Source organism: Echeneis naucrates, chromosome 1 (assembly GCF_900963305.1).
Source record: "Echeneis naucrates chromosome 1, fEcheNa1.1, whole genome shotgun sequence".
In the NCBI taxonomy this organism is placed as follows: domain Eukaryota; kingdom Metazoa; phylum Chordata; class Actinopteri; order Carangiformes; family Echeneidae; genus Echeneis; species Echeneis naucrates.
Genome location: NC_042511.1, coordinates 4,893,265 through 5,026,404, shown reverse-complemented (window position 1 = coordinate 5,026,404; position 133,140 = coordinate 4,893,265). Strand labels below are relative to the sequence as shown.

The window sequence follows — 133,140 nt, the reverse complement described above, 5'->3', positions numbered from 1 at the left end:
ATGAAAATTGAGTATTACGAGATTATGTATGTGCACAAGTTATTGTGTAGGTAGATGAAAATTTTAAATAAATTGGCCTCGTGATAATTAGTACAAAGTGAGAAATAATTAAGAAGAGTAGGCCGTGAGAAGTAAATGAGTGGAAAAATGAACAAATACTGCTCTTTGTTCATATTTCCAATAATTTGGAAATGCAGCAATGATGCAGAATAGTTCCCAATGCGGGTGATTAGAAATGGCTTATTATTAAACCATGTGATGACTCCGACGTACACACTGAATTTAAGGGAATACATAGATGTGATTGTTGTCAGATACTTGTCTACGTTATAGGCCAGTCAGATAGCAGAAGCTTCTACATTATCAGATATTATAACCTAAACAGATGGTGGCTGGTGCCATCACAGCGTCATAGATGGTCTTCACAAGCGCCCCCTTCACTCCAAATGACCTCAGTCTCCTAAGCAGATAGTCTGCTCTGGCTTTTTCTGTAGAGTGCACATGTGATGGGACCAGTCCAGTTTTTTATTAACGTGAGTACCCAGGTACATAAGATATCACCATCTCGATGTCCATACCCTGGATATTCACCGGCATTGGGGGGGGGTATTGTGCCCACCTGTGAAAATCCACCACCAACTCTTTTGTTTTCCCTGTGTTGCCCTGAAGGTGGTTCCACAGACAGCAGTTCACAAAGTTCTGCTTCAGACTACACTGGCCTGTAGCTATTGAGGTCCTTGGGACGTGGCGTCTTGGGAACAGGCACCACACAGGATGATTCCCACAGTTGCAGCACTCTCCCCAGCCTCAAGCTCAGGTTGAACATGTGTTTCACAATCCTGCTCATCTGGCCGGCGTCTTGAGTAGCCTGGGGCAAATACCATCCGGACCCGCATCCTTCGTCTTCAACCTCCTTGAGCTGAATCCTTGCCTCGGCTGCTTTGTTGGTCAAGTTGGAACAGCAGTGCTGTTTGCTGGGGTGTGTGGGTATGGGGGTTGGGTGTAAAGAGGGAGATGTGGGAGATGTGAGAGACGTGAGGGGTGGGCTTCTGATCAATCTGTTAACAGTGGGTGAACGACGTGAATCTACTCTTTGACTAACTGCTTCTCTGTGTCCTGAGATGGTTCCTGGGCCTCTCCAGACTCTGCTGGCCTTATTCTGCTTCAGCTGTTCCTGCAGCTTTGTCCTGTAACTGCCTTTCCCCTCCCTTATCCTCTTCCTCAGCTCCTTCTTTATAGCCTTCAGTTCCTACTTCCTGACTTGAAGTCCTTTTTCTCCTTCAGGAGAGCCTTTATGTCAGGACTGATCCATGGTATGTTATTGGAGAAAGACACCACAGTCCTGCTTGATACATTATTGTCCACACAGAGGTTGATGTAGTCCATAGGTTGGGATCAGATCTTCTTTCCTTCATTTACAAACACCCCACCTCATTTCCTCTGTCCTGTCTTGAACTATCTGCCTGAACCAAGTCAAAGCTGTACAGTGTAATCTATGTCCAGAGTAGTCAGTTATGGCTCCGTTGACATTGTGATGCCACATGACCAGTATTCCCTCTGGCGTCGGGTCAGCATCGACAGCCCCTCCATCTTGTTTGGAAGAGATCCTACATGTCCCATTATGATGGACGGGAAGACAGGTCTGTTTCTTCTCTTCCTGTAAACAGTAGGGCTGATAACTGAATCTGCTGACATGGTTAAAAGCGGAGAAAAGCCAAGCAGTGAAGAGAGCAACTTTTGCCTCAATAGTGCAAAAGGGATTAGGAAAACATATTGTATTGAGAAAAGAGAGAAGGAATAAGATAGCAAACTTGAAAAAGCAGGGGTTGCCACTGGTGTGGCGCTAGCTTCATTTAATTTGTTTAATTTGTTTTAATTTGTTTTTTTAAAACACATTTAGCTCAATGAGCAGACAGCTATCATGTCGAAGGAGTGCATACTAAAAATTAGCTGTCATGTTTAACAGAGGATACTAACAATTAGCTGTGAGGATGAACAGACATTGTGCTGTTAACTGTTCACTCTTATGTTGAGCAGCTTAAACAGGAGCAATATAAACAAAGAGAAGGAACATGTAAACAAAGAAGAGAAGTTAAGGAAAAGGGGGCATGATTTGTAAACATATAGGACGAGAGGTGTAAACAAAGAAAGGGTGATTGACAAGAAAAAAAAGAAAAGAAATGAGGAACATGTCAAAAAATAGAAAATATGGTGAGTTACTTTTATCAAAGAACCAAACTGCAGCTTTACATGTTACCGTAGCTTTTAGCATTTGCAGTTTTCCATTCATTTCAGCACATTGTGCAAATGAGCTTGCAGAAACTCGAACCCGAGCAGGAGGAGGCAGGAGGGGACAGGTACTCCAAGGTGATTAGAACATGTAATTATTACCTACAGTTTACTTTACTCTCACTCCCTCTCTCTCTCTTGCTCTCTTGTCACACACACTCTCTCTACTTTCCCTCCTCTCTCCTTCTCCCCCCCCCTCCACACACACACACACACACACACACAGCTTATCAGTCTATCCAAACATTGCATGTGTGTCAGAGAGCAAGAGAGAGAGCGAGGGAGGGAGGGAAAACAGCTCAGTTAAAGAGTGAAAACACTGTCGGGTGTGAAAGTGTGTGTTTCAGAGCAGGGAGGTGAACTCATAGGACATCTGAAGGAGAGAAGAAGAAGAGGAAGAGAAAGAAGAGGGGGGCTGCTGTGCTGGGATCATGTCGCTGGAGGGGAAGGTGGCCTTGGTGACCGGGGGGGCTCAGGGCATTGGGAGAGCCGTGGTCCAGTCCCTCCTGCGGAACTCTGCCAAGGTCAGTTCTGGTCCAACTGCTGCGGGGGGGGTGGGGGCTGTTCCTGAAACCTGGAGGCTCCTCTCTCATCGGACCAGCTCACAGCAGGTCTGGGATCCTGTGTAGGGACCAGCTCTGACCTCTTTCTGCCCTCCAGGTGGCCGTGGTCGACCTGAACCAGACCAGTTGTGAGGAATGTAAAGCACAGCTAGAAGCAGAGTTTGGAACGGGGAACTGCAATTTCATTCAGTGTGACGTGTCTGATGGAGACGCTCTGCGGGGTAAGTAAGCCTAACATCACGGGATAGCTCTTTGCACTTTAAAACAGCCAAAAGCTGCTGCTGTCACACCTGCCACACCTGTGATGTCACATCTGTGAGACACCTGTGGTAGATGTGACATCACAGGTTGAACTGGTTCAGTTAGTGGTCCAGCTGAGACTTGTTCTGGACTGAAACAAGCACTGGTTTAAAACATGCTAAAGAGGTGTGTGTGTGTCTGAGTGGGGGGATGGGGGATGTGTGTGTGTGTGTGTGTGAAAGAAAGCGAGAGACAGGAACAAGGTTTCATTGTCGGATGTTGAGATGTAAAGCCCTGCAGGCAAACAGCTCAGGAATGCTTTTCGGTGCTGCTCCACTGTGATAATGCTGCCGTTGGTCGGGACACTCGGTGCATGTGTCTGTGTGTGCGTAAAGTCATGCTGTTGACGATGATGTGTTCATGCGCCTCTGCATGTGGGAGCAGCAATACATCAGCACTACTGTAATGTGGATGTGTGTCAGTGTGTGTCTGAGTTTGTGTGTGTTGACAGCAGGTGTGTTTGTCACTAATTGCCAAATGGAATGCAGCACGTGGTGACACAGCAGGTTTCGCCACCAAAGGGTGCAGCCGCTCAGATCAGTTTATCATCTCAGACTCAGACTGAGCAGAAACTGATTCTTACAGATCCAGGAACTCCGGATCTGACCAATCCTGTACAGGGTCTTGTCCTGGTCCTGGTCCTGGTCCTGACCCTGGTTCTATTCCTGGTCCATTCAGGATCAGTCAGAGGCTCAGTGTTCAGGGTTTGATCTCCCGTCCAATGTACAGGGGGACACAGTGATAAGAAAAGAGTATGTTGGGGTTCTGGGGGAGCCAGGGTGATGTAGGTCTGGTTTCACTGCTGATCTAGTCCATTCCTCAGACGCATTCCAGAACACTGTGGACCAGTTCGGGCGCCTGGACATCGTCATCAACAATGCTGGAATCAACAACGAGAAGAACTGGGAGAAGACCATTCAAGTCAACCTGGTAAGAGCCTGTCCTCCAGAGCCCACTTCTCTAAGACCCTATCCTCTAGGACCAAGTCCTCAAGGACTCCTCTGGTTTTGGCAGTATTTGAATTCATCTGGATCAGGGCACCTGAATGCAGCTGAGCTAACTTTAGATTCTTGCTTGACTTAGTAACAGCAGGATGGGGGGTGTTCATGTATGTTCACACAGTCTGGAGTATTAACAGTACCGATGTTACCATGAGGACATAGATCAGGTGTTAGTCTGAGTCTACGGCAGTCTAAAGTTCTGACAGTTCCTGATAACCCCTCCTCCCCAGTGTTGGCTGAGTCTGTCCACCACACAAATGAAAAATGAAACTGTGTTGTTACTGTCCAGTGACCAGCAATCAACCAGCGGACACAGTGTGACAAACAGATACTGCTTTTAAGCTGTGGCTTGTCTGTCAGGCAGGTCAGGACAAGTCTTCTCTATCTAGGGCCTTTGTCTGGACTCACAGGCTGCAGAAGCACAATCTGCATGATGAAGTTGGAGATATTACCTTGCCACTGTGGTTCAACAACTTCTTGTTCTGCTGATAACGTTCAATGCTGAACACATCACTGGGCCCAGGACTGCACCCTGAGCCTGTCACACTGTTGACACATGGATGCTGTCTTGCTCCATCCCTTTGTGTGATGTCAGGAAACTAGAAAGGTCCAGTGCCTCAGAGCTGGAGGATGTCTGCAGGAAGACCAGTCAGACCAGTCAAAAGTTTTGATGTCACTTTGTTATTAGAAAGTCCAAAGAATGTGTCCTCACCTGGTGAATCACTGATGGACTGGTGGATCAGGGGCGGCAGAGCTGCACCTCCTTATGAAGGAGTAACCATGGTAACTAAACTGTGGTTCTACAAGACCGCAACAGCCTAACTAGAAATAAAAGTAGACGATGTTTAACTTGTTTAACTTCACCCCTGTGCTTTTCTGTGTGTGTGTGTGTGTGTGTGTGTGTGTGTGTGTGTGTGTGTGTCTGTGTCTGTGTGTGTGTACATGTTTGTGCAAGTCAAGAAAATTCCTCTTCATCTGTCAGTGTTATCACCTGTTCCTAAGGGCACTATCTTTGTCTTCATCTGTTTGTTGTGCATTTCAAACATTGTGTTCGTGGGTTGCTTATTCTCGTTTGTGCACATCACATTCGAGGACAAGCGCTGTGCAGTTGCGAAAAACCTTTGCAAAGCCTGAAGCAGACGTGTGAACCAAATATAATGAAATGTGTCACAGGAAACACAAACAAACATCTATAAATACCTCGTGGTTGATTTGAGACTTTTTTTTTTTTTTTTTTGCTCTTTGTTTCAGTTCCTCTGTTTGTAACCATGTTGTCCCTTTATGTCCACAGACATCTGTCATAAAGGGCACTTACCTAGCCCTGGAGCACATGAGTAAAGAATATGGCAAAGAAGGAGGCACCATCATCAATGTATCTTCCATGGCAGGTAACAGAACAACTCACACTCAAGTCATATCTCTGCTGCTGAGCAGAGACGTTTCCATGAAGGAACATTTGTGAGATCCGCGTGTTGTCAACAGAACAGCCTTTAAATGATATGATGCAGTCAAATGTAGAGCAAAAAATACACATGTATGTAAACATGGTTTTTACACCACAACATAATTAGGATCATCCTGTCAGATCACCTGAAAACTGACCATGAGGACCGACGTGGAGGACTGACTCTGAAGATCGGTCAAAAGACTGATCTGGGGACTGTTCTTTAACTAGCCCTGAGGACTGACCAAGAGGATTGGCCATTAAAGACTGAAGTTAAACTGAGGACTGATAAAGAAAAAATGATCTTGATGACTGATCATGAGGACCTACCCTGAAACACCGTTTCAGACAATCAGACAATCTTGTGGAACGACTTGGAAGACTGAACTGAGGATTGACCCCGAAACCACATCATCAAGGTTCAAGATTGATTTCTTGTCATTTGCATGTTTACAAATGAAGCAGAAAGATGCCAGCACCGAGATATTAAGGCCACCCTGCCTCAGCCTCCTGAGGACATGGAGCACAGAAACGTCTCCATGTGTTTGTTGCCTGCTTCAGATCCCGAGAAATGTGGACTCCAAGGTGTTTAAAACTCTGGGCCTTTTTTGCTGCACCACTGAATAAAAGAGTGGAGGAGGTGCGACTACTCCTAAAATCCACAACCAGCTCCTTTTTCTTCCCGAAAATGATGCAGAGGTTACTCTCCCCACACCAGTCCACCAGCTCTCACCAGACCTCCTGATTCTGACAGTTTGCACCTTGTGTGTCATAAAAGTCCAGGACTCAGCAGCAGTCGTTCATTGTTAAGAGTCCACAGGATGATCATATTAAAAGCAGAACAGAAATCCAGAGAAAGCAGCCCTTCGAGCAGTGTGATCAACTGAGGATACTGCATCCAATGTATATCAGTTCTGCTGGTGTAGATCTATATTCCCGTTAATGTGGTTCCTTTTGTGGACCATGACTAGTAGCTCTGAGCAGTTCATGAGTATCAGGGTCAGAGCCTCTGGGAAATACTCATTCATGCTTTTTTCTGCTGCAATTTTGGTAACGGGATGAGAGGGGATGTCACACACTGGAAATACAGTCTGGGAGAGCGAGATGTTCCAAATATCTGCGTTCTTCATGTTCACAGTCTGTCAATACCTCCCCCGGGATATTGTCTAAACCTGTTGATTTGCAGGAGTTGTTGTGCCGCAGACTTACTCATCACATCAACAACTGTCGCACTGAGGGGCAGGTCACCTGGTGGAACTGTGAGCCTGGAGCTGGGGGAGGAATCGAAGGCTTCAAAGTGGGCATAGACTGTGTTAAGGGCATCTCAGAGAGATGGTCCCAGGAGAATTTAGTTTCTCTCTTACCGGAATGGTTGTTTTTACTCCCTTCAACATCAGTCAGTCGGGCAATTTAGAGTAAACACAAGAAACTTGTGCGACAAAAAATGGACCAGACTCATTGACTAACTCCCTAACAACAAACTTTCGCCCTACCCTGTGTGCCCCAAAGATAATATCTAACTAAGCCAGTGAGCAGTGATAGCTAACATGTCCTTGGGGTTTTTATTTTATTTGCTCTTTTAATTCTGACCTCCAAATTATTCCTCTTTGCCCTCAGTAGTATGTGTAGTTGAAGTGTATCTCCAAATGTGAAAGCTGCATCCTGTGTCTTCAGGAGATGCTGCAGGACAGTGATCCTCCTGGGGACAGTGATGTTGTTAATGCATTATCTGACACATAGGTGCTAAAGATAGCTGACACATAGGCAACCTGATCAACAGCCTATCTGAAGATCTGCCAGTTGGTTCTCAAAGCAGTCCTGGATCATGTGAACAGTGATGTTCTGCTCTGTATGCCTCCCATCTGTTGGTGTGCACCTGGTCCAGCATGTTGTTTCCCTGCTTGCGCTCTTGGACCTGAGGCAGAGTGTACCAGCTTAGGTCACAATAACTGCAAACTCCCACGGCAGGCAGTGCAGCTAGCACTTCAGTGTGCATATACATATATACAAAATACACCAATCCTAATTGATACAGGCGCAGAGTCCTTCTCTGTAAGTTTTCCCCAACTGTTGATTGCAGGTTGGGTCGGAAAAGAGTAGTTCCTAGTTCTGATAAGCCTGTTGGCATGTTGTTGTTTAGCCATGCATCCATCAGCAGAAATGTACAGCATTTAATCATCTCATTCCTTGTCCTGTTAATTCAGAGTTTAATTAAGTCCATTTTGTTGAGCGGACATCTGCCAGGGAAAGTGTTGGCAGAGTGTGTTTGTAACTTTGGCTAGCAAGCATTCTAAGAATGATCTTGAGATCTTACCCGAAGGACTGTCGCTTTCCTGACAGGCCTGTCTGTCTCAAGTCAAAATGAACAATCAGTGCTGCTCCAGTTTCTGCTGAACTATAGTGAGTGAATTTTGTGGGGTTTAAAAGCTGAAGCTTGAGTACTTTCCTCTAACAAAGACAAAACACAGGGGGACATATTTATGTCAAAATGTCGGGAATGATAAATTTCTCAGTCTCCTGGAGCCAAGCTTATGAAAACAGTCCTGGTCTTCCTGCAGCAAAACATCACACAAAGAGCAACCGCAACGAGTTGGCACAAGTCCACTCCAACTGACGAGTCTGAGTCTGGATCATTCTGCACCTCTGTGTCCGTCATGGAAAAGTTTTCAATCCTCCACAGTCATTACGTACAAACACGTGATTAACCTTCTGTTCTGATGGTCCAATTCTTCCATTTCCAGGCTTGTAAAAATCCTTTAACCTCTCTGAACTTAGAAACCCCTGGCTGTATAGGATGTAGTGACCCTCTCACACGTGGAGACTGGAAAGGGGAACTATGTGAGAATGCTGTGTGTTGATTACAGTTCAGGATTTAATAATCTAGTCCTTTCCAGACTGATCCTTAAGCTGTACAACTGGGCCTTGACTCTTCCCTGTGCAGGTGGCTCCAAAGCATCTTGACTGGTAGACCACAAGTGGTTTGGCTGGGTCACCACACCTCATCCCTCCTCATCCTCAACACTGGATCCCCCCAGGGCTGTGTGTTTTGCCCTCTGCTGTACTTACTCTTCATCATAAAATTTGCTGATGACACCGCTGTTGTGGGACTGATATCCCGCGATGATGAGACCACCTACAAGAGGTCTCCCACCTGGCGGACTGGTGCTGGGACAACCATCTCCTGGTGAACATCAGCAAAACTAAAGAACTGATAGTGGACTTCAGGAAGCGTCACAGGGAAGCCCATCCACTTGTCACCTGTCAGTGACCATCTATAAGGACCTGTCTCAGACTCATCACACCAACACCATTGTAAAGAAAGCCCGACAGCATCTATACCTCCTCAGACTGCTGAGAGACTTCAAGCTCCCTCTCAGGGTGCTCAGGAACTTTTACATCTGCACTATTGAGAGCATCTTGTGTGTGAGCATCACCAATGGATGTGCAATTGCCCAAAGCAGGACTGCTCAACCAGCCAGCCGGACCATCAGAACCACCCTCCCCAACCCTGTAGGACCTTTATATCAAACGCTGCAGGTTAAGAGCGATGAATATCATGAAACAGCCCAGCCACCATGGACATTCTTCATTTGTACCATTCCCATCAAGTCGGCATTTCCGCTGCCTAAGGTCAAAAACCAAGAGGATAAAGAAGAGTTTCTTCTCTCAAACCTTGACCTATATACCTATATATACTTATTTACTGACACATTTCACTACTCATTATACCATGTATAACTGCATGTGACAGATAAATCCTATCTTATCTTAGTTCCTCAAGTCTTCATGTCCTGTATCCTCAGACTGGATCCAGGTCTGGAGTCTGAACTGGACTGAAACTGGATGCTTAAGCTCTCCAGTTTACTTGAGAGTTTTACCGTTTTTAATCAAATGCTCAGCTTTGGGCAATACTGAACCCACTTTTACTCTTCAAAAGTCTTAACCTGGCACGCTTCAGGAGAAATATCCCCACAGCATGCATTCATGGTATCTAGCAGAGACAGCAGGTCAGGTGGAGAGTAGTCACAAACCTTCCACCTCCACACAGAGAAAATTCTTCTGAGGGCTTCAGAAACGGTCAGTATGGAGGCAAAAAAAGGAGAGAAAACCAGTCACTCACTGGAGCAGAATGATAGAAAGCCACATTATTCCATACAACAGCAAATGCTGTGTTTTTTGCCCCTTGTCCTGTCTCCTACTGGCAAATGATTATAGAGGTCATTGAGGAAAATAAATCGTAAAGTCCAATGAGAGGTTTGTACCAAAGCAAAGTATCATTGGTGATGGCCGCACACCTCTTCCTCTGCGCCGTGTTCTTGCCAGGTTGAATTCAGCTTTATTTATAGAAAATAAATAGTTTGCTATTATTTTCTAAAGCTTTCAAAGTGGCTCCAGCAGCAATGCAAATTTTTTCACATTTTTTCATTGTATTTTTAGCTGTTTGAAAAAAATGTTGCAAAGTATCGTGTTTTTCTAATGATGGAAAGGAGTTGAAGAATTTTGGTAACTCTGATCACTGAATGCAGTGAAACAGTCTGTCCCACATAGACATCTGTTTTGCTGACTGTGTGAAGCGTTTTGACAGTGTGACCTCAGTTTTCATCAATGCTTGTTAGCAAATGACAAAGAAAGGTCAGAGGTCACGCAGCATGTAACATCATGGAAATGTGTCGACCGGGTCAGTCTTGAAAACACTACAGAGGAAATTCCTCTTTATTCTGTTCTGTGGTTCAACAACAGCTATGCAGACGGCAACCATTGTACACTAATCTCACTAAACAATCTGTGTGTGCATGTGGTTGCATGTGTGTGTACATACTTGTCATTTCCATAACAAACATGGATATTTCCAAACATTGGAAAACATAATACATATTATATTTGGGAGAAAAAAATGTCTGTGTTCATGTCTGTCTCTGAGAGAGACCGCATATGTGTGTGTGTGTCTGTGTAGGTCTCTCTGTGTGTGTACATACTTGTCATTCCCATAACAAATAGGGATTTTTCCAAATATGGGAAAACCTATTACATAATGGTTGTGGGAGGAAGTGTGTGTATGTCTATGTGTGTGTGTGTGCGTGTGTGTGTGTTGTTTCAGTGTGTGAAGCTAACTCTAACGCTGGAAGTGGATCCACTGTCATGGACATGTCCTCTGTCCTCAGCCTTTGTCCACTCTCCTCATCAGCCTGTCTACACTGCCACTAAACATGGAGTCATCGGCTTCACTAGAGCTATGGCAGTAAGACACACACAGACACACACACACACACACACACACACACACACACACACACACACACTGGGCCGTTAAGCAGCTCTCACTCTCCTGTAGGACGCATCGTCTCAGAGTGATTACGGCGTCCGGATCAACGTCCTCTGCCCAGCTTTCGTGGACACTCCTCTTCTGCACTCCGTGGAGCAAGAGGACAACATGGGCAAGTTCGTCAAGTTCAAGGACGACTTTAAACGCAGCATGGAAGTGTTCGGAGTGCTACAGTGAGTTTCCACACCAGCTGCAGCACATCTTTGTGGTCCTTGTTAGGTTAGGTCACTTCATGGGACTATTCTGTGTGGCATCAGACATTCACCAGGAATGTTTGGAATCATTTACAGTCTTTGAACTCTCGCAAAAACTAAATTCATATCTAGGCCCCCGTTGGTCCAAACTCCACACACAAAACAGAAAAATGTGATTCAAATTACAAAACATCTTACACCTCTTGTAAAAGTGACATGACATTCAAAAATATATCAACTTTTTCTGCCACGATGTTTTCATTTATAACATGCTGTAAAAAAACAACAACAAAAGCACTGAAGAAATTAAATTGGTTATTTTCAATATTCAATTGAAGATTACATGAACAAAAAAAAAAGAAAGAACCCAAACAAAAAAGTACAGTACAGTAGCATTCAGTCTTGCAGTGTACATCCTGTCTTGGAGGTGGAAATGGTCACAGCATCTCCTCAACATCCCATGTAATGTTATCTCTTCCTGTAACTATCAGTCCAAAAGTGTTGTCCACACCGAAGGCCAAACCGGACTGCCATTTATGGTGGTCAAGCTCTGATTTCTACGGTCTGACTGCTTATGTGTCTCTTCACTTGTGCATTTTGAGTGCAGGTGATTGCTAATTGAGTTTTGTGTTTTAATGTGTTAAGCATGTTTGGTGCTTTGCAAAACACTGTGCCACACGTTGACAACGCTTAATGCACTTAAAGTGACAATGCAGCTGTGAGTTCTTTGTTCTAAAATAACAACACTGTATTTTGCAGACAGCCCAAATCTCCCTGAGTCGCCCGCATATCCATAAAATCAGATAAAAATCTCCCAGAATCTAGATCATGCGTGGAAAGGAATGGGAGCGGGACAGAGGGCACACATTCTGTAACAACTGCAGTGAGAATGGAGCTCCTCTGTATTCAGTTCTTATAACACAACCAGTGTGCCTCAGAGCAAGGCCTTATTCCAAAAACATCCATTATTACTGTACGCCTATTTGCCTTATGTCAGCACATATAACCACATATCACATAGCATAGAAGAGAATGCTTTTGTTGTCATCATACGCAATGTACAACCAAATTTAAAAGACAGGTATGAAATAGAAAAAAATACATAAAATAAATATGCTTACAAAAGGAGCCAGTAAGAATATATGTACAGTTGAGAATTAGCATCAGTGGAAATAAAAATATTGCACTTTGGACATTAACTGAACACTTTAACAGCATACTGGAAGCTGCTGTGTGTTCAGTGCTCTTATTGCACTTTCTACTTGGGTAGAAGGTGGATGTGCTGGCCTGGATGGACCTGTATCTCTTCCCTGAGGGCAGCAGTGAGAACAGGCTGCGCCCAGGGTGTGAACTGTCACAGGCGCAGACATCTGGTGATGTAGACGTCTGACAGAGACCGCCCTGGGTCCCCCGTAGTTCACATCCTGAATACAGCCATGGTAACAATGCACATGCAAGAAAGGGAGTGTTCTGGTCGGCCAATCAGTCTGTAGTGTGAGGGGCAGTGTTTTTTCTCACAGATTGAATGCACAAGCATCATGTGACATGAAAAGAGCAAACTCCTTAGACTTGTTTAAAGCTAATTCTGTTGTTTGCCGTGATATCTTTGCTTGTGTAGTCTACTGACGAGCAGGATGGTCTATTGGTCTACTGTGGTGTAGTCTACTGACGAGCGAAAATTAAATTACTATGTATGACAGACAGAAAAAGAAAATATTTGTTATCATGTTTTTAAATCTTTTAGAGAATGCAGCATTTTTAGGGAGGCCAAGTACAGGGAAGGCTGCTCGAGTATCAGTTCTCCCAAGAAAAGCAAAGTCTCATGGAGAAGGTTAGCACAGCTGAGGTGTAGTTCACATCTTTCATTGTCGAGCACAACCTGCCGTTCCACGTCTGTAGGCACGCAGGCAAGTTATTTAGACTCTGAAATAACAAAGAATTATGCCTGCTCTTCCACGAAGACAGCAGCTATGATGAACTTGGCCAAAGTAACTTGTACAGAACGAGTGTACCATTTTATCCAGGTACTACAGTGAAGCACAGGATAAGGTGACAATTGGATTTGTAGGCATGCCAGTGTCCAATGATGCCAAAGCTGAGAACATATTTTAATGCATTGAATCATCAATGCAGGACAAAGGCCTTTAATGGTCCAATTGCGTAGGATTCAGCAGTGACAATCTCATTTTTCGAAACAAGACACCCACAGGCTAGAATTAGGCTAAATGACAATGTTGAAGAACTCCTGCATGGCAATGCAAGCAGATTTGCTCTGCCAAAAGTACTGAGAGAAAAGAAATTGCATGAATTGGATGTGCAAACGAAGGCCTTTTACTTGGGTTCTTGACAAGGAGGCTGTTGCTATGTGAGGACGCACTTTCCCCCACAAAACAAAAGCATTCCTCAAAGATGCGAGAGCTTTCAAAAAACCCCAGAAAAGTTTCCAATGAGAGATCAAATCCTGAACAGTCTGTCAGTTGTCGATCCAGAGAACCAAGATGCTGATACGTCTGTGTGTGCTTGTGTAACTGCAGGCCATCGCTGATAGCAGAGGGGATGATGAAGTTGATCCTGGAAAATCATAACGGAGCTGTGATGAAGATCACCTGCTCAAAGGGAATCCACTTCCACACGTATGAGCCCGTGTCAGCCTGAGCACTGACAAGCTGGACCCTGGACTCTAGACCCTGGAACCCAGATCGTGGATCCAGGACTCAGGACGAAAATTCACTTATTTAATAATTATATCAATAATGAAGTTAATCTCCAAGAGGAAGTCCAGTGCTCTGTGCAGGAGACATCAGTCATCCTCCTCTGACATGACTCATCATGCAGTTTATTTAATAAAACTGTTTTATAGTAAAAACATAGCTCGGTGATTATTATTTTTATTAAATGATGTGTAATAAAAATAAAATATTTAGTCAGATGGCTTGACGGATTGTTTATTTCTGTTGTCTTAATATGAGAGGAATGATCCATTCATCCTCAGAACACAACATCAATACCTGCACGCCAGTCCTTTCTGGCCTGATGTCAAAGGTGCCGGTAAACTGGCCATTGATGTTTCATTATCATTAGTGAATAGCAGATATTTAGTAAATGGTGGAGGAGAGGTTGGCGCGGCTGCATGGAATAAAGCCTCTGCCTAATGTGTAAATAATATTTTCCTGTGACGCTGTGAACACATAATCAAACGGCCATTAAATCCTAAGTGTGGAAGGAAATCCATCCCTCACTGGAGGGTTAAGCAGCAGGAGAAACACAGTCCAACACTGGCTGAGAAGCAGAATGCTGAACCTGCTAAAGTCCGACTTATTCAATACGAACTGATCATCTGTTCGAGACGATATCAGTGAATGTCACCACTTTGTTTAGGTTGGGCCACATGCATCCATAACAGGTGTTGTGCCGCCATCTTGTGGATGAAAAGATACCTGACAATCGCAAGTTTGTGTAACAAGCTACAAGCCCCGCCCACCTGGCCGCATCTCATTGGTTATCACTTGCCGCGGAGGCACCCGATTGGCCAGTCCTCGGTGTTTCTTCTGCGCATGACAGCGGCAGGTCGGCGTGTTGTTGTCCTCTGTCCAGCTGACGGTAAATTGTCCCTCCAAAATGTCCATTCAAAGAAACTGACCGACTGTGCTTTGACATCTTCTTTGTCGCTGTGTGCAGAGATGCCGACGTCTCCCGTGAAAACCCGGATCCCCCTCACCAGCTTCGGCCACCTGATCACAGAGGTGAAGGTAGGATCCATGAGGATGAATATCTTAATTAAGCTGTAGTTTTACATATAAAATGTAAACATCATGTTAAATATTACTATTTGTTCATTGCTCAACAACCCGGCAGCATATAAATATTAAGTATTTAAAATTAGCATCACCTCAACCAGTTAAAACTTTAAAATGCTGCTTATCAATGATAACGTTTGCATAAATGAATGAAGCATGAGGTGTTAGTTTTTATGGGTTATCTGGTGTTTTGTTTCATTCTAGTATTAAATTCTGAGTTTACAATGATCTCTAGAATCAGTGTTGGAAAAATATCACCGTCCCTTTTTACCCTTTTTAGCACTATTCATATATTCAAATAAATATTTTTCATCTGTATGACTTGAATATTTAAGATGAGCTTTAATAAGACAAGGCTGATTCCTTCAATGGGAATTCCGAAGAAGCAGAAATAGATAAACAGGATTAAACAGATTAACAGGATTAAATACAACAGAATAAGAAAGACACTCAAGATGTGTAGTCTCATGCCCACATTGTGTTATGTAAAAACCATATGTAGGGCCAATGATTTGTGTAATGTATATGTGCAGAGGTAAGGATAAGAATCACAATTTTTAAGAAAATTATCACTGGATGGTTTTATTAATATATTTTTATGAGGTCATTAACAGCATTACTTTTTAAAATGTAAATGTAAAACTTAAATTGTTTATTTTCGGTGCCTTTTCCCATTATTGGCCATTTGGGAGCAGCAGAAACAAGCTACACTGTTCCCCTGTTATCATTATGTCACCATCTCAGTAAGTAAGGTGAACTTGAGTTGTTTGATTCTTTCGTTTCTTGTTTTTTTTTTTTCACATTCAGTGACATCACCATCCTTCATTCATTCATATTCCTGATCACATGAGAAAACTTTACTTCTGTTTTAGTTTCCACTTTATGCTTTTCTAGATTTATGCTTTGACAGAAATATTTTCAAACAGCATTCCTTTTCATTTACTTTAGAGAAAGGTTGCAGGAGATTATTTTTGACAAAGAGATGTCTGGTTAACAGATGACTTATGTTAGAGAGCACTAACATAAGAGTGAAAGAAGTAACAGCTGAATTTTCAGCTGGGGGCTAAGAAGAACAATGAGCTGGGTTTCACTGTCGAGCTCCTTAAGCACGAGATAAACTGCTGATTTTGGTGATAATTTCCTGTAAATCACACCATCCTGCTACTGCTTTAGAAGTGGAAGAACGAGTACAACAACGTCACACCTAGTATCAACTAGAGGTTAGCAGTGATGACTGCTTCCTAGTTTTCATATCTATTTCCAGCCTACTTTGAGGGCAATAAGCGTGTTTCAATTTAAATATGATACAGCTGTGGTTATCTGTTTTATGTCCTTTCCAACAGACATAAAAACATTATCTATAAAGTCAAGATTAAAACATTTACTGTAAGTATTTAATGTTTAATCACTTGTGAGCTATCATCCTGTCATCAAGTCAGTGAACTCAAGGCACTTTCAAAGTAGAGCAAATCCAGACCTTCTCTTTATAATATCATTTCCAGAGACCAAATATTCCCACATTTGGCAAAAACACTTGGCAACTGTAGCAAGGAAAAATTCCTTTTCTAAGGCAGAATCTTCCCAGCAGCACCACACTCATTGTGGGAAGTCATCTGTGAACACTGGTTAGTTTATTATCTCATCTATCAAACTGCTCCACTGCAGTATTTTGATGTGGTCATTATGGCATTATCATGTTTGTTCCTGCACTCAGTTCATCATCATCATTCCGATTCCTACTCTTTTTGCTTTTGGTCTGAAAACTGGTGCACAAATGAGTGATCACATATTTTTCTTTTACAACATTTCCTTCTCGTCCTGTTCCTGTATCAATGCATGAATACCAAAGACGCTGTCACCAGATCTGCTCATGGGCCTCAATCAGACGGTTCTTTGTTCACATGTTTATATTATTCTTACTTCCTGCTATCTTGTTTGTTTTTTGTTTTTTTGGTTTTTTTGCTCACACATTATTGTGTTTCACCTTGAATGAAATGTGCTGTGTAACTTACGTTTTGCTCAATTGTGTGATTTTTAAATCTCCAGGTTATTTCATACTTCTGCTAGTGTCACAATACAAAACACTGACAGAAAAAACTACCCAGAAATACAAATAATATATGAATGAATGGAAATGCCATTTGCCACACTGAAATAAGTTTGACACTTATAAGTAAGTCAACAAATATCTGAGAGAATAAGAACAAAATTGTGTACATCTATCTAAGTTATATAACTAAATAAGTAACAAAAACACAAGTAAATATCAAATCCAACTCCAACAGTAGCAGTATGCATTGCAGTTATTTGCAGTGGATTAGAATATTACACTAGTCAAATATTGCGCATGTTGAGACAGTCACAGAAGTGTCTAGGTCAATGGTTGTTAGTGTTCTGATGGCCTTAGGGAAGCCTGGATGGGCAGGCTTTCATCGACATGTAGCACTTTCCAGATAGCAACAGATCAAATAGGTGATGCACTGGATAGGAGCGGTCTTTGAGGATGGCAGTGGACTTTTTTAGGCATCTGGAGCTGGTGATCTCTTCCAAGGAGGGCAGAGGGCAGCTGGTGAACTCTGGTCTGTGTCTATGACCCTCTGCAAGGCTTTCCTGTCTGCAGCGGAGCTTCCAGCATACGAGGCCAAGATGCAGCATGAATGGTGGAAAAAGGTCACCAGCATCCTCTGATCCCGTCTGTTATTCCCGAGAACCCTCAGGCAGTGTGTCCTCTGCTGGGCCATCACAGGCCAAGTCAGCTCTTTGTAATGTGAACTCCCAGGAACCTGAAGGAGTTCACTGTCTCCACCACATCCCTATTGATCACCATAACAAACATCAATCTATCCTGTTGATATTTTGATTAGCTTGTAACCCTACCCCCCTGGCTGATGGCATTTAATGCAATTAGGTGGGTGTGTCAGAGTGGCAATGGTGAAACTGCATAAAAGCAGTGTTATCACTATACAGACTTGTTACAGCATGCAAAGGTATTCTGTTTCTTTTTTCGAATTGACTCTCAGTTGTTGTTGTTTACAAAAAATTGCTTATATCCTCAAAATTTTAAGATGCTGTTTGTTTGTTTGTTTTTTCCTGACAAGCATTTTCAGTTTGTTAGTTAAAGCAAAAAAAAAAAAGCCGGATCAGCTAAAAGAATCTAATTATAAAAAGTGAACTTGTGTTCGCACAATCTATTTGATAGTTTCACATTCAATTTGACAGAGCTGTGTGTAACTTGATCTTATGTTTAGTTTTGTGCTAAGTTGTTTTTTTTTTTCATTCATTGCTAATAATGATTTCATGTATTGTTTTTTGCAATGTTTTTGCATACATTTTTGAAATCCTATGAAAATTTAAATTTTTATGTTTTAATGTAAAATTGACCATATGAAGAGCTTAATGCTTCTGCTTATTGTGTGTGTGTGTGTGTGTGTGTGTGTGTGTGTGTGTGTGTGTGTGTGTGTGTGTGTGTGTGTGTGTGTACGTTTTTGTTTCAGAGGCAGCTGTTTGGCATTGAGGCTCCAGCTTCTGCTGAGCTGACTGGTTGGAGGAAATACTTTAATAGCTACACTCTGCAGGGGCGTCGAAATGTACATAAAACAGAAACACACACGCACAAACATGGTGTACATATAGTAGGCTCTGCTATAGGTGAACATTTATATATTTTTGCTATATATCAGTTCTTCTCAGTCACAAATGTTTCCCTCTGTTCTCTTTTAGTGTGTCTTGGCTACCTATGGGATCTTAGTTGTATCTGCAGCAGTCTACTTGGTGCACAGACAAAACAAAAAAGAAAGTTCCACCTCCACGGCCTGAAAGATTGGGACGTATTCATAGCAGGAAACTGTGTCGCACAAAGTTCAAGTTAGAGATCGTCTTCAACTTTTTGTTAATAAAGACGCTTAATATTGACTGAAAAGTCCTTCTGGTTACCATGGCATCATTCACATTGTTTTCATGTGTTTATGCACTTATACTTAAATTTCCCCATAAAATGCTGATTTCTGCAACAGAAACACCCAACCACAATTTTATGTGTTTACATGTTTATTTTTCATCAGAAAAACTTGCTTCTGTTGCATGACTCAGAGATGATATTGTGTAAATCCAACTGTAATTTCATTAGAATTTCAACAATGCATTTCTATCTTTTGTCTAAATAATTAATGAACTCCATATAAATAGTTGTCTGAGTGTGTGAGCATGGTTACACTCAAAGTCCTGTATTTAATATGAGCCTTTTTTTTTTTTAAGCCCCAACCAGGAAGAACCTTCCTATGTGCAGTCAGCAACAATCTATTCAAACTATTTCCAAAATAGGAATTCAACCAAGAGACAAGTCTCTAATCCTTAACATTAACAATGGATTTGGTAGTGGCCTATGATTTAAGAAAAATATTGGTAAGAAATAAAAATTCTTTAATGTAGAAAAGCATGAGACAAGATCCAGCTGAAATGTTATCATTTTTTTTTGTGATTTACTTGACTTTTGCCTATAAAGGTGGAGTTTCAGTGGGTAATTCTGTAGGGTGGCTTTTTGTCCATAAAAATTACAGAGGCAGTGTTTCTAAAGGACGACAATGGAGCACAGTAACAGGTGGTTTCCTTGTCTGTTCCCAGACAGGCCACAACATCCTTTCGCAGGCCTAGCACAGGGTTGTGTCTCTCTCATTTTGCCCACTGTTTTTCAACATCCCTGCTCAGGAAACGTTGGTCGGTGTTTCATCCAGTAATTTTGATGCATGTCCACCTCCCAGTGGTACCAGTGGAAAAGAAACCAGCAGCTCAAATCCTAACCTTCTATGCAAAGAGTGTCTTTGGCCATCAGGGATTTAACACTGAAGTTTTCAAACACGGGGCTTGTGGCAGATTCATCCTGACTCCACAGACCTCACTGTTCATTTAAAGAAATGTTGGCACTGCACCAGCTGATTCCCATATTATCGCTAACCCAGCCACTTATTTCTGCAGTTTCTAATCTGCTGGCTGCTCACTCCCACCACCATCGTATCATCCCCTCCATATTCCTCCCTGTTTGCTCGCTCCTTTATCTTCATGCTCATTACCAAATTCTCCTCATAGGAATTGCACTGTCTGTCTGTGTTAGCAGCTCCTCTTTGGCCTGTTGCCTATCAGTTGTATTTTCCTTGTAATCCACAGCCATGTAACTGACTGACAACATTTTTGTTGTTGTTTTTTTTTTTTTTTCCTTCCCCCCATCTCATAAATGTCTACGTGAGCGCGCGGCGCGGGCACGGTGTTGCTGGCAGATCACGTGATTTAACGGAATCGGCGGACTGAAGTGAAAGCAAAAGAGAAGCAGCACCTAAACAGCGGACCAGGAGCATGCGCACTGGAAGTTTTACGGAGAAGTCACATTACAGTTTTTTAGCATGTCTCGATAAATCAACAGGCTGTTTCCAGAAAGTATCTCCGCCCTCCGAAGCTGAGACAACCGAAAGTAAATATCTTTCTCTTTAGTCTGAGCTCATTCTGAGTGCGGCAGAGAAACCGAGCCGGACCTGAGCGGTGAGCACCGGACAAAGTCTGACACTCACTTAATGCAGGTATGTGCCGATTTCTGATGCATACTTATGCAGCGTGATTAAATCCTAATAATAATCACAATTATTATTATTATCATTATTATTTGGTCCAATGTGCTCCAATAATTAACACTTTACGCGGTTATATCCTGAACACACGAATGAAATCTAACTGGCTCAGTGATCTTCTGTAAGACACCAGCTGAAGCTTATTTTCGTTACGTTTGGAACCCAAAGATTTGTATAGCAACATTTTCCAATATTATCACCTCATATTTTACACCAGTCCCGCTGATAGTGGCTTTTTTTTTTTTTTTGATTAAATAATTACTGAATCGGGACAGGGCAATCCGTAGTATTGTTCTGGCAGCGCAGCCCATCAGTATTTAGACATTGTTACGTTTTAAGTTTGTTTGGGGTTTTTTTTTTTTTTTTTTTTTTTTTTTTTTTCAAAATCTAGTAAATTGCATCTCAAATAATTACTAAAAAGGGTTAGGGTACAAATACATTAATCTTTCAGTATAGATTTCCCTTATTGGCCAGCTCTCCCTTGAAAAAGAGGTTTGTGATCGCAACAGCATCCTCCTGCTTAAATAAAGGTAAAAACGAAAATTGGATATGAAAATCCTCAAATGGAAAGTTACACCTCATTAGTTGACAACAGAAAACCCCTTGGTTTCCCTGACAGACCACACAGTGAAGGTAGAAGTGGGCTATGAGGAAGATCCTGAATTTACACAACAAACTGTAAATACAAAGGCTACAACTGAGCGCAGTCCAACATGGTCTGTGCTGTGATTTTTGGAGCTACATTATACATGTATACATTTTAAAACGACAACTGTGACCAAACGTGATATATGTGCAGCATCACCGAGTTGATGATGAGTTAAGGCGGTGCAGCACGAACTTAAAATAAAACAGAAAAGGGCAGGGGGGGAAAAAACTGTCTTTTCTTTACTGATTTTGAATTTAAATATATATCTTGCTCAATGTTTATGCCAATGTTTCCTCCTGCACGTAAGTAAGGAGATAGAAGTTTCTGGTAAGTTAGTTAATGAAATATAATCTATATCTATTTATAGAGCACTTCTACAAGTAAATATTTTAAAACATCAAAGCAACTTTGAAATTACATTTAAGAAGTGCATTACCAGATGGAAAGATAACAAGCAGAAAACATTGCCATATCTGACATTACTATGACTGTTTGAATTAGAAAGCGAAAGTGTTTTGTAATAACGTTCTTGTAACATTTGCCTCTCCCAGTGATGCCTTATGTTTAGAAATAATTTATTGTTAGATTAACCGTTGCAGAGACAGAGACTGAATTGCATGTGTTGCAGCAGAAGACATTTATTTCTAATGCATCAGAAGTGAATGTGGTTTAATGTTCTGAGGAACTCATTGCCGCAATTACTGCATTTACAGGACAAGCTAAAGAAAATTGATCAACATCAAATTTTTTAATTTTAATAATCGGCCAATCATGTAAGTTTTCTTTTTTGTTTGTTTTTTTTGGGTGGGGGGATGAAAGGCCAAACAAATGTAAGTAATTTAGAAAAAAGTAGTGGTTGTAGACAAGGACATGATGCTTGAATAATTATCAGCTGCAGCCTGCAGGTGCCTTGTAAAGCGGGTTAGTGTCTGGTAAGACTAGAAACGTGCTGTATTGGTGCAGTCCACTTGAGGATTTAGTATCTAAGAGCCACGTATAACCAGATTAGACTGAATCTATGATGTGCATTTGCCAGGTGGCCAGAAACATGACTTCATGATGAATAATAATGTTGTTTTATAACTGTTGGATGTTCAGCATGACAACTAACTCAAGGCTTGTTGTAGGTTCACAATCATATGAAATGCACTGAGGTGGAACACAACATCATAACAATTTATTGTCTGTGTTTCACTTTTCTGTGTTTCAGCCTCTGCTCACATCCAGCACTCTGTGAGAATGTTGATTTGATCTTGATTGAAATCTGAAGATGTTGTTGAAACAAATAAGGTCTCCGAGAAGGCTGAAGAGCAAATGACTGATAAGAAAAGAGTCAATGATGGGGGATCTGCAGCTGACAAGTGGACGAACTGGTGCAAAAGGCGGTCAAGACGAGGGTCATCCTTTGTAGGATGGTCAAAGACAATCTTGAGAAAACCACAGTCGAAAGCCAAAAACAAAACCTCACAGTTGAGACGCAAAGCCAGCGTCAACCCCCTGGAGCCCCTGCAGACAACGAGCACAACCCAAAGAGAGCTGAACCAGACGCCCAAGAGCCAACAGATAGGCAGCTAGATTTACTGCTGTGGAACAAACTGAACTTAAATGAAGACCCTGAAACCTGGTGTGAGGTCAGTATCCAAAGTAAACATACTCTGGGTGTTGGTCTTTAAAGCTTAAAGATTGGTTCCAAAACCCCCCCAAAAATTGGATTCTAATTATTGACCTTGATTTGATCCATCACTTAAACTATAACAGGGGAGTTTTGGTGCAAGTAGCTTTTTGTTTAAGCCAAATAACAACAGCTACACTTTAACATAATTACTATTATTGTTTTGATAAAAGGCAGGTCTGCAGACTAATCAGACTAATAATAATCACAAAACTCTTAAAACAACAAGAGTTGTTTGGTGAGAAAGATAAAAGGCATCATTACTCATGACAGATGTTGACGGTGAACATGGCTGTTTTTAATATTGGTTGAGCTCTTGGGGATTAAAGCTCCAAAGAAAGTGCAAAGGGGGTTCCCACACTGTAAGTTCTGCTTGTTTTCACTGCATGATTGATCGGAAACTCAGCTTTAAAAAGCCAAATACACAAGTTTGCCTTTGTATTTTCACTGTTGTCTTGGAAACGCTTGTGTTTTCGAGCTATCCAGCAGCACCTGAGCGCCTCTGTGCAGAGTTCTGCGTTATCACTATTGCTGTTGAACCACTTCACTTTTTTGTTGTATGAAATGTATACAAAAGAAAAACATTCACAATTTTTGGACACAAAAAGTAAAATCTTTGTTTGTGAAAGTGTTTCGTAGAATTTGGTGAATCACGTATTGCAATGAAAATATGCAACATAGTTAAAGCTGTTTCATTTATGACTGATGTTAAAATCTAGCTTCTTTTTTAGAGAAACTGTTCATAGATGTTTTTCAGAAAATTATTTTTGCAATTAGGGTTAATGTCTGCAGGCATTTCATTCTGCTTGTAATCTGAACAACCTTTTCCAGTAAGATAGGCTCTTTATGTAGCCTGGGAGGTCACACCCAGAGTGAAAGAGAAATCTGAGAACTTCATGATAACCTGCAGAAAGAAAGAAGAGACATTTTTATTTTTTATTCATTGATTTATTGAAGTTATGCAATAGTGCCTATCATGTATTGTTTGTACATCTGAATTTATTACCAACAACTTTTGGCTGTAGCTGGTGACTGGAGCTGATGCTGACAACTGGCCCACACACCTTCGTCCATTCAGCAGCCCAGCTGAGTATAAACTAGTGAAAGGAACTTACCAGCAGCTGAAGCACAGTGGTTACTACTGGGGGCCAATGACTATGGAGGAGGCACACAAAATACTGGCACATGCCTTACAGGGCACCTTCCTCATCAGGTAACTATTTTGGTAGTGACGTTTTTGTCGACTTAAAACAAAAAAATCTCCAGTCAGCATGCACGTTGTGACTGTGTGAATGTGTCTTCTTGCAGAGACAGCGGACAGCCAAATGTTTTCTTCACGCTGAGCTACCAAAGCGAGGATGGGCCGACGAGTGTACGAGTCCATCTGAACAACATGCTCTTCAGTCTGCATGGCAGCCAAAGGACTTTTTCTTCATTCTTCACTCTGCTCACTTATTACACAAGCTCCTCGTGTAAGTTGACAGTTCCCTATCGCAAACAGCGCCCAGAGAGCCTGAAGCAGCTGTGCAGGAGGGCTTTTATTCGTACCTACGGAACAGAAAGTGTAAGCACCTTACCTGGACTCAGCCATCAAGTTAAAAACTACGTTAGAGCTTACCCGCACTGCATATAGCAGGACAAAGTGCTGACTTGTTCAAGGCTTGTTGTTGACGCACAGTTTCAATTTTTGTGTCTTTGTAATTCTTTAAATAAGAGCAACACATGGTCATGTTTTCAGAAAATCATATCTATCATTTACATACAACATAGGACACGATTTCTGCTAATATTTTGTGGGTAGTGCACCACTAACTCCAGAGCATCAAATCTGTATGTTCCATTCAAAAATAAAATATGCTGCTCTTATTATTTATAGGTGCCAGTATAGATGTTTGGCCACCAGGGGGCTGATTTAACTCAACCTAAACTGGCATAAGACTGATTTGTGAAATTCTGGCTAAAATGTGAGCAAACTTTAATTTGGGGCGATGTTTGTTGCACCATGATAGCTTAATGAACTTGTCTTTGGAACACAGTGGGACATTTTTCCCATAGCCCATACTACAGACAGTTAGTAATCCATCTGATTTGGATGTTTGGTACAATATTTAGTTAGCAATATCAGCAGGGTGCCACTGCTGCTCTTGTTTTTGTGATCTTACCTTTACAATAGTGAGTTACTGTATGGAGGTTTGCGTTTTGCCTGCTTGATCGTCTGGGTGACCTCATGAGAGCACTTGTGTTTGTCACTTAAGAGAGGCTACACGTTGGCTGCAGCTGCAGAAATTATTTTCTCAGTGGCTTTGAGCACTTTCCAATTGCATTTATTGATTTGATTTCATTTTGATATTTAATATTGATCAATGTAGTGTGTTACATTTCTACTTGTGCAGCTGTTGCTTTTATTCTCCTTGGCCTGTGGAATAAATTAAAACATTTAGTTCATTAAATACACTTTATGTTAACCCAAGGTTAAATTACTGACCAGGAAAAGCCAGAAATTTGTTGGCATCCCAACATTTACATTTTTTCTGACATAGTGCTTTTTAAAATGGCATCACCAAATGTCCAGTGTAGCAAATACAAAAAAATTTAAATAACGGTACTGTTGGCATTCAATTTATTTAATGTCATTAGAGATCTACTTTAATTGTGTTCAGTCATGTCTCCCAGAGGATGAATTTCAGTTTCATTCAATTTCATTTCAATATTGGTGACACAGCACTGACATTATACCGCATTATAGTCAACATTACTATTGTTATCTTGTTTACGTTACCATTTAATAAAATGACTGTAGACTCTTAGTCTTGTTGTTACATGGACTGGGATATCCCACTTTCATTCTACATAAAGTAGTATACTGGCTCTTTAGTTTTACAAAATAACTACTATTTTTGTTATTATTAAACAAGAAACCAACCGATTTTAATATCTATTCCCACAGATTTAGGTCTGTGAAAGTCTGGACCAGAAGTTGTGATTCAAATCTCTCTTGTACTTTGATGCTTCTTTCAGGTCTTTGTGTGCTCACTGTTACTCTTGTAACATGTTTCAGGTCTGTTGCTGCACAGACAGACTCAAATCCAACGTCTTGTGCTGCAGCAGGTGACAGTAGTTGTTGCTCTTCTCAGGATGGAAAACTGTTCATGTGGTACTACACCGCATGCTAGCCTTCTTGCTAGCGGTGTTATCATTGGCACAGCTGGTTCACAACCCTAAAAATTATATGAATATATGAATATACAACCTGAAGCAATCAGTGCAATGATATGAGTATAAGCATATATCATATCAAAGAAAAATTAGAGGACCATTCTATTCTATTCTCCAGCAGTAAAATTTGGCTGTTTCTGAATACTTTTGATTTTGCTTTGATATATGCCTTGTAAACAATCTTTACCAGTTTTCCCCATCCCATTAGTATGTCAACAACTCCATGGAAGTTGTATACTTTCTCAAATAAATGTTTTTTTTTTTTTATCTATTTATAACCAAACAAAGTTAGAGGCCCACAGCTTATCAAAGCCCAAGGCCCCTCTTACTGGTTTGTCACGGCTCTGTATGAAGCTGTGCACAAATATGCATAGCTGAAGGTTGCACATACAGTAATAAAAAAGAAAAAATAAATGAAACTGTCTTCAGTCATCTGTTCCACTTCCTGTTCTAAATCTGACAGGCAGTGGCCCCCTTTTGTTTAATTTAGCTCTGCACTAGGGACACACAGATACACACACACTCCCTGTCCTCAAATTATCCTCCTTATCTCATTAACCTTAAAGGTATTGACATAAAACGATCCCCATTGTGACAATTATCAACAAAACGCCAATATTTGAGTACAGCACACCAAATCAATTCCGAATAAAATACAACCTATATTTCATATGGGTAGTATGAAAACATTGTTTAAGATAAAGAAAAAACAACAACAACGACAATAAGCAGGAGGACAAAAACTCTATCTGGATCAGAGAAGTTGGAGCTGACGAAAAGATCTGAATGGCTAAAACACTGAATCATTATTTCCCATCTACACCCAGTGTCCCATGGGCACGCGCGGTCCCGTGCTCGGAGCGCACTCGCTCAGCACATCACCGTGATGTCAAACGACCTCTTTTGATTTGTGCGCCCGCGCGCGTGCGCGCGCGCAGACACGCGGAGATTACAACAGCTGGAGCGACGAGCTCACAAGCAGCTCGCGTTTATGTAATGCCATATGTGACGGTGGGCGTGTGTGCGTGTGCTTGTGCGTGTGCGTGCGTGCGTGTGTTTGACCGGCTCACGCGCGCTGGCGCTGGCGCGAGCTGGTCCGGCGCCGCGGCGGCGACAGCAGCGGTCACACGTTAAAACATCAAGCGACCCGCGCACGTTATTCTGCGGGTTGAGGGCTCGTGAGATTTCCGCCGCGCGGTTTTGACCCGACATATAGAGGAGGGCGCTCGAGCTCTACTGGGTTTTTTTGGTTTTTGTTTGTTTTCCACGCACGCTACGCACGTAGAACCGGTGAAACCGTCACGCGGACAGAATCTGTGGGGTCCTGTCGCGTGTGCTCGTGCGCGGCCGGAGAGCATCCAGTCGGAGAGTCGAGGCCCGGCGGGTCGGTGGGTCAGCGGTCGGTGTCGGGTCTGTAGCTCCTGGGAGGGGGAGGGGGGGTGGGGGGGGGCAGAGCCGGACCTGAGCTGCACTCCTGGCCGAATCGGAGCACCCCTCAGTCCCGGCAGCATCCGTCCCTCCGTGCCTCGGCTTCAGCGGGAGGCCCGGAGCGGCGGCAGGATGTAGCGGCGGATTAGAGGAGGAGAGAGGGACCGAGCGGGCCGAGGCGGGACGGAGGGGACATGGGGAAGGACCAGGAGCTGCTCCAGGCCGTCAAGACCGAGGACCTGCTGACAGCTCAGCGGCTTCTACAGAGACCACGGCCGGGGAAAGCCAGTCAGTACACATCCATCCTCCTGTCACACACACACACACACACACACACACACACACACACACACACACACACACACACACACACACACACACACACACACACACTACCTGTCATTACCAGATCAGGTCAGTGCAGGCTAAATCTGATGTGATGCCATTTATCTTAAATGGTGCACTGTCTCTCCCTCCCTCCCTCTGTGTGTGTGTGTGTGTGTGTGCGTGCGTGCGTGTGTGTGTGCTGTGACGTTGAGTGTGTGATAGTGATGACGTTGCACATGTGTGAGAGCAGTCACCAAAATGTAATTAGAAATCAGAAATGCTTGTCACCCTATTTCCTATTCACAGTTTGTAGTGCGTGTACATGAATGCCCAGCAGAGAGGATGTGTATATTTGTGCATATTAAAAAAAAGTGTGTGTGTGTGTGTGAGAGAGGTGGAAGTACATGAAGGTCCTCCACTGCTCTCGGGACAGGGGGATTATTGGTGTGTGAAGATACCAGATGTTGGTGGTAATAATGCGATGACTGTAAGTGAACACATGCAGACTTTTGCACTCGTGCACATATGTGACGCTCAGACGTGCACGTGTGCTGGTGCTTGACATGAAGTCAGCTGGGACTTGAGGTGATAATTAGATTTTGATTACAGCCTTGAAACTGCTCTCCTCCTCCTCTATTTCACCACCAGGCCGCTCTCGATTCCTCTCCCCTCGTCTCCTTCTCTTCGCTATTCCCTCCTTTCCCTCCTCTCTGATCTTCTCTCAACTCCTTTCCTCCTGTTTCCTTAAATCTTGCCTTCGCTCCTGACACCTAATTTCCTCTCCTCTCCTCCTGTTGCCCACTTTGCTCTTGTTTTCTGTTCTCTCATTTTTATCTCTCTATTTCTCACCTCATACTTCCTGCCTTTGTCTCTGTCTGTCCCCTTTCGTCTTATTTCTACTCCTCCTTTTTTCTGCTCTCTGCTCTCCTCTTTCCTCAAATTTTTCTCTCCTTGTGTCCTACATTTGTTTTTATCTCCTGTCCTGTGTTTTATGATTCGCTTATCTTATTTTTTTATCCCTATCACCTCATATCTTCTCCTTGCCTCTCATTTACTCTCCTTACTGCTTTTATCTAATATCTTTATTTTGTCTCCATCGCTCTGCTCCCTTTTCTCATTGTTTCTTCTCCTCTATCCTCGTTTCCTTGTTCCTAGGTGTTTGCCAACCACTTTTCCTGTTTCCTCTCCTTACGTACGTGCATGTTTGTCTCTGAACATTCCAGCAGGGCCATGGAAAAGAAAAATGCTTCTCCTCAAATGCCAGAACAGATCAGTGCTGAGTGCTCAACCCACCGCACACTGACAAAGAGAAATGGGGGAAGTGGGCAGAGGGTGAGGGAGGTGAGAGTGACGGAGGGAGTTAGAATGGGAGAGAGGAGGTGGGACAGGACAGGACAGGACGGGGAAGGATGTGATGGGTCAGGGTAAGAGGTGAGTTACTGAGGGTGTGTGAGAATACAGCTTTATCCAGCAGAGCAGCATAGGAAAAACTATGTTGCTCTGTTGGATAAAACACTGCCTGCATCCACAGATACCAGCATGAAGTATTCTCCTCAATAGTTCCTCGATTTATAATCAGCCATCTGTGAAAGTTAGTCACATATAAATGGTGATAAATAATTAATAAATTGTATGTCAACAGCACAGCTGAAACAGTCCACAGAGACGACTAATGAATTTAACAGCTATCTAAGAGACTGTGTCATTTGTACAGCCTGGATATCCAACAGTAACTCTCATTAATGGCTTATTAATCTATTAAGCATTATTAAATAATTTATTAACTATTAATGAATTCACTCTGACACCTTAGACACCTTATCTGAATGTAGTACCTAATGGGACAGGAGAGCTGTTGTCCAAGAAATTTAACATATAGTTTCACAGTTTTGGAAATATGTTAGATAAGGAGATCAAGGATACTGTTGCAGATTATCTGAAAGATAAACTGTAAATATACTGCAATTGAACTTTGATCAATATAAAGGCTAGAATCTGACTGAAAAAGTCAGCCTGGCTCTATCTGAGGACAAGTTACATGAAGCACTTCCTTTAAAGCTCAATAATTAACATGTAGTTTAGTTAAACATAAAAGTAGTAGTATAGTAGTGGTGAATCAATTTCGCAGCTGGCCAAGAAACATTGTGACACATAATCTCCCCTGAAAACCAACAAATTGCCATTATTACATATTTTGCATTAATATACATTTGATTTTGTAGTAATGATATGTGGCAGCAGAATCGTGTAAAAGAGGGAAGATGTCACAGATTTCTTTAGCTGATTGTCGTTTAGATTATCATGGAGCTCAATGCCTAAGATAAAGAAACAGGAGATCTAGCTTTGGCTCCCCCGAGCAATACATGATAGCAATTCATTTTGCTTTTGGTCTTATCCTACAATTTGTTGACAATGAGAAAAAGTTCTTCTTGTTTAAGTTTATAGAGTCTGGATTTAGAGTTTCTTCACACCAAAGGTCTTCTGTCAGAGTTTTGGTTCAAAAGTTTATTCTTAAGGATTTTAATGTATCCGTTTAGGGAGAGAATCTATGCAACATTTTAAAATAGATTACATTAAATGGCAATGCTGTCATAAAGAAAAGGATATTTGGTAATGGTGTCCTTATCTTTGGTTCAGTTGCAGTAAAGATAGAAGATAAGAAAGAGATAAGAAAGCATTCTTATCATGATTGTGTCTTTCCTGCTGTGGGAACATCAAGTTATTTATACAGTGTCAACACTGAAATTCTGTTATTCCCATTACATCAACTAAACAACTGTATCTGAGCCAAACCAGCAGTGAGGTGGCAGGACTACTAAGTTATAATGTGCTGCTTTAAGACAGTATATGTGAAAATATGAAATGTTTATCACCTTCGGAGAACACTGTCTGTCATCCCAAAAAATGAGCTGTGGTCCTTAAAGAAAGCAAACTCAAGAAGTTGTGCTTTAGTGCTGAGAACCAAAATAATCCACAATCAGCAATTCATCTGTCAGTGAACAGAAATGTTTCGCTTTAATTTTTAGTATTAATTTAATAATATTAATATGTTGAGTCTAACCTTTAGGTTTTTTACGCTTAGTCAGACAAAACAAGCCATGTGAATGTCCCACTTTGGGCTCATTGAAGTTTCTTTTTGGACATTTTACACAATTATTCCAAATTGTGTTGTTGAGAGAGATAGAAATTGGGGAATGAGATGCAGGAAGGAGTCAGGCTGGGCAGGATTCAAACTGGGAAACCTGTTCAGAGTTTATGCTTCCACATCGCCAAATGTTCCACCAACAGATTAACTAAGCTAACTATTTTCTACTATCAAATATTATATACCTTTTAGCCTATAGCATGTACCGAATGTCCCAGTAACGCTCCAGAAACAGTCTTTCTAAAAATTGGGTTCATGTTATACTAAAACTCTGAATGTATCGTGATAGGCAAAGTCAGAGGTGATGGAAACTTGATCTAAGAACATTGCTGCTTATGAGAACCGTCAAATAAGGAAAAATCACCCACTCCACCTCCCCTGAGGTTTGGGAAACTACCCTGATGTGCTGAAGGCTGTTTTGTCAGCCATCAGCGACTAATCTGACTCTGCACTCACCATATTAAGGAAGCTTTCAAATTAAAGGTGAATGACGTGATTTCATGTAAAAAAAAAAAAAAACTTCAAAATCGCTACAATTCAAAGGAGACATTGCAGAATAATGTCATAGTAATCATTTCCAAGTGACTGACATGCTGTGAGAATGGCACATCTGGGGTTGCCATGGTAACCGGGGGGTTCCAAGTTGCAGTCGTTATGGCTAAAACGATCATAAATTATGTAAACCACGGGTCAAGGACACTGTCACAAAACCTTTGGTAATGTTCTCCAACCAACAGTTCAGGTGAGAAAAAAAAATAATAATTCAAGCACCAACTTTAGACAGTAAGACAATCGGAGAGTAAATTTATGAATAAATACATGAAATCTATTTTGAAAGCAAAAATCTGTTCTGTGAGGAATCATTGCGGCTTCTAAAATAAAGATGAGGATGAATTGTTTAAGAGGAGTGTGCTGTAGTATTTATCAGCTGTCTTTGTCAGATAGTATTTCATTAAATATATATCACAGTGCTGAGTTGAGTCAGAGGGGACTGCATTATTAAGTAATGTCAAAATCAAGATTTTCTGTAGTAAAAGAAAGATAGTGGAGAAAGAAAAAGATAGAATAACTGTGTGGTGTTTGGTGTTGTGGCCCTGTCCTAAGTTTTGTGTTCAGGATGGGGATCAAGTTGCTCTGTGATAGTCTGATGGTGACACAGATATCTGCAGTCATTGATTCATCTGACGAGGAGGGGGGAGGAAGGAAGGTTCTTATTTTTAATCCAAGATAGACAGGGGAACCTACACATCTACAGAAACACGCACAGAGACACACACACCCACATGAAGTAGGATGATGTCAGCTGCAAAGTGTAAACAGAAACTGGCAGAACAACCAATCAGCAAACGCTCTTTAGCAAATTACAGGGGAAATTAGAGTGTGAGAGCGGGATGAAGGGATGAAGTGTAGATAGAGCTGCAGAGAGAGGGAGAAGCTTTTCCACAGATTACAGGCCAGCTACAGATTACGGCCTGTGGATTATGAGGGTTTGACCAAAAAAAAAAAAAAAAAAAAAGTAGAGGCAGAGAGACAACCTGTTTTATCTGTCCTTTTCTGACTGTGCGTGTGTTTGTTTATAAGTGTGTTGGGAGGGTTTGCGTGCATGCTTTCTTTTCTGTTTTTTGGTGTATTCATCCTCCTGACACGTCAGTCAAAGATCAAGGGTTAGGGTTATCACAGACAAAACCTTTCCATAATCACCGTACCGTGTAATGTTCATATCATGAGGCCGTCTTCCAGTAAAATGTGTAATTTTAAGGGGCGACGGCATCATTAAACTTTTGTGGGTCTCTCAAGGTTATATAAAGATCTTGGACCAGTTAAATGCGGACCAAACTAAAGTGTTTGTTTGCATGGAATCAAACCAAAGGGCGTTTTTTTTTGTTGTTGTTGTTGTTGTAAAATCAATCCCCACAGAGAGGACTGTGAATGTGAACTCTGGTCTTTGGCACTTTGAAAGACTGCCAACAATCCCAGCCACCTCCTGGAAACTGCCACTGATAAATGTGTGGCTTCGTTCATTAAATAAGGATTTCCTCAGATTGCAATACAGAGAACAATCATGTTTCCTACAAAAGGATTTCCTATTGTACTTTTGGAATTATATATGCCCGACTACTATAGTTATCATAAATAATAATGAAGATATTTGCGTACAAATAACTTTAAGATACATTTAGCTTTCAGCTGCACCTCAAATTCTAACGGTCAAAAATGTAATGACGGATTGTGCTTTTTAAAATTCCTGAATTTCCCAGATTTTTTGTTACCTTGTCACTTTTTCTTTGACCTTTTTTCTTGCCACAGTGAAGAAACTGTAACAAGGCAGAGCGTTGTTCTCGAGTGCTCGCAGGTATAAAAGTGTAGCTGTCAACTCCACCTGCAAGAAACATTAGAATAAGTACAAGGACAGAATACATTAACGGCTGAATTCCGATTATGTCTGAATGTGGACGGATCCTGTTCTCCTCTCTCTCATGTTCGGTCTCCTTTTCTGTCTGTTTCAGAGCTCCTTGGAGCAGCAAAGAGGGTGAATGTTAACATCCAGGATGCAGATGGGTAAGAAGAGATAACAACATGTTTATCACTCAACATCCTCCAACATCATTCAGCATGCAATGCTGGAGGAGGCAACAATAATTTGAGGAATTTCAAGTAAAAACATAAGATAAAGATTGCGGCCCTATTAGTTTCTCCTAAAAAGACATCTGAAAAAGACAAATTAGAGCAAAACACGAAACTCCTGTGAGTCCCAGTGGTTTTGTTCTGGAGCCAACCCAGCTGACCCCTCTTTTGGTAACAAAACAGCCAAAAGACAAGCAAAAAAGAAAAAAAAAATCTACTTTTGATGAATACACTATCAACCGTATCACAACACACATTATCCCCTGCTTGAATCTGTCTTTGAAACATGTAGCCAACTGAAGAGCTCAAATCTGAAGACTAGTTACCTTAAAGCAAGGCCAACATTTCACAGCTTTTGATTCACTGCCCTGTCAAACCCTTGATACAGAACTATGGTTTTTGGCTATATTTAGACACATGATCGCATGATCTTTTTGTGTGCACATGCTTGGTTTGCCATTGTGTTTTATTTTGCTCCATCATATAACAAAGATCTTTTCATGAAACTGATTGGAATCAGATAATTGGCCTCAACTCTTTGTCTAATGGCTTTTGATTGGTTGATTTGACTCCAGGACTCAGCCCTTATAGTCACCGGGGATCCATTAGCCACACACACACACAGAGGCGGCTGTGTGTACACTCAGCTTAGGGCTAGAGAGATTGCTTATTAATGGAAGTAGGTCATTTTCCCCCTTCCATCGCTCAAACAGAGCTGAGGGGCGGAGCCGCTCTACGCTGAAGATTATTTCAGCAAAGTTATGCTCCGGTTTTATACTATGTGTATGAAAATGTGTATTTTTATATGTAATCTGTTTCTGTTAAGGTTGTCGCCGCTGCACCATGCTGCTCTGAGTGGTAACAAAGAGCTCATCTCTCTGCTGCTGGAGGCCCAGGCAGGAGTGGATATTAAAGACCAGAAAGGTAAAAATATATGTAGATGTCCCTTACAAAACACAGGCAGCCTAGACAGCAGAAAAATAACACAACAAACACGTATTTCTGGCTTTTCTCTGTGTCAACAGCATTGCTCCCTGATCTAACAAAAGGTGAGCTTGTTGAAATTGCAATGAGACAAATTCTCTGTGTAGTATGAAGTATTTATGAACGGCGAAATATTTGTTTGCTAAGCAAACAGTAGACAATAAAAGAGGGGCGCCTCATGGCTGCAGGAATCAAAGCCAAGTGGAAACAAAGCAGCCCAGATTTCCCTTTTTAACCTAGAAAATATCTCCTGCCCACACTAGCAGAATCCAGAAGAAATCTCAGGGCAGATGGGAAATATAATCCCTCCAGGATGCAGGGCTCCTACCCCTTCCAGTCAGTCATGCCCAGTATATCTCTAAATATAGGCATACCCCATGGTAGGCACCCTTATCAGATGGCCCACACTTTTCATTGAGTTGAAGGTGTTGGGGAAATCTGAAATGATTCTCTCAGTGCCAAACTAACAGGAAAGTCCTTTTCACAACTTGAACGTGAGAAAATGTTGAGCAATTACTCAGACTACTCAGACTAAGATCACTGACTGGATATCCTGCAGCCCTGAATGGAACAGATATCCAAAATATCATAAACAGAGATCGCTGCAAGCAACTATGTATTATATAACTCTGACATGATAGTCCTGGGATCACAGTGAAGGCATTTTCCAAAAACAGACACCGCAAGTAGTTGACAATGTCACTTTTCCGTAAGAAACTCATCAGCTCAAAAGTATGACCACGCCGTTGTTCAGTTTGCCTCTCTTTAATTTGAGGGCGTAGTTTTCTTAGCATTGTACAGGACCAGGACCAGGACCATTCACCAGGACTGTCTGCCAAATTCAACGCTCGTATTAGTTTAGACTAACAGAGCAGGTTAGCAGGTTAGTTAGAATGACCATTCATAGTCTGGGCAAAGTCTGCCATTGACTTATCAAGTGACAAAAACACTTGCTGCTCTTTCATGTGCCCCTGCCACTCTCTGGCTTTTGTTTCTGCAGTTCCTGCAGCTGCTGTGCTCCTTTATGCTGCCAGCACCTCTCGTCTGAGTCTGAACCTGCAGGGTCTCTTTAGTCAGCCTGATGATGTGGCTCATTACTGGTATCTAGACTGGGGGCCTTGGTTTGCTAGCATGAGAAACGCGGCCACTACATCTTGCAGCCACTGCTACAAAGCAGCGTTTAATGCCTCCTGGCCAGCAGCACTGATAATGGCTCTACAGTACTTCTTTGTGCCTCTCACATCAGCTTTGCATTATCTTTTATATCCTTCATATTTTCAGGAATGAACTGTACTGTCTGGTCTCCTACAATGTTCTTTTAGGTCTTAACCACATAGGGGTTATCTCTTCTTGCCCTTCGTCTGAAAGCAGCTCATTTGATGCCTTTTGAGAATGATGCTTGTAGTACTGAGGTCACAAAGGCCCACAAGTGTGTCAAAAAGAATAAGACATCATTTCCATTTCCGGCCTGTGTCTTAATCTATGGCTAGAGCTATTACAGAAATGTCTGCAAAATGTACACTCACGTGATTGTTTTCCCAAGTCATTCATTAAAAATTTGGTCTGTACATGACCAGAAAATTGTAATGTCAGAAGTTCAATTATAGGTTTCTAGAGAGCAGAGTGAGGAGCAACGATTTCCAAAGAAAAATTCAAAACTATCTACATAGTTTCAATGTCAGTGGAAACACTTAATGTAGCGTATTAGTTTAGTTTGTTTTAGAAGTAAAATGTGGACTAGAATAAATTAAAGATGAGAAGATGTGAGTTCAGTAATTATTCTGTAAAACATCTTGAGGAAATCAGAAGTGTGTGCTAGTCAAAATAATCCATTCATGTGTGTTTGTACATGTTCATGTGCATTTGTCTGTGTGGTCCTATATGTTGATGTTTTTTGGCTGTGTGTGTGTGCGTGCGCGCGTGTCTGTGTGTGTGTGTGTGTAGGGATGCGTCCTCTTCATTATGCTGCATGGCAGGGAAAGACTGAACCAATGAAAATGCTGCTGAAGGCTGGGTCGTCAGTCAATGGGCAGTCAGATGAAGGACAGATCCCTCTGCACCTATCAGCCCAGCATGGACACTATGATGGGGTAAACATGTGTGCCTGTGTGTGTGTTTTGGTGGTTTTACTGGTGTTTTGGTGTCTGTTTTGTTGGGTGTGTGTATTTGTTATGTGATGCATGCGCCAGTTTTACAAAGTTTTGTAGTAAAGTGTGTGTGTATGTGTGTTACAGTCGGAGATGCTGTTACAGCACCAATCCAACCCGTGTATCTCAGACTCAGCCGGGAAAACACCCCTGGACCTTGCCTGTGAATTTGGACGTGTGGGAGTGAGTAGATTTAAACAAAAGCAAGCAGCTTTTATTTTCACTTTACTGTGTTTAAAATGTATTTATGTAAGCCTCAGCCATTAAAAATATATTTTCCCAAAGTGCCCAGGCCAAGATGGTCTAAATAAATGGCACTATAATGTTATAATCCTTAAGATATCAGTTGATTAGTAGTGGTCAATTTGGTTATCAGTGGTTTAGGATAATATTTCCTCAGGAAATTTGGTATTGTGCAGTCTGCATCCTGAAACTATCCACTTCATAGCTCCCTGGAGTGGTCTGTGTTTTTTTTTTTTTTGTTTGTTTGTTTGTTTTTTCATGACTTCCTTCTTCTTACTCATATCTTACTCAGATCCAGTGATTAAAAATGTCAAAACAATGAGTGCATTTCCTGTGACTGCTTTGCAATAGATTTGAATTACCTATATCATAATGCAGTATTAGGAAAGTGAACAGAAAATATCAGTAGGAGTAAAATGGGAGCATCTGGAACTGAGTAGGAAGAGCTGCAAACTACATTAAGGCATTCACTGCTATTTGAACCCAAATGGTGTTAAAGAAGATTATTAAGTGGGATATAATTATGTAAATATGATTAATATTAATGGGAATATGATAGCATTAATGTATTTAACTTAATTACTTAAGTTACTTAATTTAACTTAATTTAAAAAAAGAGGGCTCATTTATGCAGACAGAAAATAGACTACACAGTTTGTGCAGCAATGAGCTCTCATTTCTTAATCAAATTACAGCAGCTTCCACGCAGAAAGAAAGAGTGGAGTTTACATCGTACTGTGGATCTGTCTGTTGTTAAGGTGGTCCAGCTCCTGCTCAGCAGCAACATGTGTGCGGCCATGCTGGAACCAAAACCCTCCGACCCCAACGGAGTGTCACCTCTGCATCTCGCTGCCAAGAACGGCCACATCGAAGTCATACGGTCTGACTAATTTGTCCTTTTCCTATAACAAGTCTGCTCTATCTAGTGTCGGTCAGCCAGTCCCTCCTTATATCCACCAAATCTAATCCAACCTTAACTGCAGGGTTGTGATTAAACATCTCTCAGTTTTATAATTTTCTTTTTGGGTTGACCTAACTCTTGTTTCACTTTTGCTGCAGGTTACTGATCCAGGCTGGTATAGACATCAACAGACAATCTGAGTCTGGCACAGCGTTACATCAGGCCGCCCTCTGTGGGAAGACAGAGGTAGTACGACTGCTGCTAGATGTGAGTTTGTCTCTCTCTCTCTCTCTCTCTCTCTCGCTCTCCCTGTTCAATGTGTTTACAAAAGCGGCTTCTGTTAAAGCCAGTCCTCAGCTGAGCAAGTTTACACCTCAGTACATGTCATTCATCCCACTGAGCTGTGTGACGGGCCCCTTGGCTCATGTTAGCTTGTTACATAAAACTGTAGTTGGTTAGAAGTATATTTTTTATGTAATATTCAAACCAGCTCGTTTTGTTTCTTATTACTTGTCTCTCCTTCAGGTGAATAACAATGCTGATTCTCGAGCCAGCTTTTAAGCAGGAACAGCCTTCAGTGTTTTCTCTATCCCAGCTGTATTTCACTTTAGATCTTATTGCACCACAAATGTTAGCAGTGGGCATGTACAGCTAGACTGGCACTAAATCACTGTCAAACAGGCCGACGGGTCGCAGGCTCAGGGCCCTCGGGTCAGAATGGCTGTGTGGAGACTGCCAATATATCTTGTTTGAAAGTCCCAGAGCTCAGTTACAAAGCACAGAATGACCATAAAGATACACAAACTACTATGAGAGACACATAACAACCACAAACATGGCAAATAATCAAGAAGAGAGTAAACCACCACCACCACCCCCCAAAAAAAAAGGTTGTTTCTGGTCACATTATGCCCATTTTCTATTTAGTTCCCAATTAATCTTGCAGTGATCATGTTACTGTGAACTCAGAATTCTGCCTGTTTACTTCAGTTTTCATTTCACCTTTGTCCTCTAATTCTTTGCAGAGTGGCATCAGTGCAGGAGTGAGAAACACTCTGAGCCAAACTGCCCTGGACATTGTTAACCAGTTCACCACCACACAGGCCAGCCGAGAGATCAAACAACTCCTGAGAGGTGAGTGTAATCACACAACATGCTCACAAAGTTACAGACATCTTTTACTCTCACTTGAAGCTGTAGGTAATCCTCCAAAAGATTATTCCAAGATCATTCAATACCAGCTGATGTAAGAGATGCCATTGTGAAAAGCAGCTAGTGTGGGGCAGAAAGTTTCTTCTCACTGTAAAATTGCATTCACATTAAAACGCAGGACAGTTTCCTTTCTAAATGACAATATATTTACAGTGTGAGTTTATCAGAATAAATATCCGTAGCACATTTCTTCTTTTAATGCAGAAATGCAAACATTGAACCCGCTGAGAATAATGTTTCTCAAATATGATCTGACCTGAAATTAAACTGTTTATTTTGCTGTATCAGTCCCATTCACACCAATACTGACATTCAAAACAAGACTTACTATGGTTACCTGTGATCCCAACAATACTGATCTACCCACCTCTACTGTCTTCCTCTCCATGCTCTTCTGTTCCCACCGCTATTTTGTTTTACTAATCTGAAAACCTCTGCTGTACTCATGTCTAATACTTAACCTCATTAATCTTGTCTGCCTGCTCAAATTGCACTCCTGTCTTGCAGACGCTTCAGCTGCAATGCAGGTGAGAGCCCTGAAGGACTACTGCAACAACTATGACCTAACGAGCCTCAACATCAAAGCCGGAGACATTATCACGGTACATCGATCTAAAAACAGTCTCTAGACTACTCTTAACCTATAGACAGCCTAGACGTTAGAAGTGAAGTGAAATTCAGGTGAACGAATTAATGAATGAAGCTTTTTTTTTTATGTTTCCTAAATTCTTACTAGTTTGTTTGGTTGTTCTTAGAATGGGCACAGTCATAACCATTTATTAGCATTTCCCTCACTGCCCTTAAAGAGTAAATGACATACATCAGGTGTCAACAGAAACTGGCCAATTCTGTAAATTCTGTAAATGACTGAAACTAGCAAGCGTTATGAAATTAGGAAGGGTGAGCTGACAGATTTATGTTTAACTCGAGGAGCCATATCCAATGATAAATTTCGTAAATTTGTGTTCATGTTATGTCGTCAGGTTTTGGAGCAGCACTCTGACGGCCGATGGAAAGGTTGTATTCACGACAATCGCACAGGAAATGACCGTGTGGGCTACTTTCCCTCCAACATGGTGGAAGTCATCAAGCGGGCAGGTGACCACCCAATCACAGCTGCGTGTGTTTGTGTACGGGTGGGAGGGTATGCGAGTGTGTGTGCTTTCGCATGTGTGCAGCTGTTCTTTAGCAACAGACAATCATTAGTTGTAGTTAGCTGAGGAATCACCAGCCTCTGTAGACAGCCCATCTGTCCTCGCAACCTGTCAATCATCTCCATTGGTCACACTGTCCACTACTGGCTGGTAACCCCCCCCCCCACCTCTATAACTCTGTTCCTTCTGTCACCCTCCCTCTTTAGTAATCCCGTTTAACTAACCTGCTCTGTTAGATTGTTCTGATTTTGTTCATATTGTTTGTTTGCTTTATTGCCGTAGTGATATTTCATTATAATTTACAGAGATATTTATTCACTTTCAATGTATGGATGCATTCTTTTACCATATTTTGATCTTGATCAGTTATTATTTGATACATTATCAGATCTGTTAGATTTCTTTTATTTCAATTTGACTGATCAGTTATTGTTGTTGTTGTTGTTGTTGTGTTTTTGTTGTTTTGCACCTCTCTCCTCCTGGCTCATGTCCAGGTCACTCCCCCTCCCAGCAGTGCCACACCCTCCTGCTCCGTAGGCCCAACCCCTGTCCCATAGCCTCGGTCAACGGACATTCATACCCCCCATCCAAAGTCCTCCCACTGCATCTGCCTCCCCCTCCACCCCCTCACCCCAACACACAGTCCCTCCCTCGGTTCTCCTCCTTTGGGTATGTTCCTCTTCCCATCTCTCCACCTTCTCTGTCTACTCCTCTTCTGTCCACTCCTCCTCCTCCTCCTCCTCCTCCTCTCTCCACTTCTCAGGAGCAGCAGAGTCAGACAGGTACATACTGTAGTAACACTTTAAATCACAGTTAATCATCCTTTCTGCACTGTTTCACAAGACCACATATACAAATGTGTGTATATATGTACATTATACATCCTGTATGTAATAAACTAAAGTAAAGATTTTGAATTTAACTTTCCTGAAGTATGCCTTAATTTATCTGTTACAGGTAATTGAGAGTAGATTGAGGGATGAGAACCAATCAGGATAAAACTGATATCACGTGTGTGATCTGAGCCTTAAACAAAGATATTGAAATTAAAGGCACTGTTTTTGTGACTTCACATATTATAGATCATTTGATGGCTGTTATTTTTCATTTTATATAAATTTTCCAGTTATTTTGCTTGAAACCTCATATTAATGTTTAAAGTAAAACTCGTTGTCTTTTGAGCTCAGCTCTTATGCACAGTGTATGTTAGTGTTGGGAAAACATATAATGATGAACCTGTCTCAGGGTCTCTAGGGTTTTACACGTCTCAAAATCATAAGCACTCAGAGGTGGTGCAACCACTACGACTAATGTGTTCATGAATTTGTAGGTAAGAGGGTGATCTTTGTGAGTCTGTGCATTTGATGGTGTTTAAGAACTTTACACACATTACCACAAAGGCCTGCGTAGCTGTTAATTAGTTACTACTTTAGTAGTAACTAATAAGACACATAATAAGTGTGTGTGTGTGTGTGTGTGTGTGTGTGTGCGTGTCTGTGCTTATGTGTGTGTGTGTGAGACAGGTTCACGGACTGCAGAGCTGAGTCCTCAAGGCTCTCCAACTTCAGGACATCAGAGTAGCACCAGTGAAGATATCTGGGTACTACGCAAACCACTTGCAGGTGAACTGTGTTTCGAGGTAACAATGTCATATTTTGTATGTGAGGGATTCTTTTACGTGCAAAACTTCATCCTGCAATGTTTTTTGTTTTTGTTTGTATTTTGGAGGTGGCGAGCGCAGCGGCAGTGTGGGCAGTCTTGGCAGCGTTCGGTCATCGAGCAGCTTGCAGAGCTCTGGAAACACACACGTCCTGACCACCCCTGCACCCAGTCCACACCCTGCACCCACACCGGGAGTAAACACACATGGCCTTAATGCTCCAGGTCTGCACGCACAAGCTGAAGGGGTGAAGGTAAGAGAGTCCTGCTCTTTATTTGTGTGCATGCATTTACACCTCCAGCTGCTACTGGATAGTGACACAGAAAGCAACTCGTTTCTGGGAAACATAAAAACATGTACAGGAAACAAACACAACTTGGGTTAACCACAAATCTGTTTCCTGCTCAGTTTGTTCTTCTGTTGGAGTGATCTGAATCATTTTCTTTTAAAAAAGCACCAGGTGTATTACAAAGGTGGCCTCCTGGTTTGTCTTTGTCATGAAGGTGTGAAATGCCAACATTAGAATGTCTGCTTAGCTCAACTAGAACAGCTGAATTCCACCACAAGAACATCATCACCTAATTTCTGTAAGACTAGCTCTGACATATTATAAATATAATATAAATGATGATGCATGGATTATGCATCCTAAAGCAAAAACTCAAATAAGAGCTTAAAGAAGAAAACAACATACAACTGGGTAAAAATAGTGACGTTACAGGATTTTTCTATAGTTGATTTTGTTGTTTTTGCATAATTCATTTCTTCCTTTGTGTCTCATTCTTTCATATTCCATTCACTGAGTATAACTAGTCGTTTTTTAATAGTAAGGGAAGAAAACCACTGAATTAGCAATAAGAGACTTAATCTGTTTAAAGAAGCATTCACTCTGGGATTTCAGTGATGCTAGCTTTGATGAATGCAGTAAGTGCAAGCGAACGAGTTTCAAGCCAGAATCAACCTGTTAAATGTGCTGTGTTCTGTGTTTTGAATCATTATGCTAAAATAAATGTTTAATTTTATGGAAGAGTGAGTCCATATTCCTGTGTGTATAAGCATTGTCTTGTGTGTAAATGTGTGTTTCAGCTCCTGGCAACCGTGCTTTCACAATCAGTTAAAGCCAAGGAGCATCTTCTGGAGCAGTCGCAGTCTGTCGAGCAGTCAGCAAGTAAGCACACGTTTGTCCAAACAAAACATGAAAGCACCATCTTTGGCTGAAATTGAAGCGATAACCTGAGTCAAAGGTCTGTTAAAGTTAAGGTTAAGGGAAGTTAAAGGCCTGTTTCACTGCAGCTGTCTGCTACTGGATACCCAACAGTGACATTCTGGAGACAGTCAGATACTGTCTCTTACTCATAAATGGATTCTAACCAGTGATGTAGTGATTTAAAAAGGGCACTCTTTCTTAGGAATAAACAATTTAATTTAACACTGTTAATGGTTTCATTGTTTATTAAGATTATTGCCACTATTCAACTTGAAGTCAGCCTGACACTTTCTCATCATTAATTCCTTTTTGTTCTCATTTATGTGTTTTATTTATTTTGGTTGCAACAACTAAGATTCACTCATAATAAGCAAAATAGAAAGCGTGTGCTTGAATGTGGATGCAGACTATAAAAATGCAAAGTGTTTACTATCTAAAAAAAAGAATATGAAAAAAGAAAAAGCCACGCACAGTCAGACTGTGGGAGTGAACATTGGACTTGAAGTGGAAATACTCCTGACCTAAACAAGTTCTTTGTTCAGCTGAACTGTGATCATATTGAACCACCTTTGACGTGTGACAGTTTTTTCCTGCCAAGTGTAAGCAGCTGTGTTTGTGCTTTCAGTTGAGGATGTGATGAGTTTCATATCGACATTGAGTATGTTGGACATTTATATGGTGTCACTTTGAAATAAGCAAATAGTGTTACACACAGTTCATGTGTTTAAGTTATTCTGAATACGCACAGTACATAAATAGTAAAACTAACTTGATTTAATTTTTTCTCTTTTCCTTATTAGAAGCTGAACTTGATCAGTAGAGCGAGACTATAACCTGCTTTGATCTGTTTTAAGAAAACAGATGTTTTATTTCCTGAATAATAAAAAGTTGAATTCAGGAAATAATAGTATTAATTGTAAATAAATGCATGTTTTGTGCCAGTAGCTCTGTTTTTCATAAATAACCAGTCTGCCAAGAAATGTAAATCTAGATTAAATAAAAATCTGTCACAAAGCTACCACAGTTCTTCCTGAGTGCTCTGGGAAATTGTGTACTTTTTAGATTTGAAGTGCATTTATACAAATTATGGTTTATGCAAATCAGAAATATGAAAGTGTCATAACGAAATCTGTCCTTCACTAAAAAAAACCTAATATATTTCATTGTTTTTCCCTCTTATATCTTTTCATGTTCTGTCCTGTCCACCTTCACACCAGGTTCTTCCAGCTCCACAGTTCATGAACAACGGTCGTTTGAGCGGAAGGCAGAGGAGGATGATGGGAAAGTGAGTTTTGGATTAGCAGATTGGTTCACACTGTGGACACACTTGCTTCCGTTTCATCTCAACCAGCACTCTGGTCTGAGAAAGAGACATCTACACGGGTGGAGGTTCAGGCAGTGGGCACACCGACAGAACCGTGTTGCACCTGAACAGATGACACCCTGAGGATGGGCATGTTAGTGTGTCGCCTTGGAGACAGGCAGTGTGACAGACACATTGAGGAGTCAGTTGCCATCTTACCTTCTGTCCCTACACCCACCCCCTGCCCTCACACCACACTGAGACGCCAGACAGCCACATTGTGCCGCCCGCTCTAGAACCAGCCGCCAGCTCTGTGTTTTGTGAAACTAAGGATTTGATTTCCTGTGTGTGTCATAGAAACAAGCACTTAACGGTTGCTAGGCGACAGCAGTGTTGTTAGTGTGTGCTCATTGGTTCATCAAACATTTTCTGACACTTAAGTCATTCATTAATTATGGCATCTTTTCCAAACGCTCTCTAACTTGATCTTGAAATTACAAAAAACAGTAAGTCCCTCTTTCCCTCAGCGGTAGTTTCATTTGCAAAAGTTTTCAGCTCTTCAACGCTGAGCCTACAACCTTCACTACATATAATGCAGGACTTCCTTCCCAATGTTGTCAATGTCATGAGCGAATTTGTCATGATTCGTCATGATTTCATGAACGAAAGATCAATTAATTAAATTAATTAACTAAGATCCTAAAACTTTTGAAAACGTTTGAATTCAAAACAGTACGGTCTGGACATACTGGATGCATTCTAGAAAATGCAATGTATTATTTCTTACTGCGTATCTTAGTGGCAGTTTTAATTACAGTCGTGTTTGTTTTATCATAAATGCAGACAGTCTATCTTGCTTTGAAATTTTGCTGGCATAGTGGATCTTGGCAGATTAGAAGCAGAGCTACAGCGCCATGTGTGCTCTCTGTGCTGCAGAACGGGTTCCTATTCTGTGTTGGTGAATGCTTTCTAGACTTCGTTGTAGAGAGCCCGGCTGCATTTTGGTGTAACGACGGAGGTTTCCGTGCCGTTTTCTAGAACCAATCAGTTCTAGAACAGGCGTCCATGCTGTGTTCTGTGCTCTAGAAGAACTGGGCTCTTCTAGAAGCAGGCAGTAGTGTCCTGTGTTCTGTGTTCTAGAAGCAGGCAGTAGTGGCGTGGCTGGGTGAGTTTCAGCTGCAGTTCTACACCACCCACTTCCTCACCGCGGGATATGATCTAGACACCATTAGCCGCATGACCCCTGAGGTAAGGTCATGACCCCTGACCCCCTCACGCCCACGCCCCTTGTCTGTCAAGGCTCTGCCCAACTCAGCTCTAAAATCAGCTCCCCACTGACCTGGATGATGTCATCATGACCCTCCTGTCTCTGTCACCTGAACCCCCCACCCTGCCCCCCCTGGTGTGAGACCTGAGCCGCAGCCAGTCACTCCTCATACTCTCTCTGCTTCATTTACTTACCCGTGTTCACACATGGCTGTATGTTCCAGTCTGTGCTGTAAAAGCTACTCGTTGTTTGTCTTTGAGTGTGCCATTGTGTTTATGTGTGTGTTGGTGTGTGTACTGAAGCAGACACAGTGGTATGAAATAAACCCCCTAAGGGCAGGGGAAACAAATCAGAAGATTATCCTAAAGAAAAGATTTCAGAAGGCATTTCACTCGCAACTCATACACAAATGTTTCCATTGATAAGAAAGATTAAAAAAAAAAAAACACACCTACTGTAGCTTTATTGAATTCCTGATGTAACTCAGAGCGCTTTGTGTTAAAGGACCTGACGGCGATTGGGGTCATGAAGCCTGGACATCGAAAGAAGATGACATCAGAGATCAGCAAGCTGCCATCTACAGACTGGCTCCCAGACCACAAGCCTGTAAGGCTTTCATGTCTACTATACAGGACAGTGAAAGGGAGCGATGCTGAGTTTTGGCAGCTGCTTACACAGAAACACATACAGCTCCGCAAAAAAAAATAAAAAATACTTTGGCAGAATCTCTGTTCAGTTCTGCTACTTCTATGCACTATGCAGAAGCTTTTCACATTAGTGTGTTTGTGTGTAACTGTGTGTGTGTGTGTGTGTGTGTGTGTCTGTTTTAGGCCAATCTGGCAGACTGGCTGTCCCACCTGGGTCTGAGCCAGTATTACCAGGTTCTGGTGCAGAATGGGTACGAAAACATTGACTTCATCTCTGACATCAGTCTTGAGGATCTGCAAGAGATTGGCATCACGAAGCTCGGTCAGTCCCAGCTACATCATAAAGATAGAAAAAAAAATTATACAATAACAAAGCAACTAGAGATAAAGAGTTTGATTTTGTTGATTTGAAGTAAACAGCAATGTAAATGTTACATTTACAATCCATCAATTCATGAACAAATGCATTACAACAGCATTCAAGCAAAACACACAAAAATAGCATGTAATGTCTTAATCAATCGGGTCTCACACTGTTTCTTCTAGACTGACTAAATGACTTTTAATGCTGAAAATAAATTATCTAGTAGAATTACTCAGCATTTTTCCCAATTGTACTGTTTCCTTGCAATCCAGTTATAAGAGAGATTAGGAACCCTGAAGTGTGTTTCCTCCCTCTACCTCACAATAACGCATCTTTCCCAAACCACTGCCCTCAGGACATCAGAAAAAACTGATGTTGGGAGTGAGGAGACTAAAGGAGCTACAGAGAGGAGAGAATGTGTCTGTGCCTCCTCAGAGCCCATCCACACCTCCATCCAGCCCAGGTGGTAACACCGATACCGAGCCTTGGAGGGAGGCGAAGAAGCAGAAGGAAGGTGCCCCCAGCTCCCTGGCCAAACCTCGCCCAGGTCTCACACATTCACAGACCCCTCCCTATACACCAACACAAACCCCACCGCAAACTCCCCCACATGTTCGCAACCAGCAGGCCTCCCCCAGGGCTCGGCCGCGGCCTTCCACCCAGACGGCAGTAGCAGAGTCGTTGGTGCCGATGCTTCGGCTTCCCAGTGATGAGGAAGAGCGACGGCGAACTCACAGTCTGATTGGCTCAGAATCAGACTCTAGATACGCCACAGTGTGTCGCAGCAGCTCCTCACGCACTGCTGCGCCTAGTGATGTCACTGTTAACCGCAGCCAATCATCTGTCACTCTCCGTCCCCGTCGGAAGGGTCGGCCCCCAACACCGCCTAAAAGGTCCTGTTCTTCCATTACTGGGGGTGATGGGGAGGGAGAGGGACAGGGGGAGGGACTACTTGGACTGCCAAGCTATCGAGAGCGGCGGGCCAGTGACTGTGGCAGCCTGGGATCAGTGTTGAGGGCTCAGGACCCAGCAGGTCTGGAGAGATCAGAGGGGGCCTCTGGGAGTGTTCGCAGCCTTGCTGCCATGCTGGAAACATCCATCGGGAGTGGAGCCAAGACCCTGCCGAAGAATCTGGGAAGTAGCACCAACTATTTACAGGTGGGAGCCTTTGTGTTTGCTTTTTGTTTTGAAGCGTGTCTTTATATATATATATATATATGTCTAACAATCACGTGATCCCCAGGTGAGTCCGCCTGTACTTCGTCGCCAGCCTGGCTCTGGAGGTCTTGGATCTGAAGATGACGATGCTGCCAGTCGCCGCCGAACCATTAGTGGACCAGAAAGTATCACTGGTGATCAGACTGACCTTTTTCCCCGGCAACCAGCCCAAAAGCGTCCAGAGCCCAGGCCTCGCTCCACTGTGGTCACCTCGACCTCAGAGATCACAGATGGCACTGTGACACTCCGAAGGAAGCCTCATCTCTTGGCAACAGACTCTAACGCTCCTGCAGCCGTGGCTACCACTGTCATCACCATGACAACCGGCACTGAAACCATATGCAGGAGACCTCGCAACAAGCACACGGAAAATGTCATTCAAAGCAATAACCAATCAGAGTCTCCCAGCAGCCAAACAGATAGTTGCCTGAAAAATGGAGTTGATGGGCAGCAAAACGGTGGCGTGGTCCTGAGACGGAGGCCGGTGTCCGAAGTCTCAGACAGGACAGAGACCCACAAAGAGAGCTGCGAGTGGATGGAGGCCAGGAAGTCTCTAAAGCCAGCTGTATCACCCAAACCATCCTCAGTCACCCTGAGGAAGACACAAGCTGATCCCCCAACACCAACCCGCAGGGTCCCCATACCTGGGCCTGATAGTACTGAAACGACACGGAGCCCTGGTGAGACACAAATATACTCACACACAAAAATTAAGAGCCACGATTTAAAGTTTAAATTTGACAATGGCATTTGCATCTATTAACTATACTATTTATTTGTTGGGGTCAACTTGGGGGGCTCGAGTCGTGTAGATGTGCAAACAAACCGTACATCTAAACAATGTGTTGGTTACTGTTTCTAGTGCAGATACGATAAAAGACAAGAAATAGAGTCAGTGCAGAAATTCATAATACTTGAATACAGTATGTGTGAGTGACTACTTTTGACAATGGTGTCTAACAAAACTGACAGCATCCTCTCTGGCTGTTTCTGACCAGAATCGAAGCGTGTCCCTCCTCCTGTTTCCCCAAAACCTCGCGGGCCTCCAACAGCACCTAAACCGGGCAAGGCAATAGTAGCTTCAGCTACCATGAGCCCGAGTCCTGTCGCTACCAGTCCCACCCCGGCCCCAAAACCCAGCTCCCCGCCCTCTGTCGCCCCCCTTCCAGCTCCTGACACTCCATCTGCTCCTTCCCTCTCCCCGGGACTCCCTCTTACATCCCCTTCTCCTGCCCAAAGTCCCTCCACCCCGTCTCCTCACCCTGTCAAACCTCCCCGCTCCTCCATCGCCGGCCTGTCCATCGACTTGATGGGAGGACGGGAGTTGGAGGAAGAAGATGAGAGGAGGAGAGAGGAAGAAGAGAAGAGTCAGGAAAGTGAGCACAAGAGGCAAACAGAGCAGGAGGAGGAGAAGAAGAGAGCAGAGGAAAAGATTCAGAAGGAGCTGGAGAAGAAGCCCTCAAGGAAGGAGGGAGCAAATGAGGAGGTGGAGAGTCAAGCACAGGGAGTAGAGCAGGAGGAGGGGGTGCAACATCGTTTGGAGGAGACCAGCGCCTCTTTGGCTGCAGCTCTTCAGGCTGTGGAGCATAAAATCAAAGAGGAAGACGCACAAAATGAGTGAGTATTTATAAAGCTCATCAGCATATTTTGACAGTGTTTCCTTCCTTCTTGACTTCTGTGGTGATGACGAAGAAGATCAGAGCGGAAACACACGACACGTTACACAACATAGTCCTATACTACATAAAAGTCCTGTTCAACAGTTATATAAGACAGATGTGTTCAATTTCAGAGAATTTGTTGCCATCATTTACTCTCAAAATAAAACCAAAACTACATAAACCTGCATAAAAGTCTGAACAAAGCCTTGCAAATACAAATGTAAAATGCTGTGTTCAATGTTTCTACCAACACCCGAACTCGCCAGTCACATCTGAAAAGAATTTTATTCACTAAAGAAAGCAAATTAGTATATTTTTGAAAATGTTAAACTCACTCACAGCTCAGAAGAAACATTAAATGTCAGAGTTGAAAGTCAACTTCTCAGTCAAAGCAATGTTTTGCTCTACTGCTCTACAGTAAACCTTGTAATAAATCTTGGGCAGCTCAGATTTTTGCCTCAAACTGGAAACTTTACCACAACAACAGTTGCCAAGGCCGATTTGCACTATGGTATACAGTAACAAACGAAAGGTTTGCATGATATAAATTTGTAAATGTTAGTGAGTTTCACATGTGGTCGATCAGCCTAAACCGCATAGTTACTGTGGCAATCACATGCTCTCTATGAAGCGAGCGGAAGACAACAGATGAGCAACTAGTTTCGGTTTACGATATTACCAGCCAAGATCATAACATGCCTTGTGGCTTCTTCACAAATGAATTTCTTGTGTCTTTCCAGTAATGTGAAACAGCATTAGTAATGGGAAGTGTTAATTTTTTTTTAGCAGCACTGGCATGCTGAAACAGGATGCAGTTTGGTTATATTATCAAATTGTACTGGCTTTCATGCTGTGAATGCTGTGAACACAGCAGTGTGTCATGGTAACGTGGCTGTAATAGAATTACCACCTGAGTCTGAGATAAGATGTTCCTTTATTGGTCCCCCATAGAGGAAATCACCTCCCCCGGTTTTAGAGAGCGTTATAGCGAGTTTATCCTTGTTTAGTTGTCTGTCCCTAAGCTGATGAACATAGTGGAGCATTTAGCAGCAACAGAGGCTGATGTATAATTTTCATAAGGATGAACTTCAGGGGACCAAAAAACACAGCTTCAAATGAATAATAATGCTCCATAAATCCTGCCAAGTGACCAACTGTCTGTGTGGAAAATTAGTTTAATTGCAGCGTACAAATCCTCTTTGTTGAATAAAAGTTATGAGTAAGATCTCATAAAGGAATAGTAAAATAATAAAAAATAATTTAAAAAAAGTTCTCACTGTGTAGAGAATCCTAAGTAAAAAGTACTCTGACGTGTGTGGAAGTATGGTGTATAATACTCAAATTCAAGTACCTCAAAATTATACTCAAGTCAGTATTATAAAGTTCTTCACATCACTTGTTAACTAATAAATTTGCCATATTACCTGAAAGGGGGTGATGATACTGTATGTCAGTGTTCACATTAGGTATTGCAGATTTAAAGTTGCTGTTGATCATTCAGAATATTTCCTTGTTTCCCTTGAGAATAATATTCTAATTCTTGTTAACATCCGGGAACAAAATCTCTAATTTACTAAGAATGTTTTTGCGCCACTACCAGCTAAACTCTTCCTTTTTGTCATTCAACACACAGCTCTCTTTCCAGCAAAAAGACCACCGTCTCCATTTTGGATGACATTGGCAGCATGTTTGACGACTTGGCAGACCAACTGGATGCAATGCTCGACTGATCTCCGGCCCATGTCTCATTTGTGACGAGCCCCGTCCCTCTCCCTCATCATGCGTAGGTGTATCAAGAAAGTTCTCCCAAGGCTTGATGCTGGCGCTCTGAGAGTGAGCGTGTGTGTGTGTGTGTGTGTGTGTGTGTGTGTGTGTGTGTGCGTTTGAGAGCGTGTCCCTCCTGCATGAGCGCTTCTCATGTAGCCTTGTACAGTATACAGAGGAGGGAGTCCTCTTCGTCTGCTGCAGTAGCTCCAATACTCCTCCCGACACAAGGAGGCTGCTCCCACACAACCTCTGACCTCTGCAGCCCAGCGAGTCATCGCCGCCCGGCACTCAGACGGCTGTGTGGACCGAGAAGCACAATCATTTTCCTCATCCTTTATCTCCACAGACTCTGGCAAGGACAGAGATGCAAACTCAATCAGACAGGGAGACAGACAGATAAGCATATTGCTTGCAAAAATAAGCAGATAAACAGACTGACAGACTGACAGGCGGATAGATAAATGGGTGGATGAATGGATGGACAGATAGATAGTCAGTTAGATAAATTGAGGCATACAGATTAGACAACAGAGAGGATTTTTCAAAGCACAAGGACAGGCAGGCCACTTTCTGAGTCTGTCTCTCTCCGGCGATGTCAACAGGATGCATTTTTCCAGATGAATCGTAGCCTCTATTTCTCCTCTGCGTGAGCGGAGGATTGTGGTTAGCCGGACATCCTGAGCTGTGTGTTGTCTCTGTTCACGTTGTTGTTCTTGCTGTTGTTGTTGTTATTGTTGCTGTTGTTGTCGTTATGAGTGTGCGTGTATAGTCCCTGCTGATGGTCATGTCAATGTCCTCCCGCCCGTACAGTAGTTATAATAATGATCAGAACGACAATATAGATGTGTGTCCACCAATTTTAAGATACAAACACACACGCGCACACAGAAATCTACAGTGACCTTGGTGGCATCATGCTTTGTTGATGTTTAGCTCCATCTATGGAGATTTGCTAAGAAGTGTATCTGCACATATACATTACAAAGACTGACACACACTCATGTGCAAACACACATATGTACAAGCACACTCATGCGGTGTATCCCTTTGTCCTGCTGCAGTGAACAGTGTTTTTAAAAGATAATCCTATATTTCAATGCTTTATATAGTACATCCAGTATACATACATAGAGTTTATAATATTCCTGGGTATTTGAGCTGTTAGAGCTCCCTCTAGTGTTGGTTAGTGAAACTGCCTGGAATCGGCCCTGTTTCCATCACGCCCCCCCTCCCTTTTTTTTTTTTTTAGATCTCAATCTCAAATTGTCTCCATTCGGTTAACTCTGCGCCTCTCTGTGCCTTGGTAGTGTTCTTTCATATAATCAGGATTATTTTTGTCTCGCCCCCCCCCCCCCGTATTTCTGCTCCAAACTGTGTAATTGTTTTCTCCCTTCTGTGTCAGTGATGTCAAACATAGCTTATAGGTTGAGTTGTGAGTCCTATATCTGCAGTCCTCTTGTTCCCATTGAGAAGCCTTGTTTAAGAAGCCCATTTAACTCTCCATGTAAACTGTAATAATTTGGCCTGCTCCTCCTCGACTTCCGGATTTTCATTGGTCCCCCATGTAGGCCAGACGGTGAATCAACCACCAGTGTTCGTCCCACTAAAGAGTCTACTTGTATTTTTATGCTCTTTGAAAACAAAGATATATTTGAGAGACAAATGGTTCTATGTTAATAATAAAAATGATAATAATAAGACGCTGAATTGAGGTGAGCTGATTGAGCCTGTACATTTATGGTTGAGTTCTGGATGTGTTGTGACGGCTGTTGTGCCATGGTTGGGTTTAGGTTGTGTTTCTGCTGTGATGATGCATTCCTGTACAGCTGTGATCAGAATAAATGTATAAAGTAAACCTTGTGTGAGTTTTGGGGGTTTTTTCTTCTAAATCACATCTGCTCAGGAAATTATTTCAGCACTGCCTCACAACTGTGCTCAGTTTCTACATGAATGACTCCACAACAGAAAAATAAACTGAACAACTCCTACATAACTTCGTCCATATGTGATGTTTGAACAACTGGGACTTCTGTTGCACTTTGTTCCTCCTACAATCTCCTGCTTTTGTTTATTCGCCGTAGTTCTTACAATTTACTGCACTGTAGTTTTCTAATTTCCCTATATTATATAGATTATAGTCAGAAGTTGCTTTGGATAAGAGCATCTCCCAAATGACTAAATCTTTCACTATCTTATCTATCTATCTTTCACTATCACTACTAATAACCACTGTAAAACTTCACAGGATAATAACTTACAGGTTACAAAAAGTGAACGCTCATTATGTATTTATCTGTGTTATGCTGTGTGCACTGAGCAGAGCATTTATATGCATCTGACAAATTATTTGGTTGCAATTTTTGCTTTAACAACTAATATTGCATTTAAACCGGCAATTAAAGCGCTTTAGTTGGTTTGTGCTCATAAACTACAGCTCCCATCAGACTTTGCACGTGAATCTGACGCTGAGGTTCGTGGGAGATGCTGTACGACGAAGGCAAAAAAAAACCCAAAACGTTATTTTTACGTTTTTGAGAAATAATTATCAGGCAATAAAGAAAACACAATAACAGTTTCCGGCCTGTCGTAAAAAGGCGGAAGTGGCCAAACATAAAGAGGGCGGTACTTCCGGTTGACTGTAGCATAACTTCAGCGGCTTCACTCCACTTCTGTCTTTCCATCGTTGTTTGGTGATGGAGACACACCTCTGCCGTGCTTTTAACGATTTATCCTCCGGTACTTCCACCGTGATGGTGATTGTCCCGTCTCCGACTGGAGTTTGTTCTCCAGAGGCCGAACATTTCGGTGAGTACGACGTTGGCGTGGCCGCCATGTTGGTCCGGACAGCAGCACGTGGGTGATCGGTGCAGAGCGCACGTGTTACTATTAAGTATTATAATAATAATAAACGAACACAAATAAAACAAATCTGAGTACAAGATTTTACCTTAATTAAAGGAGAAGTAACGCTGAATATGAGGTAGAATATTTTTCTGATAGTGGAAACGTGTCTGACAGTTAAAGCTTTGTTTAAAATGTAAACTATTCATTCAAGCACAACTAAAAGATTCCTCTTATTTTTTTATGTAGCCATGAATAGAATGTTTAAAACACCAGAAAGGTTTTGCAAGTTTCAGTGTTTATATAATCTGCCTGTGAATGCAATCCATGTGACTAATGCAGTACCACGTGATCAGTAATGTTATCATTTTATATCGTCTCTATAATCTGATTTGATGTCTTGTATTCTGGCTTAAGGGGGAAAAACGGTAATTTCAATTTCCCCGTATAGCAAAAGGATTTGGGAAATACTTGTCTTAAATTGCCATGATAAAACTCTTAAAAATGTACTGTGGCCTTCCTCAGACTCCTTGTTTCTTTTTCTTCGTCTGGTCTAATTCTCTGTATTCCTTTTGCAGATATGGCTGAAACTGTTGACTCGGTGGACTGACTGAAGGACAGATGAGCCTGAGCTTCATCCTTCTGGGCTCATGTGACTGTGGAAGAGCCGGTGAGTCTGTATGTTGGTTATGTAAAACAGTTCCAGCCAGTGATGACAAACTAAATAAACTTTTCTGACACCTACTATGAGAGCTGGACTGCAGCTCCTGATTCGAACTTTATTCTGAGGCTCTATTATCAGACTGTATCAGTCTTCAACTCAGAAGTGGTGCCTTATCCTAACTTTTTTTTTTTTTTTGGTCACTTTGCAGGTCAGGAACAGGCTCCGGAAGCCGCAGTGTTTTTATTGACCTGGGGACACTGTCCAAGAACTGGTGAGTCCATGTAACACATTAGAATCTGACCATGTTATAGCCGTTGATGACAAACATAATAAACTTTTCTGACACCTACTATGAGAGCTGGACTCCGGCTCCTGATTCTAACTTTATTCTGAGGCTACGTGATAGTGACTCAGACTGTCACGCTTCTGTTAATGGTGTCTCTAATTTTCCCTGTTCCTGTTACAGATCAGGTGGGAATGTGGTGACTGAAGACCTGGGTGCTATGGCTACATCTCAGAAGAAAACACAACAGGGCCAGTCCTGAGCACGAGGGCCGGTGAGTCAATTTGGTTTGTTTGTATATGAACACATTAAGAGCCAGCGATGACAAATCAAATAACTTTTCTGACACCTACTATGAGAGCTGGACTCCGGCTCCTGATTCTACCTTTCTACCTGAGGCTCCTTCAAATTGCATACAAATGATGTTTAAAGTGTCTTTGTGTGACTTTTAACAGGCGTCTTTTCTGTTGCAGGTAGATTCATGAGTCAACACAGAAGAAACTTGCCCCACCTGACGACAAGTGATGCCACACAACCTGATCTTAGAATACATGTTCCTTTGTGGCTCATATCAGAGCTCAATGTGGTCTGAGTGAACTTCAAATGGAGCATGAGCGCTCTGACATCAGTAGAGCTGCCAACTCGTGATTGACTCTCCTGAGGTGCATGACATTTCCAGGTCTGAATAGGCCGTTTCAGCTCTCCAACAATTTATGCAAATGGCGTCATTGGGGGAAAACTGCTGCCCTCTGTACAGCATCTAAAGGGACTGAAGCTTTAATGCTTAATGAAAATGTACGGCGGTAGCAGTGACAGTAATTTCAATAGTATTGTCAGAAATTGAATAAACTGTACCTAAGTTAATTTGGTGTCTGGTCTGTAAATCATAAATATTGTTTTCCATGACTCATCAGCCATATTTTAGCTGACAGTAAGTTTATATGCTTTCAAAAAGACTTGTAAGGTCGGAGACTTCAATATATTTAAACTCTGAGTTATGCATGCATGTTTTTATTTTTTTTATTTATATAAACTGGTTTAAAGCAGCAGGTCTCTTACAGAATATTACACCATCATCTTGTATAGATGGAGTACACTAAAATATGGTGCAGTTTTGCAGACTACAGGCCATGCACACCCACACAGAGGTGAGGAGAGTTACACCCTGAAGTTGTCTCTTGTCCTCAGGGGTGACTGTGCACTTTTTGTTCTGTCCTATTTGACCAGTTTTAGTTATTTTTGTGAACTGTAGCGTTGCTCCTAAAGGATCTGAAAGCTTCCAACAGGAAGCAGCGTCCAGAGGGATCTGGTCCGGTGTCACCGAGGTCGTCCTGCCGGTCTCCGGTCGGGAAATCTGCTCTGCATTAGCCCAGAAAGCGACATCATCTCCGGTCATTTGAATGGAAATGAGCTCCCCTCGGAGCTCGGCCTCATTTGCGTGTTTCCTGCCCCGGCTGGTTTCCATACAGGTGCGTCCTCCGCTCCGGACTCATTTGACTGTCAAAGCGGACTCCGTCTCCGCCTCCCCCGCCCTGCGCATCCCGCATCCAGTCGCTACCGGAGAGGAGCGCAGGGGAGTGTCCTGCACCGAGGACCGCCGACAGCCAGCCTCCTCCTCCTCCTCCTCTCAAACCGGACTCATCCGCCGGAGAAAAGTCCTCCTCCGCCGGACTCTCTGCGGCTCCTCTCGCTCTCCAAGCCCGGTCCGCATCCTCGATCACTCGGCTGGACACCGAATCGGCCAGCGGTCCTCTGCGGTAGGCCTGACGGTAAGTCCGGTTCTGTGTGTGTGTGTGTGTTTTAATCACGACACATCTCTCCTGGAGCCCGCATCACCCACAGGACCCCGGACCGGACTGGACCCGGTTTAGGGGCCTCGTCCAGGCGGAGGTGTCCCGGGCCGCTCGGGGGACGGCCGGCTGGATGGATGCTGGTGGAGGAGGAGGACTAAAGCGACAGATCCGTGGCTGCTCTGAACCCTCAGCTGGGCCCTGTGGCTGGGTGGGGCTGGATTTACAATAAGGAGGAATAAAGGAGCTTATTGTGTAAACAGCGTTTAAAAAGCCAATTCCTGCAGCAGTGCCTCCAGCGATGGAGGCCAGTTTAGTATCAATAGGCTGGATTTGGTAGTTTTTCAGTCTAATCAAAGAGAATGAATTTGTTCGTTATATAATTTTTTTTTATTATTAATTAGAGGTTTTAACTGCGGTGACGTAAAAACATATATTTGCTTTGGACATATGATGAATGGTGATGAACAAATAATAGAGAATTTAAATATTAAAGTACCTGGAGCTGTTTGTCAGCACTTATATAAATATACTTTCCATCGGGGACAATATTTATCTGAAACTACTATATCATCTGCAAATAGATTCATTCAGTTTAAAATTATTTCAGATGTTATATAAGATTTCCTAAACTGGTTCCTCATACTTAGTACTTTTACATGTTTAAAGAGAATATATGCAAATTTCTGTTATTGCCACAGAGCTAATGTCAGATTTGAAATTTGCTACCAGTCAAGAGGAGACTTGAACTTCATTCCTTCACTTGTCAAGAGGCGTCTCCATCGGTGGGAAGCAACTCCAGTCTTCGCTCTCGTTTTGCTTCCTTTCCATTCTTCAACTGAAATAGGCAGGCTAAGCAGCTCGTCCCAGAACGTCCTGTCTCATAACACAATTTTCCGAGCACACAATATTGAGTCAGTGCACCATCCGCTCTGCCCTGAAGATGTTGCAGTGCTCACATCAGCTTATTCGTTTTTCAAAGCAACAACAACCCCACATGTAGCCCTCAAAAGAAGGGTTTACTTTAAATGTGTGATCACAAATCAAATGGATTAATGATCTGAAATTATGTTTTCATGAAGCTGCTCAAATTTCACAGGAGACAAAAGAAATGGTTCCAAAAACAATTAAAAACAGATCACTGAGCGAATACTCTTCTTCAATATCAACTACAGCCCAAACTGTGTATTTATCCACCACAAAACAAGCACCATCTCCTGTTTGTTTATATTTAAAGCTATTTTGGGAAAGTAGAGAACATTGTTAAAAGCAGTTTCTAAATGAGTCACAACTTTAGTAGGAATGACTGGAGACGGGAAATAAGCCAAAATACGGACCCACAGTTATATTATGTATTTCTCCATCGTGGCTTCTTCGGTTTTACTTCCATGAAGACAAATTCAGCCATTAAAGGTGTGCAGGAGTACTTCTCTGTGGCAGATACACCACTTTAAGTGCGGTTAACAGTTTGAACAAAATCCTTCCAGCTTTGAACATAAAGTCATCAAGGTGACATTTCTGACAGGAACATGTTCCATCAACCACTTCCTCTGCAGTTCGATGAATCTTGTCTTTATAAAGGTTTTCTCAGACAGCGTCAAACTGCAGCGGCTCCCAGCCGAACCGATATGTTTCATGTCATACTGAACGGAATATTTCTTTATACAGACACACCAAGACAAAGACTTAACTTCTTCTACTTTTGTGTTCCTACGGATTAAACTTAATTAGGAAATATCCAGTTTTGTCTTTTACGTAGAACAAGTTATTAAAGACTGACTCGCTTTGATTTGCGCCTAAGTTTCGACCAATTTGTTGATGTTCGTCTACTCTCTTGTTGTAGCGCTCGATTTAAACAGTCAGTTCTGTGCTTTTGTTGTGCGCGTCTTTGTGGACAGCAGCATCGTCACCATGGAGGAGTTAGACGTCCCACAGATGAGGAGAGAAGTGGAAAGCCTCCAGTATCAGCTGGCGATCAACAGAGAGAAATCCTCCATCACTGTTACCGAGTACGTATGAACGGCCCACAACCTGACAGACGCACACCAGATATCTTTAGACTGTCACATTCATGTTGACGTTCTAACTCTGCAGGCTGGTGAAGTGGATCGAGGGTTGTGTTTGTGAGGATCCTTTCCTGAACCCTGAGCTGATGAGGGCCAACCCCTGGGTGGAGAAGGGCAAGTGTGTGATCCTCTAATGGTCGCACACGCACACACAAACATTAAATCACGGATGCATATAACCTAAAGAATCATGCCCTACCACAGACAGTCACGCTGCACTAACTCACTCTCTCACCCACATTATGGCTATTACCTTGTTTATTTATTGGAGACTCCTGAATGCTGTTAATTTATGTGACGATTTGTGTGTGTGTGTGTGTGTGTGTGTGTGTGTGAGTGAGTGTACAGCACTGAGTAGCTTTCTAGAGGTTTGTTTTGATGGACTGCTGAGAAACGTTCAACAACACAATGTTTTTATTGGCTCTTTACACTGTCAATCAAAAATAAAGACTGTTTTGAATTTAACAAATGGATTTTGGACTGATTGGGACTCTTGGAGTATCTTACAGTAGTTCTCTGATGTAGACATTTCGCCTCACTGCGTTGGACATGCCCTCGTTGAAGCGGAACCACACATCACTGTTGCCCACAGCCTTCCCCATGGCGAGAGCCACACATTTATCCCCTAGAAGACAAGCAAAGGGGCAATTAGGGCAAACACCCATGACATTGTGAGCAATCCTGAAAAGATTAGTCTCTTAGTCCAACAGACAGAAAGGTGAATAATTCATCTATGGATGTTTCTACTGTTCTCCTGATAGATCAATCTGGTGGGTTGGTCTGTAAAATTACAATCTCATATTTTTTGAAAAGGCTTGTTTTTGCCAACTCATGTCCAAACCTGTGGCATTCAATTTATTTTACTACAAAAAGAAAACCTGCAAATATTTACATATAACTAGAATCTGATTTCCCAGCAAGAAATTAAAGTGTTCCTATCTGAACAGCTGACTGATAATCACTTGTTGGAGAAATTCTATTTTTAATTCGTGTGATGTATTCCCTGATTCATTCCTGTGTTCAGCGATACACCAGTCCGACTTTATCTCCCTGCCACATTTACTCAGAAGTATCTACAGAAGCTGATCCAGTTGTAGCCCCCCCCCCGCCCCCCCCAAGGTAGAAAACTATCTACATTGCTGCAGGCAGCTCAGTGGGATGTGTTAAAATGCAAGTCACTGAGGACTTGATCCATTTAACCACATCAGTCTCAGCAGAGGTACATGTTGTGTATCCCTTCTCATAAAAAAGACCACACACCTCACAAACCCTACAAGCTGACTTCAATCCACTGTTCTTTTTATGGTCGGAACAGAAAGTGATTTCGATCATCTGTCGAGCCGTTATGGTTCCTACTCTGACCTGCAAACAGCCACAGAGCAGCGTTTCCACCCTGATTACCCCGTCAGTCAGACTGCAGGATGTACTGCTTTCAGGATGGTTAGTGATTGAACTGCTTCCACCATTAAATGCTGAATCTGGGCCTCTGCGTCCAGCTGCATAAAACATACATGTACTGGTGCAAATCGGGTTTTTTACAATTTTGGCTTAAAAGTAAAATATATATATATATATCTATCTTATAGTTTCACCAACTATTTTTACTTCCTGGTACTTTGTGTTCATAAATAGGGATAACTGGGTGTCTGCTGTTTATACTTTATATATCGTAAAAGGGCTTTCTAACAGTTGTTCGGCTATAAAACTCCAAAGCAAAAGGGGAAACTATTTTGAAAATATTTACCCCCTGTGCAACGTAGGAAGAGAAAATCTACCAAACTGAGGTAAATATTGCAGATCAGGCTGTGTCACGTTCTTTTTGTTGATAACACAAATAAGATATAAGCAGCATTATGGTGGCAGAGCTGCTGACAGTCCAGATCTCCAGCCTGCCACAGGAGCACTAAATTAGAAATGTCACATAACACATCAGCTGTCACCTCTGGGCTGTTTGGACCTGATGTGCCTTGAGGCGTTGCTCCCTGGAGAGCCTGTGATCTCAAAGCAGTTGGAAAAAACGAAGTCACACTCGTGTAGCTGAGTGCAAAGTCTCTACGGTACCTGTGTCTGAGGAGGACGAATGCTGAATCTGAGGTTTGGGGGCGACAGTTCGACCGAAGAAATCCACCTCCGGCTGCAGGACACAAACACAGAAGGAAGTTTCTAAGAAGCTGTCCTCAACATCAAGGTCAATAACAGTGAATAATAATAACACGCTCCACTGCTCATTAGCCTCATTCCTCTGTCCCCAGTGATAAGCATTTGGGGACTTCAACTCAGTAGCTTTTCATTACCCTAATTTCTGCCCTCTAGAAGCCTCTTCTCTTCACTCAATTATAGAGTTATTAAAACTGTGATGATGAAACTAGTCCTCCTCTCTGGTTCCACCTACAGTCAGTAACGAACACATACAACTGTGAGAGTCTCATGGGTAGCAGGGAAGCTGTTATGTTGCTACTTCTCCAATAAACAAGGTGCCGAGCTACCCACAATAGTTGTTGTCAGTGAAAACTGGACTCAAACTGGCCTCCTACTGAGGATTCATGCTATGCTGTTCAACTCATCGCGTAGTGTTGATTCCCAAATCATTCATCGTGATTTTCATCCCCCCATGGCACCGCACCATGTTCATGAATGTTTCATTATATGCCTTTATAACTGCAAACATGTTTCAGTTAAAATACAATAAATAAAAATCTATCTAAAGTGAAATAATTCATCCCACAGAAGTTCTTTGCTGTTTCTGTGGCGATAAATAACAAACTTATCAATTACTTAAAAAAAAAAACAAAAACAAAAAAAAAAACATCCAGATTAGTTAAAAATGTTTTTGTTTTATTTAGAATCAAATTTTGCTCTTTCTGCTGGGGGTTAAGCGTTTTGACTCACCCTGGTCTCCACTGTGGTCTGTTTGACAATGTTCTCCAGCCTCTGCTGATGGTTCCTGATCGGTTTGGAACCGGCGCTCTTTTTGTCTTCCTCTTTCTGCATCAGCCAGACAAAGCAGATTATAACCACATTAGATTATTAACACACAGTGGCCCAACTGTCTGCAGGCAGTGTTGTGTGCAAGAATGGCATGATCTCTTGGGTTAACCATGTTGTATTTCAAGTCTCACCACAGCAGGGTTTCTCTGCAGCATCACTTGCTCAGCTCTCCTCATCCTCTCTTGCTCCATCTCCCTGTTGATGGTTTGTTTGGCCTGATAAGTCAACTGGCGATGGGGGGGCAGGCCGGGAAACCTCACCACCTCCTCGACCCGACTGCAAGATAAAGACACACACTTAGTAAAAAGCTCCACACAAACAAGAGGCACACGTATTGCACACACAGACGCACTCCTGATGCGATGCAGCTGACAGAGGGGGTGAACCCTGCTTGATGACAAACAAAATAACACAAAAACTTCCACTTTGGTGCCGTGGTTAATGTTTTCCAGATAAAACCCTGAATCTGTCTGATCTAAAACCTTAATCCTCTTACTGCTGATCTCCAGCTTTATTCTCACTCACACACACAGAATCTCTCAATTAGTGCCTGAAGGACATAAATATAAGATAAATAAGATAATACCAGTTTGTGGAGCTGAGAGCTATTTACTGCAAGTTGTCATTATAAAGACAGTTAGTTGGCTTCAGTTCCCTTTTAACATGATGAGATTTACACCATGTTGCTGATATTAGGTGGTTGAACCTGTGACAAATACATACATCTATTCACAAGCAGCTTGAACACAGGGAGCCAAGTTATACACATCCCATAAACTTCAGCACTTTGAAGTTACAGTCACAGTTTGAATTCTTTGAAGAACCATAACCCAACTTGTCTCAGAACCGATATCACACTAAAGATACTGTTGTGATTTAGTGCAAGCCTGTGACCGTCCTCTTCTTTCCAGGTCACCATTAATAATTCTGACCAATCAATAACAGTTTTCAACAAGAGAGCAGTCCAGTCTCATCATTCTGCTGTGAGTGGGCAGATCTGCTGCCTGTGATGTTAAAAGTCCACAATTATGCTCCAGGTCTTTACCCACGAGGCATCAGCAGCTGGTGTTGTGGTGAGCTAAAGAGGGCAGATACAGGAAGACATAGAGCAGCAGGAGCAGCAGCAGAGCCAACACCAGGGGCAAGCACCAGTCGTTGGTTACCAGCACTTCATCACAGCGAGCCTGCAGAAAGGAGCCTCCCTCGGCGTCTGGCTGCATCTCCACTTGGGGCGGAATGGCCGAGATAACAGCCGGTCATTTCAATCTACCAACATCAGAGTCTCCACCAACCTCAGTGGTAAAAAAGGCGAAGGTCCAGTTAAACCAAAGATCTGAGTTTGAACCAAAGTGTTCAGTTATCCCCTCCTCTCAGTTGTTCATAAACTTGTCCAACAACGTCACTCATCCAGCCCTTCATCTGTTGGTCCATCCACCTGTACCCCCCTATGGTGAAGCTTTGAGGTTAGGTACTCTGCTCCGGCGACACAACCATCACACATAAATACCAAGTAAGGGATTACTCTCTAAGCCTCAATGCAGAAAACCTCTGCGTGGACAAGCGACGTGACCTTCAGGCCCCTGGAAACACATCTGTTCTGCATGCAATATACAGTAGGTGTGTGTGTGTGTGTGTGTGTGTGTACACTCACGGCTCCAGCACATATGTGTACTGCCCCTCAGGTGTGCGGTCCTGTCTGTAGGAGAGGTTGTAGGCGAGCATGGTGTTGATCAGCTCCCGCATCTGCTCCTTCTCTCTGCTGCTGAACAGCTGCGGATTCACCTGGAGGAAACAGGATTCATAATGAGCCACAGTCACACCGACGTGACCCAGGGTTAGGGTTAGGGTTATCCCCACCCAACCATACAAACAGTTGTTCTACGCAACTGCTTTGTGAAATGAGACTAGATTATAGCACCACTGCAAATTCTAACCTTAATAATTTCATAAATATAGCAAAGCTGATACCTCTTTTAAACAATCTATTAAACCTCAACAACAAAATCACGCTGGTTATAGAATAAGTCTGTTGCATTTTATTTTATTAAATTTTAACCTGAGCATATATGAGTGCATATCTTGAAAGAAAAATGTGTTTCTTATTCGCTCGTTTTTACTCATTCAACTTATAAACAACATAAATGAGTCAGACAGATTCAAATTTGCAGGTGAAAGCTGCGTTCTGTTACATACAGGCCGTAGTTTGGGGGAGATGATCTCAAGGAGCAGCGTAAGAATATCAAGGGTCAGGCTGAGTTGGCTAATCCTGGTTCTGAAGCCTGCTGGGATGTCAGCCAGCATGGAGGACAAGGCATTCTTGCTGCTGAGGAGGCGGGAGGTGGCCTAGAGATGACACAACAACAATCCATGATATCTCACTTGTTAGTTTTTAGACTTTCCTGCTTGTTCTTTTTTGCTTTGTATTTTATTCGTTGTTTAACTATACAATGGTGTACGTAGTTTGTTAGTACCTCGTGCTGGCTGTGGGGATAGTTGATGCGGGGCACATTTGTGTGAGCAAACAGGAAGTGGAACGTGACCGACAAGAAAGGCAGGTATTTCATCAGGGAGAAGTTCTGGTTGTGCAGAATCATGTGGTTGAGCCTGTCTGAGAACGACAGCCAATCCAGAGCCTCGCTCACACACTGCAGGTTGGGGTCTCTGACACGCATGGACAGATAATTATCATACAGACCCTGAAAAGAGACGGAAAGATTTCATAATGTCTTTTTTTGTTTGCAGTAAAGGCTAAGCCAGTGTTCTTGATGCTTTCCTCACTTGAGTAGTGACCTCAGAAAAAAGCACAGCATTCTGTGTTTATTACCTGAGAAACCTTCTCATACTCTCCACTTGATGATGCCAAGTTTAGAATGTACTGGAACCTCTGAGCTCCACTTCCTGAGCCCAGGGCCTCATCAAACCCTTCACCAATACGTTTCCTTAAGGGACAAATTAGGATGATTAGCTGACATGTAGCTGGTGAGGGGGGAAACACACAGTTACACACAATGATTTCAAGCTTCAATTCAAAAACACAATTCAGGCAGGAGGAAAAATGCACCGTTTTGTACGCGGCATCTGGAAGATCTCCTTCCAGAGATGAAACAAGCCTTTGTTCTGGTCCTTCTGTCCCACAGACACACTCTGGATCGTCTTGGTGTCCAGCTGCTTGAGGCCACGACTGTGGAGAAACTACACAGAGGAGTGCCCACAATTTAACATAATTACACCACACAGAGTCTTGCCACGTACAAAAGCGTCTTTATATTTTTGCCACACACCTGTAGTGTGTTGATACAAGACCTGATGTCATTGTCTGTCTTCTCGCACAGTGACATCAGAGTACCTGTGTCTGCTTTTATCCCCTGCTGGAGTGAAATCTGCAAAGAAAGACAACAGTGTTGGTTTGTCTGTCTGTTCAAAGGGTCAGTGTGTGTTCGATGAGCATATGTGTGAGCTGACCTCTGCTAGTCTCTGTGCAAGGCGAGAAGGCTGAGTCTGAGGGAAAGCCAGGAGAAAGGCCTGCTGCCTGAGAGATCTGAGAGCGGGAACATAACTAAAAGCAAACATCTGTCATCAGCGAAAGGCTGGACCAAGGCTAAATTAATATAAACGTAGAATATACACGATTAACATGCATCCATACAACGTTTACAAAAATGTACAGCTCTCTCTTACAGGTCATTACAGATGCAGATGATTGGTCGAAGCAGAATGGACTCCTTCTTTTTCTTCTTCATGTTCTCTGCTCCAGATTCCCCACCATGTCCATCTTTCCTATTCAGAGTTGCTAACAAAATGTTGATGGCAGCCTGTAGAGGATCACAGAGAATATTGTTTAAGGAGTGCTGATGTTAAAATCACAGTTAGTATTGTTAATCTTTGCAGATTGCAATGGTGCCCTGAGCGTACCACAGGTGCTCCATCAATCTCATCGATAATAAGGCAGTTGGGTCTTTCATTGGCTCCTAACACAGACTTCATCTGCGTTGCCGTGTCAATGCGTTTCTGGAAGACTTCTGCACTGCGGTCGTCACTGCAAAATTCAGCACCGCTGTGGTCACAACCTGTAAACCTACATTTTATTATTTACTGCTTTTATGCATCAGTGTCAATGTAATTTGTGTAACCTGGCATTGATTTCCACCACATTGTAGCCAGCATGCTTGGCAATGACATGAGCCAGGGTGGTCTTCCCCAAACCTGGCGGACCAGACAACAATGCAACCTAGACTAGGACAAAAAAGAAATTAGCTCTTTGATAACAACTTAAGGAGGCTGGACTAATATTGTTCCAACATGAGTGTGCAGACCTTGAATTTAGGTCTTTTGTACTGGTCCAGTTCGGCTTCCAGCAGCTCCTCAGTCATCTCAATCTTTGTCTTGAAGCGATTTAGGTTCTGGTTGCCTTTATTGGATTTGAATGAGTTTTGGTTGGGCGCCTGCCTGTCAGAGCGGGCAGGGCGGGACTTCCTCTCTCTTCCAAACACAACAGTGTCCCAGAGTTTCAACCACTTGAGCAGACAGCGGTTGGTAAACTGGAAAGAAACAGTTCCACACTCTTGGTGTCAGATATTCAACCAGGGTCAATTAAAGAATTTACAGTACAATGTTAGGACTGACACAGACTATACAGACACATTACTCACATCATCACTGAGAAGTTGTGTGTAGTGTCTGGGAGAAAATCTGTCCACCCAGAGACGAGAAATTCGGCCCTCTGTGTCTGCAGGATCATTGTTCTCTTCATCTTCTCTGCTTTCAGGCTCAACAAACACATCGTTCACGCTGCTATAAAAGACATAAAAGACAAAAAAAAAATACAATAGCACACCTATTCATTATCTTGATATGTATGATAAGAGAGGTTTGTGGTGTTACCTGGTCAGCAGCTCTGTGAGGCGTTGAGATTCCTCTAAAACTTGCTGATGGCGCTGTGTGATGTAAAAGAGAAATGATATTGAGTGAAATTCATCATATTTAAATTCAATCATGTTTACGCTTTGTTATTTTGGCCTCAAAAGGAACTCATACAATATATTTTTACAGTATTTAAGGTGTTACACTAAACCCTCACTATTTGAATTCATAAAATGCAAAAATGTATGGACTTAAATGTTGATACATGATAACATTACACTTTAGACATCTATCATGTTCAAATATCAAAGAGGATAATTAAATGAGATTTCGCAGCTACACATTTTTGCATCAGACATTTAACTATTTGCCTCTTTGGCTACAGAGGCATCAAGGTGTATTCTGTGTATAAAATTAATTAACTGTTTGGATTCAGTGAAACTAATGAACCTGCTTGTAATCGGTGTGAATCAGTGTGCTACAGTTCAGGCTACTCAGAAGATTACACACATCAGCTGGGTCACTTACCCTCTCTGCTTCCTGCTCTCTAAGAACACCTATTGGTACCGCAAGAAGCCCCAGTGCACCCTGGGAATCTGGAACCATTCTGGAGTCCACCATCTGGAATATAATAAATATATAACAAAAGTCAGGGTTTTGTTACGAGCAGCAAGGCGAGGTGTTTGTGTAACAATGAACATTAAAGATGTGTGATTGCTGAGGAGCCTGACCTTCGTCCCTGTGTCTTCTTTCTGCCGCAGGTAGACTCGACTCCCTGATGAGTCCGTCACACTGATGTAATCCCCCTCCAGCGGAGGTCGCTTCAGCACATGTAGTGAAGACGGTGCTTCTGTGGGCTGTCGTCTAGGTGTCTCTGGGATTGTAGCAAAGCCACTGATATCCAGCACAGCAGGAGTAGACCTAGAAAACAAAGAGGTACAAGTCTATTGTAGGACATATCTAGTGCTAATGATATATAACCAACTGATTTTTAAAATTCTGATCAAATAATTTAGTATCAAGTCAATCTTCACCTTCCATCTTGCTTACCTGAAGGTGTGAGAGGGATCATACTGCTCTGGAGAGGATGGAGGTGTGATGTCAGCACTCTGCAGCCGTACCTTGCTTTCTTGAATTTGTGATGTGCTGAAAAGTCGCTTGGCCACACCAGCATCCTGCTTCTGTCGCTTTGCTTTTGGAGCTGAAAGGACAAGATCAGATTTTGTTACTTTCAAAGAAACAGGATGAAACATATTTCAACTCCCAGGGTGAACTCACTGATGGGCCGATCATCCGGGTGCTCTACGTCTGAAATGTCTTCTCCTTGACGTCTCCCCAGATCATCTTCCTCTGAAAACACACAAATGCACACAAAGATAGATAATAATTTAAACCAAAAGCAGTGCCAAAACAGTTAGGAACTGTTTTCCTCTTTTAGATTCTGAACATAACGGATTTGCATAATGTCAAAGAAATACCTTGTATTCCGGGAGATTTTAATAGGTGTTGTTTATTTTATTTTATTTTTTTTTACCAAATGTAGTGACATTTTATTAACTAAATAATATTGAGGTTTACTATAAAATTCAAACGATTAAAGAAATGATGGCCATTGTAGTCAACTGAAGCCCAAGACATTATGTGTGCTCTGTCATGACCGATCCTTCATTTGATTTGGAAGAGAATCCGTTTTATTATAAAGATACTCATTATGGCGATAAAATACAGGCAGAATTAATCATTAACATCTATGTGTAACATCAATGTGTATAACATTTGACAACTAATGTGAAGCAAATTATCCAAACAAGCAGTAAACGCTCATCATTTGTTTCTTTAATCTGATGTAGATGTGAATGTGAAGCTCAATCCTACTTCACTGAAGACTACAGAATTATATAATATATATATATAAAACATAGTACTATAGTACTAGCATGGCTTTAGCTGTCGAATAAAGATTACGTTTGTTGTTTGGTTTTAAATTGCAAACACATTTGGTGAGTGTCCAGTTATTTGCTGTTGAGGTGGACTCACCCTCCATCTGAGCCAAAACCTCCAGCTCGTCGGCGAACTGCTCCTCAAAATCATCCTGTCGGTCGAACAGCTCGTCATATTCGTCCATGTCAGCAACACGACACGAGAAAATACGTTTTAGTTTGTTAACTCCAACAACAGGCACACTTTTAATGCTTCTTCAACTAAACTATAAAGAGAATAAAAAGAAAAACCAATTCGCTGTTTTCAGCAGTCAGTTTCGGGGAGCAGATTTCCCGGCATTTTTTTTTGTTGTGAATTTTTACTTCCGGGTTACAAGACTCCGCCCCCTTTTCCCTCCTCCTTCTTCTTCTCCTACTGTAGACAAGGAAATGTCACATTAGCGCCGCTCCCTGGTTTGGATTAAAATTAAAGGTGAGGACAGAAAGACGGAAGGGGTTTTTCATCTAACCTAACCCTAACCCTTCCACGTGAATTAGATGTCTTCTGGCTTTTCTGCCCACCGATATCATACCGTAAAAAATAAACCGTTTTAATTTAGCAGAAATTTACAGGGTCAAAGGTCAAAATGATTCAGTTATTTTGTATCTGGTGCATTCCCAGCTATAAAATTTTAAACTGGGGTAAGTGGGGTTTTAGAGCCGTAGTGCCTCTATGATGACATTGCCTGTGTCAATTGAAACGAGACATCAACTTAGTGATTGCTGTGTACAGAATGGAATAAATGAGTGATAATAATAAATGACCTCAGTACATCCTGGGTGAATTATCTTTCATTTGAATAACCTTAATGAAACTCATGCCTAACTGTGTCTGCTTACAAAATTAATGGAGAATGTTCCTTTAAGCTGAACACATCTGGATCATTTTCACAGAGCGACAACCTGAGAGGATGACGAGTGTGGGAGGAAGAGAGACAGGTAATTGAGTGAGTTTGCTTTTTTTGCTCTCTGATGTGAAATTAATCCAGTTTCACACACAAACTGCTGGCTGCTGTTTGTCTGCTATAAGGAGCAGATGGTGGTGATGGGGACGTCCTGACGTCACACACATTATCATTAATCTCACACACGCATGGACAGAAAACAAAATGTAAATGATCAAGATGAGGGAAAAAACTTCTATTGAATAAACTCTGAAAAAGACTTAACCATATTTACAGTTCATTTAAAAATGTGTAATGTGTAAGGCCTCAAAATATATTTTTTTTCCAACATCAGAGTCATCATTCTGAGCAAATTATATCCACAGTGGTTGGAGTTAGACAAGTCAAGTATGGATCTTTCAAGTTACCATTTGACATTTCCTCTTTGTGTTCCCCGCCGCACTGCAGTAAAAGGATGCAAACAAAAAGGAAGAATTTCATACTCCAAAGGTTGTAATTTGCTGACTAAATCCATTCAGCTTTGGAAAGTGGAGGTCACTTATTGGCTTCAGATGAAACTCTGAATACAGTTTTGTAGAATAAAGGCTGTGATCGCTTACAGAAAGCAGTTGGCACAGATCTTCACATGGCCAACAAGCACAGGAAAGAATATTATGTCTTAATGTTTGTGCTTGAAGACAGACATCAAACTTACGAGCCTGCCACGTAAAAAAAAAGGAAGGATTAAGGCCTTCTAGTTTTGGCAATGTTATTGAAGTAGGTTAGTGACTGTAACCTACTTCAATAACATAATAATGTACTAAATAAAACCACACAAAGTTCAGAAACTGTTTAACTGTTTCTGTGGCACTGACCCTTCCTAGCACTTAGCAGCAGATGTGTTTAGACGCTAATGATTATAAACTTGTCATCAGCAATGATTGACTGTCTGTACGCATATGTGTGTGTGTGTGGGTGTGTGTTATTATGGACTCTGCTCCGCATGAGCATCTGCTGTACTCCACTGCTCACCCACACCGCACACTCCATTATCCCCTAGGACAGAGTGTGTCAGCTCTGCAGGTGCCACATTAAGGTGATGTGTTTAATCATCAATTCAAGCAGAGGCACTGCCCTCTTCACACTTACATGTGACACTCTGTCTCCGGCTTCCAGTGAGGTCAGCACACAGTTTATCAGACAGGGAACCTTTAGCCAGAGCTGGAGTGTGTATGTGCGTGTGTTATTGAGACTTTTTTTTTTTTTTTTTTTTTTGTCTGAAGTTTTGTTTAGTTTAGTTTGTTTTATCAGAGAGTGTGCTGCTGTCCAAGTGTTCAGGGAGTGTAATGTGTTCTTCTTGGTGTTTAGGGTGTTTGCAGAGCAGGTCTACAGCGTCAGGTTGTCAGAGTGTAAATCAGTCGTCGAAGACTCTTGTTGCAAAGGTCTGAGTGTTTGATACAGCTGGCGAGTAGCTGTAAGGAAAAGACAATATAAAACACAACTGTGTGTGTTTTTGCCGGTATTTGTAAGAGTGTGCGTGCATTTTTGTGAAGAATGAGGATGCCTAATTCCACCGTGAACTTCTACGACCTACCACAGTCCTTCAGCTCTCCTGATATCATTGTAATAGTAACCTACTTCCTTCTCAACCTTGCTGTCGGCATCTGGGTAAGAGTCAGAGCCCGAGGTGCATATAAAGATATATGTATGTGTTTTTCTACAGTTTATGTGCATTTGTGTGGATGGTGGTAGGTAACAGTTTGCCCTGTCAGTCATCATGCAGGGTGAGCAGAAATACTCTCAATGGATACTTCTTGGCTGGACGTGACATGGCCTGGTGGCCGGTGAGTGTGTGTTTTTATCTAACATCTGTAACAGCGCCTGCTGTTATTCCACTAAATTCATTAGATTTAATACTAATGGCTTTAAAATGTAAATTTTCACATGCACTGCTTGTAAAAGGTTTTAAGATATAACTCATTATTTATTAATTAGTTAATAAATTGTTAACCAACCCTTTATAAATCAATAAACAAGTAGCAACTTTTTAATTGTGTGTTGTGGAAAATCCTCCTCGAACAGAACATTTATCACATGACCCCTTTCTACCATTATACGTGGAGTTTCTCATTCATCTGATGAGAGGTACTTCTAAACTGAGATTGTACAAAAAAAATCATAAACTTATAAAACACATTACATTGTTGAAGATTAACTGACATCTTAGACTTGAGAGCTCTTCACAAAAATCTGCATCTTTAGTACAAGAGACTGGAAAAACCTCCAGTGAGGATTAGGGAAACATCCAAACAATGAAAACAGATTTGTCTTGTGGTAATTAGCTTTTCTTCTTTCCTCTCCCATCAATCACCTCATGACAGCTCTGATTTAAACTGTGCCTCTGACTCTAGAGCGGCCTGACCTGCAGGTTGGGTCTGACTGGACTGACCTCTAGATAAAGCAATTCAGACCGACTTCAACTCAACCAGCTACACCAGTAAAAATCTGCTTAACAATAATATAGTTCATGATGCATATTAAGATGTTTTGTAGAGTAATGTGGATACTTCCTCCCTCACTGTTGTGTGCAGATCGGAGCTTCCCTGTTTGCCAGTTCAGAGGGCTCAGGTCTGTTTATTGGCCTGGCTGGGACTGGAGCTGCAGGAGGCATCGCTGTCACTGGTTTTGAATGGAACGTGAGTGAAAACACCCGCCTACACATGAAATGCCAGACTTGTTTATCTATTAATTAAAAATTAAACACATAACAGTCTGGAATTAAGCAGGTGCAGCCTTCTAATCCGTCTACATGTTTCTTTTGTGCTGTGGTGAGACAAATTATTTGTGTGAGAAAGTAATCATACACTTTCTAATTTCCTTGTATATCTGCAAAGGAAACACATGACATAAGCAGATGAGAACAGGTGTCTCGTCTTTGAACTTCGCTGTCTAGAACAAGGAGATTAAACTACTTGTTGCAGTGTTTGCATTTGAGCATCTTTCAACAGATGTGACAGACAACCAGCAGCAGGGGGCAGAAGCAGAATGCCTCCCAGTTGTATTAGGTGTTAAACGTGAGGCTGCAGTTAACCCATAGCACCACTGCAAAGGTTCACAGATCCCGAGAAAACCTAAATGGTTCTCCCGGGTTGACTGGAGGGAATTTTGCTCCTGGAGGAACTAACTGTTGGACAATAAAGTCAGACTTCTCTTTCTCATTTCCTCTTTTAGGCCACATACGTGTTGCTCGCACTGGCCTGGGTATTTGTACCTGTCTACATCTCCTCAGGGGTTAGTTTGCATACACAGACCCACACACGCACAAACACACACATTCATGAAAGACAAATGTCTGCTTGTTAAGGCTGGTTCAGCAGGTACCTTTCGGTGCCAAGAGACATTCTCTTTAGAAGCATTCCCCGCCTTGAAAATTCCCCAACTGGGTGTTACACCACAGTGGCACACAAACACAGACACACAATCTGTCCTCTCACAACAAAGAGCATGAATTAATGTATTTGTTGGTTTACATTTACATTGAAAACATCTATTAGTGTTGCTGTTACCATCTGCTAATTGTTCAATACACTGAGCTTCTCCGCCTCTCGAGATTGACTCCTTTGTGTAAACATATTGAAATGTGTATGTTCAGATTGTGACGATGCCGGAGTATCTGGGCCGTCGATTTGGAGGAGAGAGGATCAGAACCTACCTGGCTGTCCTCTCGCTGTTGCTCTCCATCTTCACAAAGATATCAGTACAGAAATGTCACACAAAGCTGGATATTACATTTGTCTGCCACCACCCGCACTGACACTGAATCCTCGCTGCTCTGTTTCCGTCACCAGACTGACCTGTACTCCGGAGCCTTGTTTGTTCAGGTGTGTCTGGGCTGGAACCTCTACCTCTCCACTGTCCTCATGCTGGTGGTCACTGCTTTCTACACTATCGCAGGTACACCAACAAGCGTGACATATTTGCATGTACCACAGTAGGACATTTAAAGCAGATTCTTTTTGCATAAGCCATATTTTGTAGGGAAATAACTATCAATTGAAAAATCATTTTAATAAAGCAAATATTATAAAAATATTGTGTGTGTGCAGCAAACTCTGTTATTTGCATATATAACACAGTCTCATTCACACTATGTTACTCACTCATTTACATACAATCTCCCTTTGTTGCCTGCTTGCTCAACCTCAGTTTAGACACTAACCTGATTGCTAGTGGTAGTTTTAATGTTCTCAAATAAATATGTTTGACAAGGATGTGTTTTTGTTGAAAAGTCCACAAACTTAATTTGCTTTTGGGTAATTTTAGATATAAAACAAATGCCAGTGCTGGTGTGGACTGATGCTAAAAAACCTGGAAACTGACTTTCTTTCAGGTGGCCTTGCAGCTGTCATCTACACTGACACTCTTCAGACATTTGTCATGATTGTTGGAGCCATCATCCTAACAATTACTGGTAGGCGCGACTTAATCTAAAGGGTCCAAAAACATTTGCAGCATAAGGAGGAATGGTTAACCAGGGCTGTGTGTTTATGATCCACAGCCTTTAACAAGATCGGGGGCTACGGTAACCTGGAGCAGGTGTACAGCATGGCCGTGCCCGCTAAGATCATTCCCAACAGCACCTGCCACCTGCCACGTCAGGACGCCATGCACCTGTTCAGAGACGCGGTCACTGGGGACCTGCCCTGGCCTGGCATGACGCTGGGGCTCACCATACTGGCTACCTGGTACTGGTGCACTGACCAGGTACGCAGTTGTTGTACGAGTGTGAGCTTTACTCCAGAGGTTCTGGCTGAAGTTGGGAATCTAGGTGGAAAAGCAGCTCAGAACTGTTACACCACCAATGTTAAACCAAAAAGAAGGAAAAGTATTTCAAATTGCTTTGATTACATTTCTAAAATTTAGTAAATTGTAACATTTTGTCTAATTGTATTTAATTTCATAAATTAAGCTAAATAAAAATCTATGTTAATATTCGGAATTTAAACAACATATGAAATTTCTGTGAACTGCCTGTGACAGTACACAGTCAGTTATTGTAAATATGCTTGGTTAAAATTGTGCCAGAAATGGATGATGTTTTCAACACGGTTATGAAATGAGTTGGGTTTTCTTCATCCTGCTTGCCTTCAGACTTCATTCTATTAATGTGGTTCCATAAAAAGAAAAAGCTCAGGATCCACCCTGTTTCCCAGATTATGACATTGTGCCAAACCCAAACAGCAGGCTTCAAAAACTCCCTTTAGAAAACTAAAAGCTACAATTATATTCTTCTATGTATATCAAGGGAAACACACGAATACCTCAAAAGTCCTTGCTCTTCTGGATTATTTCCAGATTCATTATCTAGTGCCAGATCTGTAGGTTTGAGTTTTTAATTATGAACTGAAGATGCTAGCATAACTGAACCAGTCAAGGCAACAACAGAGAAGCAACCTGTCTTTTTATTTACAACATTCACTTTTGGTCCCACATCAGTCTTTAAAATTGTGTACACTTGGTCTCTATGAGCCACTGAGATAACCGACAAAAGCTGTCATATACGTAAAAGCAATCGACACGGTATCCTTCCCCTCACAAATCAGTAACCATTCACAGTGGTATCAACTCTACAGCCTGACTAGTATTTCAGAAGGCAAGCATAATTGGTGCATCTTACATGTCAGATACATCACATCTGTGATTTTCGAATATGGAAAATGTTGCGGTGCGCAACTCTAAAAATGAAGAGTAGTTGAGGTAACTTTGAATTATTTATTCAAAGTTCTCTTTGCAAGACACAGGTGCCTCATTCGGCCGAGAAAAATATCTCTGCTAACCAAACTAATTTGCTATTATGTATAAAATACCCTGTATGAAGGAAAGATCTTTCATGACTAAAACTTGAGCAATCTGTGCATTTGTCTGTAAACATAAATACATAGATATCATCAGAGACCATTTCCAGTTAGTTTTTTTTTTTTTTTGGAAAATTCATTACACGCTACAGACTTGAATCCGGTTAGATGCAGTTAACCAGCGAGCTGTCTTTCATGTATAGACAACGCCTCTTAAAGAAACATTATTCAACTGCCAACCTCGGTTCACATAGTCAAAAAATCTTGCATGTTGATCCTTGAGATCTCAAAACAGGAAACGCCAGAGATATTAGGAAAGATTCCATAAAAATGGGTCAACAGTTTATTAAAGAGAGTCTTAATCACCAACTATCCCCATGTAGTTCTACCTGGTAGCCTTGTTACTTTGAGACGCTTTCTTCTGTGACACACCTCCCCGGGCCCTCATGTGTCTAAAATTGCTCATTTTGGAGAGAGGAAGTCCCAGCAGTCCTGATGGGTGATCAGAGGAGTGTGGCAAAGTATGGTCCATCTTGCGGTATCCCGGACTGTGGCGTCGGGGTGACCGGCTGGACCGCGCCTCTGGCCGCTGCTGGGCAGAATCGGACTGCAGCGTTTGGCCGTGCCAGTAACGGTATCCACCTATCACAGGGCCAGCTGCTCGGGTGGGGCGGTGGTAGCTTCCTGGTTTGGCAATGACTACTTTAGGTCCTCGCAGGCTTGCGTCACGACCAGGAGATCTCGAGCTTTGGAACAACTACACAGAGAGACAAACAAGACGTCATGATGTTGCATTTGGCATCTATTTGTGCAAGACAGTAAATCCTCCACTACCAAATTTACTTTACTGGCTTTACTGACATAGCACTTTATTTTCCTTTAATGTTATATATTCACATTTTATTACACTGTATATTTCCTAGTTTGATGTCTTGACTGAAAGTGTACATTCTAATTTTCTGTAAAGGTTATTGTACAACGCTCCCTGTCTGCTAAGAACATGAGTCATGTGAAAGGAGCGTCGATCCTTGCTGCCTATCTGAAGATGCTGCCCTTCATCTTCATCATCCTCCCTGGCATGATCAGCCGAGCTCTCTATCCAGGTGCGTGCACACTCATGTGGGCAGACCATCACACACACATCATTTAGTTGAAGGATAAACACGTTTAACTGTAAACATGTACCAGCTTGCTTTGACACCACCGCTGATACACACCCTTTTTTCTGATGAATTAGTGTAAAGGTGTGAGACATCTGTGTATTTCTTGTAAAACGAGGACTACTGAACTGAGCTCCCTACATGTTCAGTACAGAACCACTTTAGTCAGTGATTACTCATGAAACACCAATAACAGGATGCCACAGATTTAGACATGCATTGTGTCATCACCTGCTTCACATCAATACTTTATGTAACACTCCTTACTCCTTAAAAAAACTATTTCTAATAATGATTAATCTGCTGATAATTCTTTTTTGTTCAGTCTGTTAAGTATTTAGTTCATAAAATGTGGGAAATTTGTGAAAATATTTCATTCCAGTGATGTATTTTTCATGCTTATTTAGAGTACAGAGAAGTAGCAAATTCTTACACATGGGACGCTGTAGAAATTACTTCAACTAATAACCAGTTTCTTAACTAACTTCAATTTAATATTTCCATTTCTCAATTAACAAACAGTTTTTCCTTTAATTATTACATTTTTTTTATCTGTTGATTCGTGAAATTTACTGTTTGACTCTTTAATCTTACAGTCTGTAAAATATAGGAAAATACTATAATATATATATATATATAATGTTCAAGAGACTTAAATTGTTGGAAAACAGAAAATGCAATTTGCTCAATCATGATGGGTGTTACTGAAACTACTTCACCTGTCCTATCTGCCTGTGTGGTGAGGGGTTAGCTTGTCTGCGAAGTTGCTGTGATTGGCGGATGAGGGCAGCGCTGTCCTCGGATTGGCTGGACTGTCGCAAGTCCAGCATGCTCTGGGAGAGGCGTGCCATCATGTTGACCCCATCACCATGGCGATGTCCGCGACCCGAACCAGTCGTCACTCCGTTTGTCAGCATGCTGCTTGGCTCCTGGTGGGAATCATAAAACTCCTCCTCTGATGCTGTGGAAGCACTAGAAGGCTCATCATTGGCTCCTTGGTCACATATGACCTTGGTGCTGTCTTGGCTGCCCACTTCGTTGCTGCCAGAGTCCCCGCCATCATTCTTGGATGTTAATCGGCCTCGGCCTGGTGTTGCTTCCTGATCGGGCTTCTCGCAAGAAGAAGAGTTGTCTAAATTATGCAACGGATCAACTTTCACCAGAGTAACCTGTGGTTGGCCAGGCCCCTCAGAGGGGGTAGGGTCGATGATTAAATGCAGTGTGCGACGTTTGGGAACAGGTGGTGCTGTGGCCTCTGGGGTTTCTTTAGGATTATCTGTCGGCTGAGGAACAGGGGTTACACTGATTGGTGATTGTGGGGTGTATGCCTTTGGTGTGTGTGCGTCTTGTGTTGGAGGTGTGCTGGGCTGCTGAGGGGCCAATCTGGAATCAGTTGTATCAGTTTGGTCTTTATTGTGAGCTGTGTGTTTTTTCTCTTTGACCTGTTTTTTGGTTGGACTGACTGGAGCAGAAGCTTCTGGCTGTTTATTCTCAGCAGATTCCTCAGTCTTGGCAGGAGGCATCAGTGGTGAGCTGAAGCGTATAGCCTGGCTGACCTCAAACCTTTCTGACCTCTGTAGATGAACCTGATTGGCTCGCTTTTCATCCCTGATGTTGATAAAGCCAATCACATCGCTGGGCGGGTCTGGCTCTGGCCAGGTGGGGAGGTAAGGAATCAAGTACGCCTTCTCCAGATTGGCTAATCCCGGGTGTATGGGCGGCTCTTCGATAACTTCCTTCAGACGGCCTTTCATGATTTTTAGCCCATTGGGATTCTGCAAGTTTGAGTTCTTGTTGCTGGAGTTCTTGTCAGAGGAGGTTGGACTTGTGTGTGTTCCCGTGGCAACCAGGGCATATTTAGGATTGATTAGCTTCCTAGCAACAGTAGCTGAGAGAGGAGTGGGGGCCGCATGAGGGAGCGGGTCAGGGATCGGCTCGTCCACCATGGGGACCTTGCTGAGGGACACACCTCTGGACAAGAGGTACAAGTCACGAAACTGTAGGTCAAATGTCTCCACTGCCTGTCCTGTGATCACAGTGATGAGGTTACGGTCCAAACGAGACGAAGACCAGGTGAAGCTGGAACAGTACAGACATGGAAACATAAGTTCACAGTGGAGATTCCCCCGTTAACGTGCTTGTCTAAAGCGTGCTGAGATAGATTTTTTTTTTCTTATAAACCTGTTCCAGTTCCTGTTTCTCTCATTTAAATGCTCTCTTCCTAGTCACGACAGTCTTACTGAAAAAAATTTAAGAGTAGTGCACACCACACATTGGTAACTCTCAGATCACGCTGCAGGATTATTTCTTCAACTTCCAGGTAGAGCAGAGGGTATAACGACGGCAGTAAACTATAAAGTCTTTGTGTGCTGAGGTGAAGGGTATAATTGGTGTCATTTCCAGAAATTAAAAAGTGAAAGCTAAAGTTCTGCAAGTAACAGTTTTGCTACAGAGGACAATCATTGTTCAATGGTGTCAGCTTGAATTCCCACTATAAAAAGGAGCTGAGCAAAAAGATCCAAACTCAACACTGACATATCATCTTATTCACTTATTATGGTTAGTGAATTTGCCTAACGTGGCATTTCAGTTGGAACTAACTTCTTTTAAGCTCTGTTTGAATCAACCACAAATCCATGGTGGGAAACCTTTTTTTTGTTCACCAGCCAGTATAATTAGTGGAGCTTTAAATAAAAATATGCAGAAAAAAACTGCATAATGTGTATAACTTCGCTCACCTGTATGAACCAGAGATGGCTCTGTCTCCATCTACCAGGAGGAACTTCTGGCTCAGTGAGCCACGCACCTTCTGTGCCGACCGTGTGAAGAACTCCACACCTCCACAGCAGCGAACACGCAGATTCTATACATATACACATACATACGGGATTAATGCTTTGTAAACAAGGGCACTGGGGGATTTAGTGCCTATAGGAGGAGTGCCTTAAGCGAACAAAAGAGGAAATAAAAGCAACATGAGCATGGTGAGACAAAAAAAGAATGAGTTTTCTTGTAGCTCAAGATTATCTCTCAAATGTCACCATAACCTCATGTTGGCTCTACACGTTGGGGCTTTGACTGCATCAATGTATGTGCATACTTGTAGGACACACCCTGCGGTGTTTGTCTTCAGCCCTGTGATAAGGGTGTGGTTCCAGGCCGAGTGTTACCTAATGAGTAAATGTTCTGTGCGAAATCTCACAGCAGACACTAAACATCAGAGGTCGTAAATGCGCATAATGACAGCAGCGATGGCAGATAAGAAAGAAGTTCAGAGGAGGAGAACGTCTGGCTGAAAGCATGAGGAAGGAAAAAAGAGAAATGAAACAAAAAGCTTTTTACCAAAAACAAAGTGAGAATGTAAATGGTTGGAGTAATTGCCTGCAGCATAGACAGGAATGTGCTGAAGAGTCTTTCTGGTTACCAGTCCAATTTTTTAGAAAAGCCCCAGGGAAACACCAGTATTTTCTGTTATCGTTCAGCTCATGCGTTCAGCCTATGGTAAACAACCTACTGTTGCACGTCATTGTTGAAAATAACCGTTTGTACCTTCATATATTTCAGAAATAGTCAGTGCAGCCCCCCAGCTTGTCAAAACATCATCTGGGCGTGTGTCTGTATACATACCTTTAGGTGTCCTCTGTGCATATCAGCTCTACCACACATGGAAAGAAAGCAGGGGACTGCAGCCATGTCAATGATTATGTATACAGGAACTTTGCGTTTGTATGCCGCATCCAGCAGATCTCTGAAGATATCCACGTCTGTGAACACATCCATCACCACTGCTATGACCTACACACAAAATAACACACACAGGAAATCACACAGGGTGTTAGTGTTTCCTGGTCTGTGGGCTGGGTTTGATTTAAGCTCTTATCAACGATATCAAACTCATTAAACCCCCAAAGGAAGCTGGACACTTGTGAGAACTACATTTTTAATCATAAATTAAACCCTCAAAGACAGAGAATGTCTTCACAGACTTGAAAACAGACGCTCCATAAAAAGACTGTGAGCAAGAGTGTTTTGCATTGCAGTGATAAAGTGAGAAGTGAACTGGAGAGCATGTGTTCAACAGCACAGCAGTCTTGGTGAAAGCTGGGTTCTTTTCACACAGCGCTGCCTATTCACTGATCAACTGACCACATTTTTAAGTTTATGGCTGCAAAAAACAGACAAAGGTCAGACATAGAGACGGACGGCGGAACAAGGAAAAAGATGTGAAAATAGCTTTGACGTTAGAGTTGTTCACCCCAGATTGCAAAAAACAAAACAAAAACTATTGTTCTCTTGTATAGTGGTATGAAATAAAACTTCAATCACAGAAAAAGTAAAAAAATAAAAATAAATAAATAAATAAAAACGCGCACACACAGGGTGCAACCCCCTGGGAAAGATTTTGTAGTTCAGTTTGTTTTGAGCCTGTGCTTTCAAGAAGTGGAAGTGAGTCCAATTCATTTAAGTGTGAATGTTTCCCTGAACTACACAACACTAAGTGTGCATGTACACGCACTCCTGCGTGTGAGCGGTAAATCTTAGAGTGCTGGCATGTGTCATATTCAGTGACGTTGCAGATTTCTTTCCACTAGGTTGTCAAGATCAGACTTGTTTCAATAAAATTCTTGTTGTGTGCCTGTCTGACTTGGCACACAGGAGAGAAAAGGAAGTCTGAGGCAAAACAGAAAAACAATGAGATTAATCAACATGAAAAGACTGGACTCCAGAGTCGCTGGATATAATTCAGTCTGAAAATCAGCAGATTCTTTTCTCAGTGCATTTAGCACAGGTTTTTGTTTTTTTTTACAAAGCAGTAAAATATGCTTAATGCTATATGTGTTTTGCACAAAGAAACTATTAAAAATCTAAATATCTGCAGCTTATTTTCATGACAGAAAGACATCTGTAAAACCTGAAGCTTAAATAATCAGGTAGTTAAAAAAAAAAAAACAGATTAAATCAATGAATTCATCCAACAGCTGCTCTTCAGTAAAGCTAAAGTATTCCATCACCACCTTCTGTGCTGAAGCGATGCTCTTCCTCACCACCTCCTTGATGTGAGTGTGCCCCTCGGTGGGAGGCTGTGTGTACACGGTCACCCGGGTCACCCCCCGGTAAGAGATGGCATCGGGCCACCCGAGGTCCAGCTCGGCCACCGAGAACTCGGACCGGTCCGGCCAGTACTGGAGCGACACCTCTCCGTCCCCGGCTTCCTCCACGGAGCCCGGGGTGACGTTACCCGGTCCCGGGGTGTCCGGTTTCTGGTGATGCTCGTGCCCGGGGCGGTAGGCCTCGGCCGTGAGCTCGATCCGCTTCAGCTCCGGCTCCGACAGGAACTCCCGGACTCCGCGCTCGCGGATGTAGCACGTGAAGGCATCGCGGCCTTCGGTGACCAGAGCCTCGAGCGCGAGCCGCTGATCCTCGCTGTAGAAAAACTCCGGCTTACTTTCGCTCACGCGCCAGTTGACGTGGTGGTCGTCCAGACACTGGATCTGGGACAGAGCCATGTCCGTCACGGCCCGCTACAGTCAGCAAAGCAGTCCAGTCCGACCCGGTTTCTCCTTCCGCCAGCCGGTCAAACTTCCAAAAAGTCATGACGCTCCATAATTGCGCGCACGCGCGTGACCTCCTTGGCCCGTGCTGTCTGGACTGGACCTCCGGATCAGGTCCTCGGCTGTCTGGACTGGATCTCCGGATCAGGTCCTCGGCTCTGTGGACTGGATCTCCGGATCAGGTCCTCGGCTGTCTGGACTGGACCTCCGGATCAGGTCCTCGGCCCGGTCCCGGTCTCAGCTCTCAGGTGACTAACGCTCCCTCAGGTGTTGTCTGAACAAAGCCGCCCCCCCTCCGCTCGTCCCCGCCCGCCGCCCCACCCTTCACCTGCGGAGGCGACCCGGCTCCGGCTGCTCCGTCTGGGTGGATGAGTGTGTGTCTGTGAGTCAATCCGAAGCAGAACCGACTCATTAATCCAAACCGAAGCGTGTTGAAATCCGGAGTGACTCAGTCCAACTCGTTTCTTCCTCTTTTGTTGGTCGGAGTCTGACAGCTGCTGGGGAAACTGCACACACAAAAAAAAAAGTCCCAAACTTTTCACTAACGTGGCACGTAGCTGCTGCAGCTTTCCCTCAGTCCGGCTCCACAGGGACCAAACCTTCCTCCCGCTGCCACCGGCCTCTAAAACACGCTCCAGGCTCTCTGCTCCGTCTCTGCGGTTGGACCGGAGCCGCCGGTGAAAGTCCGAGACTGGAATTCGGGAACGGAAGCTTGGTGACCGGGGAGAGAGGGGCGGAGTGTCCGGTCCGTGGTGAGGAAGGAGAGCAGCTAAACTCCGCCCCTCCCGTCTGGACAGAAGCAGGGGAAGCTTGTTTTTTCATCAAACTACCGGCACCGAGTCCCGGAGGGGTTCGACTCTGCTGTTCATCCTAAAAAATCATTACGATATTAAGATGTAATTCAGAGCACAATGGCCGAAGGGCTGCTCGGACTTTTGCTCCTTGGGCTGATTTTCTGGACAGTGATGTGTCACTGAAAGGTTCTGCTGGAATTTCCGGTGATAAAGCACGAAGGGAAACCACAGATGAATATCTGGGTCAGAAAAATGAGATTGTTGTTAGCAGATTGTGGTGGTCCTGTGTGCAAGCACCCTCACTAAACATGACAAATGTGCCATCATTACTATTGAATCTTGTTCGTACACAGTCAATGCAGAAGTTGCAACTTCTTCAAATTGTTGAAAAATAAAACTAAATATAAATAAGCTAAATAAAACACCAATGCTAATCAGTGTGAACACAAACTCCCACAGGAAGCCGTTTATTGTGAAAGCTCAGCTGGGCATCAATGCAGTCAAAGTATAAAGTTAAATTATGTATGCTTTTTAATTTTCCTTTGTAACTGCTCTGAACAGAAATGTTTCTGCTCTGAACAGAAATGTTTCTGTTCAGAGCAGTTCCAATGGCCTATGTTGACACTTACTCAGGTTTGTTTACAACAACATGAATTCTGCATGAGCTGAATGTTTAGTTTGGTGTCACTGATGTTGGACGGTCCTCCTGTTTCAGACTCGGTTGGTTGTGTGGATCCGGAGGAGTGTGTGCGGGTGTGTGGCGCCGAGGTGGGATGCTCCAACATCGCCTTTCCCAAGCTGGTCATTGAACTCATGCCAAGTGGTGAGGCCACCGCACAATTTAAGGAAATGTTCTTCTTCGTTCAACTGCATGCACATGTGCAACTGTGTGTGTGTGTGTGTGTGTTACAGGCTTGCGGGGCCTTATGATTGCGGTGATGATGGCAGCTCTGATGTCTTCGTTGACCTCCATCTTCAACAGCAGCTCCACACTCTTCACCATGGACATCTGGAAGAAACATCGCCCACAGGCCTCGGAGAAAGAGCTCCTGTTGGTCGGCAGGTATCTCGCATTTGTGTGATGGTCATCGGTGTTCTTGAACAGGAAGTTCAACGATCGATGAAAATAAGCTTGTTTGTGGAGAAAGCGAAAGACATTTGCTGTGCATGCTTGTTGCAGGATTGTGACAGTGATCCTGGTGGTGGTGAGTGTGGTGTGGATCCCCATCTTGCAGTCGGCCAATAGTGGCCAGCTGTATGTTTACATCCAGTCTGTGACGAGCTACCTCGCCCCGCCGGTCACGGCTGTTTTCACTCTGGCTGTCTTTTGGAAGAGAACCAATGAACAGGTACTAAAGTCACACAAAAACACACGTCGATGTTTCCAACATGATTGGGATTTCTCCATTTCAGGACTATTGAGCAGCACAAGTATTTCCATATAAAGGCCACCAGAAGTTCTCAGAGTTTATACAATGTGCCCCAAATACATCTTCAATTATCAATTATCAACATCTTCATTTATATAAAACAACAAGATTTGTATTTTTGTCTTTGTGAGGCTGCAACTGCTGAATGTTTGTCAGTTTTGCTACAGTCGGTGTGTTTTGTTTACAGCTAAAGATAAACTTGCAGACCAATATTTGTTTAAAGAGATAAACTGAATTTAGGCAAAGTTCTTGAAGAATTATTCCGACGCAGGATGTTACTGCACTTCTCAGCGTGAATAGGAAACAGAGATTGGGCCTTGTCATAAACTCTCCAAAACTCAAATGAGAGATTATTTGCTTCTGGGCAGCAAAGAAAACTTTTGGAGTTTGGATTTTTTTTGTTCCCTCCCCTTAGTATTTGTCCTTTCACCTACACTGTACTGTGTGCGTTTTTATTAGTCTCATGTCTCACGTGGGATCCAGCGAAGTGCAAACACCCCTCACTGCTCGCCGAGGAGCTCTGTGTGAACACGCGTTTGTGCTATGCAGTGTATTGTTTATAATTTCCTCTGCGGGGACCAACATGAACACGCTGCTGCTTCACTGAAATAAATGAAGAGTGATTGTTTCTGTCTGACAACAGAGTGCGTGAGAGCGAAAGTGTGATTATTAGGCTATGAAGAGAACTGTGTGGGTTTAAAGAGATAACAGTGATCTTTTACGAGTGTGGATTAGCCAAGAGCTAAAAACACACGTTGAAACACTCTCAAAATTCAAGTGAAAACATGCTGAATAGCAAATTTTCAATCCCTTTTTTATTGCAGTGTGACCTGGGTGTGTCTGCAGAGCCGGAACACTCATCCACTCCTGAAACGAAGAGTCATTTTTGCTTGTTTGCATCAGTGAAAGGGCTTTCTTCTTCTGATATCCAACACTGAATGGCACTACAGCATCTGCTTTACTTTACTTTTATTAGGCTGTGTCTACAATGAAGTTGCCCGGGGATAGCAAATGAGTTGGCAGTCGTTCTGTTCTCGTGCATTTGCAGGTCAAAGGATGTCTGCGTTGTTACATAAAATCACTGAACAGCAGTGTCAGGTGTGACTTGGCCCTGGCCTAGCTGCATAAACCACCACTGGATGGATTTCCATAATATTTAATGCTGACAGTCACAGACTTAGATCCTAGTGACAGACGTCCAGCACCTAAAGCAATATTAGTTCTTTTGACATTCTTCAGCAACCAGTGGAAAGATCATCATGGAATTCGGTGCATGTTTTCTTATGTATCATGACGTTAGTTATTCCTTAAGGTTTTGAGGCAGCACCAGGGTAAGTCTGAATATTTTAATTTTCTGATCCAAAACTCCTGCAAACCAAAGCCTAGCTCAAGTTTATTTGGGCAGTGCTTAGACATAATTACCATCATCATATTACTGTAATGACTCTGGGCATTCAGCTCAGAAACCTTTTACTTTTGTACCAAATCAAGCCCAATGCTAATACACTTTTAAACTTTACCCCCCCCCCCCCCCAAAAAAAAAAAAAAAAAAAAAAAACTAAACTAAAACTTGTAGATGGGAGGAGATACTTCTCCCAGCCATCTACTTCTTCTTGATGCTACCATTTTAAGTCAAAATCATAAAAAAGTTATGGAGAAGGGTCAGCAGCCTTTTTTACACAAGAGTTGTGAGCTTTTTATTTGTTCAGTTAAACACAGTGAGCATATTGCTTTAAGGATTTAAGAGCGCTGACTCAAGGGGTCAAAGTAAACGCACACGCTGTGTCATACGCTTACAATGTGGAGCGAAAACTCATTACGTGGGAATGAGATGTACTCTTTGAGCTGCAATCCTAAATCAGAAAAATGTCAGTAAACCCTGTAATTGACCTTATTATGTCTAACACATGCAGCAGCATATATTAATCACTATCTGCCTTTGAATCACTTACATAATTTTACATTTTAAAATTAATTTATTTTGTATTTATGTAGGATTATATCAAGATTTTTAAAGATTAAAATTAGAAATACTGGCCATGTCCAATCTAACAAGAGCGAGAAATACCTGAGATGACTTTGCTCACGTGTAGAAAATGTCAGAAAAAGATAAATGACTTGTAGGAAAATGTACAAGGGTTACAGTTAGGACAATGAAGCAGAGGAACAAGCATTTGCTTTGTGTGCTGTCACAAGATAACGTAAGTCAAACTGCTCCAATCACATTCTTTGGTGAAAGCTGAAACAGTAAGGAGACAGGCAGTTATTTCTGTCATTGCACATGTGCGTTAATCATTGGCATAACAAAGTTCATAAACTATTATAGTGGAAAAGTGAGTGTGTTGCAAACCCAAACACACCCAAGTGTGAACCTGCTACAGCCTTTAGGGCGACTTTGTACTTCATCTGTGTGCGTTTATCTGTGTGTGTGTTTTCAGGGTGCTTTCTGGGGCCTGATGGTTGGTTTGGTGGTGGGTGTGTGCAGGATGGTGCTGGAGTTTGCGTTCCCTCCTCCCAGATGTGGCATCGTGGATTCTGCACCTACAGTTTTGCGCAGCGTCCACTACCTCCACTTTGCCATTCTGCTCTGCGGCCTCACTGCCATTGTGGTTACTATAGTATCCCTGCTCACACCGCCGCCCAGCCCCGAGCAGGTGTGTACACAAAGATACAGTAAATAACAGCTCTATAAGGCAACTGAGGTTATATAAGAAGGTTTTGTCTGTGGATACAGCTGTCAGGTTATCTGCTAAAGACAAAAAAGAGATTAATCTGATCCAAGGAAAGCACCGTCTGAACAGCTGAGAGCAGAATATATGAAAGTCGGTTTTTGAAGCAACAAAAAGGTCACGCTTCTCTGCATCCAAAGAATGAACAATCTACTCGACGAAACAGAAGAAGGATTAAAGTACAGTAGTAGTAAGCTGCACACAGTAGAATGGCATCCCAAATGCTTCATATTTCAAGTGTCAGTAGGTGCTTCATGAGTCATATCTGACATTAAGTTGGCCTGTGCATGAATTTAAAATGCAAACATTGGCCTCTTTGTTAAAATCAAAGTCACTTATATAACATATTTAAAGATAAAAACTGGAAATAAAGACCAACTTACACAAACTAAGTTAACTAGATTCAAGACAGTAGTCCACAACCTCCCTCCTCCAATTAGACAACTAATGTCAGCAGTTGTCAATCTAAAAGTCAGTAAATACAGTTCATTAGTTAGTTCATCAACTGGATAAATATGCTTATTTGCTTCCTGCAGAGTGTTGAGCAGGAAGATTATCTGCTCCATCTAGCAGAGTTATCATAGTGTTTTAAGGAGACTAAAAAGAAAAACATATTTTTTTATTTTATAGCTATTATTTAGTGGGTTTAGTAAAAGCCACACTAACTGCTACATGAATTTCCAGCCTGTTGGAGTTGATGGCTCCATTTTACTTTGTATGAAGGCAGTATTAATCTCTCATGTTCTTCAAGACACACATTCAGTTTCTCTAAATGCATCACTGGTCTTGTTTATGCCAGTTTGTAAATTACATTTCGTTGCTATCTCCCTCTCTATACTCTCCAAGGTCTGCAACCTGACTTGGTGGACAATAACTGAAAAGCCACAAAGAGAAATTCCGCTGCAGAAAGTGTCCTCTGTCAGCCACCGTGTCCCTCAGGGTGAGACTCTGGATATTCACTCCGCTGAGAATAAAGCCAGCCATCATATGATAAGTCATCTACACACACACGCTGCTATGGTTATTGTTTCAGTAACTTCCTGTGTCTGCTCTGTGCACGTGATGTTGCAGGCTCCGAGCCAACTCGCCAGGCGACGTGTGGTCAGGGGGTAAGATCGTGCATTGCAGCAATGCGACAAGCAAAGGGGACTCCAGCTCCCAGAGTTCCCAGTGTGAGAGAGAGCGTGTTGTGGTCGAGGTTCTGCTGTGCTAATGCACTCCTGCTGATCAGCATTAACATTTTTCTCTATGCATACTTTGCCTGAGAGGAAAATCGCATTTAACATCCTGCCTCGCCCTCACATTGAACGCCTGCCCGTCCCTCCAGCATGAACTAAAGACTGCCTCCCAGACAGGAGCTCATTTCTCCAGATCCAGATTCAGGCTGGGCAAACAACCAGCTTCTTGAGCAGATTTTACCTGAATTCCTTAGAAAATAATGCAACATATTTCACAGACACAAGCCTGCAGTCGTAGTTTCAGATACTGTAAAAGGCCCAGGGAGCAGATCTCTTCACCAAGGCTGCACATACCTCTAACGCTGTTCCTTTTATCTGTGTGTGAACCACATCTGCAACACATCACATATAATGACCAACAACAATGGAAACTGTCATGTTACGTTTCACAAAAATGCATCCGGTCACAATGTTTGAGGATGGTCAGGTTGTGTTTGGAGTTGTCTTTCAAAATAACTTCATTAGATGTACAATATTTCTACAAATGGGCTAGGGTTGGATGTTATGTTTATTATTTTAATACTGCCTGCGTTGTTCTACTTGATTTAACCGAGCTTTAACACTTCAGGACATTGTACAAATTACAGTGAAGCTTGTGCCTTCCAACAAGCAGGAATCTTCAGTTAAGAGTCAATGCACATCTTGGAACCGAAAACTTTCAAAATATAAAGTAGATTAATGTAATGAGTGTAGGTTAGGTTGGTTGCGACTCTCATTCCATTTTGTTGTGAAACTTTATGTTTAGCAGTAATTATGTAGTTTTGTTGACAGGTTTGTGGACCATCAGTTATTGTTCTATGTGATTAAGCTTTTTGAATTTAAAATTTCTTCATCTCTTCTCAGCTATTGGAGCGTAAAAAAGTTGTGATGTAAATTTACATATGACACACATTTGAAAACACCCTTGGAAATTTGATCTAAATATACTGAAACACTGAAAAATAGCTTCTTTTATTCCACGCAGACTAACACAGGGCATCATCTTCAAGGGTGAGATATAATGTGTATGTTACTGTGCATTCAAGTCTCTTTTTTTGGTCTTTTATAAAGATGTATTGAACAGCACCAATTTTTTGAATATGAAGAGCATCTTGTCAATCAAAAAAAATTCATACATTTTTCTTGTTATTGCTAATAAATGTAAAGATATATGCATCAAAACTACGTGTTTGTCCCAAAATGCAGGTTTGCATGTTTATATCCATATCATGTCATTTTTAATTTGGCCTCTTGACAGTTTTCCTCACATTTACATACACTTTACATACACTGACAGCAGGGGAAGTATGTGGCACGGAAAAAAGTGAACATGACGATAAATTTCACTCTTCAGTTATAGATCGAGCACAAACTGTAAAAGGAACACAAAGGGCTTAAAACTAAAGGCTTGTTTAACAGCTGGGATTCACTGATACCTTCAAAAAAATTACATCTTTCAGCTACAAGGCAGACAACAGAGGAAAACAACAAGTCCTCACACGTGAGCAGCTGAGACCAGCAAAAATATTTTTGTTTGTCAATAACCCTGAAAACTTTAAAAAGATAAAATTATACTCGATAAAAGTATTGAGGGATGAATAATTAAAAAATGATCTTTAAGTATTACTCAAACATGCAATGACTGATTTATAACACACCACAATGTAAATAAACAGGTGGAAGTGTTAAATTATCTGCAATAATAACATAAATATATATACATTATCACAGGTGTGTTACAAGTTATAGTTGACAAATACATTTAAGAACATTTACACCCAGATTATAATTTTTTGTACTGTATATAAATAAAATACAGCGTTAACATCTACACATCAATGTCCGTGATATCGGACCCCACTGAAATTCTTCTTAAACCACTTAGAAGAGCCGAGAGAAAATGGAAGAAATATCTCTTTTTATAAAAACAAAACTGCAGTAACTGAAAAAAAAAACAGGCTTCATTATGATAAAACAAGTATGTTTTCAGGGCCTTTAGTCAATAATTAATTATTGGGCTCAGCTCGTGTTCAATAATAGGATGGGGGAGGGGAGGGGGTCACAAAATGTCAGCTGTCAGTGGTGCAGCAGCTGAACATATTCGGGTGGAAAGATGCCCACTCTGCCTCGACAGCGTCCTCTCCAGGTAAGTGAACCGGAGCAGTCCAGCAGATCAATGAGGTCACCACGCAGGAAGTGGAGATGGGCAGTTTGAGGGGGGGTGTAATCGCAGAGAGCATGAGCCAGACGAGGTTTCTGGACAAAGACAGACGAGAGCTGTGACATCAGATAAATGGTTGTGAGTTTAAAACATTAAATGGTGTTCATTTAAAAAAAAAAGAAAAGAAAAGGAAGGAGACCCCATACCCCTAAAACTGGCTCCAACCGATGTGGGGGGGGGTCCCTTTCCAGGTGAGAGTACAGACGGGGTGAGGGCAGGGACTCCTGAGAGCTGCTTTTGTAAGGGTTAGGATAGGGGTTAGATCCAAGGTGGGGCAGCAGGCGGGGGGACGAGGGGGGGTCTTTGAGGAAGACCACTCTCTCCATGGCGATGCTGTGAGTTCTGTAGAAATCCACCAGACGGTTCAGGGAGCAAAACAGCTCGTCCCAGATACAGTACTGACCGCCTCCCTCCAGGACTCGGAAATGCTCCACCCTGTCCCCGTAGCTGCAGGAGAAGATGTTAAGGTGTTAATGAGAAGTGACAAAGGTTGGTCTGCTTCATTCCTCGACTGCTTCTTCTTTTGGCTTAACAATGCCTTCAGGTGCATTTTGAAGACGTCTGTCAGTAAGTTAAAGCACAAAGCCTCTGTATGTAGAGGCACCTCTCCGAAGTCATCAGAGGATTTTTCTACAGGCTCTGCTCTGAGAGGTGTGAATATGTCGAGCTGCTGTGTGAGTGAAGGTGGAGACAATGATGAAACAGGGAAGTTACTGAAACATTAACTCCTGAACATCTGATCAGGGATTCATAAAAAAAATATATATAGAAAACATTCATCCATTTATCTCCCCCACAGAAAATTATAATAATAAACAGATTAAACAACAAAATAAACTGAAAAAACTACAAACAACGAACTACTTGAAATACAGATCGCTTTTCTTCACTGGTTCTGTGGTGCTATGTGCTAAAGTGAATCAGCCTGATATGATAAATGTTTTGGGGATTTTGTGGTGTTGTAGTTCTTACATTTGGAATGAGTGGTTTCCTCACACCATTAAAGCTGCAGCTTCAAACACAGCTCTTTTCTTTAAACCATTTAAACTCTCATGATGTTTGTGGTTAAGTTAGCTGGAGATTCTGCCTGTAGGTGTGGAAGCGAGCGCAAATGTTTGTATTCCAATTCCACACAATGCACTAATTGTTAGCAGTAAATACAAATCTCTCAACCATTTTGTTTATGCAGCACTTTGCAAGAAATCGACACATTTCACAGTTTAACACTGAAATAAAATCCCATGTGTTACTACAAATACCAAGCCAGTGAGCACTGACAGTGTGGTAGCAGCCCAGCGTGAGCAATACATCAGGACCAGTGATTTTATTCTTCATATCGCTCCTTTTACTGCTGTGATGTCAAACTATTTTCCTATGAAAAAGCCCTGCAGTGGGACGGTCGCACATCTCATCATCACAACTGCTTACAATCAGTGTGTATAATGGAAAATGACTGTTGAGGATTGTGCATTATACAGGAGCCATTAAACACTGGATCTTATTAAATACGCAGTAAACATGATGGCAAACTGGCGTGACATGTTTCTGTTTGCTGACTAAACACCAAAGGGAAGTTTGCTTGGTTGTTATCTCCCTCTGCTGATCCCACTGAGGATTACACTGTGGGGGTGTTCATGTCAGGACAGCATACCGTACGCTGTACATAAATAAGATACACCTCGTAACTGTCAGGCCTCACAGGAAGACAGATGTTCTGCCTCAAAACGCAACCTACATGAACGTCTGTGTCGTGTGTCAGTTGCATAACGTACCTGTGTTTAATTAAAGACTGTATTATAGTATTACATAATGCCCTGATTATTATTGAACACATTTAGTTTACTCTTAATGATTAAATGTGTCCCACGTCACATTGCTGACCCATTTAAACTTCCTCCCCACTCTCTCTTACACACGCGCCCCGTCACTGTCTGCGCAGCTGAGATATTTTTAGTAGTTTTCGTAGAACATATTAAAATAGTCTGGCTCCCCCTCTGCATAAGCACCAAAGACACGTGGTTGCAGTGACTTGCTAATGTGCTCAGCATGATGGAAAACAAACATCCCAGTGCACACATAATACAACAAGGAGACACTGCTTCTTGTGAGATCCTGCAGCAGGATGTTAGATAGCTAAATCCATCCTGGTCATGAACTCTGAGCCTTAGTTCCACATTGATAAAGTAAATTGAAGGAGAGGTGGATGGGAAATGACAGCAGCACAGCAGATTTAAATAGACCTGCTGCAGCACGCCAAAGAAACATGCTGCATCATATTAAACTCAGATTGTGGCAACAGAGATCTGCAGCATGAGATTTGAGAATAATATCTCATCATGAATGAGGCTGGCATCTGTGTTTGCACACACGGTGCGTTCACTGACCTCACAGAGACAGAAAACTCTCCTGGAGCTGACTCGCTCTCCCTCACCAGGAAGACGCCGGTGTCCTTCCAGCGGAGACGCTGCTCAGCCTCCAGTCTTGACACCCGTCCTGCAAACCACCTATAAGACATGCACAAGTATGTGAAGTCCTCTGCAGCAGATACAGCATATTTTGCTGCCCTTTAAAGTGGAAGGAGCGTGAGGTCACAGGCCGCATAGATCAGTAACCTTGGATGTTGAAGATGGTTAAAGATAACCGTATCATCCATTTTACAGAATAAATACTAGTCCTCCATTTTAAACTGGCCTGTTTTTTCCTGGGTAAAATGTGTAGATAAATAGGTTCTTTACGTGTGAGGAAGGAGGGAAATGTAGTTTTCGGGCACGTAGCCACGTTTCCCCTGGATCTCTGCTGTGAACCAGCAAGAGTCATCCTCCATTTCTGTCACCTGTAACACACATCCACAATTGTTATTCCAACATCAGAGAGCATGTTAACAAAACATAAACATGCAGCTTTTGTGTTACTTTTTTCATTTCATTCTTTAAAACTTAAACACACACACACACACACACACACCTACCTTGATGATGTCCCCCTTTTGAAAACTGATCTCATCTGTTTCAGATGCTGTAAAAGAGAAAAGAGCCACCGCCTCCATGATGAACACAAGGAGAGTCTGCCACGGAAATACTTTCACCTCATGAATGAGGAGAGAACAGCTGTGTGAGTAGAGCACAGCAGGATGATAACACTCTGCTACGGGATGAGATAATCAGCGTGTGTGTGTGTGTGTGTGTGCAGTCACTGACATCCTGCTCATTAGTTAATGAGGAGAGTTTTCTCTGCGCGTGTGTCCCTCTGTTCTTCCATGTGACCAAGTTCAAGAGAGAGAGAGAGAGAGAGAGAGAGAGAGAGAGAGAGAGAGAGAGAGAGAGAGAGAGAGAGAGAGAGAGAGAGAGACAGAGAGAGAGAGAAAGAGAGAGAGTGTGCAAGTGAGTGTGTCTACAATGTCTACACACTCACACACTCTGGGGCTTTAATGAAGCGTCTTCCACCTGGGAAATTAATGACAGTGGGTGTTAGAGAGGAGCGACGGAGATGGAAATAACCCTGAAAAAAGAGGACCTGGAGTGTTTAGGATCTCTTTTTGGGAAACAGGTGTCTCCTGCTGATTTACTTGATCGTGTTTTTATGTCTGAAAAGCTTTCGAACAGCATCAAAACTTTTAATAAATGTACTTTAATATCATCTCCTCGTCATCACACCCTCAAGTCTCTGCAGTACAACTTGGAGTTGTATTGTACAGGCACTTGTTTCTCTCCTCAGCAATTCTGAATGGCACACTGGCCTTCACCTTTAAGAGTATAATGTTTCTGGCCAACGGCAGCTTTAGAGATAACTGCAACAGCATTGTACGTGCAATAAAAACATAATAGTGTCTTTTGAGCGGGTTAATCCATGATGTAATATCAGCATAGTCAACATCAGAGCAGGCAGACAGGAGGTATTAGGAGAGCCGGTTGGCGCAACAGCTTTGTGCTGATGGATAAGCAAAGATTAAACCTAGATTAAATGTATTTATTAAACAAACAATTTGTGCACAAAAACTGCTGGACAGATCAGAAGAATCGAGTGACATTTTGATTAAATTGAAAGTTTGGTGAACTCTGCTTCCCCACAGAAGTCCAGAGAAAACACGTGTATCCTTTTCAAGGAGCGACTGGTATTTCAGATTTCACACGGTTCCACTCTGTTCAGGACCCAGCTTTAGGCCTGTGTATACCTGTGACTGCCCTCTGCTGCAAGGTTAATAAAACTGTGGTGTATCCGTATAACATCGATCAATAGATGTTCACATTACGTTTACAAAGATCAACAGCTTCCTGCATGGTAATATTGACCCAAATAGCCAACACATTCCAACACTGCAGTCTGAGTATAATAATCCAACATAAGGCCACGAATGTGTGCGTGCTTGTCTGTGTCAGTAACAGTCCACTATGACTTCTTGCCCTGGTTGTGTGTCTGGATGAGAGTGCGCAGCACCGGCTGTCAGTATATCCTGCAGCAGAGAGAGGGGAGAGTTATGGACGTGGTCACTGCTTTGAATCAGTATGTCCAGTTTGGCATCTAAACCCAGAGACCTCAGCACTTCACACACTCTAACACACACACTGTCGCCTCCTTTGTTCACATTTTCTTTGCAGTCTTCAGAGTCAAACACGTGTGCTCCGTTGGCAGCGATGTCTGCCACTTTTGCCTGATCAGACATTGTCATTCCCAGGGTTTTACTGATGTCTTGCCCCCAGCCCCACCCGGGCAGTTCACAGGAAACCTCAGCAACTGTTTCCTCTGGTGCCTCTATTGACACAGGACAGACTGTTTCTCTGAATTTAATCAGGAGTTGGCAGGCCTTCAGGCTTACAGGTCTATCACAGTCAACCAGGCCACTCAGCAATACTGAAAAGACTCCCTGCTCCACCAGAGTCTTAAGTCTTATGGCCAAATCTGAGTCCATGCCCTCTGTGCGCTTCCTGTTGTGTGTGTGAAGTGTGCAAGTCTGATCAGACACCACAGCATATGGATGTGGCAGGGCAAGGTGAGTGTCTGAGCCCTTCCTGTAACCTCTGTGACCTAAAAAGGCTTCATCCAGCAGCAGCTCAGCCAGCTCCAGAGTGTGAACTTTGACCTCCCAGTCCAGGTCAGCGCTGCCCAGAGAAAGGACGGTGCTCACAGAGTTCATCAAGAGAGGCGAGGTGGAGCAGGTGGAGGTAGATGGCGACCGAGACGTGGACGAGGAGCGGGAAGAAAACCAGGCGATGAAATATTGCACAACTGCCCTCCTGGCAAATCCCTCTGTGTCCTGGGAGAGGATTTCCAGCAGCCGACTCACTATGTCTGTCTGGAGGGACACAGACAGGACTATCAGGACAGACAAAGTGAGGAGAAGCTGAGAAGATATGCAACAGTTCGTGACAGCAGATTTCAGCAAAATTTGAACAATATTACAATATTAATTGGCAGCCTAGAGAGGCTACCTGTTTGTTTAGGGTTTTTTTTTACTTTACTTTTAACTTTTATTTGCTTTTGTCTTGTTTGTCTTTTAAATTATTCTATCTTGCAATGCTGGGAATTACACAAGGACACCTGAGAGACAAATGCTTAGGTGTGCCCCACCTTAACAGGTACAAAGGGAGGTGGTGAGGGAGAAGTCAGTCAAGCACAGTCTGCATACTCCCACACAGCCTTGAGATGTCTAAATTAAATAAATAAAACCTGACTTTCCCGGAACTGTTTCGTACAATGAATTTGAACTCAGTTGGTCATTATGTGCAGAGCAGATAAAATACAATCCACACCAAAGAAGACAGATAAACAATTTGAAAACCTCCACATTTTGTAGTTTAATGCCATGTATTTTTCTCCCAGACAAACTTGGTGTAATATCTGCCCACCTGCTGCTGCGTGGGTGCTGCCCCCTGCTGCCAGCTGTGTGCCAGAGTCTGTGCCAGTGCAGAGATGGCGCTGGCTCTCACATAGCTCTCTGGATCCTGCAGCGCCTCCCTGAGGAGAGAAGCGCTGCAGCAGCCGCCCAGCAACACCTCGGATGTGTCAGGCGCCACCTTGGCCGACACCAACACACCTGCCAGTTTTCCCAGGAACTCCACCGTTGAGTCTCTCACCTCCCAACGCATGTCGCACACACGTTTCTTCACCACCTCAACAAGATCTAACATACACATACACAAGATATAATGCCGCTGACAGAATGTGAAGCCACTAAAAGAGGCAGTCATCTGTGGAAATCAACAGATATGCATGCGCTCCAGTGAGGAAGCTGCTGGTGAACTTTACCTTGTTGGAGCTTGTCTGTTGTAAAGGAGAGGTCTACACACACACTCAGCCACTGCACTACGGCCTGGTAGGATTTGTGCAGCACCTGAGAGACATAGTGGCAGCAATTTAAATCTTAAACACACACACGAAATTTCAAAACTAGATTGCTTAGCATATTTAACAGTCCATACATGAGCTCCCATAATGAATAGAGTCGATTGAGCGACCTGATGGTTTGGGCACACACACACACACACACACACAGAGTAACACACAACTTACAATGGGATCAGAATCAGGATGATTCAGATACTCAATCAGAACTGCTAACACCTCGATCAGCATGCCTTTCACTCCTGAGACAAACAAAAGGAAAACACTTACAATAATGGAATTCACGTAGCACTAGTGCGTTTAAACAACCTTGTGTCCAAGAAATTACTTAAACCAATTTAAAGTGTGTTTTGTTACATTTACTTTAACACCCACATACAGACATTTGGACGCTGACAGACGGCCTGATGTGTGTGTATAAAGTTTATGTAAACTCCACACACAAAGACACCAGGCCCAGGTTCAAGCCTGAAACCGTCTTGAGGTGAATGTATTGGCACTGTGGTTTCGTTCCTTTTGAGGTGCTTTACCAGTCTAAGTTTTACCTGGGCTGCTGCTGAGACCCGTCAGAGCCTCCAGGGCACTTTTCTGAACTTTGCCACTGCTGATTACATTCCTGAAAACCTCGGGACAGCCGGCGGGTGAGGAGGAAGAGTCACCGCTACAGATCCTTAACAATGACAAAACTGCAGTGACAATTGATGCTGAAGGGCAGGGGAGTAGGTCAGCAGGCTGGGGAAATAAAGAAAGAGACAGTGACGTGAGGCTAATACACAGAAGAATTAAGTCCATTTCCTCCACAGATGTCCTCACAGCCTCACCATGAGTGATATCTGTGGTGTGTTGGTCAGACAGACACAGATCATAGAGATACAGGAGGTTTTACTCTTCAGCTGATCCACCATTGAAAACCGATGTTTATCTGCTGTAGGGATTAAAACAAAAAATACAAATAAGACACACACGGCAAACACCCAACTTTTCATTTATTTGCCTTTTTAAAGTGTACACTGCTTTGTATCACCTGCAGTGTTTGTTCCCAGAAGTGCCTGACCAGTTATAAGATCGAGGGGTAGAAGTAATATTCTGACAGCCTGGGCTGCATGGACACTGTCCCTGAACAGGAAGACAGGAAAAAGAAGTTAGGTGGCATCTCTCCAAACCGTGATTGTACTGGTAAGACTGAGACAGCTTTTAGAAAGACAGAGAGAGTAAGAGGCAAGGCAAGTGGTCAGTTCTTGTCACATTGAACTGACCCATCAGGGATTCCACAAGTCAGAGCCACTTGTTAAGATTCATAGCTGCCACTCGTAACAAAATAACTCTGGCAAGTAAGGACCCATCCAGAAAGTCCAACCCAATTTTCTAACCTGTGCAGCAAGATTCTGTGATCTGCAGCACTGAGATCTGTTTAAACAAGGACTGTTATGTGCTCAGAGTCAGTATTCAGCCTTAAATCATTGAACACTTTGACCAGAGCTGTTTCAGAGTAAGAAAGTAAGAGAGAGAAACTTACGGATGGCCCCTGCTGAGTAAAGCAGCTGCAGCCTGGATCAGGTCAGCTGGTTTGCTCATGGTAAGCATGGATGATAGAAGACGAGCGACGTGTTGGTCTGGGACACCTTCACCAGTGCTGGAGCTGCTGAAGAGTCAGATCAACAGTAATCTGACCTTTTGTCAAGTTCAGCAGAGCACTAAGTCATTCACACGGGCGACACGAGTCGAGAAGTTATCAAAGATGGAGTGTTGGAATCCCCCTTACCGAACCCCCTTCTTTTAATAATACCTTTAATAATGACAATAATTATAACTTTACTCATATAACTCTTTTTAAAACTTGGTTACAAAGTGACTAGACCCAGAAGTAGAAACATAATGTTTGTTGAGCAGCATTTTTAGGAGTATACAGCTGTGACCTAAATTCAATCTGCTTAAACTGGGAAAGTGCTGCAGAGGGTTGTCTTCACTGTCTGCTATTTCGTTCCAACCGTCCCACCCTTGACTTTCCTAAAAAACAAATGCCATGAAACTATCTGTGTCAATATGACTTATCCAGATGTTTTAGCTCAGCTGCATGAGCTATGTAATAACATTGGATAGTACATTTTTTAGAAGCATGAAACAGTAAAAATTGGTCAGCTTTGGTGAACATAGCCTGGTTTTCATGGTTGGATTGTGTTGCATGTAATGGCACATTTATTGTTAGTGTGAAAACTGTTTTAAAGCTCTACTTTTATGTGTTTGTGAGAGCAGATGTACCTGTATGCAGCCAGGACAACGTCCATCAGAGGCAGTGTGAGTTGACTGCAGCCAGCTGTGACTACTTCCTCCAGGGGGTCTGCGGCTGTCTGCAGCAGCTGGTCCCGGAGAGGAGGCCTGGCCTGGGCCAGGAGCAGGCCCAGCAGTTTGAGGGTCTGTAGACTCTGATGGAACTGTGTGTTTTCTTTAGGAACCAGAGACTCCTGCAGGTACTTTGAGGTTACTGCCAGAACAGCATCGTAATCTTCGCTGGTATCCATGGTGACTCCTGGGCCTATAATGGAGGCTTGTGTCCTCTTGTCCTCCCAGTGTTTCTTACCGATGGTATTACATCCTGCAGACATCACTGGTTGAAAGAACAGCAGGATGTGGGCGAGCATTTGATTGGCAGCTGAGGCAACAAATAGACTTGTGTCTGTCTGGAGTTGTAGCAGCTGTGCAGTTAAATCTGGAGAGTCAAAAACAAAATAAGAAACACGTGTGAGGATGTAAATAATGACATACTCTGCCTAAACTATGGATCTGGGCCGCAAACAGCATCTTTGAAGAGGCTTTATTTCCCAAATGAAGATTCACCTGCTTGTACAAAGAAGCTAAGAGCCTTCGAGTGCAGCAGCATGCTCCTCAAGCCCTGAATCCACCCAATCCGGATACAAGGATCCTCCCAGAGACCTGCTTCATGCCAGTGCTGACGGGAAAAGGCGAGGTCCAGAACAGAGCTTTCCTACAGGGGAGCGGAGTGGGGGGTTTGGTTACAGTCTGTGCTGGCTGGCTGGAGCAGGAAGTGATGACAGTTTAAATAAAAGGTACACGGTGTTGTGAGCTCCACCTGAAGCCTTTTGAAGCCATCCTCAGTGGCACCCATTAAGCCACAGAGTTTCAGAGTGAAGGAGATGACACTGGGGTCTGATGACGTTTTGCAAACCACAAAGGAAATGAACTCCAGTAGACACGGGTGGACCTCCAGCAGCGATCCCTCTTTATCTGGACAAAAAATAAATAAATAAATAAAAATGGTAATGAGACAGTGAAATAGACTCACCATCCAACAAGGGAGATTTCCCTGTTCCTGTTTCATACACGTCTCTTTGCCCTCTCCAGACATCTCTAAGCATATAGAAAATCACCAAGAATGTATATAACGTATTCTTTTCAGAGGCTTTCCACCATAAACAACCACTGAGCCAAGCTTCTCAGATGTGCACCTGAGAACATATTTAATCAATGAATTCATCTACAACTATTGATCCCTGATTAATAATAAAAGCCACTTTAATGGCAGTTCTGTTTCAGTGTTTGCTGAAACGTATTTTGAAGATACTGAGAAGGATAAGCAACTTTACCCCCTGAATCAAAATGTTTTGTTTTCTGAGTCGAGGAACCTTCAGACGGCCTGGTTATGTTACTGTGTTCCTCAGCCTTTAATGTAATCAGCTATGTTTTATCTTAAACGCTCCTTTTCACCAAACTGTTCAGTCTCTGAGGCCACAGACATATTAGAGAAGGATCCACAGCGAGAGAGAGGACTGAAGTGTGTGGAGCAACAGGAGTGATGAAGTGATCCCACCGTCCCTCCAGTGTCAGTATAGATATATACTAACCAGCTTCGGTGATCCCAGTCAACCAGTCCAGCAGTTTCTCCAGAGTGGTGTCATCAGGAAGAGACCTGCCCGAGTCCAGCAGCACCTGGCAGACCCCGGGCAGCAGCAACACACAGTCTGCGTCCATGATCCCAGCTGATCTGTGTGTGTGTGTGTGTGTGTGTGTGTGTGTGTGTGTTTTAATAAACTCTAACACTGATAACACAGCTGATGTGTCCCTAATAAGTTAGACATGTATCTGTAACTGCTGCTTGAATGCGGCTGTGTTTTCATAAAAGCAGATCTCGAACTGTGCAGTTTTCTCTACACGTCCATCTCGCGGGAAACAGTTTCAGATGTGCCGGTGAGCCGCTTCCCTCTTCTTTTCTCCTGTCGGTGTAAAAACGTAAGAATGTGAGCGTTGTAACAAAAAGCAGCGCCGCAGACAGCCGATCTGTAAGCATCCGGATGGTTGAGCAGCTCGTCCGGGACTGTCTGTCCGCCGCTCCCTCCGCTTTGGAGCTTTACTCCGCCCGCGCAGCGCGCCCTCCGCCGAGATCAGCTTCCGGTGTCACGTTTCCGTCGCATCGTCCATTTTCGCGGAGTCGCACATGGTGCCACACCGGCCGAAGACCGCCACCCTCTCCGTTTTCGGGATTTTTGCTCCGTTGTAGCGAAAAATCCGTCTCGTAGCTCAGTTAAATGCAAGATACGGTGGATATGGTGGACGACCCCGAGTACGACGAGGAGGAGCCCTCCTTCAGCGACCCCGAGGACTTCGTGGATGATGTCGAGGATGAGGGTGAGCGGCGGCAGGAAACACCCCGGCTCTTCGGCCTGGTGCTAACACGTTAGCCCTGAGCTGTAACAGACTCAATGGCGGTGGGAGCTACAGATGCTAGGAAGCTCGTTTGTCATTTCAGTCATAGTAGTAGACTAATAACACTGTAACAGCTGTCAGTGAAATAGCTCGTCCCCGGTTTTGTTAACGGTTTTCTTACATCCAGCTAGCATTAGCCGATGCTATCTTAGTTCATTTGACGCCCACTGAAGCCTCAGTAGACCCCAGAACACCTCTCACCGGGGCCTGGTACTGTCATCTGGGAAATTAGAAAATCCCTAATAAGATCGAGATTATGGAAAATATTAATTTGATAGCTAAATTAATATCAAGGCCAGGAGTCCCAGTGCTGCCCTGTGGTTTGTGGTTTGTACCAAACAGCTGGCAATAACGCAGTTTTCCCGTTAATCCTCAGACAAAGTAAAGACTATAACCCCAACCCTTCAGATTAAACATCAGTTTATCTTCAGTCCTCTGACCTGCAGGAAGTTCAACATTGTTTCTCTAAAAGAGGCTTGAGGGAATTTGTGGAAATTCCACTTCAAAATGACAAACAAGTCCAAACGTCTGTGTCTGATGTAATGTAGGTTTATAAAACATCAGTCCAGCTGTGAATCGGTAAATTCCTCTTTCACGTTGATTTATAATCTCCAGTCTTTATTTGAAACAGCTTTTTTGCAGTGGAATGTCAAAGTCTTTTTATATTTGTTGGCACTAAATTTACAACTGCCTCTCACCTTTTTTCTTTTTTGGGGTGTGGGGATTAATATATTTGTTGTTTTCTCTCAAATCAATACTTTCATCCATAAGTTGTTTTTGGAAAACTCCCAAGCTCAGAGGGACTTGAAAGCGTTTATACAAAAGACCAACAGTGGTCTTATTATCATGGAAAGCTAGAAACTGGAACACATTTCAGTGTTTTGTCTGAAGATTAATGAACTGTCTGTGATATGCCTGGTTGTTGCTGTTCAGTTTGTATCCCGCTGGGTGATATTAAGGAGAGGAAGACAAATATCAATAATCTCTATTATTGATAACCTCCAGCACCATAAGTTAAAACCTCCAAAATTGGCATAAGGGCGAATTAACCTTTCCATACAGTGTTCTGAATAAACTGCACAGTTTTTCCTTAGCTTCACATATGATAATAATTTTGGTCATGGATTACTGTCACAGAGCCCCATCGGTCAAATCTATTCACCAACAAATGAGGTCAGCGGTGAGGGGCCTGCAGACTCCTAAAATAAGACACCTATGTTAAAACATTTTCTCCTGTCTCCTCTTTCTTCCCTTCAGAGCTCCTTGATGACATCCTGAGGGAAAAACCCCAGGAGGCTGATGGCATCGACTCAGTGGTGGTGGTGGACAACGTTCCTCAGGTGGGACCAGAACGTTTGGAGAAGCTCAAGAACGTTATACACAAGATTTTCTCCAAGTTTGGCAAGATCACAACCGAGTTCTACCCAGAGGCCGATGGGATGACCAAAGGGTATAATCCTGTCGACTCAGACGTAATTTATCCCAAGGGTGGTATCCCTTATTTTTTAAATTATCTTCAACTTTTTATCATGTAGGTACATCTTCCTGGAATATGCTGCTCCCACTCAGGCCCTCGAGGCAGTGAAGAACGCAGATGGATACAAACTCGACAAACAGCATACGTTTAGAGTTAACCTCTTTACTGACTTTGACAAGTGGGTGTGCAATCTCAACCAAAACAAAACAGTATATAAATACAGATGTGTTTGATACAAGAAGATTAATTTTATGTTTCCGTTTTCTGTCAGGTACATGAACATCAGTGATGAGTGGGAAACTCCAGAGAAGCAGCCTTTCAAAGATTTTGTGAGTTTTTGATAAAATTATCATCTGTATTATCTAGTTTAAATTTAAATTAAAAATTAAATTTTGGTTAAAAGAAATTTTACCTTTTTCCCCAATATAACTCAATGAAACTGCTTGCCTAATGTTAACCCCCCCCCCAAAATTAAAGCTGTATGTTTGTCCGGTCAGGGTAACATGCGCCACTGGATTGAGGACTCAGACTGTCGTGACCAGTACAGTGTGATCTATGAAGCTGGAGAGAGGACTGCCATTTTTTCCAATGATGCTAAAGAACCAATCACAGTTGAAGAGAGAGCAGTAAGTGGTCCAGTGGTCTGGAAATGCAGGACTTGAATACGCATATTGGATGTGATTTGGCAGCGCTGGTTGGTTTGCCTACTAATATTGTTTCTGTGTGTTGACGCAGCGCTGGACAGAGACATATGTGCGCTGGTCTCCTAAAGGCACATATCTGGCCACATTCCACCAACGTGGCATTGCATTGTGGGGTGGCGAGAAGTTCAAACAGATTCAGAGGTTCAGCCATCAGGGCGTGTCTCTTATCGACTTCTCACCATGTGAGAGGTAATCAACATCTCTGACACAGTATTACATCATTAAATGCTTTTCACTCTGCATATAAAAATATTAGTATCAGGTGTGATATGAATGTTTAAAAACACAAGATATGAGCTATATTTTAATGGTTGGACATTAGTCATCATAATTCAGTCCAATATAGTTAGATAGATGACTCACTCAAAAATAAGATGCAGAATGTTTAGAAGTGTCATTTGATTTCATGTGCTTTTTTGTTTATTTATTTTAATATGGAAGAGACAGGTTTTCACCTCAGAAATCATGTGAAATCATATCTCATAGGTTATTGCCATTTCTATGGCACAAGATTTAATAACAGATGATCGGCAATGTTAGATAAATTGTGCCGTTTGTAAGCCGCCTGACACGTATGTGTGCAACTGTGATGCCATTCAGGTATGTGGTGACCTTCAGTCCACTGATGGACACCAAGGAGGACCCACAGGCCATCATCATCTGGGACATTCTGACGGGACAGAAGAAGAGAGGCTTCCACTGCGAGAGTTCTGCACACTGGCCCATATTTAAGTCAGTCCACTACATCTTTTCTTTTTCTTTTTCTTTTTTTTTATCTTTTATTTTTAATCTGTTGAGACGTTGCATTTGTTTTTGTTGTTGTGTCTGATGGACTCTGACGTTATCTGTTTTCAGATGGAGCCATGATGGAAAGTTCTTTGCCAGGATGACTCAAGACACACTGAGTATCTATGAAACTCCAGTAAGTAGAATTTTAAAAAGTTTACTTAAATTGTATTTATGTTAAGCGTTCAAGTGACATAACACTCATGTTCCTGCTCCTTCTAGTCAATGGGCTTGCTTGACAAGAAGAGTCTCAAGATTAGTGGGATCAAGTAAGAAAAGGGGTTTTATAATTTTCTTATTTATTTATATATATATATACACACACACACACACATATACTTTCAAAAAAGCATTGTGTGTGGATGGTTTGATAAGAATGTGTATGTCCTTACCTACAGGGACTTCTCATGGTCTCCTGGTGACAACATCATAGCCTTCTGGGTACCTGAGGACAAAGACATCCCAGCCAGAGTGACTCTGATGCAGATGCCTTCTCGTCAGGAGATCCGAGTCCGCAACCTCTTCAATGTTGTTGACTGCAAACTGCACTGGCAGAGAAATGGAGATTACCTGTGTGTGAAAGTGGACAGGACTCCTAAAGGAACACAGGTAACCAGAGGGATAGAGGAATGGTGGAGGGAGTGGATGGAAGTTGACTGGTAAAAATCTAAATCTCTTCGTCTTTTTTTAGGGTGTAGTTACCAACTTTGAAATCTTCCGCATGAGAGAGAAGCAGGTTCCTGTTGATGTGGTGGAGATGAAGGGTAAGAACATGACCAACACAAGAAGCAACAGTGTCCAGATGACAACAAAACAAAAACGCTCATCTGTTTTTTGTCGTTTGTCATTTCAGAAAGCATCATAGCGTTTGCATGGGAGCCCAACGGCAGCAAGTTCGCTGTTCTCCACGGAGAGTCTCCCAGAATCAACGCATCCTTCTATCATGTCAAAAACAACGGCAAGATCGAACTCATAAGTGAGTAGATGGGACACTGACTGTCCTGTTGACACAATGCTGCAGATTTAATGACATCCCATAAATCTCTCCTGAATGTCCAACTGTGTCCTTTTTCTACAGAGATGTTTGACAAGCAGCAGGCCAACAGCATCTTCTGGAGTCCTCAGGGACAGTTTATGGTGCTGGCTGGTCTCAGGAGGTCAGTTAAATCTGTATGAGTGGAATAAAGACAAGAAGCCACTGATGACAAACTAAATAACTTTCTGACACCTCGTATGAGAGCTAAGCTCCTGATTTTAACTCTGATCTGAGGCTTGTGCATGCGCTTGTGCGCTTGTATCACAAATGTCTTTGTGTGACCCTTTACTTGCTGTGTGCAGTATGAATGGAGCTCTTGCCTTTGTGGACACGTCAGACTGCACCATGATGTACATAGCAGAGCACTACATGGCCTCTGACGTAGAGTGGGACCCAACTGGCCGCTATGTCGTCACCTCCGTCTCCTGGTGGAGCCACAAGGTACACACTGCGTCTCTCCACCCTGGACAGTTTCGCTCTTAAAGCTTTGCATTTCGTTCTGACCGTGGCCCTTTTCCCTGTATCTAGGTGGACAATGCATACTGGCTGTGGACTTTCCAAGGCCGTCTTCTTCAGAAGAACAACAAGGACCGCTTCTGTCAGCTGCTCTGGAGACCCAGACCTCCTACTTTGCTCAGTGTAGATCAGATCAAGGTAAAGTTACGTGTCCGTCAATTATTAAAATATACACACTGTGTGGAGCCAGTGATGACAAATATAACTTTTCTGACACCTCGTATGAGAGCTGCACTTTGGCTCCTGATTCAAGCTCTAATCTGAGGCTCACATTTATAATGTTCTCTGTAATTTTACAGCATGTAATTCAGCTTTTGTTGTTTATCTACATATGAAAAACACACATTTTATGGTCATGCATTCTTTCTTTGCATTAACAAAAAAGATTTATCCCCCGTCTATTTCAGATGATCAAGAAGGATCTCAAGAAATACTCAAAAATCTTTGAGCAGAAGGATCGTCTGAGCCAGTCCAAGGCCTCAAAGGTTTGACTTGTTCTACTTCTTAAATTATATCTCAGCTGGATTTTGTGTGAAGGTGATGAGCATCATTGAGTCTCTCAGGAAGCTTACGAACTGCTTATTAACAGAGATTGAATGCCACAGATTTCAAAATAAGGTTTTGCCTCACCATAATGACTGCAGCAAACAGATTATAATGATGATGAGCTGAATGTTTTAAGGCTCTAACATTAGTGTCTGTTATCATGCTAACATTGTTTTCATGACAGAGAAGATCTTGTCATTACTTACAAACATTGTTTTAACGGAAATGCCTGAATCTTTGTGTGTGTGTTTGTGAGCATAGGAGCTGGTGGACAAGCGCAGGGCCATGATGGAGGACTACCGTCGCTACAGGGAAACAGCGCTGCAGATCTATCAAGAACAGAAGAGTGTCCGCCTAGAGCTCAGAGGAGGTGGGAACTCTCACCGTTACAGTCATAAACTTTCCTTCTTATCAAACAGAGTGTCTGACATCTTTTTTTGTCTTTCTTTCTTTTGTGCTTTTGTTTCAGGAGTGGACACAGATGAGCTGGACAGCAATGTGGATGACTGGGAGGAGGAGACCATTGAGTTTTTTATCAACGAAGAAATCATTCCCATTGGAGATCTGTAGTCCCCTACGCAGGTAAGCCATAGTTCAAAAGGCCCAACACACAGTTATTAAAAATTCTGTTATTGGAAAAATGTTAAATACCTGTCCTAGGCTGTTTAGTCAGCTGAAGTGGACCCACTTCACCTTCGTGTAGCTGCTAATTTTAAAGACATCATAACAGAAAAACAAAATTACTTGCAAGAGCGACAACTGTGTATAAGTACCTCATCCTGTTAATGTAAGTAACCCACAGCAGAAGCACACACTTGAGACAAGTGTATTTAACTTGTTCTCTCTCTTTCAGTCCACCTGTTTTTGTGTGGAAGGAGGAGAGAGGAGCTCTGCTGTTGACTGGAGAAGGACGACAACCACGCTGTGAATCTTGAGGTTCATCCTGAGCCTCAATCCTCAACATTAGTGACATCATCAAAGCACGTCTTGTGGACCAGTGACCACATCGAGGGACAAGAGAGGATACTTTGTATTCAATATTTTCTCTTTGTCTCTCACCATCATCCACCCCATCTTTTTTTTCTCTGTGGAACTTGACCGTTAGTAATACTGCCTCCATTTTTCTATTCATCAATTGGAGTCACTCACTTTAACCTCAGCCCTGTCTCTTATTGGACCTTCTTCTTCCTCTTGAACTAGCTTTACCATGCTAGTGTGTTATCACAGGGCAGCACAGAGTGCCATACCAGTGGGGGGTGGAGGTGTTGTGACTAAACAAGTAGCCTTGATAAGAAATGTATTGATGTGGCGCTATAGTGGCTTGTATCCTCCTCCTTTCAGACTAGACTTTCACACAGGGAGGGGTTGTGCAGCGGGAATAACTTTAAATAAACATACAACAAACTGTTTCAGTGTTTGGTCCTTTATTGTTGAGCAAATTGGCTCCGGTTAGAATTCAGAAGCCATCTAGCAAAATGTATGGATGAAGTCATTGAGAAATGGATAGGAAAGCCTCATGTGTTAGATAATAATGCTAAAATTAACATGATTGGAAATTGTACAATTGATTTTGGCTGTTAGTTTCAGTCAGCAAGTTTCCTAATGGCATTATAGACTAAACAAAATGGAAAAATGTTAATGGTACCTGCTAGTTATATATAAAGTGCCACTATATATTTATACTAATATTTGAACTGATAGAATGTATCTCTGATCTACCTACCACTTATGGACCACATTCACTGTAGATTATTAGTATGTTTATTTCTTGTTCATCAAACACATGCAAACAAACAGCATTTCTAACATTTCAATATAAATGATGAACAGAAGAGAACAAAAATTTTAATGTGTAGCTAGTTGATGGGCCCATTGATGAAGATATAGTGGAGATTCTGTGCTATGTCATGAACTCCGAAGTTCTGAAGTGAGGACATTGATCATTAACACTGAGCTTGCTGTCTTGAATTTTTTAAGGGCTAGATCAATGTGTGACCATGAAACCAACTTCCTGCTGAGCAAAAACAACAAATTTACACAATTGCTTTCTCCATTTAGTTTTTCACAAAATTTCATCTGACAATGAAAGATTCTTATCAAGAGACACGGGGTGCTGCATCAGTCACTACATCCTTTTATAAAATGACTGAATAAAAGAAAAAGAAGCCACTTGGAATTCCTGTACATTATGGTCCCAAAGAGTAAATGCCATCCAATTTCTTCCTTCAGCCAGAAATTTGAGTTTAACCTGGTTTTGTTAGGAAACATCTGGAATCTCATAAACAAGTTACTGCTGACTCATCATCTGTCTGCTCACTTGAGAGTGATGTGATGTTAAACTGTCTAGAAAACGTGCCTAAGGGGATATTTTCTTTCTGCTCATCTGAATTCAGATTGTATTATTTCCATCTGTCACTGCAGTCAAAATTATTTACATCCAAAGTCATGAAGTGAAGTTAAATTGTTTAAATATTTTAGATAAACCAAAATCACAGGTTCTCTTAATTCTGCTGTAGTGCTGCTCTATCATAAAGGTGAAAAATCCCTACACTGTCCTAAAAACTTCAATCTTCATGCTGTAAAAAGCACAACATTGAACAGTTTTCTTTGTTGTAACAAAAAAACTGGACCCAAAACATTTTTTTAAGATTAGCATAAATATGGTGCATTCATGCCATTCATGTTCAATAATTGCAGCAAAGGGAACAGTTCATTCACATGTACTGACACCTAGTACTTTCATTATCTTCATCTTCAAGGTTAATGCTTTGTGGAAATATGAAGTCAGTGAGTGGGAATATTGAAACTCTCGGCTGCAGAGATTTTCTGCCTCATAAATCATACCTAATGCATGTTCTCGCTCTCCTCTGCAGATTTTCTCTGTGTTGTTTGACAAAGCGAACAAAATGGTCAGTTAATGCGTCATTTATAGACGACATTATTTGCTTGGAACGTGTTGGAAAAGGTTTTTTCTCAGAGTGTAAAGACCTTCCACATTTACAAAGGAGTGTGATCCCGACCGTGGCCTGACTGCTGGTGTGCTGCTGCCGCCTTTTGATGTAGAAATAGCTGCCACCCCATCATTTTCCCGTCAGCTCACAGATAAAAACATTCATTATGAGGACTGTCTTTGAGCCTTCATCACAGCGTGGGTGATACTATGTTTAGGTTTTTATGACAAATCCACTTATAGTATATACAGTGAGTTACCAGGAAAGCAGAAACACCTGGACGGTGTAATGAAACGTATCAGAACTGTACTGACTGCAGCTGAGATATTTCTTTGACTGAGACTTTTAACCTTTTGGATTTCTTTATAGGAAGATTCGACTTTTTCATTCCCATAACAGATTCATTTCATTTAGATATAATTGTTTTTATATTTTTATTATTCAGTTACACTTAATCAGAAGTAAATTCATCTCCATTATTTATTTTTGTGTTGGTCCCAAAATAGTCAAAAGCAACCGTAGTCAGTTAAAAAATGTCAGCCCAGGTTGCTAAGACCACATGCCCATTCTGACAAAAAACATCAGCACATGATGACAATAGTAAGAAAATATTAACAACATAACAATGTGCCTGTACTTGAGACAGAAAAAACTAATTCTTTGACCAATGAAATCAAACCATGTGTTGCTAAGTTAGTTTGTATGTGACTTGGACTTTTTTATGCCTCAGTCAGAGCCACAGGCATCATGATATCTCTGCAATGCTGTGAGGGAATTTCTTCAGACTTGGCCCGAACATTAACTTGGACCTCATACTGAGCTGAATAGATTTTTGTGGGAAGACGTCGAAGTTCAAGATTGTGGTGTTCTTGGTAAAGCCAGGGAGAATTTCACTACTTCTGGCACATTCGTTCACTTGGTTTAAAAATGAACTGATGAGAATTTCCATAACCTTGTACAAGAAGTTTTTTTTTTTTTTTTTTTTTTTTGGCCATAAGGAATTCATGAGTTATGACACATTTGACCACAAAATATCAAATAGGGCGAAATGATCTGATGACATTTTATTTGCGTGTTGTGCTAAAATTCTTCCAGTCTTTATTCAAAAAAAACCTCACAAGAGGAGATATTATTTCCTGCAACTTGTCTCACTGGCAGATATGTTCAGTTGTAAGCTGATTTCAGAGAAATGCACCTTATAAAACGTTGTAGCATATAAAATATGAAGTTAGGACAGTGTTAATTCCTGTGGGGCCGCCTGGAGGCTCCAGGGCCTCACTTTGGGAACCTGAGAGCGATGTGCATGATTTTTGTAGTCGCTTTTTTTGGGGGGGGTGGGAGGGATGGCTTTTTTTTTTTTTTTCTTCTTGGCTCCGCAAATCTCGCGAGACTTTGCTGCATTTTGTGGAAAATCGTAGACCGACTCCGTTATAGTGCCAAGCCGGGCTCATCACCGGGCAGACAGGCAGATAGAGAGGGGGGCACCCGGAGCAGGCGACAAAGGACCGGCCGGTAGAGACCATGGAGCTCATCCACCCGGTAAGATAACACAAACAGGCCTCACGTTGTGTTTTTCCTCACAGACACACACTCATATTCAGCTTTATTGCCGCATTGGGATAAAGAGAGAATGGAGCATGATGGGGGGATCTGTGGGAAATATGAGAGAAACCTGATGAAGGAAGAAGGAGAGAGGGACGGAGCGGCTCAATGGGCACATTGTAACTGTGGACTGTTTTCCGGCGGAGAGCTGGGAGGAGGTGATGGCGAGTCCTCCGGAAAAAAAGGAGGCATATTCAGAGAAATGAAAGTGTCCGACAGCCTGCTCGAAAAAAGTCCAACCAACAAATACCGCCGAGCTCTGCAGGCACATTTACTCTAACAGGACATTTATTATTATTAATAATAATAATAATAATGTTCCCCTTTTGCGCGTGTGTGCGCACGTGTGTGTGGGAACAGCGCGTGCCAAGACACGAGAGAGTTTGTGGATGTTTTTCTTTTTTTTTCTTTTTTTAGGCTCCTCCGGGAAACGTGGAGTTTGGATTTAAAACCTAGTGGAAAAGAAAAAGCCACCAAACGAACCAAAATACGAGCTCCGTCTGGAGTTTTTTTTCCAGCATGTCCCCGGACAGCAGATGTTTTTATGGAACAATGCGGGCTCCCACCCCCACAGCTCCGGGACAGCTGAGCCGCAGGTTCCCCCGGCCCCCGGGGAACTCATTCCGCACTGTCATTGAGTTGTTATGTGGCCTGAATGTTACTAAAAAAAGGTCCAAAGCAGAGTATGTATTCAAATATCAAAAGTAAAACTCTCATCATGGACAGGTAGTTCATACAACCTCACATAGGCTGATGTAAAGTTTTTACCTGGAAAAGGAGGTCAAATGTTTCCTCTGGCATGTTTTGGCCCTCTTTGGCAATTGACCTTATATTATATTATTTCAAGTGTTCAAGTGCAGTATTTTAAAATTGTGCTTATACTTGAGTAAAACCTCCTGAGATTTATTATTATTGTTATTATTATTGCTGTTGCTGTGTTTTACATATTGCACTTGGCCATATTTCCATTTCAATGAGATTTTCCTGAATTGCCTAACTTTTCCAATGAGGTATGTATGATTTTGTTCTTTGTATGGTTGTGTATACAATTTAATTACACACAATCATATGATAATTATAACCTAGAGAGGCAATTATAGTTGCTTTGTAAAATCTTGTCAATACAAGTCTAGTTAATTGCAGCATATGAGTTTGTATGAAGAAGACATTACGTAAGATTTGATGTCAGGACTGCCATCAAACAAGTGAGCCTGTGTAAAACTGTGAGAAATCCATTTTCCTGGTGTTTACTTTCCTCACACATGACTACTTTGTCTTTTTAGCTCTTTGATTCTGTTGGAATTTTTAAAAAACTAACTTTACTGATAAATTATTGACATTCTCTTGATAGCTCATTGGGAAGTGAGACCATCATTAATATTTACTAATGTTAAAACATTCATTTAACAACAGGAATGAGTAATTGCCAAACACCAGCTAAGGGCTTCATTGTAACTTGGCAATCCAATAATTTGTTCTGATCACTGACTTTTTACACATTTATAAAGCTTTAGTAAATTATGTATAAACCATAAAAAAACAAATCCAGATAGGAATTAGAAATAACACACACACACATACACACATATGCACTTGCATTTATCTTTTTACTTAAGTAGTACAAAAATATGAAGCATAAAATGTGCACTTGGGCTGTATTATACAGGCTAAGCTAAGTGGCTAATGTAGTTTCTATAGCTCCTTTATATACTACTCAGTGCTACTATACGTACAGGTAACTTTATCATAGTCTTCAAAAGAAGAACAGACCTTTGAAATAACTATATTGGAATAAAAAGTGAAATATTTCTGCCGTACAAAGGAGCATGTTAAAAGTACAGGGCTTCAGCAGATGTACCTGTCTTTATAAAACTGAGATGCCACTTCATGTTTTATCTCTACATCTGCTCTCACACTGCTTCTGTGTCTTTTTTACCCTCTATAATCGCTATTATATTACAAAAATACTCTCTACTCAGTGCTTTAAAAAAAAAAATCTGCATCTTTTAAACACTTCCTGTTTCATTCAGTTGCAGCCAGCAAGCAGGAAATGTCCCCTTCCGTGATATCTGGCCACCATGGAGTTGAGATAACCTCTTCCTCTTTTCTTCACCAATCACGGCTCTGGATCTGATATAGCCATGGGTATTTGGCGTGGTCTACGAGTGGGGTTCATACTGGGATCTGTGTTTATGATCCTGCTAATCATCGTTTACTGGGACGACATCGGGGGCTTCAACCGCTACCCCCAGCAGGACCCCAAACACCAGCCACAGTCTGAGCCGTGCCCAAAGACGACTACGGGCTCTTTGATATCTCACTCCACCAGCAGAGCCCAGAACAGCCCCACCGCCATTTACACTACAAAATTCATCCCTGGGGAGCCAAGAGTGGCAGCAGAAGAACAAAAACAAGAGGAGGAAGAGGACGACCAAGAGCAGAGGGCAGATTACGAGAAGGGGAAGTCTTTGGATGACAGGGACCAGGAGGCGAGGAAACAGAGGATCTTGGATGTTTGTTCGGGACAGCATCTTGAAGAGTTCCCTGGAAGGACTCGTGGATTTGAGCAGATCCCCAACAGGGAGCTGGATCACCTGATAGTGGATGATACACACCAAGTCATCTACTGCTACGTTCCCAAGGTACAACTTTTGTGTATGTGTGTGTGTGTGAGGGTGGTGAGTCAGTTAGTGTGTGTGGTATCAGAAAAGTACAAGAAAAACAGCACCATAAAAGACAAGACAAACTTTCCTTGTTGCATTTTTTGAACTGATCACACATTTACATGGCTTCTGTTTTTGCTCTGGGCGTCTTTTTTACAGGTAGCCTGCACTAACTGGAAGAGAGTGATGGTGGTTCTGTCTCAGTCTCTCATCTCTCCCTCCTCAGGAAAACCTTACACCGACCCAGAGGCTGTTCCTCCTGATGTCGTACACAACTCCACCCTTCACCTCACTTTTGCCAAGTATGACACGAGCAGCGACGCACAGGAAGAGACACACTCCCAGACTCACACTTATGTATAGTAAATAATCACAGTTGTATAATTGGATTATAGAAGAAGTATTAATCTCTTTCTACCAAAAACACGCAACAATACAGTATAAAATGATTAAGTACGTCTCACAGTTCTCAGTTCAAAATTTGACTTAAATAAAAGTACAGAGGCATGGCCTGCAAAATGTCCTGAAAGTATCGAAAAGAAAAGCACTATTCAGTTATTTGGTTATTTTATCATATAGACCTTATTTAAATTTTTTGAATATCCTTCAATTATATCATAACATATAATATATAATTCTGACAAGGTGTAGTAAACTTTAGCAACTTAATAGTCAGTTTGGTAGTTTAGGCCACAACAATTCATTATGTTTTTGTCATATGGATGTTTCACACAGAAAGTTTTCAAAAACAAGAATCTGAAGGTTAAAAAAAGTATAATACCACAATATCTCGAGTAAATACTATATAATTACTTTCCACCACAGTTGAGGTGCAAGAGCAAAAACTGCGATCAGGATTTTAGTTCTCCTGAGGCGAAGTGCCCCCATGGGTTTCCTAACCCTGGATGCAAAATATACATTAAAATAACAAATGGTTTCCTGATTTAGTTGTCAGTTTTACATTGTAAATTCTCTCACTCTAAATTTGGTTTCATGTGTATCCGTGTACTTTCATAAGTTAAAGGTAACCCAAACAACCTTGAAACGCCCCAAACTCCCCATAATTTTCATGTAATTGTAGATTGGAAACACGAAACTGTACTGTACTGAGGGTATGAGTGTGGTTTCCTAACTAGCCCATTGCACAAAGGACATTTTGACTCGTCATAGTAGGATAACCATGGTTGTTAATAACAGCAACAGCAATGGCTCCACCAGTGAAATTCAAGCAGCTAAATTCAACCATCATTAACTTGATCATTTATACCTGCCACTCTGTGAAAAAGACCTTCAGTGGCTTAAAGCCGATAAGATGATAATCATCTTTTTACTTAAACAAGAAAAGTGAAGGAGTAAAGAAAGCTCAGCTAACATATAGTTAATCATGACTGATCGTAATGTATGATCAATATAAAGCCACACACATTACAGGCAAAAAAAAAAAAACTTGCAGGAGAGAATTGCAAATGTAAATGCATTCTTTATTCCCACACAGAGAAACCAAGCTCCCATTGTAATCTTTCCAACAAGTGGGAATGGAAAACAATAAGAGCCAAACAAATTGCATACCTCAGTCCCAAGATGACAGCCACTGAATCAGGGTGAAGGGCTTTACCTTTTAAACTGAACCCGATTTATCGAATGATTACAATAAATCAAGCTGCCAATTCAGAAATGAAAGTGGGTCAGTCTGGAAATATGAAGGCCCATCTTGCTTTTCAATTATGCTGATAAAGCCATTTCTAAAAATAGAAACACACAAGTTTTCACAAGGGCATTCTTCGAGGAAAATTTACATGGTTTTCTTTTACATCGGTCTGACGATAACACTTAGTGAGTTATGCTCCAACTGTTCAACAAACGATCTGTGAGCTCAGTGAGTTGTTTACTGAGTTGACACTTGGAAGAGGAGAGTGGAAACGACAGGCGGAGCTTGGTGCTGCAGCACAGACAAACCTTTCTCTGCCCCTCAGGAGCTGTCTGTCTTTGGACACGAATATCTGTACATATGTTTTTCACTCACATCTCCCATTTTGGACTTCTTTTCTTGTGTTTTGCTTTGTTTTGAAGTCATTTAGAGACATAACAAAATGTTTTCAGTAGTGCGAGAAACATGGAGTCTTTGCTGTAAACTGCAAAGACTCACAACTATAGTTTAAGAAGCAAGAGAGCTACACTAAAGGAATATTTTGTATGTTTGTTCATGTGTCCTTTACTAGGTTTTGGCGCCATTATGGTTCTCTATCCCGTCACCTGATGGCACTGAAACTCCAGCATTATACCAAGTTTCTGTTTGTACGAGACCCTTTTGTACGTCTCATCTCTGCCTTCAGAAACAAGTTTGGAAGGTATGTATGATGATGGAGAGAGTGTGTCTTTGTGCATGTACGCTGGTTTAAGGCAGCGGAATGTGCTTCACTTGTGATTAAACAGAAGTTCTTTGATTGCCGAATTATTGAAATGTGTGTATTCGGTTGTGCGTTTTCAGGCCCAATGAGGACTTCTACAAGCAGTTTGGTTCAGTCATGCTGCGCCGTTATGGTAATGTCTCTGGGAGTTTGCCAGAGACAGCAGCCGAGGCATTTGCAGCTGGAGTCAAACCCACATTTCAGCAATTTATCACTTACCTGCTGGATCCAGAGACTGAGAGGGAGAGTATCTTCAATGAACACTGGCGCCAGGTATTTGTCTTACACACCATAGCAACGTTATACACACAAGATAAGGTTGTCTAAGACTGCCCCCTGTTATTTGCACAGTGTGCATGTCCTGTTTGTTTGTAACAGTAAATATTCTCAAGTTTAGATTGTGTCATGATGCTGACATGACACTGCTGTAGCCGTTAACAGAGAAGAACTTTACTTATTCATGATGTTGATTTTGTTCAACGAAAAAAGGTACACAGATAATCTTTTTAGTAATCCAGACAGTTTCTTAATTATAGTTGTGCATTGTATTTTGGAAGAGTAGCTAGCACCTGTTAACATCACACATGAATATATAACGTACATCTGATAAATCAAAATCAAAATCAGCTGCTGAAGAGGGTGAAGACGCACAACACTACACTATTATGCTTCCACTTTGTCATGTATGCTAATATGTGTACACACTCAGTGGAGGCAATCACTGATATATGAAACAATTTCAAAAAAGTCCTCACCTGACTTTTGTATGTTTCAGGTCTACCGACTGTGCCATCCATGCCAGATCAAGTATGACTTCATTGGACGACTAGAAACCCTGGAGACCGATGCAGATCACCTGCTGAAGCTTCTTGAAGTTGATCATCTGCTCCGCTTCCCCTCAGGGGCTCGAAACCGAACCGCAGCCAGCTGGGAAAGAGACTGGTTTGCACAGATTCCTCTATCAATGCGGAGAGAACTATACAAACTCTATGAACCAGACTTTGAGCTGTTTGGTTATCCCAAACCTGACAGTGTGCTCCATGAATAATCACACAGAGCCAAAGGCCTGGGCACTGCACTGTGTGTAAAGCCCACACCTCACCTACTTGCCTTCAAAGTCTATGATGCTGTTTATTTTATTTGTTTTGTGCATACCTCAAACTAGACATGCAAGCGTATTTTGTCATCATATCATATCTGAAGCACAGCTGCTTACAAGCAGTCATCTCAGTCTTGTTCCCATGTTAAGGCACTTTGAATAGTATTTTGATATATCATGGGGAAGGGCTGTGGCTGTCATATTTGAGGGTATATATGTTGGAAAAAATTAAAAGTTTTTGTAAAAGTTTGACTTTTTTCTTTTTTTTATTTTTACTATGTGTAAGAAAGTGGTGGAAGCAGTCAGACCTTCATTCATTCATCTTCTACCACAGGGGGTGCTGGAGTCAATCCCAGCCCACTTTGAGGCAGGGTGGGGTACATCCTGAAGTACCCCAGGCCCAGGAACCCGAACCCTAACCCCTAATCCATGACCTTCTCTGTGTGGGGCAACAGCGATAACCACTATGTGCTGCCTGCAATCAGACATTTTGTGGGTAAAACTGAAAGAACATGAAAGTAAAACTTTCCATGATAGTGAGAAGGAATTTTTTCAGTTAATTTTTATTTGTTCTAAATCTAACATATCTAATGTGGCTCAGAAAATATTTTGGCAAGTGTAAAGACCTCACAATTGAAGAGAGATTTTCTTGATTCAGAAATTAAAATGTTATCATCCTTATTATTATATTAATAGTAGTTGGTCGCTTGTGTTGTTATTATTATTATTATTATTATTTGGATTGCTACGACGACAAAAATTCCTTCTGTGTGTGGAACTATAACTTCCATAACGTGGGGAAACTGCAAAATAGTACTTAAGAAGTGAAGTGAAAGTTCTTGCTGCTGCTGAAATGTGTGTGTTTCATGCTGGACGGGGTGAGTGGGGGGTGCACAGGTCGTGAGCAGAACAAATGATGACGCTCTCCACCACTTTCTATTGCACAAAAAGACGCTCTTGTTGCGTTCACTTCCATCCTGCTGTCACTTTCCACGTGTTCCAGTCATTTCCACAGCCCCGCCCCTCTGTGTTTCCAAACTCTGCTCCTATTGGTCGAACCTCCTGTCACTCAAGAGGCCGTGTAGGAGGAGACAAAAGGGAGGGGAGGGGGGGGGGGGGGATCAGCTAAACCACGCCCACTTCGCTGCTGTGACAGCGCTCTGGCTGACGTCACCGGTTCCGTCCCAACACGGAAACATGGAGGAGTAGCGACGGTCGGTTCGGCGTCATTACGGTGTGAAGCGGCAGCCAGCTCAGAGCCCGCCGAGCCCGCTCACCGTCAGCTCCGGCTTTTGTCGGCTCTCCGGCCGATGGACGTCCGCGCTGGAAACGGACGGAGAGGTCGACCTCTGTTGTCAGTTCGATAGCTCCAGTCCGCCGCTCGTCTCACAGCCATGAGGGTCGGTGCCGTGGGGGTCATGGGGTCTCTGGGCCGCCTGCTGCTGTCCCTGCTGCTGCTGTCCTGGGAGGGCAAACTGGTCCAGGTAAACTTCACACCTGCTGCTGCTGCTGTTGTTGTTGTTGTTGTTGTTGTTGTTGTTGTTGTTGTTGTTGTTGTTGTGTATGTAGACCTTAGACCGACACTGGCATCACGCTGCGCTTCTGTGTCTATTTCAGGATCGAGTAAAGTTGCCATGTTATGGCAGGACGTTTAAAGTGTTTAGCTGGGAAAGTTAATACCCCCCCCCCCCCCACGCACACACACACAAACACACACACACACACACACACACTACAACACAAAAAGCTGCTGATTTCCAATGAGATGATTAGAAATGGGTCAGTGGCTGATACACAGCACACCTCAGTCAAAATCTTGTATATTTGCTTTGCCGCCCCCTTTTCTGCTCTTCATTTCCTCCCTCTGTCTTCCAAAGGAAAGCTAAAGTAAGACCTTTTGTTTGTGGGGGGGCTTTTATCAGTCCGATAGTGTTTTATAACCCACCTGTGTACATCTCGTCACAGTGCTCATGCCATACAGTGCTGTTTCGCTCTGTCTGGTCAGTTGCCACCCGTTGGTGGGTAAATATGGGAGTGGTGAACAAGAACAAACAATCTGTAGGTGTGTGGTTGGGAAAGAGAATAAGGATATCCTGCTAAATGAAGAACAGCTTCAGTGTTGGAGCAGAAACCTTCTGTATTGCTGGTGTGCCAACCACTGGCAGACCAGACACACCCACTGACCCACTCCTCCCACACACACACACACACACACACACACACTGTTGAGCTATGCTGAAATCTTGGATACATGACACGGTGAACTCCCTGTCAGACAGCTGGCCTAAAGTTTCTCTCTCACTCTCTCTCATTAGGTTGGAGGGGTCAGATCAGTCACCCTCCCAGAATCCCTCCTGTTCGTTTCAACACTGGACGGTAGTCTGCATGCCGTCTCCAAGCAGTCAGGAGACATCAAGTGGACCCTAAGAGAAGGTTCATTTGTACAGCCATCCGTATTATTTCCTTATGTTTATTTTCATTTTTAATAACAAAACCTTTGTGCTTTGTAATTTTTCAGACCCCATCATTCAAGTGCCTGTCTACCTCACAGAGTGAGTAGTGTGAACGCAGCAGTATGTGTTTGTGCATTTATGTGTATGTCTGAGTATCAGCTTCAATACTTTATTGTTAGATACTGTAATGTGTTTACAGCACAGTGTTGAAAATTGTCACATGCGAAAAACTTACAACAAATGTTTTATTAGATTAGCTGTCTTTACTCAGAGCTCATGAATAGACATTAAATAGACGTGATCGTTTTTTGTTTGTTTTTTTTTTTTTCCTTTCTTGTGTGTCATTTGTGTTATGAAATTGAAACGCTCAAAATTTTCTGTCCAATTTTCTGTAACACTCATTACTACATCTATGAACGAAAAACAGCAATGTATGACTATTGTTTTTATTTAGGCCAGGTTTTCTCCCAGACCCCAATGATGGCAGTTTATATGTACTGGGTGGCAAACATAAGGAAGGCCTGATGGTAAGGACAAGCAAGATACTCGTTTGTATCAGATTGTGTGCCAGCTTTCCCTTCTCACCTCATTATTGTACTTGCAGAAACTGCCTTTCACCATCCCAGAGCTGGTTCAGTCAGCTCCCTGCAGGAGCTCCGATGGTATTCTCTATACAGGTGAGACACTGAGTTTCAGACAACTGCCAGGTGACTGGTGAAAAATGCTAATATTTGATATACTTCATTACTGTTTTTGATGCAGGTAAAAAGCAGGATGTTTGGTTTGTGGTGGATCCTGAGACAGGAGAGAAACAAACCAGTTTAACCACCTCCTCGTCTGATTCCATCTGTCCCAACACCCCTTTGCTCTACATAGGACGCACAGGTAGGTTCCAGATATAGACATTCTTATGTGCATACGTGTACATGGCTTGGATTTCCTAACAAACCTCGATCTGCTGTTTGTTTGCATTGCAGAATATGTGGTTACCATGTTTGATACCAAGACACAGGAACTGAGATGGAATGCCACATACAATGATTACTCTGCTCCTCCTTATGATGAGAAACAAGACTACAGTACGTCTCTGGACACAGTTTACTTGGACTGACATGATAGGTAGACTGGTGATGTGTTGATGCTTTAAAAAAAACACACAGATGTGGGACCTGCCCCACAAACATGTACAACAGGTGCATTTGAGTCTTTCCACATATAGTCTCATCAATAAAATTTGTGTAAGGAATTTCTCCAACTATTGTTCTTAAGCTCAAGAATATGTTTTTACTCTCAAACCATTTTTTTGTTTGCTTGGCATATGAAAAATAAATAGTAAGCAGTCATTATTTTGGTACAGATCTAAACTACGTAGCACTAACTTGTTCTGCCTGCTTCGCCTGCAGAAATGGCCCATTTGGTGTCAAGCGGTGATGGTCTTGTTGTGACCGTTGACAGAGAGACAGGTAGGGACAGGTGTGTGGTTTTGTTGCCATGTGAGGCATTGAATGTGTGTCTTTACCTTTCATTCAAACCGTAAGTGCTGCGCTGCTGTGTTCTAGGTGACGTCCTGTGGAGTCAGAACTATGGCTCCCCTGTCATCGGTGTCTACCTGTACTCAGGTGATTCGCTGAGACACGCACCCCACCTGTCCCTCGCCTTGGAAACGCTACGCTTCCTCACCTTCTCTTCTGCCAAAGAGCAAACGGATAAACACTCCACTTTAAAGTGGAGCTATCAGTTTGTGAAGGAGCAAGCCAGCGCACAAGCACAACTAGTGTAAGAGAGGAATTTTATATACACACACTCACACTCAACAACATGCATATGAAATGGTAGAAAGGAGTTTAACTCCTGAAGTGATGGACTCTGGCTGCTTTCCTGTCTTATAGTTATTAATAATGACTGTAAATAGGACTTTTTACTGAAAGCACAGAGCTTGGCTGCTGCTGGACCATTTCCCAGCTTGCCCTTCCACTGCTCTGTTTGTTGTTGGAAGTGCTTAGAATTTTATATAGACAAGGATTCAGATTTAGATTCACCTCTGCATCTGTTCTTTTCCCAGTAATTTATTTGATAGTAAATTATTGGGAAAATAACGGACGCAGAGATTCTCTGCATCCTTGTCTCTATAAAATTCGAAGTACTTCCAACAGAAAATAGGTTTACTTCCCTGAGAGTTAACTGATAATGCAGCACTAACTGCTGGTAGTTAAAAGGAGTTTAAAAGAACCTTTTATAAGATTTGATATTTCTACACAAAAACTCTAACAGATTAACATGTTTATTCAACAGTCTTATAGAAATGTTGGGACTTCAGCATCGTATATGCTCCTTTCACTCACTAGCAGCTGCCTCCAAATGGGCGACACTCACACCAATGTTAACTCTCATCTCTGTTTTGTATTTAGTTAGCAGACTAATCAGCCAACCTCAGACCGTTCACTTTCTGATAGCAGCTCATTTTCGCCTCAATCAGCCCAAAGTGTTTCTCAGAGGGTGTATTTACCTCTTTTTTTGTAAACACTGTGATGGCCAAATCTCTTTTCAACTGACAATTACAGCTATTTTCTTTGGAAAAAGAATAATATAATGTCTGTGTGAATATTTTTTGTTGTTGTTGTTTTTTTTTACAGCTTTTATCTTCAGTTCTCAATTCATAGTGACGATTTCACGTTGCTCCGGCACACACTAAATTTAATAAATTATTTCCTGTCCAAAGATGTGTATTGATTTATATTTTATTAAAGAATCACTGTGAGAGTGGTAGCGGTCTCCTGCTGATAGAAACAGAAACTAAGCTTGAGAACACTTTGTTTAATAGAGGAAATAACATGCATTCTTTCTTCTTCAGGCCGACTCTCTATGTTGGGAAATTGGACTCTCACCTCTACGCCTCAACTTCTCTTGTCCACCACGGAGTCTCTTTAGTGGTGAGTTCAAATCTACAACCAATTTTTATCATATGTTAGCAGCCAATCACCTACTTTATTCCAACGTCCAAATTTGAAGTGGTATCCTCTCCTGCTTTAATTGGACATGAACAGGAAAATGAATGTGGTGACGATAAAGTGGCTCTTATGTGAATGGTTTGTGGTTGTCTTTGCCATGGCAGCCTCGAGGTCTGACCCTGGCTCGGATTGAAGGTCCAGACACGACAGGAGTGACCGTTAAAGAGCCAGGAGAATGTGAGATTACACCATCTACTGATGTGCGCTATCCACCAGGGAGCACAAACAGTCAGAGAAACCACTGGCTGCTAATAGGTAAACACTCACACACAGGGCCTCCACAGCCTCCTCGCTTCTGAACAGAGAAACTATTGATCATATAGCAAATCTAATTAAAGACCTAAAGAAGGTCTCAAAGTCTCAAGTCTCAAAACAGTTTGAACTTGAAAAGCTCATTTCAAGTTCAGAATGTCTTGAAACTGGATGCATATACAAAATACAGTTTGTTTATTAAAAAATAAAACAAAACTTAATCTGAAATTCCTGCTCTGCTTTACTGACGACAACCGCTGTGTGGCCCAGTACTGACGAAATACACAGACAGTCATTGTGCTCTGAATCATAATATTGTTTGTTTTGAAGGCCATCACGAGCTCCCTCCAGTGGCCCACACCACCATGTTGAGAGATTTCCCCGTCACCCTGCAGCATTCTGGCGAGGCAGTGATCCCCCCTCGACCTCCTGGCTCCTCTGCCACCCCTGTGTCCCACACCTCCTACTACCACCAGCGATATGTGAGTCATGCCCTGCCTTTACACCTGTGAATCAGTATAATACATTAATGATATCAAGCAATTATTTTCTCTTTCTAAGCTATTGCTGCCCAATACTGCCTACTGCTAGCTGTCCAAGAAACCACACAATCAATATAATGAATTATTAAACTCCCAGTTAAAACCACTTGTATGGCAGAACACTTTATATAAAATAAAATAGCTTGTTTTTTTAGAGACAACTCATCATATTTACATTGTTTCTCCTCTCTGTTTTCTTTAGTTCCAGTCAGTAGCTGGGGGCCAAAGTGACACTAATGCTAACAGCGGAGAGGCTGATAGGGGCAGTTCAGGACCAGCTCAGGGGCCGGCCGCTGTGCTGCCTGTTTTAATGACTCAGGACCGCCTCACCCTGGCTGTGCTGACGCTGCTGCTGGGAGGGTGGTTGGCCTTTGCGCTCACGTACCCAGTTGTGAGTTTGTGTCTTCTGTCTCTTTGTTTAAAAAGCAGGACCTGTGTTCTTCAGACTTTAAAGAAACACGTTTCCTCTAAAGTACCAGAAGTGTGATCAACAGCAAACATTATCCCGTGACTCACACCTACTAAAGTTACTTTAGCCTCTGAAATGATCACGAGTGATGTTTGATCAGAGGAAGAATAGCCAATCAGAGAGTTCACTCTGCCCTAAAGATCCTTAAAGGTTAATCATTGGTATAACAGTAAACTCTCTTAAAATCATAAATTCTCTGGGAATAACTACCACAGGAAATTAACAATTGAACATAATTATTATGTGCAAGTAAATAAATTTAAAATTAAATTAAAGGGAATTGGCTGACATGGAAGCAATGAACAAATGCAATAAAGATACTTCAACAGTAATTTCAAATTAAATAAATCAGATGAGATTTATTCTTTCTGATTTTTGCAAAACAATTACAAGCACAAGTTTAATCCTATCACATTGTCACATTTAATGAAGGTTTTATCTGATCATGTAATATCCATCCTTTCAAAAAGTTATTTGTAGGTTTATTGTCTATTCAATTTGTAGGTTCTGTCACTTGTCTGTCAGTCATCAACCTCTGAGGAGCCTCATGAAAGAACGAATGTTGTCTTCAGCTCTCATTATGTCTGTGTAGGGGAAACAAAGAAATAATGATAATGACGTTTCTAATTTTTGTCATGGCATGTGTACTAAGGAGAATTAAACCTAGCGAAGCCAAATATGCTATATTAGCCTCTGCCGAGGCTGTTTTGTGCCCCCACAGTGCTCATTATTAACAGGATGTGAAGGCATTAGGGTGGGTTCATTGTCTAATACAGTACATGATAGACACAAATTATTTATGAGAAACACTTGTCCCTTCAGACGGTGCGTTAATTGGCTTTTGTAGTATTTGCATATTCATTCCTTCATCAGTTTATTTTCGTCAAGTGCAATTTCATGCAAGTGTAATTTGGTCTCATTTACCATGTTAAAATAGAGCGTCTTTTCTAAAGCTGGCAGTGCCATGGTAGCAATAAGAAAGTCATTTACAGTGGCTGTGTGTCTATGTATGATAAATATAATACAATATAGCATATAATGTTGTTGATTGTATGCGTTCAGAATTTGTTACTATAATAACAGTAAAAAGCGGAAATTATTGAGAGCTATTCACTTCAAATGGATTGTTTTTAGCTTCATACAGTTTCTGGGTTAGACTGATATTTACTGTGCTTCTGACTGTGGTGCAGGGTTGGTTGCATATATTCCTCCTCTATAAGGCTCTCAGCGTTCATCCTCAAAAATGTAATCTGCATCTGTGTGTTTGTTTTTTCCAGCGTTCGGCCCAGCAGCTTAGAGCTCAAAGGCAACTGGAAGAGGCTCTTGAGACTCGCCTCCAGCACATACAGACGAACACTCAGGCAGCGACCTTGGTTTCCTCAGACACAACCCTCTCTACTGACCCAAACCTTTCCACTGGTGAGCAACTGATAAAACAAGTTCTTTATTATTCTGTATTCCCTATATTTAATGACTCGGGCTGGAGTTCAGTGAAAGAACATTTTTCTTTTCATTGCAGCAAAGTCATGAAGGGCCATTAAAATGCATAAAGTGTTTCTGAAGCAGCGTTCTGGTTGTTCGTCCTTGTGCAGAACCATTGAATATTTATCTCTTTTAGTAAACTGGAAACTGAAAAAAATGTGTAATGTGGAAAACTTGCAAGGAATTCACATACTGTCCATCTATGCTTTTCTATATGCAGATTCCACACCAGCAGCTGCTGAACCTCCTCCTAGTCCTCACAGTCACAGCAGCAGCATCGCAGACGATGATGGCACACCTGGTCACACGACAACATCAGGTTCCTCATCAAATTGCTTATTTACTGTATTTCATTTCCCTGCATCCCCCACTGTTCACATGAGGTTCACTTCTCTCTCTCTCTCTCCGTTCTTATTTCCCAGAAGTAAATTGTGAAGAGGTGCAAGTGGGTAAAATCTCCTTCGCTCCACTTGACGTTCTTGGACATGGCACAGCAGGAACTTTTGTCTTCAGGTATGATGACGTGTCAGTGTTGTATTGTTTGCCACCTCACTGTTACCATAATTGATTGCATCGGCCTTAATCAAGTCACTATATCAGTTCATTTACATGTTACAAGACATGTACAGTGGCAGCACGGCGGCATATTTGTTAATGCTATTGCCCCACAACAAGAAGGTCGTGGCTTTGGATCCCGGGCATGGAGTACTCCGATTTCCTCCCACCATCCAAAGACAACATGTTTAGGTTAATAGGTCTGTGTGTGAGTGGTTGTTCGTCTTATTCTGTCTCCATGTTGGTCCTGTGATGGACTGGCAACCTGTCCAGAGTGTACCCAACCCCCAACCCATATGAGTCTGGACTGGCTCCAGCATCCTCCGTGACCTGGAAAGTGATACCCGACAGAACACATGTATAGTTAAAATTCCTGCCAACTGTTTTCCACAATATTTTTTCATTTCATTTTCAATTGCCCACCTGTCGGGGTCACAGGGGCTGCTGGAGCCAATCTCATAACATAATGTTGATTTGAATATTTGTTGACGCTGATTTTGTTATAGAATGAAAATTGACTTGCCGACATTTTTCCCTGTGAGAGAGTTGTACTAAGTGATCCATCATGGCCTTTGTTTAGTTACTTTGGTTACTAAGCTGCTGAATTTTTCCATGTAGGACAAGTTAGCCTCAAACAAGCTGTCTCAGCAGTTTTGGTTTTCACCAGGTAAAAAGAATATTGTGGTCTGCTTTGGAAAGAGTTGGGCAGTGACATAAAGCTTGCATCATCTTAGAAACCTCAATTATGTTACATGCAGTTAACTGTAAAAATCAGTGAACGCTGCGATGTGTGTGCTTTCTCAATAAATTGCAGAGATGTTCTGATGATTGTGTTACAAAGCTATGTGTTTGTGATACCAGGGGTATGTTTGACGGACGGCATGTGGCGGTGAAGCGAATCCTGCCAGAGTGCTTTGAGGTAGCAGAGAGAGAGGTGCAGCTCCTCAGAGAGTCGGACACTCACCCAAATGTCATCCGATACTTCTGCACAGAAAGAGACCGCCTCTTCACATACATCGCCATCGAGCTGTGTGCTGCAACTCTGCAACAGGTCAGTGCCTGGGACGTTTCACTGCTATCAAACTGGCTGGAACACACTAACATGTTTCTGAATGTTCTGTGTCTGTGTTCTCTGCAGTACGTGGAGGATCCATCTTGTTTCCCCGAGTTGAATCCTATAACTCTGCTGGAACAGACCATGTGTGGCCTTTCACATCTCCACTCACTCAACATAGGTCTGAGATACAAACGCATACGCAAAAATATGAATGTATACACACACAGGTGATCACGCGGCATGTGTGACGGCTTTACTGGCGCAGCTAAACTCACATCATTCTTTCCTTTAGTCCATCGAGACCTGAAGCCGAGAAACATCCTTCTTTCTGGCCCCAGTGCGTTGGGTCGTGTTCGAGCTCTGATCTCTGACTTTGGGCTCTGTAAGAAGATCCCAGATGGTCGGAGCAGTTTTTCTTTGCGCTCAGGGATACCAGGAACAGAAGGGTGGATAGCACCTGAAGTACTGAGAGACACGCCAGGAAATAAACCGGTGAGATGCATATTACAGGACAGAGTGGTCATTTCGATGTAAAGCCATCATCATCACTGTATCCAGCCACCTGACTGACATCAGCTCTTTTCCCTTCAGACATCAGCAGTGGACGTGTTCTCAGCTGGCTGTGTGTTTTACTACGTGGTCAGCAGGGGGCAGCATCCCTTTGGTGACGCACTGAGGCGACAAGTCAACATCCTGTCAGGAGAATATTCACTCTCACATTTTATGGAGGATATTCACGGTGAGGGGCGTATGGACGGTTTTGATTCCTTATCATTTTATTTATATGATTCCAAGAGGGGAATAACCTGCCAGAGATCATATCAGTGAGTGACTTTAGACGCATCCCAACAAACCATTTTTCTACTCCTTTCTTGCACTTTTCAAGCCTTTATATCAGCCTGCATTTTGGATTGTAAAGCTCACAAATAAGACAGAATGTACCAAAACAGACAATCCTAAAAACATCAACTGTGTTTCTGTGCAGATGACGTCATAGCACAGGATCTGATTGAACAAATGGTCAGTGCCGAGGCCGAAGCCCGCCCCTCCACTGCCTGCGTGCTGAAACATCCGTTCTTCTGGAGCCCAGAGAAGCAGCTGCTCTTTTTCCAGGTGTGTTAACTCAATCAGTTCAGATCAGCTCATACAGTGGTAAAAACAAAACGAGGAGGCGTTCGTCCAAAATCAATAAAAGGCACATCAGCGTGTCACCACAAGCACACTTCCTCGTATCGAATTAAGAAGTAAACACTCACTCTGAGATGTGCCTGCTGTTTTAAAAAGAGGAATCAGTTATCAACACTGATCGATAAATGTGAAAGAGGAGTATGGGCTAGGTCAGTGCAGTTTGTCCTCCTTAATTTCTCTGTTCTCACAGAACCTTAAATCCTTTCTCACAAACAAACATTTTGGGTGTGTGTGTGTTTGTGTAAAGGATGTGAGTGACCGCATAGAGAAGGAACCAGCTGACAGTCCCGTTGTGGTCAGACTGGAAACTGCAGGACGAGCTGTGGTCCGAACCAACTGGAGGATGCATATCTCTGTACCTCTTCAGACAGGTACACACACCAACATGCCCACACGGCACCACAAAACTGTGCAGGACAACAAAGCCATTTAATTGTGTCTTGTGTAAATTTCAGACTTGCGACGATTCCGGACGTATAAAGGAAACTCAGTCCGAGACCTGCTGAGGGCCATGAGGAACAAGGTCAGTCAGCGAGTTTATACGATGTGCACATTTCTTTTTTTCCTTCAACCACATGATTCATTCAGTGTTTTGTTTTTTTTTTTTGTTGTTGTTGTTGTTGTTCTTGACTTGTTAAAGAAACATCACTACCACGAGTTGCCGCCTGAGGTGCAGGAGACTCTTGGCGAGCTACCCGAAGGCTTCATCAGTTACTTCACTTCGCGGTTTCCACGGTTACTGATGCACACACACGGCGCTCTTCACATCTGCGCCCATGAGAGACTGTTTCACCCGTACTACTTGCCCCCCGGCACCAAATAACTTTCACATGAGTCCACAGTCCTACACTTACATACACATTTATACACACACACACGCACACACGACCTTTTAAAGGAGATCCTTGGCAGTGCCTTATTATTGCTTTTGTAAAGCCCATACTGTTCTTTGATGGAAGTTACAGTGCTGTGAAAAAGTTTTTATATGCCATGATTTGTTTTATAGATTAGTTTTGTTTTTCTGCAGTTATTGCACTATTAACTATTTTAGAGTTAAGCAAGAAAGCACTCCCAATGTTTGCCTCCACATAAACTGGATGAATGTTTTTATTAAATAATTGAAAATGTTTTAAATTATATCTCAATGTGTAACTTCTCAGAATACACAAAATGAAAGGCAGGTTCCAGATTTTTTTTTTTTTTCCTCCAATAGAGTGCCATTTTTGGAGCATTACGTTTTCAGGTGAAAGGCTTTTAGTGAAATGTGCCCTATTTTTCCTGATGTGTAGATACTTTCATCTTTATTCTACATTGTATACTTTTTCTCATTAGCTCAATTTTGCCTGATTCTAAATAGGTGAAAATGCTCCAGAATGAGTCAAAACAAATTACTCATTCTTTGGCACATTTGACCAATTTTCACTGAAATGTGTTTACCACTTCGAGATACAAATGGGGAAAACATCATTTGTTTACCCGAGGTTATTGTTTGAGGTCATTTTTTTAATATGACGAGAAAGACGTCTTCACCATGAAGTAAATCTGAAAGTATAATGTTTCATATTTTGTTAGGTTATTAAGAAAATATCTCCACAAAAAAGAAAGTTTCTGTGATTATGTGTCAAATCTGCTCACATTGTTTCTACAGACTTCAGCCTCTGGAAATGTACGATTTCTGCCTGTGGAGCAAATAAATCCTCATAATAGATTAAAATTTTAGTGTGTGGAATAAGAAATGAGTCCACTGGAGGGCGATGATCATCAGAGAACATCCTTTGGAGACAAGGTTAAAAACCAAAACAAACTGTGAGTGAGCTGCACAAACTTTGTCACAGCACTGTGTGTAACACTGACAACAGGTCTCATGGAAACACATGTTGTTGCTGTTGTTGTTGTTGTTGTTATGAGCACAGTGTTACAAAGCTGCATGCCACAGAGGAAATCCTCTGTGTCCATTCAACCAGTTAGAGCAGTTTATTTTCCGCCTCTGTCCTCTCTCTGTGCAGAGCGTTTGCTTCGCTGTTTGTTTTTGTGCACTTGATGAATGTGTGTCCTTTACTGCACTGCTGAAGGTGGCCACTCTGACTGAGCGATGTACTCGGCGGTGTTTTTCACTGAAGGTGGCAGATGGTGCGTAACAGTCAAGTATCATTGGCCCCATAAACATGTGGCCAATGTGTGTACGCTGTGAAAACTTTGATTTATCACCATTGTGTCGGGGCAATAATGCAGAAACTGTCCATTTTATTTTGAAGTTCCCACCATGTACAGGCATTTTTGTGCAGTTTACCCATTTTTAACCAAGCTGCAGTTCATCTCGTTGGATCCTTAATGCTCACAGAGCCATGTGGTATTTCCTCTGTGTAACTACTGAAGAAAGGTTTGTTTATAGTGCTGCAGTAGAATGAATGATAAAGAGTCAAACTTTTGTACTTTTGTTCTTTTGAATGAGTGAATTAAAGTGATGCTTTGGGTGTGCCAAAGAATGAACATCATGTTTTTTGTGGACTTTGTGATCAGACAGAAAAATCAAACCACCCTTTTCTTTGCACCTCAGCATTCAAACAAGTTTCAGTTGAAGGAGAAAAGACGCTCAGTTGTGTTCATCATTACAGAGCAGTATGTTTGAGGCTGACCTTAAAACTCCTGAAAATATATTTTCTCAATATGCTTTTTCTTCTGAGCAGTATGGTCTTACATGATAGATTTCTGTGTGTGTGTATTGTCTGGCTCCGAGATAGTTGTGGGTTTGTCTTCATGCGTTTCCAGACTCACATCAATCAAATGAGACCACAACCGCTGTGTTACTTAAGGCACATCAGGTGATTGAATATTCATCATTTCTGAACATTTAACAGGAATATTGTTGAATATTTATCACTATAAGAGATCATTGATATTCGTTGTGTTAAACTAAATTGATATTGTAGAAAAGCTTTTTTTATTGAAATGCTCAGCTGAATCTTTGGGGATTTGGCTGTCTTTGTGAAGTCCAGTTTGTGTTCCTCAGTGTCACATTGTCAGCAATGAAATGAATCCACTGCAGCTTTTCTTTTCCCCGAAGCGCCAACATCAACAGATTTATTTTATTTATGTCCCCTTGACTACACAAGTTTTACTGAATCATTAAATCAAGACAATTGGACCATTTACAGCATCGTGTTTTACACCTGGACTACAGAATTTAATTATCTAAGCCCTAATTACAGCAGGAGCCACTACAGTGATGAACAGTTACCATAAGGGATGAAATGCCAAGAAATATACCTCATAATTGCAAAATGGTGCCGAGTAGCTGTGTCCTTCAAAGCTATAAGCATAATTGCAGTTGGTTACTTTTAATTTTGAAAGCAAGCGGAGAGGAAGCTGCTGCTGTTGGTAGACACAAATAACAATGGTTGTTTGTTTTTTTTCAGGTAATTTACAAAGTAACTGATTTAGCAGTGATTGTGCATTCTGAAATATGAGTTATACAACGTCAAATACAATCCTGTGTTTTGTTTTTTTTTCACACCACAAATCAACAGCTTTAACACAACAGTCTTTGTTAAGGTACAAACAGAAAACAACAATCTTCTGAACTTGTGAACTTTTGCCATGTCTGTAACAATCAGCTGTTATCAGCTGTAAAGTTAGTCAGGGCCTGAAATCATCTAGAACAATTAAAGGCTGTGATAACCGGGACCAGACAGTTCAGTTTAATCATCAATGAGCAAGCTTTTGTCTGGTTTTTAATTGAACTTTTCTGTTTGTGTTCATTCAATAATTATTTTAAATTTATCAGTTCATTTATCATATATATATATTATATATATATAGACTGATGCATGGGAGGGGAGATTGGCGAGGTAAATGTGTAGCATGTGAATGAGGCTGATGAGACCTGCAGCTGATTTTTTTTTTTTTTTTTTTTTTTTTTTTTCTTGATGGGGACCTGGAAGAAAGATGTCTGAGTTTAGCTTCAGTAACTGAACACCAAGGTACAAATGTTCTAATTTTACATTTTGTTAACTTTATATTTTATGCTCTTCTCACCTCCTCCCGTAACTCTGCAGTTCATGTGACTTTTTTCTCTATCTGTTAGTGTCTTGTTTAACATATTCGAGGGGCTCGCGCCATAAAAATGTAGCTTATTATTCCTGAAAGTCACCTCCATCTCAGGCAGTGGTGGACCAGCACATTGAAAATGTTGCATCACTCCTTTAATACCAGCAGAGGGAGACAGCATCCACCATGTGCATCTTTCTTTTGCCTCCTCAAACTTTTCCTCAGAGGGGGGGGCTGACAAGTGATTAATAAACTCTTTCCATATGTCTAATTTAGTTGTTAGAGGCATGAAGTCATTTTTTCTTGGGTTTTGTGCGCATGTCATCATTATCTTTCCACGTGCGTTTGGTTGTGTTTTGGGTTCATCTTCCCTGATTAACAAGCAAACTGCCCTCAAGGCTCTGCGACAAAACAGCAAACGCGTCCTGCAGAGCAGATAAGATGCCAGACATCACTGAGGTAATTCTGCTGTCAGTGTGAACTAAAACAGAGGAGGTTTAATGACGTGGCAGCCCGGGGTCCAGTGATGTGTCATGGCCAGATCATCGGCTAATGAACCATTAGTTGTTTATTTATCCTGTATGATTCACTTGTTTGGTCAGTTC

At 42.2% G+C, this 133,140-nt stretch overlaps 13 protein-coding genes, 1 long non-coding RNA gene and 5 other non-coding genes across 31 annotated transcripts; 15 read left to right on the top strand and 4 right to left on the bottom strand.

Moving 5' to 3' along the window:
• The first annotated feature begins 2,571 nt into the window (after window positions 1-2,571).
• hpgd (15-hydroxyprostaglandin dehydrogenase) lies at window positions 2,572-14,051 on the top strand. Of its 2 annotated transcripts, none has more exons than XM_029500821.1 (7): window positions 2,572-2,813; window positions 2,950-3,073; window positions 3,964-4,082; window positions 5,445-5,541; window positions 10,760-10,836; window positions 10,930-11,093; window positions 13,649-14,051. In XM_029500821.1, exons 1-7 carry the CDS (start codon window positions 2,721-2,723, stop codon window positions 13,767-13,769), a joined length of 795 nt encoding a protein of 264 aa, XP_029356681.1. In that variant the 5' UTR covers window positions 2,572-2,720; the 3' UTR covers window positions 13,770-14,051. The 2 variants fall into 2 exon arrangements, with proteins under 2 accessions (XP_029356681.1, XP_029356689.1); XM_029500829.1 differs by having other exon boundaries at window positions 2,577-2,813; window positions 3,976-4,082.
• Window positions 14,052-14,675: 624 nt separating this feature from the next.
• LOC115047715 (ATP synthase membrane subunit DAPIT, mitochondrial-like) lies at window positions 14,676-19,106 on the top strand. The gene is made up of 4 exons (XM_029508830.1): window positions 14,676-14,714; window positions 14,793-14,863; window positions 18,406-18,498; window positions 18,632-19,106. The coding sequence occupies exons 2-4, from the start codon at window positions 14,795-14,797 to the stop codon at window positions 18,725-18,727; spliced, it is 258 nt and encodes an 85-aa protein (XP_029364690.1). The 5' UTR covers window positions 14,676-14,714; window positions 14,793-14,794; the 3' UTR covers window positions 18,728-19,106.
• A 1,166-nt stretch (window positions 19,107-20,272) lies between these two features.
• On the top strand, window positions 20,273-26,471 carry LOC115044184 (suppressor of cytokine signaling 1-like). Its single transcript, XM_029503094.1, has 4 exons — window positions 20,273-20,478; window positions 22,386-22,806; window positions 23,873-24,060; window positions 24,156-26,471. Exons 2-4 carry the CDS (start codon window positions 22,588-22,590, stop codon window positions 24,478-24,480), a joined length of 732 nt encoding a protein of 243 aa, XP_029358954.1. The 5' UTR covers window positions 20,273-20,478; window positions 22,386-22,587; the 3' UTR covers window positions 24,481-26,471.
• Window positions 26,472-27,525: 1,054 nt separating this feature from the next.
• Window positions 27,526-53,158, top strand: LOC115048391 (caskin-1). Of its 2 annotated transcripts, XM_029509833.1 has the most exons (21): window positions 27,526-27,779; window positions 33,471-33,522; window positions 34,415-34,512; window positions 36,517-36,662; window positions 36,807-36,902; window positions 37,721-37,842; window positions 38,022-38,130; window positions 38,889-38,997; window positions 39,583-39,677; window positions 40,059-40,173; window positions 41,753-41,851; window positions 41,958-42,142; window positions 42,976-43,057; window positions 44,314-44,381; window positions 45,540-45,647; window positions 46,171-46,272; window positions 46,497-46,635; window positions 47,033-47,835; window positions 47,921-48,575; window positions 48,894-49,512; window positions 51,190-53,158. In XM_029509833.1, the coding sequence occupies exons 1-21, from the start codon at window positions 27,686-27,688 to the stop codon at window positions 51,284-51,286; spliced, it is 3,993 nt and encodes a 1,330-aa protein (XP_029365693.1). In that variant the 5' UTR covers window positions 27,526-27,685; the 3' UTR covers window positions 51,287-53,158. The 2 variants fall into 2 exon arrangements, with proteins under 2 accessions (XP_029365693.1, XP_029365701.1); XM_029509841.1 differs by lacking the exon at window positions 45,540-45,647.
• A 796-nt stretch (window positions 53,159-53,954) lies between these two features.
• Window positions 53,955-55,948, top strand: LOC115049070 (uncharacterized). The gene is made up of 5 exons (XR_003841104.1): window positions 53,955-54,128; window positions 54,743-54,834; window positions 55,037-55,099; window positions 55,295-55,385; window positions 55,585-55,948. It is a non-coding gene; the product is annotated as an uncharacterized LOC115049070 (long non-coding RNA).
• Window positions 54,869-54,957, top strand: LOC115050325 (small nucleolar RNA SNORD60). Its single transcript, XR_003841195.1, has one exon. It is a non-coding gene; the product is annotated as a small nucleolar RNA SNORD60 (small nucleolar RNA).
• On the top strand, window positions 55,138-55,226 carry LOC115050332 (small nucleolar RNA SNORD60). Its single transcript, XR_003841196.1, has one exon. It is a non-coding gene; the product is annotated as a small nucleolar RNA SNORD60 (small nucleolar RNA).
• On the top strand, window positions 55,425-55,513 carry LOC115050338 (small nucleolar RNA SNORD60). The gene has a single exon (XR_003841198.1). It is a non-coding gene; the product is annotated as a small nucleolar RNA SNORD60 (small nucleolar RNA).
• Window positions 55,949-56,657: 709 nt separating the features above from the next.
• Window positions 56,658-59,451, top strand: gng13a (guanine nucleotide binding protein (G protein), gamma 13a). 2 transcript variants are annotated; one of them, XM_029507040.1, is made up of 3 exons: window positions 56,658-56,880; window positions 58,800-58,910; window positions 58,996-59,451. In XM_029507040.1, exons 2-3 carry the CDS (start codon window positions 58,813-58,815, stop codon window positions 59,099-59,101), a joined length of 204 nt encoding a protein of 67 aa, XP_029362900.1. In that variant the 5' UTR covers window positions 56,658-56,880; window positions 58,800-58,812; the 3' UTR covers window positions 59,102-59,451. The 2 variants fall into 2 exon arrangements, with proteins under 2 accessions (XP_029362900.1, XP_029362892.1); XM_029507032.1 differs by having other exon boundaries at window positions 56,665-56,880; window positions 58,803-58,910; window positions 58,996-59,450.
• chtf18 (CTF18, chromosome transmission fidelity factor 18 homolog (S. cerevisiae)) lies at window positions 59,368-73,621 on the bottom strand. 3 transcript variants are annotated; one of them, XM_029506950.1, is made up of 23 exons: window positions 73,391-73,620; window positions 68,853-69,697; window positions 68,094-68,165; window positions 67,866-68,016; window positions 67,547-67,736; window positions 67,344-67,436; window positions 66,837-66,889; window positions 66,605-66,746; window positions 66,269-66,493; window positions 66,086-66,183; window positions 65,868-65,991; window positions 65,634-65,767; window positions 65,418-65,511; window positions 65,237-65,335; window positions 65,017-65,147; window positions 64,780-64,894; window positions 64,427-64,651; window positions 64,149-64,298; window positions 63,607-63,737; window positions 62,087-62,231; window positions 61,857-61,952; window positions 61,029-61,101; window positions 59,368-59,592 (listed from the first exon to the last, which is right to left on the bottom strand). In XM_029506950.1, exons 2-23 carry the CDS (start codon window positions 68,938-68,940, stop codon window positions 59,471-59,473), a joined length of 2,751 nt encoding a protein of 916 aa, XP_029362810.1. In that variant the 5' UTR covers window positions 68,941-69,697; window positions 73,391-73,620; the 3' UTR covers window positions 59,368-59,470. The 3 variants fall into 3 exon arrangements, with proteins under 3 accessions (XP_029362810.1, XP_029362819.1, XP_029362802.1); XM_029506959.1 differs by having other exon boundaries at window positions 66,605-66,743; window positions 68,853-73,621; XM_029506942.1 differs by having other exon boundaries at window positions 68,853-73,620.
• On the top strand, window positions 71,493-89,594 carry slc5a10 (solute carrier family 5 member 10). Its single transcript, XM_029506981.1, has 14 exons — window positions 71,493-71,522; window positions 72,270-72,374; window positions 72,910-72,969; window positions 73,331-73,435; window positions 73,527-73,632; window positions 74,069-74,149; window positions 74,237-74,442; window positions 76,501-76,636; window positions 83,755-83,862; window positions 83,952-84,102; window positions 84,220-84,388; window positions 86,908-87,123; window positions 88,045-88,138; window positions 88,270-89,594. The coding sequence occupies exons 1-14, from the start codon at window positions 71,508-71,510 to the stop codon at window positions 88,461-88,463; spliced, it is 1,746 nt and encodes a 581-aa protein (XP_029362841.1). The 5' UTR covers window positions 71,493-71,507; the 3' UTR covers window positions 88,464-89,594.
• On the bottom strand, window positions 75,123-82,959 carry fam83gb (family with sequence similarity 83 member Gb). Its single transcript, XM_029506970.1, has 5 exons — window positions 81,709-82,959; window positions 80,321-80,488; window positions 79,432-79,556; window positions 77,413-78,772; window positions 75,123-76,290 (listed from the first exon to the last, which is right to left on the bottom strand). The coding sequence occupies exons 1-5, from the start codon at window positions 82,198-82,200 to the stop codon at window positions 75,919-75,921; spliced, it is 2,517 nt and encodes an 838-aa protein (XP_029362830.1). The 5' UTR covers window positions 82,201-82,959; the 3' UTR covers window positions 75,123-75,918.
• On the bottom strand, window positions 89,132-93,682 carry LOC115046545 (GRB2-related adapter protein-like). Of its 4 annotated transcripts, none has more exons than XM_029506993.1 (5): window positions 93,605-93,682; window positions 93,372-93,469; window positions 93,021-93,140; window positions 90,783-91,083; window positions 89,132-90,671 (listed from the first exon to the last, which is right to left on the bottom strand). In XM_029506993.1, exons 1-5 carry the CDS (start codon window positions 93,680-93,682, stop codon window positions 90,492-90,494), a joined length of 777 nt encoding a protein of 258 aa, XP_029362853.1. In that variant the 3' UTR covers window positions 89,132-90,491. The 4 variants fall into 4 exon arrangements, with proteins under 4 accessions (XP_029362853.1, XP_029362879.1, XP_029362862.1 ...); XM_029507019.1 differs by having other exon boundaries at window positions 89,132-90,672; window positions 90,919-91,083; XM_029507002.1 differs by having other exon boundaries at window positions 89,132-90,676; window positions 90,923-91,083.
• Window positions 93,683-94,593: 911 nt separating this feature from the next.
• brat1 (BRCA1-associated ATM activator 1) lies at window positions 94,594-101,255 on the bottom strand. 5 transcript variants are annotated; one of them, XM_029506873.1, is made up of 13 exons: window positions 101,004-101,255; window positions 100,836-100,973; window positions 100,064-100,218; window positions 99,811-99,958; window positions 99,235-99,682; window positions 98,492-98,617; window positions 98,000-98,091; window positions 97,797-97,900; window positions 97,521-97,707; window positions 97,144-97,217; window positions 96,880-96,964; window positions 96,480-96,754; window positions 94,594-95,926 (listed from the first exon to the last, which is right to left on the bottom strand). In XM_029506873.1, exons 2-13 carry the CDS (start codon window positions 100,960-100,962, stop codon window positions 95,009-95,011), a joined length of 2,739 nt encoding a protein of 912 aa, XP_029362733.1. In that variant the 5' UTR covers window positions 100,963-100,973; window positions 101,004-101,255; the 3' UTR covers window positions 94,594-95,008. The 5 variants fall into 5 exon arrangements, with proteins under 5 accessions (XP_029362733.1, XP_029362725.1, XP_029362752.1 ...); XM_029506865.1 differs by having other exon boundaries at window positions 100,836-101,255; XM_029506892.1 differs by having other exon boundaries at window positions 96,708-96,754; window positions 100,836-101,255.
• A 152-nt stretch (window positions 101,256-101,407) lies between these two features.
• Window positions 101,408-108,168, top strand: eif3ba (eukaryotic translation initiation factor 3, subunit Ba). Its single transcript, XM_029502420.1, has 19 exons — window positions 101,408-101,616; window positions 102,952-103,144; window positions 103,230-103,349; window positions 103,443-103,500; window positions 103,669-103,797; window positions 103,907-104,064; window positions 104,476-104,607; window positions 104,731-104,797; window positions 104,884-104,930; window positions 105,060-105,270; window positions 105,353-105,425; window positions 105,515-105,637; window positions 105,740-105,818; window positions 106,000-106,138; window positions 106,226-106,351; window positions 106,621-106,698; window positions 107,021-107,129; window positions 107,229-107,341; window positions 107,613-108,168. Exons 1-18 carry the CDS (start codon window positions 101,517-101,519, stop codon window positions 107,327-107,329), a joined length of 2,043 nt encoding a protein of 680 aa, XP_029358280.1. The 5' UTR covers window positions 101,408-101,516; the 3' UTR covers window positions 107,330-107,341; window positions 107,613-108,168.
• On the top strand, window positions 105,855-105,935 carry LOC115050318 (small nucleolar RNA SNORD60). The gene has a single exon (XR_003841194.1). It is a non-coding gene; the product is annotated as a small nucleolar RNA SNORD60 (small nucleolar RNA).
• On the top strand, window positions 106,398-106,482 carry LOC115050312 (small nucleolar RNA SNORD60). The gene has a single exon (XR_003841193.1). It is a non-coding gene; the product is annotated as a small nucleolar RNA SNORD60 (small nucleolar RNA).
• Window positions 108,169-111,150: 2,982 nt separating the features above from the next.
• Window positions 111,151-117,699, top strand: LOC115044826 (carbohydrate sulfotransferase 12). Its single transcript, XM_029504112.1, has 6 exons — window positions 111,151-111,249; window positions 113,343-113,954; window positions 114,135-114,277; window positions 116,195-116,323; window positions 116,464-116,656; window positions 117,159-117,699. Exons 2-6 carry the CDS (start codon window positions 113,454-113,456, stop codon window positions 117,429-117,431), a joined length of 1,239 nt encoding a protein of 412 aa, XP_029359972.1. The 5' UTR covers window positions 111,151-111,249; window positions 113,343-113,453; the 3' UTR covers window positions 117,432-117,699.
• Window positions 117,700-118,657: 958 nt separating this feature from the next.
• On the top strand, window positions 118,658-130,978 carry ern2 (endoplasmic reticulum to nucleus signaling 2). Its single transcript, XM_029506474.1, has 24 exons — window positions 118,658-118,966; window positions 119,798-119,915; window positions 120,001-120,034; window positions 120,390-120,462; window positions 120,540-120,612; window positions 120,698-120,820; window positions 120,913-121,014; window positions 121,339-121,398; window positions 121,495-121,711; window positions 122,787-122,865; window positions 123,048-123,198; window positions 123,526-123,677; window positions 123,940-124,128; window positions 125,484-125,625; window positions 125,909-126,007; window positions 126,111-126,201; window positions 127,105-127,294; window positions 127,382-127,478; window positions 127,593-127,792; window positions 127,892-128,039; window positions 128,286-128,413; window positions 128,736-128,859; window positions 128,944-129,011; window positions 129,129-130,978. Exons 1-24 carry the CDS (start codon window positions 118,877-118,879, stop codon window positions 129,309-129,311), a joined length of 2,931 nt encoding a protein of 976 aa, XP_029362334.1. The 5' UTR covers window positions 118,658-118,876; the 3' UTR covers window positions 129,312-130,978.
• Window positions 130,979-133,140: the final 2,162 nt, after the last annotated feature.

What these genes read in the sequence shown, in the direction of transcription:
- hpgd (XM_029500821.1), top strand. Translation starts at nt 2,721, where the DNA reads ATGTCGCTGGAGGGGAAGGTGGCCTTGGTGACCGGGGGGGCTCAGGGC. An exon ending in TGATGGAGACGCTCTGCGGG is followed by an intron (nt 3,074 to 3,963) that starts GTAAGTAAGCCT and finishes CTGCTGATCTAG; the next exon opens with TCCATTCCTCAGACGCATTC. An exon ending in GCTTCACTAGAGCTATGGCA is followed by an intron (nt 10,837 to 10,929) that starts GTAAGACACACA and finishes ACTCTCCTGTAG; the next exon opens with GACGCATCGTCTCAGAGTGA.
- brat1 (XM_029506865.1), bottom strand. Translation starts at nt 100,962, where the DNA reads ATGGACGCAGACTGTGTGTTGCTGCTGCCCGGGGTCTGCCAGGTGCTG. An exon ending in TCTGGGAACAAACACTGCAG is followed by an intron (nt 97,901 to 97,999) that starts GTGATACAAAGC and finishes TAATCCCTACAG; the next exon opens with CAGATAAACATCGGTTTTCA. An exon ending in GGGTCTCAGCAGCAGCCCAG is followed by an intron (nt 97,218 to 97,520) that starts GTAAAACTTAGA and finishes TGTTTGTCTCAG; the next exon opens with GAGTGAAAGGCATGCTGATC.
- LOC115047715 (XM_029508830.1), top strand. Translation starts at nt 14,795, where the DNA reads ATGCCGACGTCTCCCGTGAAAACCCGGATCCCCCTCACCAGCTTCGGC. An exon ending in ACCTGATCACAGAGGTGAAG is followed by an intron (nt 14,864 to 18,405) that starts GTAGGATCCATG and finishes TTTTTGTTTCAG; the next exon opens with AGGCAGCTGTTTGGCATTGA. An exon ending in CTCTGCAGGGGCGTCGAAAT is followed by an intron (nt 18,499 to 18,631) that starts GTACATAAAACA and finishes GTTCTCTTTTAG; the next exon opens with TGTGTCTTGGCTACCTATGG.
- eif3ba (XM_029502420.1), top strand. Translation starts at nt 101,517, where the DNA reads ATGCAAGATACGGTGGATATGGTGGACGACCCCGAGTACGACGAGGAG. An exon ending in TGATGTGGTGGAGATGAAGG is followed by an intron (nt 105,426 to 105,514) that starts GTAAGAACATGA and finishes TTGTCATTTCAG; the next exon opens with AAAGCATCATAGCGTTTGCA. An exon ending in TCTCCTGGTGGAGCCACAAG is followed by an intron (nt 106,139 to 106,225) that starts GTACACACTGCG and finishes CCCTGTATCTAG; the next exon opens with GTGGACAATGCATACTGGCT.
- slc5a10 (XM_029506981.1), top strand. An exon ending in GGTACTGGTGCACTGACCAG is followed by an intron (nt 74,443 to 76,500) that starts GTACGCAGTTGT and finishes TTTTCTGTAAAG; the next exon opens with GTTATTGTACAACGCTCCCT. An exon ending in CAGCCGAGCTCTCTATCCAG is followed by an intron (nt 76,637 to 83,754) that starts GTGCGTGCACAC and finishes CTCCTGTTTCAG; the next exon opens with ACTCGGTTGGTTGTGTGGAT.
- ern2 (XM_029506474.1), top strand. Translation starts at nt 118,877, where the DNA reads ATGAGGGTCGGTGCCGTGGGGGTCATGGGGTCTCTGGGCCGCCTGCTG. An exon ending in TCTCCACTCACTCAACATAG is followed by an intron (nt 127,479 to 127,592) that starts GTCTGAGATACA and finishes TCTTTCCTTTAG; the next exon opens with TCCATCGAGACCTGAAGCCG. An exon ending in TTTTATGGAGGATATTCACG is followed by an intron (nt 128,040 to 128,285) that starts GTGAGGGGCGTA and finishes GTTTCTGTGCAG; the next exon opens with ATGACGTCATAGCACAGGAT.
- LOC115046545 (XM_029506993.1), bottom strand. Translation starts at nt 93,682, where the DNA reads ATGGAGGCGGTGGCTCTTTTCTCTTTTACAGCATCTGAAACAGATGAG. An exon ending in AAAAGGGGGACATCATCAAG is followed by an intron (nt 93,470 to 93,604) that starts GTAGGTGTGTGT and finishes TGTGTGTTACAG; the next exon opens with GTGACAGAAATGGAGGATGA. An exon ending in GGTTGGAGCCAGTTTTAGGG is followed by an intron (nt 90,672 to 90,782) that starts GTATGGGGTCTC and finishes GTCTTTGTCCAG; the next exon opens with AAACCTCGTCTGGCTCATGC.
- gng13a (XM_029507040.1), top strand. Translation starts at nt 58,813, where the DNA reads ATGGAGGAGTTAGACGTCCCACAGATGAGGAGAGAAGTGGAAAGCCTC. An exon ending in TCCTCCATCACTGTTACCGA is followed by an intron (nt 58,911 to 58,995) that starts GTACGTATGAAC and finishes CTAACTCTGCAG; the next exon opens with GCTGGTGAAGTGGATCGAGG.
- LOC115044826 (XM_029504112.1), top strand. Translation starts at nt 113,454, where the DNA reads ATGGGTATTTGGCGTGGTCTACGAGTGGGGTTCATACTGGGATCTGTG. An exon ending in TCTACTGCTACGTTCCCAAG is followed by an intron (nt 113,955 to 114,134) that starts GTACAACTTTTG and finishes TCTTTTTTACAG; the next exon opens with GTAGCCTGCACTAACTGGAA. An exon ending in TCAATGAACACTGGCGCCAG is followed by an intron (nt 116,657 to 117,158) that starts GTATTTGTCTTA and finishes TGTATGTTTCAG; the next exon opens with GTCTACCGACTGTGCCATCC.
- chtf18 (XM_029506942.1), bottom strand. Translation starts at nt 68,940, where the DNA reads ATGGACGAATATGACGAGCTGTTCGACCGACAGGATGATTTTGAGGAG. An exon ending in GGTTTTGGCTCAGATGGAGG is followed by an intron (nt 68,166 to 68,852) that starts GTGAGTCCACCT and finishes GTGTGTTTTCAG; the next exon opens with AGGAAGATGATCTGGGGAGA. An exon ending in TGCAGAGAAACCCTGCTGTG is followed by an intron (nt 61,953 to 62,086) that starts GTGAGACTTGAA and finishes TGGCTGATGCAG; the next exon opens with AAAGAGGAAGACAAAAAGAG.
- LOC115044184 (XM_029503094.1), top strand. Translation starts at nt 22,588, where the DNA reads ATGGTCAAAGACAATCTTGAGAAAACCACAGTCGAAAGCCAAAAACAA. An exon ending in ACCCTGAAACCTGGTGTGAG is followed by an intron (nt 22,807 to 23,872) that starts GTCAGTATCCAA and finishes TTTTGGCTGTAG; the next exon opens with CTGGTGACTGGAGCTGATGC. An exon ending in CAGGGCACCTTCCTCATCAG is followed by an intron (nt 24,061 to 24,155) that starts GTAACTATTTTG and finishes GTCTTCTTGCAG; the next exon opens with AGACAGCGGACAGCCAAATG.
- fam83gb (XM_029506970.1), bottom strand. Translation starts at nt 82,200, where the DNA reads ATGGCTCTGTCCCAGATCCAGTGTCTGGACGACCACCACGTCAACTGG. An exon ending in GCATCGCTTCAGCACAGAAG is followed by an intron (nt 80,489 to 81,708) that starts GTGGTGATGGAA and finishes TTTTGTGTGTAG; the next exon opens with GTCATAGCAGTGGTGATGGA. An exon ending in TGCACAGAGGACACCTAAAG is followed by an intron (nt 79,557 to 80,320) that starts GTATGTATACAG and finishes GTATATGTATAG; the next exon opens with AATCTGCGTGTTCGCTGCTG.
- LOC115048391 (XM_029509833.1), top strand. Translation starts at nt 27,686, where the DNA reads ATGGGGAAGGACCAGGAGCTGCTCCAGGCCGTCAAGACCGAGGACCTG. An exon ending in CAGAGGAGGATGATGGGAAA is followed by an intron (nt 44,382 to 45,539) that starts GTGAGTTTTGGA and finishes TCTGTGTTCTAG; the next exon opens with AAGCAGGCAGTAGTGGCGTG. An exon ending in GAGGAAGACGCACAAAATGA is followed by an intron (nt 49,513 to 51,189) that starts GTGAGTATTTAT and finishes TTCAACACACAG; the next exon opens with CTCTCTTTCCAGCAAAAAGA.